General features: G+C 40.1%; 5 protein-coding genes across 8 annotated transcripts; 3 read left to right on the top strand and 2 right to left on the bottom strand.

Annotated features, from left to right (window-relative positions):
* Positions 1-11,443: 11,443 nt before the first annotated feature.
* Positions 11,444-12,217, top strand: LOC117827108 (transcription factor Sox-14). The gene has a single exon (XM_034703583.1). The coding sequence runs from the start codon at positions 11,444-11,446 to the stop codon at positions 12,176-12,178; it is 735 nt and encodes a 244-aa protein (XP_034559474.1). The 3' UTR covers positions 12,179-12,217.
* A 7,411-nt stretch (positions 12,218-19,628) lies between these two features.
* Positions 19,629-28,589, bottom strand: selenof (selenoprotein F). Its single transcript, XM_034702577.1, has 5 exons — positions 28,458-28,589; positions 25,956-26,123; positions 22,821-22,884; positions 20,851-20,900; positions 19,629-20,632 (listed from the first exon to the last, which is right to left on the bottom strand). The coding sequence occupies exons 1-5, from the start codon at positions 28,503-28,505 to the stop codon at positions 20,501-20,503; spliced, it is 462 nt and encodes a 153-aa protein (XP_034558468.1). The 5' UTR covers positions 28,506-28,589; the 3' UTR covers positions 19,629-20,500.
* A 200-nt stretch (positions 28,590-28,789) lies between these two features.
* Positions 28,790-68,364, top strand: hs2st1a (heparan sulfate 2-O-sulfotransferase 1a). 2 transcript variants are annotated; one of them, XM_034702576.1, is made up of 8 exons: positions 28,790-29,141; positions 29,284-29,458; positions 58,278-58,531; positions 58,631-58,716; positions 60,442-60,580; positions 60,840-60,937; positions 64,646-64,803; positions 67,539-68,364. In XM_034702576.1, the coding sequence occupies exons 2-8, from the start codon at positions 29,335-29,337 to the stop codon at positions 67,760-67,762; spliced, it is 1,083 nt and encodes a 360-aa protein (XP_034558467.1). In that variant the 5' UTR covers positions 28,790-29,141; positions 29,284-29,334; the 3' UTR covers positions 67,763-68,364. The 2 variants fall into 2 exon arrangements, with proteins under 2 accessions (XP_034558467.1, XP_034558466.1); XM_034702575.1 differs by having other exon boundaries at positions 28,790-29,458.
* Positions 68,365-74,886: 6,522 nt separating this feature from the next.
* Positions 74,887-109,823, top strand: pkn2 (protein kinase N2). Of its 3 annotated transcripts, none has more exons than XM_034703362.1 (23): positions 74,887-75,446; positions 87,612-87,776; positions 88,079-88,214; positions 95,716-95,870; positions 99,991-100,120; positions 100,239-100,384; positions 100,562-100,775; positions 101,954-102,139; positions 102,274-102,383; positions 102,534-102,677; positions 102,849-102,924; positions 103,015-103,171; positions 103,260-103,386; positions 103,817-103,953; positions 104,378-104,453; positions 105,727-105,818; positions 105,930-106,106; positions 106,216-106,278; positions 106,363-106,439; positions 106,650-106,792; positions 107,318-107,425; positions 107,597-107,677; positions 107,942-109,823. In XM_034703362.1, the coding sequence occupies exons 1-23, from the start codon at positions 75,426-75,428 to the stop codon at positions 108,143-108,145; spliced, it is 2,925 nt and encodes a 974-aa protein (XP_034559253.1). In that variant the 5' UTR covers positions 74,887-75,425; the 3' UTR covers positions 108,146-109,823. The 3 variants fall into 3 exon arrangements, with proteins under 3 accessions (XP_034559253.1, XP_034559254.1, XP_034559255.1); XM_034703363.1 differs by having other exon boundaries at positions 75,157-75,446; positions 103,260-103,380; positions 107,942-109,790; XM_034703364.1 differs by lacking the exon at positions 74,887-75,446 and adding an exon at positions 75,473-75,684 and having other exon boundaries at positions 107,942-109,790.
* A 1,347-nt stretch (positions 109,824-111,170) lies between these two features.
* gtf2b (general transcription factor IIB) lies at positions 111,171-122,164 on the bottom strand. Its single transcript, XM_034703455.1, has 7 exons — positions 122,057-122,164; positions 118,983-119,095; positions 116,414-116,547; positions 115,073-115,219; positions 114,380-114,509; positions 113,353-113,634; positions 111,171-111,715 (listed from the first exon to the last, which is right to left on the bottom strand). Exons 1-7 carry the CDS (start codon positions 122,071-122,073, stop codon positions 111,582-111,584), a joined length of 957 nt encoding a protein of 318 aa, XP_034559346.1. The 5' UTR covers positions 122,074-122,164; the 3' UTR covers positions 111,171-111,581.
* Between the last annotated feature and the right edge of the window lie 1,085 nt (positions 122,165-123,249).

Genomic DNA, 123,249 nt, shown 5'->3' with positions numbered 1-123,249 from the left:
TAAGATCCAAATCACACCAGTCAATCAATCCAGCTTCAGATTTATGTAAGTTCCACCCGCTCCATTTAAGACTTTACACTTTCCTGTACAACCAGACACAGAAATACATGAATATGGAAATGTAGAAATAGTAAAATACATATAGAAAAAGCCCCTTTCGTTACCAAAATGTATTTATTTTGGTATTAATTTACTTTTCTGCATTTATTTATGTAAAAATTGAATGTACTTTTTTGTCCCTTTTAACCCATCCCCCATCTGATAATAGCAGTGTAAAGTGTTTGTACACCACTTTATTCGTCTCATGTTATTTCTGTCTCCTGGAAACATAAGTGTGGATGGACAACATATTCTTCTTTTATCCAGTTATTGTAGAAATTGACATTACCATCAACGACCCAGCTGAAGGTCTGAACAATAAGGGCAGCTGGCAGGGGGGGTCAACCAAGTCAGTTGTCCCGGGCCCTGAGTCAGGGGAGGCCAAGAACTGGGCGGGGCTCAGGAGTCGCCTTGTTCTGGCAAACCTGTCAGTCGGCCTGAGTAGTCATACTATAATTGATTTTGTGTGTGTGTTGGCTGGTGGTAATGATTAAAAAGGGTAAGAATACAGTGACAGCTTGATGTCACATCTTGAATCATATTGTAAAAACAGATTAGTATACTGCCTGAACAAATTTAAAGTGCCCTGGAGATAGTAAGGATTCAAAGCAGCTTAACAAACTGTTCATCTAATATTTACAGAATACTGTGGAAAAACAGAGGAAATTAGTAAAAATCCTAAACCTGCTAAAGACTCATTTCATCCTATATAACCATGATATGACATAATTAAAACAATGAGATAAAAAAGAAAATAGGATGATTATTATATATTTGTTTTTGTAGGACAAATATAAAGCTTTTATTTATCCACCCTATACCAGTAATTATAGTGTAATACAGTATGCTATATGAAAAGTGTTATTATACTGTCCAAATGAATTGTAAACAAAAATCACCTTTAGAGGATTTGGGTTTAAGGATAATGTTTTTGTCACTACTTGATGCACAAGTGTAGGCCATTATTATTTGATTAAATACACTGTATCTGTAATACTGGGTTGCTCTAGCTTTGTCCTGACTCTCCCCTCTGTGATGCAGCAGGCCATGAGGTTTGGTTTGGTTGTAGCGAAAAGAGTTATTTTAAGAGAGTGGAAATCAGCCTCTTCTCCCTGTTATAAAAAGTGGCTAAATGATATGATTTCCTGTTTGTATCTTGAGAAAATCCGATACACAATGTCAAACACCCATTATAAGTTTCTTAAGATCTGGGGACCCTTTGTGGAGTTTATTGAGAAGGAGAGAAGTCAGTCTGGGAAATAACTATGACAGTATACTGCATATGCACAGCATTACAACTTGGTTGCACCCCAAATGATGTTGTGTTGTGATATTCTCTGATCCCTGCTCTTTTTGCCTCGCCTTGGACCCCTCGTAGCGTTACAAGGACTTTCTGTGGACCCTGCTTCTAGCCATTTATATATTTGTGGACAATACATCAATGTATGGACTGACACAGTTGTACATCTTATCTCTTTTTCTGGCAGTGTTTTTTGTTTTTGTTTTGTTTTGTTGTGTTTGTTTTTTTTGTTTTGTTATTTTTAGTTTTTTGTGCGTGTATGTCTTTATATGTATGTTGTTATAAATGTATAAAAAATGTTTAGGAATAAAATCTTAAAACATTTTTCTTTAAAAATGCACTGTATAAAAAAGAGATGAGAGGACAGAGAGGATACAAATCAAACCAACTGTTAAAAGTTGTGTTAAATCACATATCTTCACAAAAATCTTCCAACCAGTTACTGCAAAGTTGCTCCTACCCCTTTAAAAGTCACCTTTACCCTTCAAAATCAACATCTGAGTCAGATCATGTCAGTGTGTTAACCAGGCATAAAAGGATTAGTTGGTCAAGACATTACGAGTTAAGAGTTTGTAATATAAGATAAGATAAACTTTATTGTTCCTGGGGGGAAATTTGTTGTGGACATAAGTGCAGTGCTGCTCACAAACAATACATTCATCATTCATTCATTCATCATACCAATATGCAATAACATGCCCACTGTCAAGATAAGAAACCATGTCACTGCAGCAAACCAATGACACAACAAATACCAATAATACAATAAATACCAATAAGATACCAGTGTGGCAGTAAAAAAGCAATATCATATGAACATTAGTGCAGAGTAAGTGAACCCTCATACTAGAGCATTATGTTATTGCAGATTGTTTGTTGAGTAAAGTGATGGAAGTATGGAGGAAGGAGAGCTTGAAGCGATTACTTTTATATCTGCTTGCTCTGAACTGTCTGCCAGAGGCCAATAATTCATATCCTGAATAAAGATTTTTTGTGCCTGATTGACAACAGTATTTCCAAAGATAGTTAATATGATCATGTGTTCAGATTGTGTACATTTTTTAAATCAGAGTCAAACATTCAGAGACCAAATGTATAGCTTCAAATCTGTTTAAAGCTCAGTATAAAAAAAAGCAAAAACTTGTGGCCCCCGGTTACTTCCCCTACTCCCCCATCTTCACCCCATCATCACCTCCTTAACCAGGCTGTCATTTAAAGTAAGCAGCTGCCTGCTTAGCCGGCACCTTTCACATCAGAAGCAGCACTTCATTTACTGCAGGACATTTTAAATCTCTGCCTCTGTGGCACTGAGTTGCTGACAAATGCCTGGTTGCAAATGTATCTCATTGACTGCTGACTTGGTTGTATTACAAGCCTGCTGATAGGAGGCTGCTGCAGTAATGTGGCCCTCAGGTTTATCCTCAGATGTTGGAGGAAGTGCATTAATTTATTTTAGATGGGGCCGTATGAAAGCGTTACTGGCAGGGTGAGACTCACAACCTCTGGGGATTGAAGCTATCTGCCACACAGCCAAAGCATATTCCAGCATCAATGTGTCAGGGGGAAAGCTATTAAAACCGCTTTACTTTTCCTAAGTATCATGAGAATAAGCACAAGATTTAGTGAAATCCCCCCACAGAGCGCTGAAAATCTCAGGGATTTTCTTGCTGAAATGTTCCCTAATGGACCGCTGAGAAGTGTCAGAAACTCTTGTTGGACGTGAATGCAGTTTTTAGGATTCCAGTGTATTTATATTAAGCTGAAATGACAAAATTTCAAGTATGGGTGCATCTGAACTTTTCACAGAAAAAGATGGAGACCCATTCACCAGTTCTCTCGCAGCATAGACAAGGACGTTTGGTGTGTTGGAATAAAAGTTTGAGTTCATGCTCATGTGCAGCTGAGTACAACGAAACAAACTAACCTGAGCAAAGGGCCACAAGAGAACCTGGACCTTCATCTTTAGAAGTCTGAAACCTTATCAATCCCTTTGTGAATCAATAATTAATTAACTTGTTTTTTACGACCCTTCTGCCTTCAGTCAGATTTCACTTTAAGAGGAATAAAAGGCTCTAGTATACAAATGAAATTATAGGAAACCTAACAGATATTACAATAATAAGTTTGATTTTAGACAAAGTTAAATTTACATTTGGCATTAACATCTGTCCTGGGTAATGGGATCACAAGTAGACAGCCTCATTGAGTAGACTGCTTTTAATTTAGTAACATGGGAAGATCCTGTAATGACATGGGAAGGATAGGTGGAGAAAGCCCAAGTGAAAGAGGCAATAATCGAGCAGTTTATCAAGTGTTATACATATTAACTGCAACTATAAGAAGCTGATCACTTTGTGTAATCGTGCATTGAAAAGACACATTTTCACAGAGTCCAAGCTGAAAGAATGCCAATCTGTTTGTCATGAATGGTACAAGCTGGAGTCATGACCTACGAGCGATTTATCAGAGTATATAATAAACTAGTGCAGTGAGACTTCAGGTGTTACATGTTGACGGGGGTTAGTTGAGCTGATTGAATGCTAATCTGTCTGTCTGGGTTTCGTGCTCTCTGACTCTTACTGCACAAACAGTACGATCTGACTGCACACCCTGATTGATGCATGATCTCCTCATGCTTTAAAGCCACAACTGACCTGCCGGCAGCATACCAGAGATTATAATAATGCAGGGCGGTGAGGATACTGAGTAAGGGATAATGTATGGTTAGCAGGTTGTTATGGGAAAAAGAATCCCATCCCCTGAAGGGGTTCTTTTTCCCATAACAACCTGCCAACCGTACATTATCCCGCTTATTACCTGGCCACTGACTTAAAACACAAACACTTGTCAAAAACATTGATTAAAATATTATTTCATTGATTTAAAATGATTTATGTTTACAGTTTAAAAGAATAATCCCAGTGATTCCACGTCAGTTAGCATTTCATGGTGATGGATTCTTATCTGCTTGTTAAATGTGACAGAACTCTTTTCAGTGGATTGTTTTCACATGAATGCATGAGTTTAGTTTGACTCTGGTGTTGCTCATGTTAGTGAATGTTAATAACTGCTGTAAAGGGGTTGTCAAGGGGTTTTGACCAATCCAAATCAAGCTTCTTACACAACCGGAAGATCAGTAATAAAGCCAGGTAAAACTGTTTCTTAACGTCAGTCTCTGTTAATCTTAAAAAATGTTTTATCTTGTTATTCTTATATTTCACTGATAATCCCCAGAGCTGTAGATGAACATCGGACTTCATGATCAAAGTTTTATATGATGCCATTGCATCAGGCTGAAATCCCCTGCTCCTCTCTGCTGGGGTCTATATCATGGTTTGTTATCATGATAAAGCGTTTTTAAAAGTCTAATGAAGCTTATTGAGGCTACATGTGGAGAAAGAAAGTGAGATTTAATTACAAGTAATCACATGGAGACGCATGTAGTCTAATGTGTGAACACTCATCCCTAGAGTTTTTCACTTCCGACCACCCAGAACTGGTGTATATGTCAAATAAAAACATGTTGTTTTAACGTTGAATGTGGCATGATGACCTGCCAATCTTTCCCTATCTAGTGGGGCTAAGTGGGAAGGAATGTTTCTCAGGATTGAAAGCCAGTGGTAAGACATCCTAACAGCATTTGGCTTTCCTAGTTTGAGCTCATTGCCTGTGGAAAATGACTGGTTTGGGAGTATAGTGAGTTAAAAGATAATCAGAGAAGGTCCAATTTCTGTTGATGGACTTGATAATCTCAACTGGCCAAAAACATATTTCCTGATATGAAGTAGAACCTTTTTTTAGCTCTTTTTTTCTAACAATGGAAGATGATATATGCATATGAACTCTATCCAGAATGTTATCTTCTCTGGGTGAGGTTTAGTCTTAGATGCTGTGGAAGAATACTAATAAAGCTAATGTAAACTTAGTCAGTGCACCAGCATCAATGAACAATAGCTCCTAAACATTCAAAGAAAGAAAAGGCCCTTAACAAGACACTGGAAACATAATCAGCTCTGCCAACGATTATCCACATAATCAATACATGAATTAGTCAGAGACATCAGCATTTTCCTCCAGCATTGACTTGATAGATTCATTTCTTGTTGGACGTTGGCACGCTCCCCCTGCCCTGGCGCCCAGCCTACCTCTCTGTGTCTTCTTTCATTTCCTTTTCACCCCCAGGTCTTTCTGTACCTGTCAATTTCTTTCTACAGTGTGACTCCTTAATCCACCTGAGTGCATGGAGGACAGTTTTGACATAAGAAGAAAAGATAGACTCCTAAGGAGAGGACCAGTATCTTTAGAGCCCTGGGGATAACCGGATTACGACAGCCATTTTGTGCTGCTGGCAGTTTTTCTTATTACTTGCCCCCCTCTCTCTCCACACTTGCCCACCCTCCCCATCTCTCCAGAGTTAAAATGCTGCCCTTTCTTAGAAGTCACAGCAAACACTTACAAGTACACAAACAAATCCTCTGTTTCCCCCAACTAAAAGGGTTCAAAGGTGTGAGCAGAATAAAAAACAAATGGTAGTTATAGTTTGTGAGAAACAGAAGTCTCTTCAATGTTCCTCAGGTACTTTAATGCTGTTCTAACACAGTTTTTCTCTACAGTTTTCCTCTCAAGGTGGATAGTTACATGCACATAATGCAGGTGCCGGGCAAGAGATTTCCTTCCTGTGTGTTATTTTAAAAAAGAACAGGATAAATATCTACTTGAAAATGTGAAAAAAAGAAAAAATTATTTTGAAATCTCAAGGGTTTGGATTAACCCTTACTTTTTTCCAAGATTAGCTTAAACAGCGATTCACAAGATGAACTTTTGAGCTTATACGATAGCTGACAACTGCCTACTCCTAACTGCCCACACTGATAAGTTATTCAATATTTTTTTTCACATTTTTGTATTTTAAAATGTGTAGTTTATGCACACCTGGGGGTAGAAAAGGTTATGATTTAATGAGCAAAGATATGAAGAGCTCATTTGCAAAAACAGATAACTCTGTTTTCATAAATTTTCAAAAAACGTATTTCTTTTTAATATAGATCCTAATAAAGTTGCATTTTCAAGATATCTCTGATTAGTAAAGTAATTTTGACTTAGTCAAAGCCACCTAACCTCTTTTGATTGATCATACCAACAGCTAGCATTAAATTTTTCAAAAGTGAGTTAACTGTTTTTGCAAATGAACTCTTCATATATACACACAAACATATATTTCAATATCCTCTGTTCTCACTGTACTCGCCAAATTTAACTGAAATCACATTTTTCACACAAAAAATCAAAGAACACTTGTGACTCTTCAGTTGCCATCATCTTTTTTTCTTTAATGTAAACCTGAGCGCTCCTGTGCATCCAATAAGTCTTTTTCATGTAATAGTATTCATCTAGACACTGGGTCATCAAACTAAGCATACTCACTGGACTAGCAGATTTTGGTGTTTTATAGAATTTCTATACCACATTTAATTTGTTTTAACCATGACATTATATATTTTTTCTCTATATTTCATTTATATTGTATTAAAGTGAAAGTTGGATCGAGGCAGATGGCTGTCTAACACGAGTCTGGTTCTGCTCAAGGTTTCTGCCTGTTAAAAGGACATTTTTCCTTGCTGCTGTAACTAGATAAATCCTGCGAGGTGCAATGCTCATGGTGGATTAAGATGAGATCCTGATGAGTCCTGTCAGTAAGAGGGGACTGGATCATATCCTGTCTTGATGTTGGGTCTTTGTTAATAATTTACCATAGAGTACGGTCCAGACCTGCTATGTCTGTAAAAGCATCTTGAGATAATGTTTGTTGTGATTTGGTGCTAAACAAATAAAGATGCATTTATTTATTTAATCCTAGGTGGTGTGAATTACTTACTACTCTACTCAGTCTTTGATGTGCATGACTAAAATATATGTGTGTTACTTACTTGACTAGGATCCAGGTGGTTTTAAAACATTTTGATAATTAAAATCTGTCCTGACTTGGAGTAAGAGTACAGGCTTTCCTCTGTTGAACTAATCACTGTCTCTGTGTGGTGGTGGTTCCTCCTGTGTGCGAGGCCTGAACCCACACAGCAGCAGATAACAATACAGCCATGAGGAGACAGATCAACTGTCTGACCCCCGCTGCCAATCACTTTATCCCTCCGGCCGTCTGCTCTGAGGAAACCCTGAGGAAAATAACACTCTCTGAAAACGTCTTATCACCTCCAGCACTGATGTGGCGTGCTCAACTGGATCTTTTTTGTCCATTTATTTTTCCTTCGAAGAGGCCTGTGGAGAGCTTGATTGCAGGAGGCAAATGGAATAAAGGCCTCCTCCTCGCTGGTGTACTGATATCTAAGTTTATCTCTGCAACCAAAACCTAAACCCGGAGCTCCGACTAACCACCACAGGTCTGTGGATGGAAGAACACATCATGCCTCTGTCATGGTAATAATCCTTTTTGTTGAAGACATTTCGGTGCCTTTGAGAGGCCTTAAAGCTTCACTTACACACCCATGATAGGATTGAAGGAAAATATTCCATCCAGTGTTGTTACCCATAAGGACGCACATCTTCAGAACAGTGAACAAAAAAACTGAATGTATTTTCTCAGTTTTTCAGATATTAGTCATTGCAATAATAGACAGATGGCTAAATTCAACTTTTAATCAGATAAAGGACCTTTATTTTGAAAATATGTAAGCCCAGTAAGGGACATTAAACAATAGCTGTGATTAACATTAATTCAGTTAAACCAGTAAGTTCAGTAATGAGGGATTGATTCAGTTTTGAGGATGTGCTTAAAAAGTGTGATTTTGCGACAAAGATGGAGTCAAGTATTGAATCCCCTCAGCAGAACTAATACTTATATCTACTGCTTTGTCTTAATGAAGGGCGATCTCATTTCAATTGGAGATTGGATTGGAAGTTTGATTTCATTATTTGTTGAACAATTCTCCACAATGCACCAGTATTCTTCTTTCAGAAAGTTCTCCATGGCAGATCATCAAATTTTAAACAAGGCTGCACCATAGACTGTATGGAAACATGGACATCACTACAGCTACCCCAAATAAAGCCTGAAAATTCAAAGCGCCCCCTGCTGAATGGCTGCGGTATGACTCATAAACCCCACCCTCTCCATTATGACAGACGGAACATGGGTCAAAATGGAAATTTAAAACACATGTCAAATTAAACATTCTTTCTGTCATTGTTGTTCTCATCATTCGGATTCATGTCCCAGTGTTTCTTTTTTTAAAGCTTCATTTTCAAAGGAATTTATCTTTCTCTACATTATTTTAATATTTATATATTTCTTTTGTAGAAGCATTTTTATGAACCTTATTGGGAGGTTGAAAGTCAGCTTGTTTGACTCCTTCTAAAGCTGATTTCTTACAAGGAAAAACAAAACAAAACATTTCTCACTCCTGTGACAAATCTTCATTTTGTGATAACTTTGGCGCCCCCCTATAAACTAAGTGTCACCTCTTATCTCTTTACTGAAAGTGACCATATACTGTATATTAAAAGGAATTTCATAAATGTTAACTGACTGTGAAGCCAAAAGATTCAGAGCTCCCTCTGAGCTGACTGACTGCAGTGTCCTAAACCTTGATGTTAACCAATGGAACATGGGTCAAACGTGAAAGCTTTACATACATTTTTCTCGAACATGCTTTCTGTCATTACAGTTAGTACTCATCATGCTGGTTTATGCTCACGGGTTGATTTTGCTGAGAAGTTAAGTTTAGTTAATTCTTTGATGTTAAAAAGATGATTGATGGACAGCTCTGTTGATACTTGTGAGCGCCTGCAGCCTTCTTTACCGGATTATCAGAGTAAAGAAGGAATGGTGATAGAAAATGTAACAAACACTAACACAAGAGCCATTGAATTTTAAAAACTATCAATCAACTGCCAGTTCAAATCAACGCAAGAATATGTTCTGATGTAGACTGTACCAACCTGTCAGATCTCTGACTTTTTATCTGTAAGTTAAATGTATCTTTTGGTTTATTGAAGCAGCATTACCTCGAACCCATATACTGTATAATAATGGACGTAGTATCCGTAACGTCACCCATCTGTTCCTGAGGTCTGTTTTAAAGCCAATCAAAGGTGGCAGCCATATTGGAAATGCGGAACTCAACCATAGTTGAGGCATAGTGTGACGTTAAGAGGTGGAGTTTGAGCCTCCTAGCCAACAGCTATGTGTTCCCGTCCGGGAGTCAAGTCTGTCATGTCCTTATTTGGGCAAAAACTCGTAATCTTAATATCTTCTGAACCGTCACGTTAGAAAAAAATTCACCCCTTTACAGTGTGTGCCGATAGAGAGATTAGCTACGTAGAGCCAAGCCGTTTTTTGAACCAGGCTGTTTATAACACTTCCGCATGGGCTTCATGGTTTGAGGACAGAGGTTGCGGCTTGGTCAAACCCATAGACTGTAAAAAATATGGACGTAGTATCCGTGACGTCACCCATCTGTTTCTGAAGAGCTGTTTTGAGACCAATCGGCTGCGGCAGCCATATTGCTTCTGTCGAGCCAGTGTGACGTAAAGAGGCGGGCTTTGAGCCTCCTAGCCAACAGCTGCAGTGTTCCCACAGGCAGCTGTGCCTCTCATTGGAAGACTGGTAATCTCAATATCTTTGAAATTGCCGAATTAGAAAAAAATTCACCCCCCTCACAGTGAGAGGACGTCGAGAAATTAGCTATTCAGACTACACTCATCTTTTGTACCAGGCTGTAAACATGTTTATTAATGCTGCAAAGATCGTCTTTTCCCCATTGATGTGTATGTGACTTCCGGTACTTCCGGAGCCAGCCTCAAGCGGATCCTCGATGAACTGCAGCTTTTAACACTTCCGCATTGACTCATATTTTTATTTTAGGTTGCCGCTTGGTCAAACCCCACAGCTCCACTGGCCAGATTGCCTAAGCGCATGCCAGGAATATAGCAGCATCCATCAAGACAGTGTTTTGGCTTTACTTGTCGCAGTGCGAGGACATGGAGGCTTGTCATGCATATCAATAATCAGTCAGTGAGCTGCACCTAACCATCTTTTCTTTTCTTTTCAAATTGATTATCAAAATTTGCTCATGCTTGAATCATTTAAATTATATCCTTATTTTCTTCAGCTCTGCAGTTTGAATTTTGTGTTGGGAAACAAATCACCTTCAACAGATTACTTGGAAACGTTATCAACAGCTGTTCTAATGTTGAACTGCATTAGAGCATTACAGTAATGAAATAAAACTAATAAAACTTGATCTGGAGGTAACATCACCTTGTGACTCCACATTTCAGATGTTCCTCTCATGACCAGAGTGGCTTCTAATAGTCGGACTACACTACTGGTTTTCGGGGAAGGCTGGTGTACAGTACCTTAGCCATCTCCTCGAATGGACCTGCCCAAATTATTATGAAAAAAATGATCCAGTGAAGTGCCACAGTGCAGAATTATCCCATACTTTACTTCCGTGACCCTTACAAAACCCTCTGCTTTCTATTCTTCTGCTTGCTTGTGTACTTCCTCTCCTGCTCTCATGCCTGTTCTTGTGTCCTGCAGAGGGACTAAACTGTCAGCGGAGGGGGTGAAGGAGGAGATCCCTCAGAAATGTTGTACAGTCACTTTTTGTGAAGAGATTAGTGCTTTCTCTCATTCCCATTGGCTTTACCCGCCGTGACAGCGGTGTGGAGATGAGTGGCTGACATGCCCAGCATCATCCATAACAAGCTTCAAATCTGCTCCTGTGTGACTCCCATTCAAGCGTCCTGGCCGTGCGATTTATGTACTTTTCACTTTGTTCAAATGCTTTAGTCTATTTGGAATCACCCTGTCTTCTTTTTGTTTTTCTCACCAAAGGGACTGAATTATATTTCTCATCCTCAATCTTACTTTGAGACAACTTCACCACTTTTCCTTTACGCACGAGTGGACCATGAGCTTCTTGGAGAGGTGACTTCCTCTTCCTCTTCTTCTTCTTCTTCTTCTTCTTCTTCTTCTTCTTCTTCTTCTTCTTCTTCTTCTTCTTCTTTCATGTGTCAGTTTTTGATATGGCAAAGCCTTTAGATCACATCAAAAGACCTATGAACGCCTTCATGGTTTGGTCCAGAGGCCAGAGGAGGAAGATGGCTCAGGAGAACCCAAAGATGCACAACTCTGAGATCAGTAAGAGACTCGGTGCTGAGTGGAAGCTGCTCTCCGACTCCGAGAAGCGTCCGTACATCGACGAGGCCAAGAGGCTGCGTGCTCAGCACATGAAGGAGCATCCGGACTATAAGTACCGACCCCGGAGAAAACCCAAGAGCCTCCTGAAGAGGGACCGATTCCTTTTCCCGCTGCCGTCGCTGCTCGGGGAAGCAGCAGAGCACTTCAAGGGATTTCCCATGGACTCCTTTCTAGTCCCTGGGGATAAAGCCAGAGCTCTCCTCGCTCCCGCTTCCTCCTCCTCCTCTTCCTCCTCATTCTCGCTGTTGGAGCCGGTGGCGCAGTTCAGCACCGGAGCTGTCCCGCACACTTTAGCTGCCGGCGCTCTGCCCTTCAGCGCGCACACGTTTGGATTCCAGACTGGAGGGATTGGGGGTCTGACTTGTCCTGGACAGCACCCTCACCCTCACCCTAACACCCACACACACCCGTCCCCCTCCAACCCGGGCTACGTGATGCCGTGTAACTGTAGCGCCTGGTCTGCTGCCAGTTTACAGCCTCAGGTTGCTTATATCCTCTTCCCTGGAGGGATGTCAAAGAGCGGCATGGACTCGTACTCCTCTGCCGGCTCCAGCGTGTGACAGGAGCACGTGGAGACTCAGACTGGGACAATCTGAGCATTGGCCCTAAATTCGTGTTAAAGTAATGCATCACTCATGATACATTTCTGTATGAATGAATTATTAATTCCTGTTGTTCACGATGAACTAATGATCCTGTCACTATGACTTCATGTAATGGCACCGTGTTTAATACATCATTAGTTAAGTTATGGTAATTAACAGTTGCTTCATACATCAGTTCATATATGACCAAATTTGCTGGACATATTAGTTTTTATTTTAGGATAATTGCATATGAACAGCCTCTTAGACTGGATTTTAAAACGTCATATTTCTGATTACAAACTGAATGGTGTGTGGCTTCATTCTGGTCAATCTGAGCCTGTCATAAAGTTCATCACTGTTGATCCTGTTAGAAATTATGAAATCACAGTGCAGAAATCACTACTGAGAATCTTTTATGAATCGATCAACTTGTCATAGTTTATCATGAATCTTATTTTCCTCCTATGTAACATCTGTTGTCATCTTTTATTTATTTCTGTCTTTTTCTTTTTTTACATGTGTAATTAATACTCTATTTCTCCTTTTTTATTGTCACACACCATTCAGTTTGTTCTCAGAAATATGACGTTTAAAAATTCAGCCTTAGATGCTGTTCATATGAAATTATCCTAAAAAAAAAACTTGTATGTCCAGCAACTTTGGTCAAATATGAACTGATGTATGAAGTAACTGTTAGTTATCATTACATGAAGTCATTGAGAGAGGATCATTAGTTCATGGTAAACAACAGGAATTAATTATTAATTCATACAGAAATGAATCCTGAGTGATGCATTACCTCAACATGAATTAAGCATTATTTCGCTAAGAAAACTGTTACCAAAAAAATGTACCAAATATGCGTTTAATTCTTCAGATGTCAGAGATAAACCAAAGGCGTGTGACAGCGCAAGGATTTACTATAACATCTGATTTGACAATGCCATTAATGGTTACTCTGCCATCACTGAGCATTTAAAACAAATTAAAGAAAGTTAAGGAAATATGTGGGGCATTGTTAGGAGATGTTATTTATGTTACTGTTGACTGAAACGTTGAATCAAAATAGTAACAAAATAAAATGCAGGAGGCTCATTCAACTTTCTCAAGAAATGAAATAGTATTTTTTTCTGTCCAATTTCTGTCCCAGTATGAAGGTCTGTTTTTATTCTAACATGTATCAGATGTTGTTTATTAATCAGTTGTTTAGTTACATAATTGAAGTTCAGCTATTTGATTAATTTTATTGTTTATCACCACAAACTTTATACATTTGATATGAAGGTCTACTGAACAGCTGTGTTATTTCTAAAATTCCTTTGAAGAGTTTTGAACGGTTTATGGAATTGAAATCTATATTGGTGCCTCTGTTTTAGCTACAAAAGCAAGCTTGAACTTTTGCATAAAAAATAATATTAATACAATAATTCTGTATGGTACTTTATGATATTTGACCTACACAAGTTCAGGACAAAATGTAACAGTGCCTTGATCTTAAAGAGGCCAAAGGGATGATTGGGGTGATTCTGCAATGTCACCAGTTGGTTCCTGTGGGGATATGTCACCAGTATTACTTTTGGTTTGTTTTTATGACACCGTAAATTGTAAATTAATGCAATATAGTGATGTAAATAAGTTATTAAGTACGTTTCTCTCATCCATCTTTCCATGTGTATTGAAAGTCTGGTAGATTGGTACTGACCTAATGACATAAATTAATTTAACCTTCCTTGGTTACTAGCCTGGTCAGAGTATCAATAACAGATAAAACATGATCGCATTTACCTGCTATCAATTACTTAGACTGGCTGCTGTGGAACAAGCTAGGCACAAGCTTTGGCTAGATTACTTTTATGTCACCATGGAGGTACAAAAAAAACTCTACTTTTGATACACATGAAAGACAATAAGAGACACTCATGCATTCCTAATTTACATCACTGTGTTGCATTTATCAATAAAGACAAAACTGTGCAGAGGCATACTGATGGCATGCCGTTGAAGGGACCAGCACGCCTGTGTAGTAACTTGTGACATGCTGCAGAACCACAGGCATCTGCAACTTAACTACCAGCATAAGGCATGGCTACCTTGTGGTATGCCATTGGCCTTTTTTTTTTAAATTACCAAATAAGCAAAGAAATAAGAGGTACCATTTAGACCAAAGGGGATGCCCCAAATCAACACAAACTGAGAGTTCCTCACAGGAGCTTTAAATGTTTTTTTCTGTCAGAAATCAGCTTTAATTTAAGTTTTATTCATACAAAGTGACCTGCCAATGAGGTTTTAAAAAATGCTACCACGGAAGATAAATTAATATTGATATAATACAAAAAACACTACTGGCTACTGTTTTAATTCAGTTGTGTGTTCTTGTGTGTTAAGTTGTGGTATAAGTTGAATCATTGGAATGGTATAGGATGCTTTTGTTTCTTAGTTGGTAAGAAAGAAGGAGCTCTGTCATTGAAACAGTTTCCACACCTCTCTGTGCAAGACAAACCAACACATGCATCTATCAGCCAGTTTGGAGAAACCCAACAGCCCTCAACAAAAAGCATCATCATAACAAGGTGCCACTTTACCTTTTTTTGTTGTCTGATTGATTTTACAAATCCAGATATTGCTCAGGTGTAAGGCTGTTTTTTAATCTGGACTCATTCGGCAGATGATCAGTCACTTGTTGGTTTTTCCTTTTAAAAGCAGTTTGAATAAACTATCAAAAAAATACAAAACTGGGTAAAATGCTTGCAAAAATCAGAAGGAATTCTTTGTTTAAAGTCTTCAATAACTCAAATCAAATAAAAATGTTCTGCTATAAGGTAGCGTCTCTGTTGAGGAAAAAATACAGACTCTAAAGAGCCATGAAAAGGATGAAAGGGTATTTTAAAAATCTGTGGGGACTATTCCTGGCTCAGGCTGCTATTGTTAAGCCCACTCATGATATTGTTTACATGTACAGTAGTGCATTGTAGTCCCCATCATGAAGAGTCATGCTGTGGCCTCAAGTCAAAATGATAGCCAGAAAACAGAAGGAGCAGTAAGCAAAGTACAGACTCCTCTAAGGTCACAAAATCAGATTAAAACATATTAACATTTACTTCTTTCTTCAGTTCTTTAAATTCTAATTTATGAAGCAGATTATTACTTTAAGTGAAGATTACTGCAAGCTTTATACACAAACTTATCTGACATAATACAACATGTGTGATCATGTTTCTGGGTCTCTCTTGTCTGCCAGGCGCCCCGCAGGCAGAACAATCCCTGATGTTAGAGGGTTTGATGATGACCAGCCTGGATGGCTTCATCCTGGTCAATGTGAGCCTTACTGCTGTCTTAAAGTTCATCACTGTTGAGCCTGTTAGAAATAAATAAGTATGAAAGCACAGTGCAGAAATCACTGTTGTGAATCTTTTATGAATCTATTGACTTGTCATAGTTGATCATGAATCCTATTTTCTTCCTATGTTACATCAGTTATCATCTTTTATTTATTTCTGTCTTCTTTTTTTTTTACATGTGTAATTAATCATAGTCAACACTATTTCGGCTTTTTTATTGTCAGCGTGTTGTTATTTTATTGTTTTGAAGGGCTTTTAAATGAACCACACAAATACAGATACTACTGTTCTCCTGGTCTCGCTGAAATTTGTTGTGTCAATGTTTGTACATTTATCCCTGCACTTTGTAACCTGTAAAGTGTATGAAGTGTCCTGGTTGTTGATGTCACCCTGAAGCAGCTGGCTGTGGGGGAAATGTGTAAGAAGAAAATCATGGTGAGTCTCCTGACTCTGAATTTCATGTGTGTTTTACTTCTTTCAGCTTCCTCAATGTATTATTATGTTCCGTTGAGCCCCAATGCTATACAATCATCTGTATTCTGTGTATGGCATCTTTGCCTTTCAGTCACCCAGGGGAAGACTACATGGCTTTTGGAAGACCCGAAGACAGTTTGGGAGAAGTCCAGAGGGACCAGAACTACAGTTTTATAGTTTCTTGTCTCACCTGTCTGTTGTAATACACTGGCCTGGGAGGCTGTACAGTGGGTTTATCCCAGCATAACATTACATTATATGTCCAACACCAGCATTAGAACTGATAATTTGTTTCTGCAGCATGCGTTTTTTTCGGTTGCCTAAAACAAGCCCCATCTTTCATAGCTGATAAAGGAAATCATGAATGTTTCATATCCTACACTACAAGTCAAAAGTTTGGACACACCTTCTCATTCAATGGTTTTCATTTATCTTAATTATTTTCAACATTTTAGTTTAATACTGAAGACATCAAAACTATGAAATAATATGCTTTTACCATAATATGGATTACAACAGTAGTCAAATTGAGCTATCCATTGTGTACTAACCCTACCTCTGAAAGACACAACTGATGGTCTCAAATACATTAAGAAGGCGAGTAATTTTACATATGAACTCTTGACAAGGTTCATGTTAATTAGAAACCATTCCAGGAGACCACTTCATGAAGCAGACTGAGAGAATACCAAGAGTGTGCAAAGCTGTCATAAAAGAAAAAGGGGGCTACTTTACAGAATCTAAAATATAAAACATATTCTGGATTGTTTAACACTCTTTTTGTTCATTAAATAATTCCATACATGTTCTTTCATAGTTGTAAGGTCTTCAGTATTAATCTACAGTGTTTCAAATCATTAAAATAAATACAAACCCTTGAATGAGAAGGTGTTTCAAAACTTTTGACTGGTAGTGTACCTGCAGCTCATTAGATGGAATAAGAGAGGTTTGCAAAACATTAAAGGCACAGGAGGTTACTCTATTTCTAGAGATACACAGATCTTTTATGGAAGTAATATTTTCATGTTCACGTCGTCAAATTCTTTATTTTATTTTTAACAAAACATTATATGGATTATCTCTGCATGGTTCTTCAAAATACTGAGAATATGAATGATATTATAATGATATTATGTTATGATATTATACATGAGTAAAATAAGTTGAAGTATTCAAGGTTAAAGTATTTGTAGTGTGGCTAATTTATTTATAGTTTAATTCTATCTAAAGTTATGTTTTTGGGCTTTTTTGCCTTTATGATAGGAAAGCTGAAGAGACAGGAAACGAGAGCGGGGGAAGACATGCAGCAAATGGTCAAGGACTATAGACTGGGGCGTTTAGACTGCTAGGCCACAAGCACCCCATTTGTAGTTATTTTACTAATATTCTTTTTACATTCAAATATAGAGACTGAGGTCTAAAAGTTATCAGCATATAATTTAAGGCTATTTTTGGCAACATCCTAATGAATAGGTTTTAACTCCATTTTGTACCTTTTATTATTCTTTAGTCGCATCCCCATAAGCTTCCACAACGTGTTCACTACTCTTCATGGGGTCCACACATAACAATAAAAAACAGTAATTCACAATCACAATTCAATACATCTTAAAATATATAATAAAATATTGCTGAACATGAAATAAGCCATAGTAACCCTGAGAAAAAACATCTTAGAGTGAAATAGAAAATAATACAAAGAATACAGAAACAGTCAGAAGATCACAACAGATAATAATTGAGTCTATCTCAAGATTTAAACAAATCTTTTGATGACTTTTTTAAAAGTGATTTTGTTCTTGAGTTTTCTATTTGCGATGGGAAGCATATTCCAGGCAGTAAATCCTCTATATAAAACAGTTTACATCAAGGAATTTGTCCTTGGACTTGGTAAGGCCAGGAGCTCTGAACTCACTTGACACGTAGTATGCTTGTGGCACGAACCTATGTACACCAGCTTTTCTTGAAAGAAGATTGCAATGCAAAAACTCAAAGTCTTACCAAGTGAAATTGTCTCATTTTGAGTCAAAATGTCTTATCCCACTTGATTTGAGATAAATTTACTTAAAGGCCCTATGAGGAGTTTTGAACTGGCTGAGAAACAGACTGAAAATGATACTGATGCCTCTTTATGACCTTTAATAACAAACGAGACCATCAGCAGCAACACTGACACCTTCTCTGTTGTCATTTTTAATGCCTGAAACCGCCCTGAGGGGGTCGGTGTCAGACCACATGATGGACATCTCACTTCAGAAACAGCCTTTATTTGACTGTTTTCATGGAAAAGAATCACATTGCCTGATAAAGTTAACTAGTAGAAAACAGCAGGATGAGTTTTTTGTTGAAAACACTACTTTTGCATGTTTAGGACAAGAGATAAGAGGCATCACTTTGTCCACAAGGGGGCGCCAGAATCGATAGAAAACAAAAGTTCCTCACAGCAGCTTTAACAAGTAACATTTGAGTGAGACAGAGGGACTTGTTTTAAGGCAATGCATCTTAAATATCTTGTTAAGTCAAATAATCTTGAAATGATCTTGTTTTGAGTTGTAATTTAGAAGAAACAAGGTTTATTTTACATTTCATACATTTTTCAAGCTGAGATCTTATTTGTAAAAGACAGATAATCTTGATTTCAGACAAACCCTATACTGGATTTAAGTAAATGCATTTTATTGGAGAATCTATCAGAAAACAGCTCCATTGATAAAAGAAAGAAAGAAAGAAAGAAAGAAAGAAAGAAAGATAGAAAATTTGTTGTTTTTAAAGGTGGGTTACAGTTTTCAGACACTGTTTCTTCTAAATCAGATAAAAATATACATCCTCAAACTACATGCACACAATGAAACACCTACTTTTGAGCATAGCTGGCTTATCCTAAAAAAACAACATGACTGAATATTAGTATATCCAGTTAACTATGAGAAGACGTTATATCTCAAAATGCTCAAATTAAACTTTGTTATCTTTGTTCAAGTACAAGATGGTCTTAAACCTAGAGAAGTCCCGCTATAATACAACTCAAATTAAGGTGAATATATCTCAAATGAAGAAGTTGACATGAAATGTATTAATGCAAAAATCTTTTTTTGAGAAAAAAATACTAATTGTTAGCATTCCTGTCTTATTCTGAGACACTAAGCTTTAAAATACTGGTGAAATATTGCCTAAAATAAGTTTTCCCTGCTTATTTTAAGATCACAGTTTTCTAAATATTATGTCTTATGTTAAGAAATCTTACCAAGCTAATTTTCACTTGTTCTATTGGCAGATTTTTTTGCTTATTTCAAGGGAAAAGTACCTTTAAATAAATTTCTTTTCTTGTTTTTAAGAGGGGCATTTTTTCCAGTGTGGGGTGTTTTTCCAGACTGCCTTATGCATGAAGTTCAAGATATTTGTTTTTATTTTTTCCTCCACAGTCAGCCAATGTAACTGAATGAAGCACCCACCTGTTGAAGCACCTGCCTGCAATACTGTTTGACACCACTCGGTGTCAGCACATTCATTGGGTCTCAGACTAAGCAGATCAATTGTTGACTGTACAAGAATAACAAGGAGGAAGTGTTTTCACAGACATATAGTAAAATAAGAGTCACTTTTATCAGAGGTACCATCAGACTTTGTTTATTGTTGCATATTTAATCAGTCACCTCACTCATTCAAAAAGCAAACATCCAAAATAAATCCAGTTTCTCTCTGACGCAGGAGGTGCCGATAAACACACCTGTACATCAGACGTCACATCCCAGTGCTGGTTTACTGTGAGGTCTTCACTAATGTGTGTTTCAGCAAACACTCCTGCATGTGGAGAGACACTAGGACTCTTTTTTTTTTTTTTACCACAAATCCCATCAGTCACCATTTTCAGCATTATAAAAAAAAACAGGTATACAAGAAAACCAGAAGGCTAGATGAGAAACTATTTGATTTTCAAAGTCATGGACCCACCATGAGTATTCTGGGGTGTTGAGTCAGTAATCTGTTCAGGCCATGCTATCGTGTCTTATCACACTCTGATATTTGGTCAAATTTAGACATAAGTTCATGATTTCAGATACAAAACAGTCATATAGAGCAGTAATTTAACAACCATCTATCAAGGCAGAGTTGGGTACAATTAGGAAAATAACTAAATTGCTGTATTACCTTAATTACAACAAGAACATCGCCTCTAGTGGTCTGTAGCCACACATAAACTTCTGATTTAACACACACATTTTAGAAGAGTGTCTTTAGATTTCTACCCTTTAAAATCTCAACAGGGGTGGTTTTATCACTTTATTCAAACATTTTAAGAATTAGATTTTTTATCAACATGTTTCCAAAAGAGTGTCTGTGTGAAAAATATCAATTAAGCAGAAGTTGGACACATATCTCAGAGACAAATCTTTGGGAGGACCAGCATGGCTACAGTCCACTAACTCAGGGGAATCAATCCTTTAACTTAGAACAAAAACAAAAAAAAGTTGGACTCCTGTGTCTATATTCGGTCTAATTTCTCACTCAGGAACTCCTCCACGCTGTCTGTGTTCCACTTGAGGATGCTGAGCTCTTCAGCGATGTTCCCGTTATCGTCCAAAAGCTTTAGCACAGGATCTGAGCCTCTCACGTACTGCAGTGTGGGAAGGGGGATGAGAGAAAATGAGAGAAAAAGAGGAGAGATGTGTGAGGACAGAAGGTTTGCCCTCTGTGCGACTGAAAAACACTCCGAGAAATGTTGGCATGGCTTCTTATCAACATGATCTGATTGATCCGTTTCCACATAAAGCTTCATTTGTCCAATTATAAGTTTAATCAATCATAACACTTTCATAATTTATCATCCCTTACCTTGATCTGAAGACCCTTGAAATTCTTCGGCTTCTCGCTCCTGACAAAAGCTGAGGAGATAAAAACACAGCGGTGAGACAAACGTCGGCTAATCAATCACCCAATTAGTCTTTCTGTTTCAGCACTGAGCTTTGTAATTAGCGACAACTGCAAACCCTTCTGAGAATGCAGCGTTAACAGCAGCGGAGACAGTTGAGAACACAGACGGTTACAGCTGAAGCAAACAAACGACAGCCATATGGCAAAGACAGACGTTTCCTCCCATCAATGTAACCTGACACTGAGTTAACCAAATGTCACGCCGAGCGGTGACGGGAGGTCGGTTCTGGAGACGAGGGCAATAAAATCACTTCAAAGGCCTGTTTGAAAATTTGCCCTCGGCTTTTGGACCACCTTCGACAGGTGAAGCAGGAGGAGACATCGACTCTTTTAGAGTTCAGAGCAGAAAGTCAACAAAAATCATAAATTAATAAAATAAATAAAACAGATAAGGACATTTATCAAACTTTTCTGTCATAAGATGAATATGACTACTACAGATCTGTTGAATCTGAAAAGCATTAGCTTTAGAAAATACAGTGACTGTATAAACATGGGGAAGTCTCTGTGACAACATTCCAGGGTTTCTGAAGAAGTGTTATGAGGCCTAAACATGGTGGTTGCCATATTGGAAATGCTAACTCAAGCTAACTCTTGGTTTTATCCAAGCGGCAACCTCTGGTCTAACAATATGAGTCCAATGCAGAAGTGCCAAAAATTACAGTTCATCGAGGATCCTCTTGAGGCTGGCTCTGGAAGTACTGGAAACCACATACACACCAATTCAAAAAAGCCGATCTTTACAGCAGAAATAAACATGTTTACAGCCTGGTACAAAAGACAAGTGTAGTCTGGATAGCTCATTTGTCGATCAGCACACACTGTAGGGGGATGAATTTTTTTCTAACGCAGCAATTTCGAAGATAGAGATTACGAGTCTTCCAATGAGAGGCACAGCTGACTTGATTGACAGGCTGGAACACTGTAGCTGTTGGCTAGGAGGCTCAAAGCCCGCCTCTTTACGTCACAATCGCTCGACAGAAGCAATATGGCTGCCGCCGATTGGCCTCAAAACAGCTCTTCAGAAACAGATGGGTGACGTCACGGATACTACGTCCACATTTTATACAGTCTATGGTTTTATCATGCGGCTTTCTCAAACCTGTCCCTCCTCACAGCTGAATGAAGCACCCTTCATCAAGATAGAGGGACCAAATACAGCTGCAAGCTTTAAGACACACTCCGCTCACTCACTGCAGAAACAGGAACTTTATGTAGCCATGGTTACATGTCACACAAATAAAACGGAGAATAAGATGGAGTCCCGAGGAAATGCTATATTCAAATTTATCCTAGTTTCCCGTGACCACTAACCCTAGCTTTAAGTTAATATAGTAAACGGCTTATTGAGAAGTTGTTGAGTGTCCAAAAGCCAAGGAAACTAGAATTGGAGTGTCTACTTTTACAGCAGAATTTTGATATGATGGCCTTGTGCAAAAACTGTTTTTGGTCGCTGTATCTTTTTTCTAAATCTGCAAAATGAGACATAATTAGGGGGCCTGGCTTATTTGAGCTACATGTGGATGTAGAAATAAATTATTTCTGATTCTGATGTGTAGCTTTTTGCCAGGTGGCTAGGTTATTGTCCTAACTCCACCTCTCTGCCTGTTTCTGAATTAGCTGAAAGGTAGAAGAAGTCAGCAGTTGCATCATGACAGCCCTCATTTGTGATCTTTGTAACACCTCTTTAGGAATAAATGGGATGACATCACTGAGATAACATCAATGTTTTACACAGTCTGTAGTTAAAGTAAAATAATCTGGTCACAATAAAAGGGAGAAACATGAACACACATTGAGACAGAATGCCTCATTTCAGAAAAATAAAAACGTTACTTTGTCACAGACTAATGTCCCAGAGGAGAGCTCACCTTGGACTTGGGGGAACCTCCCCAATTTTCATCCACACACCTCCAGGATGGCCCCCGGGTAGAGCTGTGTGCACAGAAACATAAAGTAAGGAAGCCCATGAGGGCACACATGGATGCACACAGACACAGAGGTAGGACTCCTGCCCTGGAGGAGTAATTTGATTCAGACAGGCTGATTCATAAACATGTCCGCGCGACTCCACGGGGGTCATTAAACCTTGAGTCTGTGCATATGGGGCAGAGCTGATGGATGGCGGTTTATGTGAGGCTCACTTGTAATCAAACCTCCAGCAGCAATATACAATGAGTTAGAGGAAATTGGAGTGTCACAGCAGTATTTCAAGACGGTGCTCTGCTGGAGGTTTCAGGGAGGAGGGCAGTAAACAGCTTGATGTGACTGCTTCACGCAGCAAATTAAATCCGGCATGCAAAGCTGAGATGTTCTCCTCGACACTTCCTCTTCTCACGGCGTCTCTCAGTAAACAATCCGGCACGGCTGAAATTTAATTTCCGTGCTTTTCATTTTCACAAACAGAACCAGGGACATGACTCTCCTGCGTACAGGAAATAAATGACAGGAACACTCGTCTGAGGATCATAACATCTTAAAATGCTCCTAATGAGCTAATCCCCTGTTTGTTAGGGCTTCCAAAAGCTAAATTAAAACTAGTTTTACTTCCTGATTAACTCCATGAATGAGGACGAGGAAGCGGTGTCATTGTTTGTGGCTGTCTTCAGATTCTTTGTGTCGACTGATTCGTCTAAATGAAGGACACAGCGACAACTTACATTTGTGTTTCAGACAACACTGGAGCTCTTTGGTATCAGGTTTTGGCTGTACAGGAATAAAATGTTCTTGTTTAAATCTGCATCCTGCCATGTCCAAGGCTGTATACCTTTTGGCGTGAGATATTCAACTGGTTTTCTGGAATGCATGGCTGTGTGTTGAAACCGGACCCTGAGATAGCATTATTTGGGTATTCTCCATCTTTATATAATCAAAGTCTCTCTGTGTAGAGCACAATCATGTATGGTATGGTAATTGCTAAGAAAGTGATATGAAATCTCTGGAAGTCTGACACTGTGCCCCAGTTCAAGACCTGGCTATCTGACCTCACCTGTGTACTGCACATGGATGAAATCTGGTATGGCATGATGGGCAATCATACCAAATGTTTCAACATCTGGCAGCCTTTTTCTGATTATCTTGCCTGATTGGACAGAGTTCTCAGACAGTGACTGATTTTACTGCTCACCGCTTACCTCTCTTTAAACATTTGTCTTAACCCTCCTGTGATGTTGCGGGTCAAATTGACCCGTTTTAAAGTCTATTTTAGGCAACATATGCCTTCCAAACCAGCTAAATGCAGCATAAAAATCTGGGCAGCGTGTGACAGAAGAGGAATCGTGTTAATTTATCAACATCACTTCATAAAATAAAAATAAAAATCTAAATCTAAAATAAAATAAACAAAAATCTATGTAATGTAAAACTATTTTATTTATATTTAGGGCTTTCCAATGTACATTCAATATAGTTTTAACTTGAATTTGAATGAAAAACAAGTGAGTTATCCTCATTGAACCATGATCTGTGAGAATCAAAGAACACCATTACACTAAATATTGATTTAAATGGTTAGTAATGGAGTTAAACATTAGATTTAAAAAAAAAGTGTATTGGGATTTTTTTGGGTTCTGACACTTTTGGATAATTGAATATGCCCCGGGTCAAATTGACCCAGGAACATTATTGCTGTTCCAGAGAAAAGAACATAACAGGAGGGTTAAGAAATATTGTGTTAGTGATGCCATGTAGCATAATGTCCTGTAAGCCCTGTTTTGTTTTGTTGATTTTTTTTTTTTTAGTTAGTTAGTTTGTGTTTCTGTCTGACTTTATTCTTTATACTCTGTAAAACTTTCTGAAAATCTTAATAAAAACATGTTTAAAAAAAAAATCTGCACCCTGCCTCCAAGGCTTTGAGGAAGGTTTTCCTCCTCTGTAGAAACTGGCTACTGAGGTGCTGCTGATGTGAAGCACACATTTTAAAAATGTGGCCCAAATGCCCTCTATGCTCAGTGAATCTTCCTAATCGACTAGGCTGCAAAATAAGCCATTTCTCAGAGGGTTTAATGATTCGGCACTGATGCCAATTGCAAGAGTGAAAGAATTCTTAAGGCAGATAATTGTTGCCGTCTGAGGAGAAATTGTGCTAAGTGACACTGTCGTTTCTGCTGCTCCCCTCAGAGTGCAGCTGGAGACAGCCAATTGCTCGTCTAACTGACATTTTCAGTCAAATCCTGAGGAGGAAGCGAAGTAATCGCTTCTGTAAGTGTCTATGTGAAACAGAGTTATCATCAGGAGGTGTAATGAGGTGTGCGCCAGCCTTTTTCCAAGGTGCTGTTGCTAGGTTACCACACACGCCCTGGGGGGCTTTGCTTAATCAAAGAAAAATGACATTGTTTTTCCGCCATCAGTTGACTCAGTGTTTACCCGTCAGGGCCCAGCAGGGACTCCTTTTTGAACTCGGTGTAATCACTGGAGCAATGAGCGCATGCTAACACTTCCTAACTGGTTACAGCTGTGGGTTGTTACTGCGAAACTCGGACCCCACGGGGAGAGTCGAGCTGCGGTTAAGGAGCATTGCCTCAAAAAGATGAGAGAGAAAGATTGAACCAGACAGTGACAGAGTTTGTGTGTGGCAGCTCGGGTCTGATGCACAGCTGCAACGTGTCTTGAAGCAGGTTGTTTTTAGCAGCAGTTCAAAGACTGGTGGGTGTGATCCTGTCAATAAACATGACGCAGTCTGACAGGGAGGTCCTCTGGGTGCTACTACAATCTACAGAGGAGCTTTTCTTCTGATCAAACTCAGTAAGAATGACAGCACAACACCCTACGATAAATAAAATAACTGTTGTGCGTCATCAAATTTGTAACGTCTCAGTCATGCAGCCCAAAATAACCCTACATGACTTTCTATTGATCATATCACTGCATGCACTTTAGTTAACCTCGTCTCTGATTACCTCTGTTCTCACTAATCTAAAGGTTTGTCAAGAACGCTCCTCGCTGTGACTCAAGCTACACATGTATGTTTGTCACTTCTCTCGGCTCTGTTCTCTCTTCCTCTTTACCTTGCGCCCCTCCATCTGGGCCTCCTGCTGGCAGCAGTGCCGGCAGTCGGGCTGGAGCTTGGTGAGGCTGAACTCCCCCAGCAGGTCACAGGAGCTGCACAGCAGGTTGCTGGAGAAGCCCAGATCCCTGCATGCTTCAGACGTGAGGTCGGAGCCGAACGCCGACAGCTGAATGGTAGAATAAAAATAGAAGGAGACAAAGAGTGGAGAAATAAAATGATTAACATTTTTCATTAAGTTGTTACTTCCTACATAAAGACATTGTGATTAGTTAAAAGCATTGTTTATAAAGCCTGAATTTAAAATAAAGGCTGTAGATTGCAACCTAACTGAGAACTTCTGTCTCTTATTTTGATGCTCTGAGATAATTGTACTCACCATCATCTTGTGGATCCCTCTACAACTCTTCCATTACACCCTCAGTACATATTTGTGTAACATTTTCTGAGCTTTTATTCTTTATTTCTTAATTTCCATTTATTCCTACATCCCCTAAAAATAGAAGCAGTGCCATTTACTAGCTTTCTACTTCTCTATTTCATACTTTCTAGGGCCACCAGATAAAATTTAAAATATGAAGGTCGATTTTTTCTTATTATTATCATTAAAAAGTCAGAATTCTGAGGAAAAATAAATCAGAATTCTGAGGGAAAAAAATCAGATTAATAAAATATGTTACCTTATTTTAATTTTTTTCCAGTGGCCCTAATCCTATTCGGTAGTTTATCTTTTGGCATGCCAAATAAGTAAGCATTTAAAAGCTGTGTCCAACTGACAGAAGAACAATTGCTATGGTTAAGACGAAAAACTCATAATGCTACTTTCAGCTCTATAAGGTGGTTATCAATTTTCCTTTCGCAAGCCTTGTCCTATAATGAAGCTACAGCTACATGAAGAGGGTACGGTCCAGAGGGAATGTAGTATAACAGGTGTGCAAACTAATTAACAGGATGCGTCAGTCTAAGGTTTACTGATGTTATTTGCTGCTGTAAAAGTCTTGCTGGCATGGTTAATTACACAGAACTGACTGCAGTAACAAAGAAACGTCACTTTATGTTGTCAGCTTTTTCTCAAAACTAGTAGTGGATAGTTTCAGGAACTGCTTTCACTTTCAACATTCAGGAAACTCTCGTGTACTCTTAAAGTTCATAACCTCATGTAAATGTCCTTAATGCTTCTGGGCGTGCAGACTTATTACACATCGAGCTATGAGCTGTTTCACTGTTAATGAGTGGTGGACAGAAACAAAGTGAATTTACTTCAGTACAGTACTTCAGTACATGTTTTGAGTATCTGTACTTTACTTGAATATTATTTTTTGGGGGAACTTGTGACTTTTACTCCACTACATTCAGAAGACAATTATTGTACTTTTACTCCACTACATTTCTATCAGTGCTCTAGTTACTCACTACTTTTGCTTTGAAGTCAGCTCATGGATTTACTTCTCTTTTCTGAAATCTGATCCCTAAGACAGTAACATGTGTTTGTGTAGTTCTGTCTGTCTCAGTGGTTTAGTCAGACCTGTATATCATGCAAACACATGCAAATTATACTCAGATCATGCATTTTATCTAGAGGTGGTAATGATGGCTATAAGTCTCCACCTAAGCACCCATGTCCATATCTTCAGCCCATGTTAGAGGTTTTTGAAATGAAGAATGATACGTATCATTTGAAATGTTCTCCCTGTTTCCAACTCTGCACAAACATACAAAAATTCACTGTCCAACCTGAGAAAGCGTGTTGAGCTACGTGACATTTGTTTCATTCCAGATGAATATTTCAAACTAAGCTGTCTGTGCTTGGAGTAACTTAGTTTCTGTTTTTATTCCATGGTATAGTTTTTAGAGATTTCAAGTAATGGTTTCTAAATAAACATAATGTAACAGAATATACTCCTATGTATTCTTGACTGCACTCATGTATTGTGAAAATACAACATATTTAGATGTTTTAAGAAGTACTTTGAATACTTATGTATTTTTAAAAGCAAGTACTTCAGTACTTTAACTCAAGTAATAATCTGACAGAGCAACTTTCACTTGTATTGGAGTAATATTGGACATGGAGTATCCATACTTTGACTTAAGTAATGAAGCTGTATACTTTGTCCACCACTGACTGAATAAGAAGCTACATGCATTTAAGGTTAACCTATACAGAGTAGGGCACAGATTTTTAAAAGGGGTTACGTTATTTTTTATAACACCGGGAGTCTTGAGAGAGCATTGTCTCTCTCCATCTCCCTCAAAACAAGCGTTGACATACCGATTGGTACAAACATCGTATAAAGGCATTGAGCAGATCATTTATAACTGAAGAGGCTTCACTTTCTGCCACAGTGTTTGACGGTAAGCCACGTCATGTTGAAGCAGGATGCGGCTCATAAAGCTGAACTCACCATTAGACAGCTCATAATTTCACCAGCCGGTTATACTAACGAGACAAACCTTATCAATGTAACGACAAATGCTCCTTTACAGTGTCGAATAAACTTACCGTTTGTATTAAAGAGAAGAGCCACAGGAGATAAACCTCTCCCGACATTTTAGGGCCTGCTTTGTTAGCGAAAACTATGTAAGGACCCCTATATTTAACAAAGGGCTGCCACGCCGCGCCTGACTGGAAATCACAACAATTTGTTATTTATACCCGCTGAAATACTCAACTATTTCTATCATTGCTTCATTTTATGTTTGTTTTTTTAAATCTGAATCAATATATGGAGGTTAAAAGAGGATTCGTGATATATTTTGCTCCCCGAGGACAGGCATTTGAAACTGTCACCTAAACCCCTTCTTCCTCGCCTCTACCGTTATGATGGTTCAAAATAGGAACTGCGACATCTGCCGTCCAAGTTCAGGTCAGTGAGGGAAAATCGTCCAATCCGGGTTGAACAGACAGTCACAGTCGACGAATAGTAATCCTCGGCTGTGTGGTGGACTGTGGATACATCCAATGGACAGGGTGGTGATAGTAGTAGTGTGTCCGTGGTGCGGTGGTGGTGAACACACTGGATGGGACAGGACAGCGCTACATGGGGGACGCAGGCAAACAGCAGCGGGTACCAGCGATCGCACAAACCCGGAGGGACAAATCCTCTCTCTGGACAAATCTCTACTGCCTACTGGGAATTTGAATAAATGAAATCAATGAACCGGGCATGAACAAATCGTATATGAGGTAACCTAAAGGATCTGAACACTGGGAGATATCCACTCACACACGGAGGGGAGAGAGAGAGATAGAGAGAGAGGGCCATGCACAGACACTCTGCAGCTTTGCAATCACCGTCGTCGCTCTCTGTGTATGTGTGTGTTTTCAGTGTCTTCTCCTCTGAGCATGGACTGACCAAAATCCCTCTCTGGATGATTTGATGGGGCTGCTCAGAGTCATGATGCCGCCCAAGTTGCAGCTTCTGGCGCTGCTGGCGTTCGCAGTAGCCATGTTCTTCCTGGAGAACCAGATCCAGAAGCTGGAGGAGTCCAAGGGAAAGCTCGGTAAGTTTGATCCAAACCCTGCACTGTCCTCCACAAGAAGATAACCGAGGGCTGGGTGTGTGTGAGCCCGAGGTCCCCCCCCTCCTACCCTGTTTCACTCATCACCTTTGTTGTGAATAATGGTCAACCCTTCATCCACTACACATGCTTCATTGTTTGGTTCAGACTCAGTCATGACATGTTAAAGGCATCTATCCTAATCTGTCCTACTGAACTTTGCACCAACAAAATCTTTTCCACTATTCCAAGTAAGAGAATTACAACCTGTCATCCTAATCTGTGCAGTGCAGTGTGAGATTTAGGAACTGCTGCTGTGCTCAGCCTGTTCCTCTTTGTCTCTGACACAGAATTAATGGGTTATTACACCTTCCTGATAATCATTTAAGTCATAAGTGATTTTAAGCGTGGTCTTTGCTATGCTGAAAAGCTTTTAATTTGGCCCATCATAGTTTTTAAATGCACCAAATGGGTGTCTGTGTCTCTGTTTCATCTATCTATTTGTGCTTTTGAAATGTAGTTTGCAATGGTAACAGAAAAAAGAGTGTTTCAGGAAACAGAACTGCTGAATGTTTTGCAGTCAGCTGTAAAAAAAAATCAGTACTGTGGAAATTCATCTGAAAAAAAAAGCTGCCAAAAAGTTGACAGCTTTTTGAACAACTGATAAATAGAAACATTTTCCAACTCTGCTTCTTGCACTTGAGACTGCTAACCTGATGTGATATTGCTTTTGGGGATTTGTAGCTCTTGAGGAGTGTGACTCAAAGATGAGGTGGTCAGTCATGAATTTAAAGCATATTCGGTGCCCTAAGAACGGGCAGGCAGCATGTTTTTTGCTCAGAGCATTTTTTTTTGCTAATACTCTGCATGCTTGGGAGCGGTCCCCTGCCGCAAATCCTCTCCTGCCCCTTCACCAAACTCTTCCCTGTGATTGAAATGTGGCCGGCGCTTCGTTGAAATCTCATTCCGGGCTCCCATCGGGGGCATGGTCCCAGTAAAGATCTGGGACATTGCAGGATTATCTCTCTGGTGCCTCCACTGTGCGGATTTTGTAGGAACGGCAGAGCAATAGGGCCAATGTACCTCAGGGGTTCAAACAGCACCTCTTGTGCCGTCTGGTGGGAGTGGACAAGAGACAGTGTGGCATAGTGAAGCAGGAAATGTACTAATGTGAACACTTAAACAATAGCTGCAAGTGAACATGTAGATTGGACAGTCCCAGTGTCCTGTGTCGATGCATGCTTGCTCTATTAAACGGCTCATTGTCAGACTTAATGTAACTAAGCGTTCGGTGCCTTTCGTTCTATGAAAACTTCTGCTGAATGATGTTTCAGAAATGTAACTCTCCTGCATTTTCACCACCACACATGTGTCACTCTATCACTCTAGGATGAAGTTGTGTTTGTGAAGGGAAATATGAGGGGGCCAGTCTTTGTGTATTTATAAGAAACAAGAGTTAGGCAGCTTAGAGAGACAGTCTAAGGGACTGCAAAAAGTTCATGCCTTTTTGATGATTTGGTCCTCTCAAATGTGGGAATCAGCTGTCTGTACTTATACAATATGGATATGGTGATAGAATGGATATGAACATTTCATGGCACAACTATTTTGGTCAAAATGTAATTTCATGATATTATCCAAGCGGCAACCTCCGGTCTAAAAATATGAGTCCAATGTGGAAGTGCTAAAAACTGCAGTTCATCAAGGATCCGTTTGAAACTGGCTCCGGAAGTACTGGAAACCACATACACACCAATTCAAAAAGGCCGATCTTTACAGCAGAAATAAACATGTTTACAGCCTGGTACAAAAGACGAGTGTAGTCTGGATAGCTAATTTCTTGATCCGCACACACTGTACGGGGAGTGAATTTTTTTTTCAACGCGGCAATTTCAAAGATATTGAGACTACGAGTCTTCCAATGAGAGGCACAGCTGACTTGATTGACAGGCGGGGACACTGTAGCTGTTGGCTAGGAGGCTCAAAGCCCGCCTCTTGACGTCACAATCACTTGACAGCAGCAATATGGCGGCTGTCGACGATTGGCCTCAAAACAGCGTTTCAGAAACAGATGGGTGACGTCACAGATACGTCCATATTTTATACAGTCTATGATATTTTCCTACTATTAATCATCAGTAGGATATTGCCTTTATTTGACAGGACAGCTAAAGAGTCAAACCAGTGACCACTGTGACAAAGACTACAGCCTCTGTTCATTGGGCACATGCTTAAACCAAGTAAATGTTGTCACCCTTACTTGTGCCACCATAATTACTAGTAGGTTAAACTAGTTATTTATATCTTTATTATTGTGGGCCCAGATGATGGTCATATGTTGTGTCTAAGGCCTGGTAAGCTGTAGCAAAGCCACCTGCTGGCTGTAGTTTGGGTTAATGGCGTCTGCCATAATGCTACAAGAGAAGAAGACGCTAGCCACACTCTGCAAACAAATTTCCCATCATTCATCCACAGATGCTCTGATTGCATATTTAGCTGTGTTAAGTAAACTGTACTCAATTTTGACTGTTTCCTGAAAGTTTTTTTCACCTTTAGACAAGTCGGTAAGTCACAGTTAAATAGGCTGGAAATTGGTCGCTTTCTGAACACTCCTATAATTGGAATTGGCTAAGTTGTGACTTAAACATCTTTGCACAGTTGTCTTTAAAATACTGTGTTAGCACCTGTACTTGTGTAAAGACAATAATCATATCCCCAAAAACCCTAATGTACGACAGTCAATTTTTATTGAGTGGTATTAATTAGCTTTACAATAAATGATCTTTTTAACCAACCCCTAATATCTTCATTGAAGAAAATGCTATGACAACTTTCCTTAATTATCTGATATCTCCTATATCATCTATTAATGTGCAGTTATCAGTCTGTTATTTAAATTAGACAATTACTCGTTGCAGTCTTAAATAAAATACACATCACAGATCAATCAATTAAACAACCAATCAACCATTTTTTATTATTATAGCACCATACCACAACAAATGTTGTCTCAAGATGCTTTACAAACAGAGAAGGTCTAGACCATGTTATATTATTAACAAAGACCCAACATCAAGGCAAGGTGAGACTCAGTCTGATCTCATCTTAATCCGCCATGAGCAGAGCACTTTGCAGCATTTAGCAAGTTACAGTGGCAAAGACAAACTTCCTTTAACAGGCAGAAACCTCGAGCAGAACCAGACTCATGTTAGACAGACATCAGCCAAGACCTTGTTGGGGTTGGAAAGGCCGATAGACAACAACAAGTATTGATTATCCAAAGTATTTTAGATCCATTTTTTGGCAATCGTATCAATATGTTGATGACTGTTTTTAGCCCATAACATTTTTGAGTATTCGTTATTGATCATCTGTCTCTTATATGTTTTTTTTTGGTGAATTTCAACTAATCAGTAAATAAATTCACATCATTTCTGCTCTGAATAGAGCCTATACAGTTGACATTTTACCATCCTTACTCTGACTAGAGCTGAACAATATCCTGTTCAGTTGGCAGAAAATGACTCAATTCAACAATATTGAAAAAATAGTATCAATAGAATAGAATAGAATAGAATTGAATGTACTTTAGTAAGTATTATTTTATTATTTCAGTACGAGGCAATGTTCAAGTAAAATAAACAATCACTTTTGTTTGAGCTTGTCAGGTGTGGAAATTGTCTACTTATCAGTGATACTTCTTTGGATTAACAGTAATTTAGAAAATTATTAGTAAATAATTTTTTCTATTTCTGAACATGTTAAAGCTAGGGTTGGTAGCCATGGATAACTAGCATGAATTTGAATGTAGCATTTCCTCAGGAGTTTGTCTAACCCCTCCTCCCCTTGGAGCTCCTCCAAAATGACGCCCCCGCTCACATGCACAAACACCGCTGATTCGCGACCATATGATCGTGACTGATTCAAAACCGGTCCTCAGCACATCGTTTGTTTTCTGCACTACGTCAACTCATGTCTCACTCAGCGGTAAGAAAACAACAAAACATTATCATAGTGAAAGTTAAAAAATCAAACAAACATGAAATGTACGCACAGGAGGCGGGCAGAACGGCAGGACTGGATTTGACTGGTTTCATATTTTGGCTCCCAAAGGCAGGGATTGGTTGGTGTTTTCCCAGGTTTACTCCGGCTGTAGATAGCATCTTTTTTTTCACTCTTTTTTAAGAACACATCATGTATTGATTGACATCCAGACATAAAGATCATTTTAACCAGTATAACAAAAAGTGTGTCTAAATCTGTCTACCGACCCCAGCTTTAACTAAGATTAAGTGAATGAGCTCTGAAAGTCAAAATTAAGTATTAAAACCTGTAATCCCTGGGCTTACATGAAGATGAAGGTGAGTACAGACAGCCCTTTTCAGATCAGATTTTTTGGAAGTCTTTAAACCAGATTGTGAATGTAATACTTCAGTTTTGTTTAATTGACTGAAGTATCACAGCTGAGTTCTCACATGTCAAAACAATAAGGAGTGCTGGGCGTACAGATGGCTATATTGGCCTGTGACATGGTTTACTGCTGCTGTAAAGGGCTATTCTTTCCACCCAGAGAGACACACAAATATATACACACACCCTCTCCCGATGCTGAAACACAACCTGAGAGGCCTTTCCCCCACTGCCCACCACCACCAGAATCTGTTGACTTGGCACAAAGCGCTCTGATGGATGACCGGGCCCAGCAGACGTCTGTATACTGGAGCTCTGAATTATGTGCTGCATGGCCAAATAGTTGTGAGTGAGGCTTTCACAGCTGCTGCACTGACAGACTGCCTCGGGGGGGCGGACACATTACCAGGTACGCCTGCTGCAGGTCCATCTGTGCAATAACATGAGCCACTAACAAAGCCACAACAAAGACAGGTGGTGCCCAAACCCAAGTAATAGTCTTCTACCTTCCTATAAACACGGGTAAAAAAATGAAACCTCTGTATGTCACCTTCATGTATCATGTGTTCACAGTTAACTTCATGCAGGCTTCAGTGTTCGGTGTCCTCCTCACAGCGAGGGATCCTGTCACCTGACACACATATCCCCCTGTTAGACGCCTCCCATGGGGCAGACAAGCTGTGATTTGCTTCCTAGCTAATCGTCGTCTCCAGGTTTCTCTGAGAAGTCTCCCGCATTACAATCACGCTGCCGTGCAGCTGTGTGTCCTGCTGTGGGCCTAATCCATTATTCTGACAGGATTTCTCTCCGGCTGCTCAGCGGCCCCGCTGCCGGCTGGGTCAACAGTAAGGCTGGCTGACTGTGCAGAGATGGATGGGAGGAAGAATGGAAATAAAGTTTCTTTAATAAGGAGCCACAAACAGGGATTTAAGGCCACTTGTCATTAACTTCCACTCAGTTCAGAATATTTCAGTTTCTCACCTTGAAGAATTTCGCCCTATGGCTGGCTTTCTTGCGTTTCAGTGACGTCAGGCAGGAAAAAACGCCTGAATTTGATTAAACTGTGATTAGATCTTCTCAACCATTTCAGGAAATCTAATAATTTGGTTAAAAGGGACCCGGGGGAATTCCACAATCTGCATATTTTAATTTAAACAGCATCTAAAAGGCTGCTTGTTGAAAAAAGGCGAAACACAGTTGTTTTGTCAAAGAGAAAGTATGTCAATCGACTTAAAAATACCTTCATGCAGGGGAACATGTTTGCATCTGCATGATTTCTTTGTGAAATGTATTAAAGTCATTTCCTTTCTGCGTGTTTCTGTGCACCGATTGATTTGGCACGACTGTGTTTCAAAGAACAAATCTGGTCCATGTGATGAAGTCTGGGCAGCAGGATGAGACATCTCATCCGTTCAGAATGAGATCAGAAAAGATAGTATTTCAAAGTAGTGATGGGGCGCATGGTGAGAAAATGTGTGATAATTTGATGAAAATCACCTTCAGTGGTGGCTCTGAAGCCACATTTCTTTTGAAAACATCCATCTTTTCTGGCTGAAAGCATGTTCATTACACAGCTCAGTGCATCATTATTTGTGTAACATCTGTCTTATTATTTGCTTTTATGGATTCAAACCGTGCCAAAGTTATTTCCTCAGGGAGAATACTCATAAACACCAAGAAAAGCTTGTTTTTTGTTCTTGCTTTCCAAGCTTTTTAGCAGCCTTTCATCTTTTTGATTCTTTAAAGTTCAGTCAGTTTGAATGCTTGTGATTGGATGTTGGAAGTTAATTCAAGAGAACCTCATATAGTATATTGAGAACTGCGTAAATAGACACATTGCTTATAGAACTGTCACTGTATGGCCTTTGTAACTGGACCACACAACCTTTTCACCCTTGTGCCCCGCAGGCCATGTGATGGCTGGGTGTCATCAAGCAGAGACTTTTTCACCCTCTGAATCATTGCCTTTTTATCTCGCCGGCCGTTACTCAGCCTGATTAAAGGAATTCAATTTCTATCTGTTGCTGGGTGATATTTAGCTCCAGACACAAGTGGCTCTGTGATGAGCTCGGAGAGAGCAGAGATGCTATTGAATGCAGAAAAAGAGGATGTAGATGCATGCGCTCATTGTCAAAGTGTTTGCTGAGCTGACGCAAGACTTTTAAGCATTCATTTGTAGCTATTTGAATTTGCTCCCAGGCTGGGGTTTGAATTTGACTTTGATTCTCATGCCAACCCAGTCAGCCTGGAGCCCACTCTCAATCTCTGCCGCCAAGGGGACCCGGGGATCTGGTTGGGAATTTGATCTTGAGAGGTCACTGGTCAGGCACTGTGGTCAAGTCGTACATATCAGCTTTGATTGGACGAGTCTATGCCGTGCTGCCTCTTTTACACGTGTACTGCACATTTCAGGGGTGGGCTGCATGATTGAACACAAGCCACTGAAACTGTTATGTGACCTTACGCAGGATTTTTCTTGCCAGACCCCTGATTAAATGTCGGATGTGTGAACTAAGCAGCTAATATTCTGGAACATTCAGCACGAGTAAGTAGGCAGGGCGATGACGTTGATCACTTTGTGCTTAGTTAAAACCTTTTACATCTGGTCTCAGTACACTGCAAAAAAGGGTAGCTAAAATTTAGGGTAAAAAAACTTAACTCTAGGTGAAGATTTCTTAAAACAAGTGAAATTATCTGTCCATGCTGCAAGTTAATTTTACTTGATAAGAAATCTTAAAATGAGATTGTTAAATCTAGAAATAAAAAGGATCTGAAAAGTATTAAAAAGGGCTGAAATAAGTGAATATGCTGATTTTTAGCTCAAACTACTTGAAAACAGACTTCCTACAGCACAGTTATAAGTGAAATATACTGAATATAAGCAATTACAATCTAATTTATTTATTTTGTATACTTAATTTTAGCAAATTAAGGCCTGGGGAGAGAAGAACACCAATTTAAGTAAAAAATGACTCACTATTAGAAAACTATGATTACGCTGTTTGTTGATACAAGCTGGCTCATCTTAAAATAAACCCTAATCCATCTTAAAACTAAAACTAAAACTAAAATCTTTAAAGCAGTTCTTATTCTTAGAAAATACCTCTGAAATGTTTCTACAGAAACCACAACAGCAAGCTGGATTACTGGCAACATTTAATAAATGTCAGGATTAACAACATATAACATCAAGAACACTATTACTAGTGGCTCAGGGTTGATGCATACTTCAAGACATTTCAAACAATCTTTAGAGACAAAACAAAACACAACAAATATATCACCATACAGCAGAACTATGAGCAATCAATAAGATACAAGCTGAATTGTGTCTTGAATAGATGCCTTATGTGTTATTCTTAAATCAAGCAACTTGAAGTTGTCACTCAATCTTGAAACAAGTTTCATTTTGATGAGACTTTAGGTGAGACAACCAATGTAGCTTCTTTTAACAGTCATTCACTCAATTTAAGACTCCCAGACTGATTGAGACAAAAAAGACATGTTCATAATCAATTTAAGATTCAACCATACATACAAAGATTAAAAACAAGTAAATAACTCTAAAAACAAGGTAATTCATCTAACATGTCTCAATCTAAGAATTAAAATCTTTTTAGTTTTTAGAGAGCCTCTGACACAGATGATCGACCTCCTGTGTGTGCATGTGTAAACAGAAAGTTCCTGAATATGTCAGGGGTTCATGTGTGAAAGGGGCTTTTGATAAGACCTTGAGCTGCTTGTGTTTGAAATCTAACTTCATTGATGATCCAAGCAGCTACCTGTCTTTTTTGTAACTCCTACACATTTTTCAAGTGTGTGTCAACTGGTTTGCGACTCACTCAGGAGGCTGCAAAACCAAAAGTTGGCTTCCTTTCAAAGCTAATTGGTGACACTTTGGGAGCACTGAGCGAGACTGAAGCAAAACACCAACCCCCTAAATGTGTGTACCCACTTTTTCTTCCTTTTGTTGATCGCTCCTCCTGTCCAAGAACACGGCACTCACTTTCCCTCTGAACTCTTCCTCACACCTCACATCTCTGTTTTTAGATTCTCAGAGGGGTATAATGGGCGCATGAGTCATCTGCCTCACTGCACGTTGGCATCTGCTACCGTAAGAATCTGGTCGCGTCCAACGCCTGGACCTGGCTGCTTAGTCACTCTCTGCAACATGCCAAGTGAGCAGCTAATGGACACAAACCCACAGCTGAGATAGCGTAGGTGTCACGGATGGATTTAGTCTTGGAGAGAGTTAGGATGAGCACTCGCAGTGATACCTGGCTTTGGCTGTATTGTTTAAAGTAGGCTTTGATTAGAGCAAAGGATTTATGACTCTTGGCGCACACTCTTGCCTGATGGAGAATGTGGTCCTGCAAAAGGGGTGCGCAGCAGCAACCGGAGACGGCGGCTGCTGTGTTCCCTGCTGTAGCAGGATGACAGACAGGCTAATCGGGGTGCTATGGACGGTTTCACACTCTGGATGTAATTGGAGGCCGTTCTAGAAGAACACCTCGCTCCACAACCACCCATCACTCGCCTCAGCTGGCCTCTACCCAATATTACTTCCCTTCCTTTTCACACAGACACACGTTCTCCTCCCTGCAGACTCCTCTCCGTCTTCATTTATTCCTGTGACACTGTTTCTTCAGAGGTGTCAGATCACTCAACTCCAAGATTCAGGCTTCAAATATTATGTGGCACAGAAACCTTGCAGGGCCAGATCCTGCTGAGTGAAGACGTGAGGACAAATGGAGTTGTGACTTATGGCTGGAGAGAAATCTTTTAGTTAAAGTAATAAATCAGACATGGGTCATCAGGCCGTCCTGCTGAGACTCTTAGAGTGAACATTGATCCTGTGTGCTGCGCTCATCTGACGTTTACTTATATCTGGTCTCAGAAATGATGGTTTTCAGCCTCCACACTGTATTTTAATGGCGATAGAAGTAGATCAAGGCTCACACCTTGCCTTACCTGGTTAAAGCCTGATGTTTCTGACGGATGTTGCAGTTCTTGGAAAGCTAATCATTTAGTATGAGTTTTGTGAATATGGATTATAGTTAACACCGCAGAAAAAATATCAATATTAGGGATGGCCAATTCAAGACAAAATACTGTTACGGTAGTCAGTCGCATCTATTCTACCATATGGCTAGCTCACTGCATTGCAATATATATTCTTCTTATTCTTCTAAATTTATAGCGATATAAATTAATACAGAAGTTAGCACCAGGTTAATGCAGTGTGCTTTAATCAACTTAAAGTTCAAAAGTTCCATCAGACAATCACAATATTATGGATTTGGGGTTTCAGATCTGTTTTTTGGGGGTCCAGACCAAGCGGCAACCTCCGGTCTAAAAATATGAGTCCAATGTGGAAGTGTTAAAAACTGCAGTTCATCGAGGATCCCCTTGAGGCTGGCTCCGGAAGTACCGGAAACCACACACACACTAATTCAAAAAAGACGATCTTTACAGCAGAAATAAACATGTTTACAGCCTGGTACAAAAGACGAGTGTAGTCTGGATAGCTCATTTCTCAATCGGCACACACTGTATGGGGGATGAATTTTTTTCTAACGTGGCAATTTTGAAGATATTGAGATTATGAGTTTTCCAATGAGAGGCACAGCTGACTTGATTGACAGGCAGGAACACTGTAGCTGTTGACCAGGAGGCTCAAAGCCCGCCTCTTTACGTCACAATCGCTCCACAGCAGCAATATGGCTGACACCGCCGATTGGCCTCAAAACAGCGCTTCAGAAACAGATGGGTGACGTCACGGATACTACGTTCATATTTTATACAGTCTATGGTCCAGACGTCTGACAGTGGGTTTTGGAGAAGTAGAGACAATAATAACACACAACACATCACTGTGCTGTAGGTGTAGACAATAAAAGTTAACACTCCACGGACACCCGCCCTGTTTGCTTGACAGTAACGCAAACCAGCACCAGGGCAATGTGCTGCAGGTAGCGGGCACTGGCAACGTTGGTCTTGATGTTAATGCTGGGGAGTTGTTGTGACGCAACAGCGTTGTGTATATGTTTACATTTTACGGCCAGCTTAGTCTCTGCAATGTTCAAGTTTCCGAATTTCACAGCACTATACCCATATTTTCAGCAACAATTGCATTTTCTTCTTTTGATTTTATAGTGGTTAGTATCATTCTTCTCAAGTGGCAACCTCCAGCATTAATAAACCTTGCAGCATTAATAAACATGTTTACAGCCTGGTTAAAAAAAAAGCTTGGCTCTACGTAGCTAATCTCTCTATCGGCACACACTGTACGTGGGGTGAATTTTTTTCTAATGCGATGGGTCAGAAGATATTAAGATTACAGGTTTTTGCCCAAATAATGACTGACTTGACTCCCGGACGGGAACACATAGCTTTTGGCTAGAAGGCTCAAAGCCGCCTCTTTACATCACACTCTGCCTGGTTGAATTCTGCATTTCCAATATGGCTCCCGCCAACAATTGGCTTCAAAACAGCGCTCAGGAACAGATGGGTGACGTCACGGATATTACGTCCCTTATTTATACAGTCTATGGTTCTTCTTTTATTTAATGCGGTTTGCAAAAAACGTTCAGAGGCACTACAGCCACTGGCGGCGGGAGCACAAAAATAAAACCAAGCACCGATAAAAAAGGGTCGAAAATTGTATTTTTTAGATGAGATAATTCAATCCTATTCTATTCCCATTAACTCAACGATTTTTAAAACATTCGTGAAGATTCAAGTATTTTTAATTTATGACCGATACATAGTTAATATATGTATCTATATTACGACACCAGTTTTAGTTATGCTGGTTTCCTCTCTGCAGAGTTAGCAGTGTTTCTTTTCCCTCAACATAATTAAGCTCCTGATCTTACAGAGGAAACTTGGAGCAGCAAACCTCTGATTAAAACTCGGTGACAGTCCTCTCATCCAGCTTCCCCTGGATCAATACTCGTACACAACTTCTCTATTTGTGTGCAGAGCCTTCTCTGTGATATTCAGATCCCTTTTGTGTTTCTCTAACCCCGTTGGATTGGCGCCTGAGAGAAGAATATCCACTGCTGGCTTTAGAAACAAGGTGCTATCAAAAGAGGAGGAGGAGGAGGAGGAGGAAGCGTGGAGGGAGGAGGATTGAAGGGATGAAATGAAAAAGATGATTTAATTTTCATTGCGACACAGTAATATTTAAAGCCCCGGCTTGTGAAAATCATAAGCCTCTGTGAAAAAAAAAGAGAGAACGAAGAAAGCGGGCCTGCAGCTGTTTTACAACCAGTTTCATCAGAGAACAGAAGGATAGAGGAGGAAGGAAGGTGGATGAGCAGCACCGTCCTTCATCTTCATCCTCTGATTCAACTTTGCTCTTACTTGCTTTTAGGGTTGGCTTTAAGCTGCTATTATTGTCTTTACCTGTTTCATGTTTCATACCTGGTGCCCTCAGGGACCAAATCCTAAAGTGGCATTTTCACTCTTCTTCCATTTGTACTTTAGTTTGTCTTTCTTTTTGTTGTGTTGTTCTCTTTGAATGAGACTTCCTCTCTCTTTCTTGTGCCAAATGGTTTGAGCAGCTTTGCCATATTGCCTGAAATTCAAGTTTAAGCCCATTAGACAGAACACTAATAAATACATAGTAAACAGCTGTGTCGTGCATGTGTGTCACACCTTATTTTGAAATATCTGGGTTGCTGAATATTCAGCTCCCACACTCAGACTGCTCCCTGCTGAGTTTGGATCAGTGAATTCATGTGTCTGCATTTTTTTTCTCTGTGGTGTTCAACGTTTCTCTCAAACACTCTGAATCAGTAATGACAAATGCATACTTGATTGAATAAGAATCCTTTTATTAGACTAGAGTCTGCATCTATCCTGTCCTGTCTCTGAGAAATATTTACAACAAACCACTCCCAATAAACTGGATCGTTGCTGCTGCTCATTCTGACCTTATTAAACAGATTGGATAGTGGCCAGACAGAATCGATCACCAATAAAGACTGTCTCATTGTCGCTGTGATTGTGAACACACAGCTTCTAGAAAAACATTACTAAAGTAATCTCAAGCATGTTTTCACTTATTAGGATTGCAACTTGGGCTGCACGGTGGTGCAGTGGGTTGCGCCGTTGCCTCACAGCTAGAAGGTTCCTAGTTCAAATCCCCAGCCGGGCAGGTGCCTTTCTGTGTGGAGTTTGCATGTTCTCCCCGTGCATGCGTGGGTTCTCTCCGGGTACTCCGGCTTCCTCCCACAGTCCAATAACATGCTCACCAGGTTGATCGATCACTCTAAATTGCCCGTAGGTGTGAGTGTGTGCATGAATGGTTGTCTGTCTCTCTGTGTTAGCCCTGTGATAGGTTGGCGACCTGTCCAGGGTGTACCCTGCCTTCCGCCCGATGCCGGCTGGGATAGGCTCCAGCCCCCTGTGACCCCTAACGGGATAAGCGGTCAAGATAATCGATGGATGGATGGATTGCAACTTTACATTGATGAGTCTACCAGATACATTTCAGAATAATCCATCAGCCAATGGTTTCTTCTTCAGAACACTTGTTTATTCAATATGGAGTGACTCAGTGTTGCATGTATACTTACATTAATACATGGCTCACAAATAACGCATGTTGAAAGTGATGTGGATTATGAGCTTAACAGAAGCTAGCTTAAGTACATAAAAAGCATGGAGACTGATAAAGTCAGTGTTTCCTGCAGAATGACGCTGTAGCTGTGGCAGGGGAGGTGAAAACAGCGAGGGGGGGTTGTCCACTAAAAATGCTGGGAATACATCACCCTATTAAATTAAGTGACATCATTTATCTATAATCAGATTAGTTTGTATATCAACTGTGTGGTGGAATTCATCAATAAACTGGACACTGGACACAGAAGACTCAGGAGACTCTGACGGCTTACGTTGAAATGGTTTATGTAGAACTTAGCCAAGGAGAAAAGGACAAATAAATAACTAAATAGATAACGTAGAACAAAAAACAAATGAAGTCAGAAGTAATTTGCACATTCAACAATGAGATAATAACCATGAGAAGAAAGAGAAAAATAAATGAAAATACATTAAGACAAACAAACAAATAGACAAACAAAAACCCTGATGACCAGTCCCTCCCACCCCAAGACAAGGTCCATAATGCAAAGAAAGGGTTAATTTAGAAAAAAAAAAGGAGTAAGATACAATCCAAACAAGTCCAGCAGTGTGTCAACATGTGATAGTGTAAATAACAACTTGTGTTTGGAATGTTTTACTCTGTATCTAGTTATCAAAACAGGTGAACCGCATGAGAACAAGAGTTGTTCGTGAGTTTTTCCCCCAAAAAACAAATACAAATTGCTTCCGCAGCAATCGGCTGCACACACCTTTAAAACAGCGTTGTGAGAAGGTACATATTTAACAATAGATGCTGCACTTTAATCATGTCGTATTAACAGGAGGGACGCACTGATGGACCTCTGATCAGTTGCAGAGCATGCATCAGGCTCTGCAGATTATCACATGGAGGGGCAGATGGCTAAAAGAGATCGTCTAAATCATTGATCACGGTTGGCAGTCTTATATGAATAAAAAACAAACGGCATTATTTAAAAAAAATAATTGCAATCACAGCTAGAGCTGCTTCCAGACAGGCTCTAATGTCAAAACCGGGTGCATGCATATTCAACCATTCAAACCAGCCACTGTCAGTTCAGTCGGAGTTCAAAGTGTTTCAGGCTATAAGCAGTTAATTTTGCCTCAAGCTGTCTGAAGAGGTCTGGTTTACTTTTGTCTATATTCTAACTGTAGTCTTCAGCTCCTCATCTGATGATGATGTTGTTGATTTTTTACCTCACTTGAGACAGTTCATTTTGATTTCACGCAGCTGCCTCTGGATCCTCAAAAGACCCTGCACAAATATTCTCAAATATGTGTGAGTTCTCTCCAAAGAGAGCCTCTGTCATCTGGGTTACATTGGATGGACTGCAGAATCAAGTGGATGCATATTTACAAAACATGTGACCTAACATGTGGACAAATTATGCTGCAAATATGTGCCACATGGCATATTTTAAAGATTTGAAAAGGAGAAAGCATTTGTAAAGACTCAGAGGTCAATAGAAACCAGAATTGTTCATTTTCTGTTTTAGTGTCAGCATCTGAAGAATTTAAAGTGAGGCCTGTTAGTCATTTAACAAACGGTTGGTTTGCAGCAAATGTCTTATCTCAGTCCAGTTCTTTGCTTTTTGTAAAAGAGACTGATTCTAGTCCAAACTTTTCGACTGTAAGACTGTGCATCTTTGACTTGGAGTTGTATTATTGAGACTTTAACCTTTAAAACTGTTTGACAATCATTTCTGTCATCAAATCAAAGTATTGGTGGGGAATGGTTTACAAAGCCAGAAGAGAAGAAACTCACTTGATGTTGCACCAGCATTGCCAGAAAAGTGAAGATGCAAACAGACATTTGCTGTGGATATTTAGGCTGTGGATGTTTAGTCTGTGGATATTAAGTCTGTGGATGTTTAGTCTGTGGATATTTAGTATGTGGATATTAAGTCTGTGGATATTTAGTATGTGGATCATAGAAGGTTAGCAAGTTGAACCAGCTGCAAACTGACACTTGCGCCAGGACGAGGTTTGGATTGATGCTCTGTTTCCTCTGGTGCTGAACACAGTACAACATCCTCATAGATAGATGGCCGGCAGATGCTGGATATATATTGATGAAAGGAAAGCAGCTGAGAACTACAAAGATGAAAGATGCAGAGATAAGCCTGCAGAGATGAAGTGATAACAAGTTGAAGTGGATGCATTTGTGCAGAGATCTTCTGCTAAGCGCAGCTCTTGCTCTGTAGCTTGTTTCAGTGTGAGACTGATTCTCTGCGGTGTTCACCTGGTCCTCCCACTCATCATTAAACCTATGAATAGCTGTCGTCGGCTCTGTCTAACAGAGTGTGGAGTTTTCCCTGGACTCCTATATATGCATTATTAATTATCTGCTACAGGGCCGAGACACGTAGAGGGAGAGGGAACATCAGATATATCTGGGCTGTTCTTGCAATCAGATCTGTGCTGTTATGCTAACAATGTTTGTTGTTAAAATATGATATGAGAACTCAGCATGAGTGAGAGCTGTATTTCAGGCTTGTTTTATACATTATTAGCTGCTGAATTCCTGCATCTCAACTTTTTTCCATTTTATGTCACACACATTTGACTGCAGCGGTTGCGGAGCTGTGACTGAAGCATTTGGCAGCAACATTGATACTTCTGCTGTGGTTTCTTTTCCTCCCAACAAATGCATTTAAATCTCCTCTTCTTACAAGACTTATTTTTGTCTTCCTTTGAAACAACAAATGCCTTCTAAAATCTTGGCTAATTCCCCACGCTTAGTCATCGACAATCTGTGCCAAGAGAAGATCTGTTCCAATCAATCGCCCCCCTCCTCCTTCCTCCACAACCTGTCAGACCCGCCTTTACCTAACAAGATGGGAATGATGGGATCTGCCATCTGTGTAAATTGCTCCATAATCTCATCTGACTGGCTGCTTCCAATGAGGCAGACAGCTTGTGGCCCCGCTTTACTCTTTCTGTTTTCCCAGACATTATCGGCTCACCTGCCAGACAGGACTGAGGGCGCTTCGATCGCACGTAAGACATATTAGGGGGGAAAGTGGCAGGTTGAACCATGATGATAATTATCTCCATCTATCCCAGGTTGTTGTCATTATTGAAGGGCATACATTTTCATTTAGACAAGAGATTGTAAACAGGCCACATGTGGCTGCAGCTTGTTTATTGTAAACTCAAGTTTAGAAGAACAGCTTGTTTTCCAGCTTTAGTTTATGAAGTTCAAAGAGTGAGAAATCACTTCCTCTGAGCTGAGCTCTGCACTTTATGTCTCTTTTCCCAAAAAAAGTGCCAATTGTGGAGTTTTTAGTGGCAACATTTTCCTCTTAAATTGTGTTATTGTGGTCTCAAGATTCATACACGAAACCTCTTACCCACTTTAAAGTGGCTGCACAGTGTCGTCTGTCAACGCTTACAAGGGCGAGTTTTGTCTCTGCTGCATGTCTGAGGAATGCTTTGTCGGCATTTTCTGACAGAAACACGCTTGTTTCCATACACTTCTTCTTCAGGGGGGAAAAAAGTCATTTTCTAGAGCAGCATGACCTTTACATGGATTGTTTGTGCTGAATTTAAAGTCCAGATGCAGCAGAAACAGGTGCCGTAATGTGCACCTGGCAGTGCATGGGGAAATCCAGTTTTTATCCTTAACTGCCCTCCAGCCCTTCGCCCCCCCCCCCCCCCACCACTGCCTGTGTTTTTCTCACCTTTCTTTCTCCCCTCTTTGTCTTCCAGTAAAAGCAGAGCTAGCGTGAAAGACATAATAATGAAACCCTCTTCAGCTCGTGTTTATGCAGCCTCACAACACTGCAGTGCCTGGTTCAGGACAGGAAATATCACGTCACTCTGAAACTTATTATTTACGAGAACCTGCAATGTAGCCAGACATTTTATTTTCCCCTCTTCACCTCTCTTTGTGCATCTGTGAATTTGAATTCTAATAGTGGAGCCTTTCTGCTGCTGATCCACTGGGATACATTGTTTGGGTCCATTTGTCACATTTTCAGTCAGACTTGCTCCTGTCATGATAAATCGAGACGAAAAAGACAAAAAGAATTCCAAGGTTTTCCCAATAGAGACATTCTGTAAGATTTGTGACACTTTAAAGCCTGTGGTTTGGTGTATTTGCAGTCACTGTCCTGTCTTTTGGAGAAGTGACATTTGGACAGCAGCGGAAAAGAGTGTAATCATGTCTCTACCCTGGTTGTTAAACCACATTAATAGTAATCACCTAAAACCCTTAAGCTATCATGTGACAACTGTGTGGCAACTGGGAGCGAAGACAGGGCTTCTGGTTTTGCAACAGTTGACAATTGAAAGATTTTGAGCCATGACTCCCTTTTCCATGAGTTGCCTTTGTTTACAGTCTGGGTAGCAACTTGAAAAGTGAGTTGGTGTTGAGATAGAAGATGTAAGAATGGACTTTCAGCTACACATTCATGCTGTTTAAAGACACCAATTGAAGATGAATTAATGTGAGTTCTGTAATTTCATGATGACGAACACATCATGAATACGAAAGAGTGGAAACTGTCCAAAGTAAAACTTTTCAATCACAGGTTGCCTGGCCTTGAGGCATGCCTTGCTGTTTTACCTAAAAAGCCTTGAACTGGGTTGCTAAGACTCATCAGGAAATGTTCCAACCAAGGATGTTTTGAAGCGTCTAATTACCAAGTCATTGGAATGGAAATAAAAATTTGGACTAATCTAAAAGTAGGAAAACACTCAGTTGACAGACACAATGAAGCATGTACAACACAGCTAAACATGGGAATACATAACGTGATTGGTGTAGATCTAGCTGTTTTTAGCTGTTAGCAGAAGCCCCAGAAAGTGGGGATTTCCACATGGCAAGTTTATTCTACATAGGCAAAGGAACATAGACATAACCTGCATCAACTCAGTACTACTGATGTGAATCCTCACTCGGTTGAAACGTACAAAATGAAGTCTCTTAGGGTAACAGCTTATCTCTAGCAAGAACAAAACAAAGAGGAAGTGCCACTCTGTGGCACTATTTGGTATTGCAGTAATGTTACAAGCTCTGGACTTTGTTACAGATGTTGAACTGGTTTGCAGAGTGTGGAAAATTTTAGGCATGCTACGAAGTGCATCTGTCATCTGTGCTTGTTTATATCTAGGTAGTAGAGCTTTATAGAACAGTAGCAGTAGTAGTAGTAGTAGTAGTTGCTCTGGCCAGTAGCGGGCGGCTGCATTACAGCCCTACACAACATTTGACTGACATTTCAGGCTCACAAAAAAAGTTTGTTTAACTGATGAGGAATTCTGGTGTCAGCTAGCAAGGGCGACAAAGTTATGTTGACTGAAAGCACACATCTCTAATTTCAAAGAGTGATGAATCAGCTGGGAATGCCATGTCTCATGCAAGCGGCAACCTCCAGTCTCAAACTATGAAGCCCATGCGGAAGTGTTATAAACTGCAATTCATCGAGAATCCACTTGAGGCTGGCTGCAGAAACACCGGAAATCACATAGACACCAATTCAAAAAAGACAATCTTTGCAGCATTAATAAACATGTTTACAGCCTGGGTCAAAAAACAGCTTGGCTCTACATAGCTAATTTCCCTATCGGCACACACTGCACTGGGGGTGAATTTTTTTCTAACGCGATGGTCCAGAAGATATTAAGGTTACAAGTTTTGCCCAAATAAAGAATTGGCTGACTTGTTGGCTAGGAGGCTCAAACTCCGCCTCTTTACGTCACACTCTGCCTGGTTGAGTTCCGCATTTCCAATATGACAGCCGCCGTCGATTGGTTTCAAAACAGCGCTCAGGAACAGATGGGTGACGTCAAGGATATTACGTCCATTATTTATACAATCTATGGTCTCATGTCAAGCAGACTTCTTTTATCTGTGCAGTCTCCCCCTGCTGGTCATTGGAAAGATTACATCTTAAACACACTGACGTGTTCTTAAAAGAAGAGGCTGTGTATGCCTCTTAAATTAAATTCCAGTTACCAGCTAATCACAGGTGGAACTCCTAATGCGTCTGGTTTACTGCATATTAAATTTCCTCCAGTCATTTTATTTGGTTGAATTTGTATCTCTTGAGTACAATATTCCCTGAGACAGGTCTTGCATTTTTCCGCTCATCTTGTTGTTCTAAATCCCTGTAAGATGATAGCTGATGGGATTCCTGATCGGCTTAATGTGTCTGACTCTTAAGTGCCTGGCAGGTAGTGTAAAGTGGGTTTATTAGAGGTTTTTCTTTTAATAAACAGCTTCCTGCTGTGAGGGGAAGTAGCTCGGTTAAGCATTTAGACTACACTGAAATAGAAGCGTTTTGACAAGTGTTGATTCTCAAAAAAAATAAAAACCCTTGACTTAATGAGATACTGTGAACTCGTGGTGAACCGGTCTTATATAGTTGCAACTTGCATTGGGTGATCTCTGGGTCAGAGGGCGTCTTAAATTACTTGAATCTCAAAGGCAGGAGGATACACAAAACAAAGCGTGGAGGCCAGAGGTTGAGGCCAACTCTCACCATGCCCCCTCCTTACAGATTGATAATGTTTGATATCAGCCAGAGTAGAGCAAGATTAGATTGTTTGAGCACATTTTTGGAATTTCTGTAACCCTGCGCCTCGTCCCCGTTGTCGTCTTCCTCCCTCAACCTCTCCTCCTCCTCAGACTGCTGAATGAGAGCCTTCATGAAGCATCAATGTTGCACTTGTGTGTCAAACTATCAGGAAAAATGTCTCAGCTGGAGCAGAAAGTCCACCCAAACAATTGCACTTCACTCTATTAAGTTACCTTTTTCTAAAGAAGAGCTTATGTGAAGATTTGTTTTTGGATGTATAGTATTGATGTGTAGTGTAAAGCCTGCAGGATGCTTCTGTGTTTGTGTACCTCTCTGTTCCTGCCGTCACACTGAGCCTGTTTGAAAGCTCTGAAAGCATTTTAAATGGACCACACACCTTCACAATCACTTAATGAAAGCGCATCCGTTTTATCTGTCTCTTTTTTTTTCACTCTCTGCAGCTGCCAGCAGAGGTAAAAAGCTGCACAACAGACTCCTCTCTCACCGTGTTTCATATTCCTGTCTTAAATCACTATGCTAATGCAGGTTCTCTTCTGATAAGTCGGCCCTGAATCTCCCTGTCAGCCTGACTTTGTTCCTGTTTCCTCTGATAATCCACTCTCGACTAAAAGGATCTGAAGACTGAATTAGGATAATTAGAAAAGCAGAAGTGCACCATTTATTCAAATGTTCTTGAGTGCTGCAGTGGTGACATAACTGCAACCCCCCAGCCCTCCAAACCTGGCACTGCAAAACAGCAGCGTGCATCCAAGTCTTTATAGAGAGAGAAGAGGCAGAAGCACCAGCAGCTGCAAACTCAGTTTTTATACAGCAGCAACCTAGATCTCCTCCTTGTCATCCTTCATTGATTTTGCAATTGAGCAGCATCCAAGCAGAACCATACAAGCCGTACACCTCAGTCTGCCGCTGATAGCCAATCTCTATTACCCACCTAGCCCAAGGCTTCGGTTCGAGGGGCAAACCCTCTCAGGGGAAGCAGAAAGAGGGAGAGAGCTCCGACTGGCGGATCGGAGCGATGATGGATTTATGAGCTGCTTAGAGAAAAAGGATCATCTTCTCTCCCCACACACTTTTTATTATCCCATCAGATCTGACGCGATGGCAATAATACATGACGGCCTGTCACATTCTGAAGATCTGCCGGCGAATATGAATGATGATTTCAAATGCTTGCGTCTAATCAGCCGCGAAATTGCTTCGGTAAATATGTTGGACTACAGGCGCTCTGTCTTCCCTCTGTCCCTCACTCTGAATGAAACTCACAGTAATAGGCTTGTAGTTGTCACAATGTTTAAGACCCGTGTTGGCTTCACGGCTCATAATTAGCTTTTAATGCACAGAGACGGCTTGAGGGGGGGGGGGAACTGACGGAAATGTGGAATGAAAAGAAGCCTGCTGTGTGGCCATAGTGATTCAGGCTTTTGTTCTCTAATTAAATGACCTCTGAAGGGAGCGCTAAGCTTAAGTTTGTGTGTGTGTGGCGCCCTCTGATATGGAGGTTTGTGCCAAGTGCATTCACTCTCCCAATGAATAGGGCGTCGACTACAAAGCCTAAGGAGCCCTCTCCGTGCCCGCTTCGCCTCCTTGTTGCTTGTTGGAGATTTGCCACAAAACACCATGTCTTTAACAAGTGGTTTCTGGGCCTCTTTGGATAGTTCAGGACGTGAAGTTGGGAACACAGTAGCCCTCGGTCTCTCTCTCTCTCTCTCTCTCTCCTCTCTCTCTCTCTCTCTCTCTCTCTCTCTCTCTCTCCTCTCTCTCTCTCTCCTCTCTCTCTCTCTCTCTCTCTCTCTCTCTCTCTCTCTCTCTCTCTCTCTCTCTCTCTTACCTCCTCTGCGGAAAAATAAGCTGAGAGACTGGCAGCCTTACTGGCAACCTTGAGCTGCACAGAAGCTTAATCTTCTTTGTTTAAGCCAAAGTAAAGGTAAAAAGAAGCTCACATTATGAGGCATGTTGTCTTGGTTGGTTCTAAGGTTGCAGTAATTCAAAATATGAACAAGAATAATGTATACAAATATAGGAGTGTGAATGTGCAGCAACAAAGACTTACATAGAAGCCATTCAATTCAACTTTATACTTCTAAGGGATCTCATTTATGCAACAGCTTCCTGAGTTTTCTGTCAGCACAAAGATGTGTTTGGAATCGAATCGCAGCTTTAAAACAACATATTTAAGTATTATATATCTTTCAGAAACAATGTGTGGATAATCCTCAGACCCCGCTGTCGACAGTTTTCCCTCCAAGTACTCTTCAGAGGAAAGCAGTTTCAGTGAAAACAGTTGACAGTGAAGTCTGTGGATTATCCAGGAACACTGTCTTCTAAAACCACATTCTTTTCTTGCTATTCTGTTTTTAAGAACTGCTCTCAGAAGAAACACAATCCCTGTTACATCTTAGGTAACAAATGTGAGGTATGAATCCATGGGACACATATCTCAGAAACCTTGGCAAACCACTAGAGATCACTGAGAAAGTACTGCATGTTTTATTTTATTTAGTTCAACAATCTCTTGAACACTTGGACTTGAAAAAGTAGTGCCATTAAATATTTATGACTGGTTTAGAAACAATCAAAGTCAAACCTTTTCATCGTTTTTATTTACGGCTGGTGCTTCACTGTATGCAGTTTTAGTTGGCTGGTTCCACTAAAGCTGATGGTACTAAATTTCCTTTTTCCATAATTGGTCTATGAGGAGAGTTAGCTTGTTTTGAATGAGTGGTTCTTGAAATTTTCTAGATTTAAGTCCAAACTTTACTCATTTTTAGCTCCATTTTGGTCTCTAACCAACTCTTGAGATAAGTGACTCTTCAGCTGCCAAATTCTTTGTGATACTCCATATAGGTTCTTGTCTCACCTGTCTGTTGTAACACACTGACCTGGGGGGCTGTACAGTGGGTTTATCCCAGCTTAACAAGCCTGAAGTCAGGTCTGTGCTTCTGCAGATGCAAACAACACTGATGAGCTGAAAGTAAGCTCGTACAGTGTGAGAAAAAGATGTGATACGTTTAGGGCTCGATAGCTCAATAACGATAATTATTGTGATATAATTTTCTCAATAGAAATATAACAAATTTTCGATAACGACTCAATATAAATAAACCTGTAATAACATCCCTCAACCGCTGGAAAGGGAAGTGTTAAAAGCTGCAGTTCATCAAGGATCCACTTGAGGCTGGCCCTGGAAGTACCAGAAGTCACATACACATGAGTGGGAAAAAGCTGATCTTTACAGCAGAAATAAACATGTTTACAGCCTGGTACAAAAGACAAGTGTAGTTTGGATAGCTCATTTCTCCATCGGCACACACTGTAGGGGGCATGAATTTTTTTCTAACGCGGCAATTTTGAAGATATTGAGATTACGAGTTTTCCAATGAGAGGCACAGCTGCCTGCGGGAACACTGTAGCTGTTGGCTAGGAGGCTCAAAGCCCGCCTCTTTACGTCACACTGGCTCGACAGAAGCAATATGGCGGCCGCCCACGAATTGCCTTTAAAAAAGCTTTCAGAAACAGATGGGTGACGTCACGGATACTACCATATTTTATACAGTCTATGGTACAAGCTAACAATTTGGTTTCTTCAACTTCTACTCAGGACCAAAAATCTGCCTTTAATTTTAAAGGAAATAATTATTTGATATTTATAGTGATAATTATCGATGTGAACTGATATGAAACATTTTATTGTGATAATATATTTTTTGATATCGCCCAGCTCTAGATACGTTATCATATTGTTCTGACTGTGTCAAATTCTTCATTCTGATTGGTCAACACCCAATAACAATTGTAATGTAAGTGTTACATTCTCAAAGCAAAAGTGACACCTGGGACAACCTGATCACACAAGTCATTTCAGATGAATTCACACCAGGGTTTTAATGTTGCCGAAATAGGTTCAGGTAGGCTTACGCACCTTCTGATCCGGCTATTATTCTGTTTATTAGTGGTTCATGTAAACATAGTGTGTTTCTGCTCTTCCTCATGTTTAGTTATTACCTGTGTTACCTGCATGTCCCTCCTTCAAAATAAGCCCAAAAAGCAGGCGGGGTTCCTCTACATTGACACAAATTGATCTTAGGGGAGCTTTATAGCAAATTTAAGCTTAATTTAACTGCATCAAAATAATTTGAAAGCATGGTCACTAAAGCCAAGTTTCTATTCAATATTTAAAATGTGCACAAGCTTAGTGGGAGAATATTGCTTACATAGTTAACATAACTTTTTTAATATTGACACATGTTATTTATTGCAGACATTTTTTTGTTTTTAAGTCCGGAAAGTCAACAAGAAGATATAAGACGCTGGTGGCTGAACAGTAACACTGAGCTGAAAGGTATTGAATAGCCCTGTAGAGTTAAGGGGACATGCAGCGGAGGATGATAGTTTTCTTTGAGTTCATCAGTATGGGCATCTTTAACCGACACAAAGTCATGCAATTGAAAAAACTAAGCAGCTTCACATATAGGAGTAAACATCATTCTTTATACGTTTTAACATTCCCAAACTTGGCTAATCTAATTTATTCGTCAGGATTATGTAAGTGGGTTAATGAGATTGGATCAACAAGCAACCTCACTACTGTCATTAGATTCAGATCCAAATATTGTCTTATCCTAAGATGTGACCTGTTTTTACAGATAAAAACAAAAATCCATCTATCTTGTATTCAGCTGTTTTAACTTTGACAGAAAATGTTTCAGTATGCTTTTAGAAATTCTTCTGTAATCTTATTTCTCTTAACCCTCCTGTTATGTTCGTTTCTCAGGAGCAGCAATAATGTTCCAGGGTCAATTTGACCCGGGGTATATTCAATTATCTAAAAGTGTCAGAACCAGGGGTGCAGCTCGCTGGGCTGGAAGTGAAGCTTCCACCAAAACTCTTCCCCCTGGTGGCTGGCTGCAGTACAGGTCAAAAACTCTGTCTCTGCCATTCATTTGAATGGGGGAGCAGTCAAACTTTGAAAAATAAATACACGTTGTACGAATGTTTCTCACATCTGTATGTTGTGGTGATATGTAGTTATTATTTGACTGTTTTGTGTCCAAGGCCTCTTTTTTCTGAAAAGCTTCTTTTTCGTTAGTTATTAGAGGTTAAAAAACGGGGTTTTACTTCCGGGTTTGCTTTGACTGACAGCTGCTGTAGAGGGAAACTTCATAGGATCTCGTGACGCTACTCTGTAGGGCAGAGCTCGTTACCTTGGCAACACAGAAACTACTGTGGCAACCACAGAAATTCTCTATTATTAGATTCTGTCTGCACAATGGCTGCGCATTGTAACAGGGTTTTTTGGCTTCAAAACTGTACACCGGGAAAAGGCAGAGCAACACTGTCAATTTTGTATAGTCTGTGGTCAGAACCCCAAAAAATCCCAATAAACATTCTTTTAATATCATTATTAACTCCATTAATAACCATTTAAATAAATATCTAGTGCAATGGTTTTCTTTAATTCTCACAGATCATGGTTCATTGAGGATAACTCACTTTTAATGAAAATTCATGTTAAACCTTTTTTTAATTTTTCAACGGAAAAACCTAAATATAAATACAATAGTTTTACATGTCATAGATTTTTGTTTATTTTATTTAACATTTCGATTATTATTATTTTTTTATGTAGTGAAGTTGATAATTTAACACGAGACACCTCTTCTGTCACATGCTGCCCAGATTTTTATGCTGTATTTAGCTTGTTTGGAAGGCATATATTACCTAAGATGGAAGGAACCTCTGAATACCATTAGCCTTTCATCCACTGTGACATTACAAATGTGAAATAATTAACAATAACAACTTTTTTTTTTATATTTTTGAACATTAAAATGGGTCAATTTGACCCGCAACATACCAGGAGGGTTAAAGAAGCTGTTTGAGGAAAGTATGCTGTCAGGGCCATCAAACTGTGACACATACTTTACATTTCTCCAGACACCTGGTACCACTCAGCTGCAGCTCTTATTTATGACTTGTATTGTCACGAGTTGATCTCTATTTTCTCAGAGTCATGCTCCCTCTCTGTTTCTCTCTCCTTTCACTGTGCACTGTCTTAAAAATAATCCTACAAGGACATTTGAGCCAACGCGATAAAGTTCCAACATAGCAACTGTTATTGCTGTTGTTGTTGGCTTGTGCGTGCTTGGGACAGACGCGTGAATGAATGTGTCCATTACAGTTGTCCTGCATGCTGACAGCCCTCAGCCATTTCAGCCACCTGGCACGTCTCAGGACCGGCAGCAATAGAGAGCTTGTGGTAGCGGAGCGGCTCCAACCGTAACCAGATCCGGCCTTGATGAGTGGAACATTAACAGCTGCTCAGAAGGGTGTAAGAGAGGGGGAAGTGAGAGTATTTCTGTGTGTGTGAGTGTGTTGTTGTTGTGAGTAAGCCCACGTGTGTCCGCGGAGATAAGGGAGAGAGAGAGGCCGGCGGAATCACAGATGACATCTTAATTGGCCTCCGGTGCCAGATGCCAGCCTTGTAAAGCCGGGCCAGGCCAGACTAGTGTAACAGTGTCTCAGCAGCCAGGCAGAGCTTTAGGCAAAGGCTTAAGAAGGCCCACTGGATCCACTGAGTGCTCCCACGGGTATTAGGTCTTCACATGCACACACACACATACACATACACACATACACATACATATAAACACCCTTTTTCTTCTTCTCGCCCCATCCTGCTGAGCTCTCTTGAGGCATTGTCAACACCAGTCAATCTGAGACCAATTCAGACGAGGAAAAGCTCGAGGGCAACAAAGACTCCGGCTTCTTTGTGTTCAACCTTTTCACTGTGAGGCACGGAGGTCGGGCTTTTCTGAAGCTTCATGCGGCTGTTGGCATTAAAATCCCTCCCTCCAAACTCTGCCCTCCTCACTTATAGTGTATTGATGTCCCATAAATGTCCAGTTAACCATCAAGCAACTGTAGCCTTCCCGTCTTACTCCCAACCTCTAACCCTTAGTCCCTCACCTCCTCACCCTCTCGCTCTTCACCTCCTCACCCTCGTTATACGACACTGACCTCAGAAGAAAAGAATCCATGTCTAAAAGAAAAAGAAATCGCTCTCATGGATTCTGTGTCTGAAGCAGACAGAGATGTACGTGGTGGTGTGACAGTCTTACATTTTTATTTGATGGAAAGCTGGAGCAGGCAGAGACTTCTCTTGACTCCGCAGTTTAATCAGGGAGATAAAAGAAAAGGTAGGATATTAAAGTTGAATCTGATTAGTGAACAAGAGAGGTGGTACAGCAGCGTGAAATAGGCTGCTCACAAAATGATTTACTAATATTCCTGTTTGACATTATTCTTGATCCTCGCTGTGAAGCAGGAAAGAGGTTTTTCGGTGTCTGCTCTCTAAAAGAGATCACGCTCAGATGAAATAGAAATCTTTTTTAATCAAGTTACTGATTAATTCCTCACACCGGGCTGATACTTGTGACGAGGATGGCATACTAGTTTTAAGTATTTAGTATCAGAAAGGTAGGACTCAACAGGTCTGTTCTGCTTTAACCTGTTATGAGACATGTTAATGATTGACCAGTATGTAAACTAATATCTGGAGATGTAGGAGCAGTAGAAAGCAGCGGTTTAATCTCTTTTCTGACGCCTGTTAACATCGTTGTCACGGGTCAGAAAACCAAAAGGAGGACCTAAGTGCAGACTTAGAAGATAAACAGTTTTAATGAACAAAAGACATAAACAAAAACGTACTTAACTCAAAACCCATGCAATAATAAAAGCACTGGGGACCCAGGATTCACTGGAACACTGGAGACGACTGGACATGACACATCACAAACACAAAGAACCGACCCAGAAGGGAGAAAACTGTATACACACACTGTGTAACGAGTAAGGGGACACAGGTGAGACCAACCTTGAGACCAAGGAGGGAAAACGCAGGAAGCAAAACTTAACACACAGGGAGATTCTGCAACAGCACAAGACAAAAACACAGACAAGGAATACACGAATACACAAAAAAGGAGAGCATATAACAAAAGGGAAATCAACACATGAAACAAAAGACCCTAGAAACTAAATACACCTTAACAGGGACCAGAATAACCCAAGATAACTAAAAGGAAAGAACAGACCAAAACATGACACACACTAAGGCTAAACGCCTTATTTTACAAATGTGGAAGTCAGAAGCAAGTCCTTCATTTCAGCATGGCTCAAAGATTTGGGGAATGTTTTTGCATTCGGAAAGACTGCGATACAAACTGGCTAACAGATAAAACACTTTCATGAAAATATGGAAGCCCCTTTTGGATAAATGGATGACCTCTTCAAACATACCTCCCTCTAAAGCCACCTCGCATTGCGCTAAAACCCTCCTAATGGCTACTCAGATGACACACGTTTTTAGAGCTGCCACCAACCGACATTGTAACACGCTGATGTTAACGTTTTTGTTTTGTTTTTGTTTGTTCTTGTCTTTTTTTTTCGTATTGTACGACTGTATGACTCTTATATTTGTGCTGTAAATTTCACCATCTCAACTTCTGTCAGTATTACAGCATCTTTCTTTTATTCTTATTTGCTCATTTATTTCCATTATTTCCTTAATGTTTGTCTTGTTTTTTTGTTTTATCAATGCCTACAAATCAATAAAAAGACAGTGGAAAAAAAAAAAGTAACCTGCTGTCATTTTTAACCATCTTTAAAAACACAAAATTACACATTATATGCAGGCAGCTGGTCCTTAAAATCAAACATGAACAAGATTTCATTTTCTGTTATTATTGTGGCTACAATAAGTGCTTGTCAAGTTATTTCAAGACACTGAAAGATAACAAAAGCTCCTTGGCTGAAAGAATAAGACCGTGTGGTGGTGAAGCAGCATCTTGTTTATGTGTGCTCAGAAGATTCAGAGACTGTCAGGAGGAAGGAGGGTCTTCATTGAAAGGAATCTGTCTTTAAGTCTTAAAAGCTATCAGTTGTCTTTTTGACAATAGGATCCTCAGTTATAATTTAAAGATGTTTGAATGGTGAATATATACGCTTTGTTTGTTGTTTATGTATTCTCACTGGACAAATGTACTGGAGTCTGCCTCCATGATACATGGCATGATTGATGTTTCCCATGAGTCCCTGTATCCTAGATACAAATCTATATATATATATATATGCAATCCCCCAAGCAAAGCCTTCAAAAATATAACTTGTGAAAAAAAAATTAATGAATAGCAAAGCACAAAATCCTTACCCATGTGTCTTGTTTCTGTCCTCCCCTCCAGAACGAGCCATCGCCAGACATGAGGTGCGAGAGATTGAGCAGCGGCACACGCAAGATGGCCTGCGGGAGCGGGATCCGTCGGCGTGGCTGCAGTCCGACAGCGAAGAAGACATCGTGATCATCTACAACCGAGTGCCCAAGACGGCCAGCACCTCCTTCACCAACATCGCCTATGACTTGTGTGGGAAGAACCACTACCATGTCCTGCACATCAACACCACCAAGAACAACCCGGTCATGTCCATACAAGACCAGGTCTGACACCTCTCAGATTTAACATGAATGTTTCCAGTAAATGATGTATACCAAAAAAGAATGTTTGACCATCGTGATGATTGTGGTTATTTTGTTCAGGTGCGGTTCATAAAGAATGTAACCGAGTGGAGGGAAATGAAGCCGGCTTTCTATCATGGACACGTCTCCTTCCTCGACTTCACCAAGTACGTATTGTGTCCTGTTTGATGATGGCAGCCTTTTAGACAGGCATGATTAACTATTTGTTTATATGGTTTGAAAAACAAGGTGCCAAACCTATCATTTAGCAACAGCCTACTTGTCAGACATCTTAACATTATTTTCTCCTCAATCCCTTTGATTAAAACAGTTTATTAAAATGTGCGTGCTGAGTAGCGTAGCTCTGTGAGGAATAGCTGCGTGCGTGGGACGTATAGGGAAAGGGGAAATGATGTGAAACCGCTAAGATCTGATTTCGTTTAAAGCTATCTGTACTTTGTGACAGCCCGTTTGCTTCTGTTACTCTTAATTTTGTTTTAATTTTGAGAATCACAAGAGGAAGCTCCCCTGTTCTTTTGTTTATATGTTGTTGCAATAGAATGACTTAAAGGTGCTATGAGGAGTTTTTTACCAGCTTAGAAACAGACTGAAACCCACACTGATGCCGCTTTATGACCTTCAAAAGCAAACAAAACCATAAACAACAACACTGACACCTTCTCTGTTGTCATTTTTAATGCCTGAAACCACTCAGAGGGGGTAGGTGTCAGACCACATGATTGACATTTAGCTTTTGAAACACCCTTTTTCAGCTGTTTTCATGGCAAATAATCCCATTGAGTGATAAATCTGGCTGTTAAAAGACAGCAGGGTGAGGTTTTTGTTGAAAACACTACTTTTGCATGTACAGAACAAGAGATAAGAAGTATCACTTTGTCCACAAAAGGGCGCCAAAATTGTTATAAATCAAAAGTTCCTCACAGCAGCTTTAAGAACAAAAAAGCTTGGAAAGGCAACATGGACAAAAAACAGTCGGCCTATATATGATCACCTTTCCCAATTCTCAGGGAAGGGGGTGATTATACGATGGAAAATATTAGAAGCGGACTAAAGAAAGACTGTGATACTGAGGTGTTAAATGCCAAGGAAATTGTATTGTATACTGTGCCATACCAAATAAAAAGTTAATAGCGAATATCATAGTGTATTAATGAGATTCATGAGTGCAGTTTTTAGGTCATCAATAAAGCCACGACACCTTGAGACCAAGCCGGACTCATGTGTACTGTTTGCCACCTGCTGCATTAAAGTGTACAAGGTTAGCCCTGGAGTTAGACTAACTTCGGCCCTGGAGCAAACCCAAGGTCTCTCCTGTGCTCCCCGACTACGGTCTGGAAGCTGAAGCAGTGAAAGGTTTACAACAGTCTTTTACGAGCAACCTCCAGTCAAAATGAGGTGACAATATAAGATATAACAAGTTTTCCATATCTCCACCATACTACATATGTCCTTAGTAATATGATGGAGTAATGTCGGCCGTCCGTTCAAACTAGAATTTGCGTGCATCTCTGTGTGTCACAACAAACATTACTTAGAAGTGGACAAAGTTGCTGACTGTAAAAATTACAGGGCACCTGGCATCCTGTGTTTATGGCTGCATCATCAGCATGAGATGAAATACTTTAGGAAACATCCTTCAGCAGTAAATAGATATTTATATTGAATGGGTCTGTAATAATGTTGATTTACTTGCTTTGGTTTTGAGCAGCTAACTCCCCCCTGTGGTCATTCAAAGCTTTACATTGACAGTATGGTGTCATGATGTGAGTGAAGCAAAATTATAACGTGTGAATGTTTCTTCTCTTCTCCTACCTGTGTCTGTTTTTCAATCCCGTTGACTCCTCTGACCTAACTGCTGTCTTTTCTTTCAGGTTTGGAGTCAAGAGAAAGCCCATCTACATAAACGTGATCCGGGACCCCATTGAGAGGCTGGTGTCCTATTATTACTTTCTGCGCTTTGGAGATGACTACCGGCCCGGGTTGAGGCGCAGGAAACAAGGAGACAAGAAGGTTCAAAATGAATGAATGCTTTTCTTCTTTTGTTTGGAGTGACGTTCAGGGCATCCATGAACATATCCTTCTTAAAGCCTTTTATAAATGGCAGTGATGGATAGATTTGGGATTTTTTCTGAGCACAACTGTATGTAAATGTTTATGTTAGGTAATATGAGTATCTGTCATAGTTACAGCAATGCCTGAATAACACAGACTAGAATCTTCTTTAACTGATTAGATAAGTCAATTTTTGCATCCTGTGTCTCTGTTTTAGACATTCGATGAATGTGTATCAGCCGGCGGCTCAGACTGTGCCCCTGAGAAGCTCTGGCTCCAGATTCCCTTTTTCTGTGGTCACTACTCTGAATGCTGGTGAGTATCCAAACACCAGACACCAGACACAGCATCCTCCTCAGGCAATGCTTAGTCATACTGATCATATTTTAAGTTTGGGGAATTCACTGATGTAGCTTTATTTATTCAGAAAGATGGTGAGAATTAAGATTTGTCAATAAATCTCATTAAAGACCTCATCAGCGTCAACATGATCAGACTACTGAGCAATGTCTGTGGAGCTGATGCCTGATTTGTCTTATTCATCTGTGCCAGGAAGGTTGCAGAAATTAAAAACACATCAGTGAGTCAAACCTTGCTCTCAGTTGCATGGTCCTTCATAACAATGATTGTGGACGTTGTAGTGTATGAGTCAATTCTTCATACACCATTCTGCTGCTTTAAATACCTGTCAGGGTACTATTGCAACATTAAAAATTTACTTCAGTTCTAATTTTTTTTTTTTGCTAATAACTAAAGTGCCCAGGATTTTTAAGGAACTCATTTGGCGCTCTAAATGAAAACTCCCTACCTCTGACATTTCTGATCATCAGTGTTTGAAATCTGAATAATTTGATTCTGTGTTCAGTGCTACAGATACAGTACAAACTCAACCATACAGTGGCACTGGTTAAATCAATTTATTCACATCACTTATGGAGCAGCTTGAAAGAGATGGTCTGTTTTTGACTGTCAGTTGTTCTGGTTCTTTTGTGTCAGATAAATGAAGGAAATAATGAAAAGTGTTCTCTAATTCATCAGTCTTAGAAAATGTGGCTGACAACTTTTTAAACAGATGTGTGTGTTATAATCATAGACTGTATAAATAATGGACATAGTGTCCCAGACGTCACCCATCTGTTTCTGAAGCACTGTTTTGAGGCCAATCGTCGGCGGCAGCCATATTGCTGCTGTTGATTGACTGTGATGAAAAGAGACGGGCCTTTAGCCTCCTAGCCAGCAGCTACAGTGTTCCTGCCTGTCAATCAAGTCAGCTGTGCCTCTCATTGGAAAACTAGTAATCTCAATATCTTCGAAAATGCCGCGTTAGAAAAAAATTCACCCCCCTACAGTGTGTGCCGATCGAGAAATGAGCTATCCAGACTACACTTGTCTTTTGTACCAGGCTGTAAACATGTTTATTTCTGCTGTAAAGATCGGCTTTTCTGAATTGGTGTGTATGTGGTTTCCGGTACTTCCGGAGCCAGCCTCAAGCGGATCCTCAATGAACTACAGTTTTTAGTACTTCCGCATTGGACTCATATTATTAGACCGTAGGTTGCCGCTTGGTTATAATATAAACATCTTATTTCAGATATAAGATCACACTTTACCGGAGTTATACCAACAAACAGCCTTTGGCTCTGCTCTCTCTGTCCTAACTCCTCCTCCTCTTTGACGGTTTTCAGGAACAGTCTGTTTAATGTTAACATATTCAAGTAGAATTAAAAAGTGAACAACTCTATTTAAATGTTGTTTCCTTTTGTTACCCAGTCACACCTCATCAATTTAGTCATTGTCCTCTGTGCCTTCAATCATCCCAGGTGGTGTAAAGAGTTCAGGGGTGCTGTATCTGTTGAGTTTCATAATTCACAACATTAGAGTCCTTTTCTTTCACTTCTGCTACGCTCATCCTCTCAAGGCCTCTGATAGCTCTCTCAGCCTTGATCCGCTTCCTCTACATGATGATCTGTATCAATCTCTTGCTCTCCTTGGCCTCACTCATCCCTCTTAATCTCTCCTTGAGTCTGGCCTCCATTTTTTTCATCATTTAACCTCCTGCCACAGGAAAGCAACTGCAGTTAAACAGATTCTTAAGATAAATAAGGTGAGGTTGCTGCCAGTTCTTTAAGGCTGTGTTGAGTAAGGCTTTGCCAAAAATTTGCTTCGGAGGTTTAAACAATTTACTTCCTCCTTGCTTTTCTTACTTCTTGACCATGGAAACATCTGACAAGGACTTCATTTTTATTCCCTCCCTCCTTGCTGTTCTCTTGTCTCACTCTCTTTCTCCCCAACATTTTACCTTATATATCACTTAATCCATTCTGTCCAGTTATTATGTGCAACTCCTTTTTATTGCTTTAGAAAATTACCCTGCAGTATTTTGTTTGAGTCAAATTAGATTGCAACAAAATAAGGTTTATTATTGTGCAGTTTTCAGGGCAGCTGCTCAATCAGCTGTTCTATCTATCTATCTGTCTATCTGTCTGTCTGTCTGTCTGTCTGTCTGTCTGTCTGTCTGTCTGTCTGTCTGTCTGTCTGTCTGTCTGTCCAAACAGATTAATGACATAACATCTCCCCAAAAATGAAGCCAAAAGATGTAAAGCTCCCCCTGGCCGCAGTACAAGTCATCAACTCTGTCTCCTTCTTGTTAATGGATGGGACATGGGTCAAACTTTAATATTGGAATACACATCATAAAAACTTTTCACAAACATGGTGTCTGTCATTACAGTTAGTTTTAACATGTCATTTTTCTGAAAGTTTAGTTTTCAGTATTTTATGCCATAAATTAGGAGATTGTTCCATTATTCAGAGGTGTAGAGGATTTGACTAAACAAACACTAACACAAGAGTCACTGAACAATCTCTTAACTGTAAGTGTCTCCTTTAAACCAACTCAAGAATCTGTTAGGCTGAGGTCTGCACTGACCAGAAACACAACATCTCATACCACTGTTACGCCGACGACACACAACTTTATCTCCCTATCAATATATAATATAAAAACTGCGACGGCTCAAAACTTCTTACAACTTAACAACAGTAAAACTGAAGCCGTGCTCTTTGGCCCTCAGGATGCCACCAAACTAGTTTGCAATAACCTAGGCAATCTGTAAAACTTCATCAAACCATCGGTTAAAAACCTTGGATTTATTTTGGATTCAGCCCTCACCTTTGACTCACAGGTAAAATCAGTGGTAAAAAATGTTTCTATCAGCTCCGAAACATCTCAAAGTTAAACCAGTTCTTTCTCGAATCGACCTTGAAATAGTAATCCATGCTTTCATTTTGTTCCACCTTGACTATTGTAATTCCTCATATTCTGGAATAAGTCATTCGGCCTTGCTGCAGCCAGGCTTCTGACTGATTCCAGGAAGATGGATCACATCAGCCCCGTCTTGGCTTCCCTCCACTGGCTTCCAATTCGCTTCAGAGTTGATTTTAAGATTTTGCTTTTTGTTTTTAAAGCTCTTAATGGTCTGGCCCCTACCCCCTACCTATACTGACCTCCTGAGCCCTTATAAAACTTCCAGGCCTCTAAGGTCTTCTGACAGGTCTCCTGGCAGTTCCCTGATCAAAATATAAGCTGAAGGGCGACTGGGACTTGACTTGACTTGACTTGACCTGAGGGATCTATTATGTCGGTAATTTAACTGTGTCTTTACCTGAGGGGGAGGGGCCTCAATACCATGGCTCCACCAGCCAATCCACACTGCCCAGACTCTGGCTGAAAAATTATGGAAATAATTAAAGGTGTCAGCACCGAACTCTTGTCTTTTTTTTCTTTTGTACACTGGGAGGAGGTGGAATTGGGTCATCCATCTTTATATACAGTCAATGTTATATTCTATCATTTTTGTGTATTTAAAAAAAATACACATATTACTTGTTTACTCTGAATCTTTACCTTATTTATGTTCTTTGCTATCACCGAGTTTATTCAACATCCAGCAAAAGTTTAATTATTTTGCCAAAATACTTGAGAAATTAACCCAGGATTAAATGTAATCCCTCTGTGTGCAGGAACGTGGGCAGCCAGTGGGCTCTGGAGCAGGCCAAATACAACCTGGTGAACGAGTACATGCTGGTTGGAGTAACAGAGGAGCTGGAGGACTTTGTCATGATGCTGGAAGCTGCACTGCCACGATTTTTCAAAGGAGCCACTGATCTCTACAAAACAGGTGCCGTGTCTACGAAACATCTAAAGCCTGTTTGCTGTTGCCTTGCATATTTTTGTCTCTCCCAACAGTATTACCATAAACTGAGAGGAAACTTAATGGCTCTCTCACATTGCAATGCCAAAGCCTGTGTGCTGCGGTTGCATATTAGCAGTCTGAATTGGTCCTCTGGGAGTTGAATCGTGATCAATATGCACTCATGCCTCTTGCTGATGTAGTTACAGATTAGTTACAATGAGAGGAGCCAGAATGAATAATGGAGAGCACAGAAGAATTAAATCTGACACGGATACAAATGTACTGTGACTCCACTGTGATATTAATCATTCCTAGCAGCAGATAAAGCAGAGTACTCAAGTTAATCAGGTTTGTATTTAATGAAATCAAAGACTGAGTCTATTTCAGAAGTCTTGCCGTCTCAGTTCTTATGTTTTTGCTGACTGGCAATCTCTCTACGAGCTTTAAGAGATGACTTTGCCTTTAAATTTTGTATAATATAAGATAGGCCCATAGAGAAATGTGGATTTCATCAGACAGTATTAAAAGCTAATTATGCTAATTATGAATCATTCCTTACATTTTTGGAAAATATGCTTTTTTTACCTTTATGATCAGAGAATATTCATACCACTCCTTCATATTTTTGCTAGCTTAACTTTAAGAGTAGAAAAGGGAGGGAATGGCTGGATTGATTCTGTCTAAAGGACACAAAACTTTCCTCCCAGCTTTTATAAAATTAACTTTCTGTTTAAGCGTCTTGGTTTCTATCTTGTTTTAGACAATACTACATTAGGGGCAAATATATTTTCCAACAAGTTTCAGCAATTTGCTGGTGTTTCATATGGGTGATGACCCAAGGGTGACAGCAAGGCCCCTGTTAAACCACAACTAGATTTTTATCATGTATTTTTACAGACAAATTAAGGTTTTAAAAATGTTTTTCAGTATTTATGCTAAGCTAACCTTATTAACTAGAGCTGTGTGGGAAAAAATAATAAGAAATAAAAAAATCTAATGTAGGGTAAGGTAGGCGTTTTTCGATCTTTGAACTGGTCTGTGGCAAGGTTAAAACTATAAATACTTTTAAAATCCAGCAACGCCACCTAATTTAAAAAAGGACTCCTTAAAATGTTCATACAGGTTCTTTAAAATCAGGTTCAAGCAGAATTACAAAACAGTCATTCTCTTAAAAGTTCACAATAAAAATGTATTAAAAAGACAAAAATAAAACCCCTGAGCCCCAAAGTCTTTATGATGGTCTCACTCCTTAACTGTCCTCCTGTTGCTGGTCGCCGTCGTCTTCACCAGTCCCTTAGGGAAGGTAGAACAGCAGTCAGACACTTCCAACTCAAAATTATTCCTCCGACCCAAATCAGTCCAGTGTTAATTCAACCAACCAGATGTAGTCATGTCTGAAGCATTAAAGGGTATGTATGTATAACAGACAGGTTAGCAATAAGGATCAGATTCACTGTAATACTTTTATTGAGCTGCTGTAATGTGGGATGTCTGACAAAGTATTCAACTCCATTGTGCCAATTCAGAACAAGTTCTGAACAGATATGTTCAGAAAAATTAACACCAAGTTATCAACTAAATTTTCCCAACTAAATATTGTAGGGGGAAAAAGACAGGCCCATAATTTATTGGAACCCTAAGAGTGGATTTTTTTTTTTTTTTTTTTTTTTTAAGTTATATTTTTGGGTCTTTTTTATCTTTTATTGACAGGACAGCAGAAGAGATACAGGAAATGTGGGGAGTAGAGAGTGGGGAAAGACATGCAGCAATTGGTCGCCCGTCCGGGAGTCGAACGGGCAACCTCTGCAACGAGGACTATAGCCTCGATACGTGGGGGCACTTAGACCGCTAGGCCACAAGCGCCCCAAATTTCACAATTTATTAATGTTATCATTAGCTCCCAACAAAAGTGTACTACAGAACATGATTGGGAGCGGAGGAAAAACTGCTTACAGTCACCAGTAACGCAACACATAGACACGCAACAATGACAACAGCACCAACCCCAGGCAGTGAAAAAGAACAGTTACATACATGCAAGCAAGCTCCACAGTGACTTGACTTGTTGGTGTGTAGACCATCGGCTGGTAGAGAAAAAAATGTCTGAGAAAAAATGTTTTTATATGGTTCTGAAATAGATCATTCTGGACGATGAGTAGGCTACCTTTAGTTATGGCACTGTAAGAATATTTCAGCTCTTCATTTTAACCCTACGTTTCTAGTGCAGGGCTTTTGCTTGTCACACTGTATTACAAACTCCTCAGTGGCTCATTAATCTGCAGCTGAATTTAACTTGCAACAGTTTTGATCAAGCACTCCCATCTCTCTCCTTCCTCACTTATCTTACAGTCCTTTAAAAGCTCCATGGCTTGCTTACTATACTAGCCATGTTAGATTAAGAGCCACACCCTGGATGTAGAATAATAAACACAGATAATATGACTGACCCTGTTGATCCGTCAGTTAATATCACAAGAATTATTCACTGTTCTAGGCTGACATTGTGAAGTGTCCATGATTGGTTATAAGAGGAGTTTATGTTGCCTCTGAGATAAAAATAAATAAAAGAACAAACAATAGAATAACTACTACTACATGCAACTTCAAAATAAAAACTACTATCATTAACTGAAATCGTAATGCTGCACGTGTATAAAAATGATGAATCACTAAGTTCCTATTCTCAAACCCATTTATATTTTCCTATCCTTTACTCACAGGAAAGAAATCCCACCTGAGGAAGACCAGCGAGAAGAAGCCGCCCACTAAGGAGTCGATTGCCAAGCTGCAGCAGTCAGCCATCTGGAAGATGGAGAACGAGTTCTATGAGTTTGCACTGGAGCAGTTCCAGTTTGTCAGGGCACACGCTGTCAGAGAAAAGGACGGGGAGCTGTATCTGCTGGCACAAAACTTCTTCTATGAGAAAATCTACCCAAAAAACTGAAGAGATTGAACAGAAGAGTTTGGAGAAGACACTTGAAAAAAAGACAGAGAGTGATAGACTCCTGGTGACTATGTGGCTGGTTTATAAGTATGAGTGAGAACATGATGTGGAGCTGCAGAACAATCTGGCCAGTTCACACAGCAATCACGCCGTTATTTTGGTGCAACCAGAACTGGATGAGAAGATCAAGTTTCATCGGCTTGAGTTCCCAGCAGCACCCCGGGGCCTCCGCTCCCTTTCACTTTCATTGAAAAGGTCGTCCATGCAGAGGGCCTCTGCCGGTACATGTTGGTTGACAGATTTTCTAACAGCTGGTTAGACCTGGACTCCTGATTGACTCTGATCCTGCCAAAAGATATTGTCATCAGCTCTGTACCATTTGGTTGTGTTTGGTTGTGTTTTAACTCTTTACTATGGTTGTTTTTTGTATGTAAAGATGGTGACATTTTCCATGGTGAAACAACATCCCCATGCTCACCACTACTACTAACTTAAAGAGATTTTAAGTGTAAAAACTGACTACTGTGCTGTGTCATTGGACTTGAATGAGAACTTTTGAGGTTTTTATGAAATAAAATCCATTGTGACCATATTTTCCATCACAGGTGTGTATATTTTATACTGCTCTTGACATTTAATTAGTTGGATTACTCTAAATTGTACCCGAGTTTGTTGTGTTTCGCTACAATGAGGAAGCATTACACGATAATGAAGTAAAGATGCTGCTGCTGTAAATACTTAACATGTTTCACATTCAGTTTTTTGGGGGTGGTAAAATCAACCCTTTTAAACTATTAACAATATGTTAAAGTTACAGTAAGACTTTTATCGGTCCACTCTCAAATCATTATTTTGATTATTAGCTTGTGATGTATCTATTTTATATTTTGAAAAAGTGAAATATTTGCATCTATTAATGTTATACTGCTACTTTTGTTTTAATGAATAATAATAACCATTACGTAATAACCATCTCCTGTTTGGAAAATATCCACCAGTGGTGCTGGTTTAGCTTGGTAAAGCAGGCGTCCCATGAACGCAACAGAAGATAAGTACACGTCTCTCTCAAGAAGGGTTGCCAACTGTCCCATATTAGCCGGGACATCCCGTATATTGGGCTAAATTGGTTTGTTTCATACAGGACTTCAATTGTCCCGTATATGGACTGTTAACTCTTGTAAATACAGAAGACTGCACTTTACAGATCCTAGATCAGATAAAATGGCTGTGGCAGATCATGTGCCAATCACACTGCCTGTCATCCAATCACAGGCCACCTCACGCCCATCAGTTGTATACAGCGCAAATGCGCCAAGTCCTGCAAAAAAGTGTGGAGAGGATTTTCTCTCTGATGGCCTTTAAACGGTCAGACTCGAGAAACAGATGCAGCACAGAGCTGATCAAAAATGAACTTCAAACATCTGTAAACTGTGACTTATCATGTAAGGACTTCTCTCTGGCAGTTCAAAAGGACAAAAGACTGCTTAAGTCAGTCAAGAGCAGCAAAAAGTATCCATGGAAAAAGTAAATTTGGTGAGTCATACTCCTCTTTTGCATTTAATTTTTCTTTGGCCTGTTTTTTGATGTAAAGAGCCAAATTGTGGTTTCTTTGAGGTTTATTCATATGAGGTTACATAATGATACAGTAAGGATTAAAGGAAATATACACACTTTCTGCATTACCAGTTGAATCAGAATATGAATATATGCTGAATTCACACATCATGCTCACACCACCATGGCAACGTGCACCTGTCCCGTATTTAGTAGTGAGAAAGTTGGCAACCCTACTCTCAAGCTGTCATGTCTAGTAAAGGCATGTAAAAAATATTTATAAAATACTCATAAACACATCATAAGCTCACATTTTGTTACCTTTAGACAGAGCCAGGCTTGCTGTTTGCCCACTGCTAATGTTTAGTGGTGATGTGCTTCAGATAAAACTGTAAGCAAGAAAGAATACGCCACAAAGTCAAACTCCTTGTTACTCCTCTTTTTTTTGCATTTGTCCACTTAAAAGTTGGAGACAAGACTTGCTTATTTTGCTTTGAGGCTTTTATCTCTTGTGTTCCTGAGAGTTTAGTTTATCATACTTTTAACAGCCTTTTGTTGCCTGATTAAAGTCCTTGTTTCCATTAAATTGCTGACTCACATTTTGAAACGCTCAACCCATCCCTCCAAGAAGGTAACATATACTCAAGTGAAAAGCTGGACAAGCTTCACAGAATTGTTCTACACTGACATACAGTCTCAACAAAATTAAATATACAGATTACGTCAATCATGTGAAGACTGTTTATGTTTACCCTACCTTTCAACAGCTCCTCTTGTGTTGCAGCTCAAATGGTACATTAAAACATGGCTGCCATGTTCTCATGTCTTTATTGCAAAAAAACAAAAAAAACAGCTACATTCACAGAACATTCATAGTAAAGTATTTTCCTGACTAAATTACGAATGTTTATGCATCATCATCACCATCATCATTATTATCATCAGATTCAACAGGGCAGGATCTGGTCACAGCCCATGTCAAATATGGCTCAATCATTACCATCATAGTTACCTGCAGAGGGAGATAAAGAGCTGCCATGTCTGCTGCTGCTTACAGCTGAGCATGTGTGTTCTCTCTCTCTCTCTCTCTCTCTCTCTCTCTCTCTCTGTGTGTGTGTGTGTGTGTGTGTGTGTGTGTGTGTGTGTGTGTGTGTGTGTGTGTGTGTGTGTGTGTCAAGGTAGTTATAGTTTTGTATTTTTCATTAGTTTCTATTTCTTATTTTGTTTTGGCTTTTTGTTTTCAATTTCAGTTTTAATTAGTTTTTAAAGCGGGTTTGCTAGTTTAGTTTAGTTTTTAGTTTTTAGTTTTTAAAAATGCTTAGTTTTAGTTTAGTTTGTATTAGTTTCAGGCTTAGTTTTAGTCTTTTTTGTAATATGGCTTAGTTGTCAGGGGCGAGATTCAAAAAGGACACAAAAAGCATTGTGTTGTAATAAAAACTCAAAACATCATACCATTTTCAAAAATGTATTCACTGTGGACAGATGAACAACAATCCACATAAAACAATAAAATGTGTCACTTTGTGTTGTATTGTATTTAACAAAAAAAGTGATCACAACAACAGTACATAGAACATATAATACTAAGTTTTAAATGAGACTGACAAAGACGAAAACTAACGACATTTTCCATATAATTTTAATTTATTTTAGTTAGTTTTGTAAACTCACAATACAGTTACAGCTAGTTATCATTTTTATTTTTATTTCAGTTCACGAAAATGTTTTTTTATCTCTGGTTTTCGTTATTCGTCTGTGTGTGTGTGTGTGTGTGTCATCTCAAAGTATTTGTTTAGCATTTCAGTAAGTGATTTCAGTGAGGCTAACACATTTGTGCATTACGACTCATATATTATATGTGATGTATTTTAAACAGCCTATAAGACAAACACAAAGGGTTGTCATATTGTGGCATGGTAGGCTATTCATCATGATCATTTCCTTTTCTCTGCCGAGGAAAACAATAAATAGGCAAACTGAAATAGGACCTTGGTTATGAGTAGTTGCAGGAGTCACAGAGAAAGTTTGTATGTTGGTGTGTTGTCACTCTATGTTACTCATCCTGCTCTCAGATAATCCCGGACAGTCATCAGCTATGGGCTCATCCTCATTAATCTCAGCTCGTACTCCACTTCCAGCTTCCTGCTTTTGGCCTCCTGACCCAGATAAACATTGAGGGTGTCTCTCCCCCACACCTCTCTAGTTTAGAGCCCTGGTTACAGACCGCTTATTAAAAGTTTGACCAGTAGCATTTAGGCCTTAGTGCAAACCCCTCTGAGGCCCTTTACGTGATTGTGAGAGGAAAATCAGATTTGGCTACTGCAGAAAACGGTCTTAAAACCACAAACTGCTTATGTTTAAATACCTTCATGAGTTATTTCTTTACTGGATTAATAACCCTATGAGTGGCTTGTTATTTGTGATCAAGCTTCGTAATTACAATAATAATAATAATAAGGAATTTATTTCTATGACACTTTTTAAAACATTTGAAAAGTGGGTTCCATCATCCAAGAAGAATGATAAAGAAACAAACAAGAAAACAACAAACAAATACCACAATCAGAAGTGTTGGCCTAAACATTGTTAAAGACTGAAGCATAGATACTTTATATTGAGGTATTTCATGCTTTTGATTGAGCTTGTTAGCTCTGGTTTCTGAGGGCCAGATCTCTATTCTGCAAAGCATTTTGAGTATCCTGGGGAGACTTTCAAGCAAGGTCTTAGTATCTTTGTGTTTTATAAAAACTGTACAAGACCCAACCTCTGGACTCTTTCAGTTTGCCCTGGATTATCAAGATTCGGGTCCAAGTCAAATGTTCCAATTCAACACAACCACCACTCAGTAGCTTTTTATATTACCTATGTTACCCCACTGCGTAGGAAGATACTTGAGCCAAGTTTGACACTAGAGGGTTGTTTCCATATTCATCTGAGGAGCGGGGAAAATTTAACTCATGCATTTACAGTAAGAGCAGGATTATGTGTCATCATTAAAAGTTTAGAGTCAGATCCTGTCCAAACTCAAACCAGCGAGTTTTGGAAATATAAAACCTCCAAAGCACATTTTGATCTTTTGTACATTTCATTGCAGTCTTTTAGTCTTGGTAAGATAGTTCACATTAATTGACAAGTCTACAAGAAAGAGGAGGATTTGCAAGAAAGTTCCCCACCAGAAGGAATTCTAAAATACAGTGGCTTAAGAAATTCCCTTAGATGTAAGAAAAGAAAATGTAAAGCCTAACACATCTTTTGCTCAGAGTTGGTGAAACAACTTTGAATGAGTATTTGTTTTTGAAAAAAAAAAAAAACAGTCTGTCATGATACAATCAGATTTTAGTCCCAGGGAGGGACCCAAATTTAGAAATGGAGATACAAGTTGGTAATTGCAGCGTCAAACGTTGGCATTTTTCCATGTACTTTATCATAGCTTAGATTCTAGTGCAATAAGATCAAGCTATAACAATTTATGTCACCATCTAAAGACACTTTTGTTACTAACCTGTAACGCTAACCAGAATGCTTTACGTGATGAAACATTTACAGCAATCTAAACACTCTTAAGTGTCCTTGGGCGATAAACTCAACCCCAAACTACCCAAGTGCCTGTGCCAGCGGTGTGTGAATGAGATTAGTTAAAACCAATTGAAGCTTTACATAGCAACCTCTGCCATCAGTGTTTGAATGGGTGAATGTGAAGTAATGTAAAAGTGCTTGGAGTGGTCAGAAGAAGAGAAAATGCGCTATATAAAATACATTCCTGTCTGTTTACTTGAGTAAACATCTGAAGCACCTTGCCATAGGCACAGAGTGTGTCCTAGAGCGTCTGGCACATAAGGCTGGTGATGACAGTGTCCTGGTGGCTTATGTAATGCAGCGGTAAGTCTTCTCACTGAGGTGTGACATGTCAGACACCAGGCCTTGTGATGAAGACTTCAGTGTTTGTCTTGTGGTTTCTTCAGAGCAGCTCCTCCTGATTCAACACTAAAGTAAACTCTGTTTGTTATGAAGCTTTTGTTTGCTCTGGTAAGGTTTGGTAACATCTGTTTGTCCTCCTGTTCTAAAAATAGTTTGATGATTAATATTAAACTGTTGTCTTCATGAAGTGCAATGGCGCTTTTTCAAGTGATATTTTTGGGCATTTCTGCCTTTATTTTGATAGGACAGCTGAAGAGAGATAGGAAACGTGGAGATAGAATGGGGGAATTTATGCAGCAAACGGTTGAGGCCGAGAGACGAACCTGCTGCCTCTCCAACAGGGACTTTAGCCTCTGTACATGGACACACTTAGACTGCTAGGCCACCGGCAACCCGCAAAAGCACTTTGGAGGTGTTTGTACTTTGTACTGAGTTGTTGTACAACATTTCAATTATAATGTCATTTTATACTATTTTTGCTACATTACAGGGGGAAATGTTTTTAATTGTATCCCTTTACAAGACCTGTGGGTCACATATGTTCTGAAATGTGTGATATTTACCTTTATCAGCTTTCCTGAATTTGTGTAATTACATAAAAATAAAACATTCTGATATTTATACATTTCTGCTGAAAGAAACTATTCTGAGTATTGACAGATAAAGATATCTCATTCAAACAGGATCTGTGGACAAAACATTCTTAACATTGTGAATTACTATACAGATTTACAACTCTGTTACTATTACTGAATGACTTTCATACATAAAAACATCTTGTCAGCCTTTAAAATATTACAGGCTGTTTTAGAATAGATTCTACAACCGTAATAGGGAAAATATGAAATTAACCATTGACAGTGCTGCCTTTATGTTCATATATAATGAACAGTAAATACACAAAAAACAACTCAAATCTATGTAACTTCTGCACTTGCTTTGATCACTTTTTGAAGGTATCTGACATTATTTCCTTCATGTATTTATTTTCAGCAATTTTCATTTATTTTATTTTTATTTTATTCTATTTTTATTTGATTCTATCATTGCTATTATTATTGTTATTATATTTTTAACTATGTAAGTACATTGTTGTATTCCCCTGTTCTGTGTTGTAAGCTGCTGTAACAAAAGAATTTCCCCCAATGGGCGATCAAATAAAGTATATCTTATCTTATCTTTGTGACAGCTTACCTGCTTGTTGAATGAGAGAACTTTGACTTGAAATAGAAAGAAAATTATGTTTTTTTCTGGTACTTTCTTACTTTATTTTCTTGTAATAGAAACCTTTCGATGCAGATTGTTGTTTTTTTCACATAAAGGACTGATTCCAGCAGTGATTAAATACAAACGTCAGTTATAAAAAGTATTTTTTATGTATATGGCTATTCTAACTTTTTTTTGGAATTAGTATTTTATTGATTTTTACATAAGACTTGTCACATTTGGGTGAAAAACAAATATCTCAATTTTTTTTTACATGAAACACAATGTATAAATGAAATAATAATAATATAAATGAACAGATAGATACAAAATAAACACATTTAACTAATAATAATTGAAACCAAAACCCACAGTTAAAAAACAAAACAGAAAAACAGCAAGAAAAACAAAAAACAGAAAATAAAAAACAAAAACAAACATGCACCACGATCTACTCCAATATAATAACAGCAGTACAATTCTAACTCAATTCAGTGCAATATACCAACTTTTTTTTAAAACTGGGAGCACCCTTATCTCAGACTTTTCCCCAGTTTGTTGTTTTGAAGACATGTTTGTTATTAACTCGAGGTAACCCCAGTCTGTGTAAAGTTTTTTGGTCACGTGTGTGGTAAGAGTCCCGGGCTGTGAGCAGCAGCCCAGCAGTGGAGCTCCTCGGGGCGGACTCTCCCACTGTAACCACCGCCTCTTTCTCCAACTGCTCTGGGACAGATTTATGCTTCAGTGTTCTTATTTATGAGCACCAGTCCAACCTCCAGGACCCCTCTAGGTCGGTGTGACCGCACAACTGAGGTGTGAAGACGGCATGGGAGTCCCCGTTTACCCGAGATGACCGATGGTTTGGTCAAAATAATCACTTCTTTTAATCGCCAGAGAGGGAAACTTAAAACAGGACTTGTTTTTGGAGTTCCACCTCCTCCCCTCCTCTCTCCCCGTAGGATTTGATTCAAAGGCGAAAACCAAGATGGCCGCCGATTCCGTGCAGGTAGGAAAAGTTGACAACTGTTGCGAAAAGTGCGCAAACTTTACACAGGGGTTCATTTATAAGTTATCAAAGAGTTTAATTTCATGAACTTTGAGTCGGCAGAGCTTCAGTACTAACATGTTAAAAGTGAAAGGCCTCTGCTAGCTCCCAAAAGGCTGTCTGGGAATAGTCCATGGATTGAGGCCTGGGAAACAATTATCCAAAGTTACTTCTTCTGGAATATCCGAGTTTTAAACCGGTTAGTTTGAGTCCTAATTAAAGTGTTAAATTATGTAATCTCGGCTGCCTTTGTTATAAAATGTTTTAAAGACTGTAATTGTAGTAAAATAATGTGTGGAGAACGTTAACGCACAGGTCTGTAGCCTAATGTTAAGTTACCCTGCTTGGAAAATACAGTGTATTCACACACCGGCTGAGAGCTGCAGTCAGGGTTTCAAGGCTGAGACTGTTTCCATCTTTAACTAGACAGCAAGTGTTCACTGTTTGCTTTACGTACAAACACGTTACATGTCAGAGTTTAGTCATTAAATATGGATTCTCCTCTGCAGCTGCACGGTTCAATATTAAATGATAAGGAGTGCTCTAATGTAAGCTTTACAGTCATGTTCAGAGGTGTCAAAATTATTCACATTCATTCCTCAAGTAGAAGTATAGATGCTAGGGTTTAAAAAGACTTCTGTAGAAGTTAAAGTATCAACTCAAGCTTTTTACTCAAGTGAAAGTGTAAAAGGTCTGGTTTCAAAACTACTTAAAGTATAAAAGTAAAAGTAATGTAAGGGGAAACAATGCCATTAAGGACAGAAGCTTAGGCTGCACCACAGGGGCCTATAGTGCACTACCCCACCTCTCAAATAAACATGTTTCTAAAGGCCATAATGACTATAATGTTAATATGTTAATGTTGAAATATTTGGGTTGCACTTGATTCAGCCGCGTTCATGCCCATTGAAAATGATCGCATTTTAGTACAATGCAAATACATTAAAGAAAATATTTGTGTACTACTGAGCATTAACGTGTTTCATGGAGCGGAGGATATGATGACTAGTTGCCTTTAAGTATTGTAATGGTGCAAAAAGTCAAACCTCACAGGCATGTTATCAATAGCCTTTATTGGAATGTGAATGAACATAAATGTGTTTTTTTTAAGAGGACAAGCCAAAATGAAAACAAGCTGAAGTGAAACAGGAGTAACAAGACTATTTTTAAAATGTAAGGAGTAGAAAGTACAGATAATTGTGTGAAAATGTAAGCAGTAGAAGTAAAAAGTTGTCTGAAAAATAATTACTCCAGTAAAGTATAGATACCCACAATTTCTACTTAAATAAGGTAACAAAGTATTTGTACTTTGTTACTTGACACCTCTGGTCATGTGTCATTATACTCCATGGATGGTTATGACTCACTGATCAATGTGGTGCACTTGAGTGACGTCATACCACAAATTGATCCTTCTTATTTATTTAAGGTAGTGTCCATCACCTCTAAATTATCCATCATTTGAATTAATAATGCTTTACACTAAATCATGCTTTACTTTATCGATATACTCCTAATCACAGTATCAGAGTTAAGCCTGATTACTCATACAGTATTAGTCATATTCACTTGGAGTATGTGGGGTGGGAAAATGTTACAGCAGATATTAAAAACAGTTGTTATAAGATTTATGTGCCTTATTAATTTTGTTTCCTGGGACAGTCACAGACTGAAACTGATCGCTGAGGCAACAGGTGGTTTGGTGAACCAGCTGAGTCTTAAAATGGATCATTATACATAGTACCATGAAAGATGGCGCATATGCTTTACTATTACGACCTGGGAAACATGCAGTACAATTTGCGTGCTTGACCAAATTATAATTAGTGTAACAACAGCAGGCTGGGTAGAACAGGTGTATTTAAGAACACCTGTGTCCTTTCCAAGCGGCAACCTCCGGTCTAAAAATATGAGTCCAATGCAGAATTGCTAAAAACTGCAGTTCATCGAGGATCCGCTTGAAGCTGGCTCCGGAAGTACTGGAAACCACATACACACCAATTAAAAAAAAAGATCTTTACAGCAGAAATAAACATGTTTACAGCCTGGTACAAAAGACGAGTGTAGTCTGGATAGCTCATTTCTGTACGGGGGTGCAATTTCTTTCACACAGCAATTTCGACGATATTGAGATTACAAGTTTTCCAATAAGAGGCACAGCTGACTTGATTGACAGGCGGGAACACTGTAGCTGTTGGCTAGGAGGCTCAAAGACCACCTCTTTACGTCACAATCGCCCGACAGCAGCAACATGGCTGCCCCCGCGATTGGCCTCAAAATAGCGCTTCAGAAACAGATGGGTGACGTCACGGAGAGTACATCCATATTTTATACAGTCTGTGGTCTTCAGACCAAAACCGTTTTTTGAACCAGGCTGTAAACATGTTGATTAATGCTGTAAAGATCGTCTTTTTGAATTGGTGTGTATGTGGTTTCCGGTGTTTCTGCAGCCAGCCTCAAGCGGACGCTCCATGAACTGCAGTTTATAACACTTCCACATAGGCTTCATATTTAAAGACCGGGGGTCGCAGATCGCAGCTCGGTCACAACCTAAGAATAATCTACCAATACTAATATCTGCTATCACAACAATACATTATCAGTAATCTATGTAATTTAAACTACTATCCTTCATTACAACCTACCTTGCCTTGATCAGTGTGCTACAGTGAAGTACCCAGACTCTCCATCACAATATATCATTGTAGGTTCATAGAGGATAAAATAAAGACTGTGACGTTAAGCACATAAGGATAAACCAATCCTTCAGTGTGCTTTGTTGAAGTTAGAATCTGATGTGAGTGTCCCGTCCCCAACACCTCTTTACTGTGTGTGGACTGAAGTGGAAAGTCAAGCTGACCTGTCTGTTTCAGCTGGCAACCTTAATGCTTCTGAAGTCATCCATCTCAGTGTTTGGCCTGTTATTAGAGATTATGTTTGTTGTCAATGACAGATGTTTAACAGTAGTGACACAAACCAAGACATGCACTGTATTGCTCTGAAGTTATGGTACATTATGCAGATTATTCCAGAGTTTAACAACTGAGCTTCCACAATGGAAAGATCTGTGTTAGGCTGTGGTTTATAATAGCCGTTTTTCGACCGGAGGAACTTTACCCTGGAACTAGGGACTTTATCTCGGAACTACGTGCGTTTCAACCGACGGACCCAGGGCAAAAAAGTAGTTCAGGGGTAGAAAGCCCCTAAAAAGCCCCTGCTAAGGGGGTAGTACTTTTCAAAGGTCCCAGGGCTTTCGGGGGGCAGGGCCTGTAATGCTGAACGTGTCTGACTGGTAGATTAACCGCAGTGTTTTTATGAGGAAGTCGGCAGTTAACAGAGTCGCAGTTTAAACCAAAACACCAGCGATCTCTGCCACGGCTTCTTGAGTTAAAAACTATTTCAAAGCCATGTTGATTCAGTGAATACATCTGTGATGAAATAAAGCACGATCTAAAACAGCGCAAGCTGAATCTCTTCCATGCTAACAGGCTAACTGTTGTGTTGCTCATAATGATACCTGCCTGTCCGTCTGCTTCTATGGTGTCACCTGTGAAGAATGGCATTTGTCTTTGTCTTACTGCCCTCTACTGGTCTGGTGGTGTATTGCATTTACTTTTTATTTTCTCCGTACGTCACTGGCCTGATGTGCACAATCTACCCGGCACTTCGGCCCCACGGTCGAAACGCAGACAGCAATGGGGGGCACAGAACCTTTTCGTTCAGGGTAAAGTAGTTCTGGGGCCTGAAATACCCTGGTACCCTTGGTCCAAATGGACTTTAAGTAGCATTTTTCAACATGTTAATTTATGTGGAGTGGAATCGGATCAACTCAGCAGAGCAACAGGTGCTTCAGCCCACTTTATCTCTCAGTCTCCCTTGGTCAAGCCTTAAATATCTGGACATACAAACATGCTGTACGTTGAGTGTTAACATAGCCCTGGAGTGTAACACATGACCTGCTGTTTGACACAGAATGGGATATGTCTTCGAGGGGTGTGAAGGTTTGTAGGATCTGCGTTTGTTAGCCTGTGTTGCTATTTCTGGTTGCAACAGAGCCAAGTGGCTGCGGCCAACACTCTTCAGCCAGCTGCAGGGGTGAGACGACCGGGTGTCAGGTTGAAGGCTGAGATAGGCCGCGTGCAGAAATGGAAAGGGCTCAGTATTTAAAGCCTGGGCCTGGATAGTGCCCTCAGCTTTTCCATTGTCCCATTGTGTGAACGGAGCTCTTGCTGCAGGAGCTTTTCAGGCTTAAAGAGTGAGTTAACCTGCTTACACTTGAGGCCCAGACCCAATGTTTGCTTTAACCTCACAGTCTCCTTTCATGTCTCAGGAAGAGAAGAGCCCTTTAACAAGCTCAACATGTGTAGGTAACAGTTGCTTTACCTTTAGGAGAATCATTTGTTATAAAAGCAGGCCCTGGATGGCAGTCTGAATATCACCTTCAGATATTACTTGTGCTTTTTGTTCATTGAAATAGACAAGGAGCTTTCATGCTCTCTGAAATATGGAACAAAACATGCATCTCAAAGGTTTTAGCTAGTCCTTTTATTGAGTGTAAGCATTTAACATTTCACAAAGTAGCTAGCAGCAGAGCCACACTGACAAGAACAAGCTCCCTCCATCCATCAAAATCTGTATGCATTGCGATGAGTGGAAACATTTGCTTACAATCCCTCCTTCTCTCGTCTTTGAACCTTGTATGTCCTGAGTCCTGGTGCAGCGTCACGCCTATGACACGGTTAAATATTCAAGCAGCAAGACATGATAAGGGCCATGCAGGTAGAAGAACCCACGGAAGTATTACACTCGCAGAGAAACCAAAGGTGAAACTAATCCTGCTAAAGAGCGCCTACTTTCTTCTCTTTGGATTTACTCTCTTTGTTTGATCTCAAAGCGCAGACATTGTGGTTCTACTGGCTGATTTATTTCCATCTTATCTGATTGGCCTTTCATGGATTTCCTTGCATTGTTGTGCAGTAAAATAGGCCCGTTTGGGTGTCCTCATGCTGTCCTTAAGCCACGCTGGGCAGTCAGCTACAGTTCAAACAAGTTTTGCAAGGCAGTGAGCTAAAGAAGAGAACTTCTTCCCCCCTCCCCTTTACAATTCTTCCACTTCCAGGAGTTGTGACCTCCATTTTACCTATGAGTCATCAAGGAGTCTCTGCACCAGGATATGCTCAAACTATAGTTTCCTCTGAAGTGAGCACCTATAGAGAAGAGAGGGAGGTTTCGAGAGGGCTGGGTGAGGTTATGACTGAGCACACAGAAACCCCTTAACTTACCCAACGTGATGTATTTTTCCAACATAAATCTATCTGCCCGAAGCAGAGGAGATGATTTCAGATTTTCCTCCAGGTAGCTATTAAGCTGAGACACCCAGATAGTAAAGCAGCTTGTCTCCTGATCAGTTCAGTTAGTGGATGACAGCCCGTATAATCGCCCCGGCGTGTGATAGCTACTGCTGAGTGAATAATGGTCTCTGCACTTGGAGAAAGGCAGACGTGGGTTTCTTTGAGGCAAGGATGCCAACTACTGCCAGGAAGTATGGCTAAATTTATGTTCCCTGTATTTTTTCCTTATTGATCAAAATTGATGTTTAGCATGATTTATAATTTCATTATGCTCTCAGTTTAAGAAGAGCCTAAAAACTGAAGGAGGCTTGTTTATTCCTTTAACTTAAACATACAGTTTGTAAGGGTGTTAAAGTTGTTCTGAGGCTGTGATACTTTTTAAGTAAGGATCATTGAAACCATAGACTGTATAAAATATGGAGGTAGTATCCGTGACGTCACCCATCTGTTTCTGAGGCGCTGTTTTGAGGCCAATCGTCTGCGGCAGCCATATTGCTGCTGTCAAGCGATTGTGACGCAAAGAGACGGGCTGTGAGCCTCCTAGCCAACAGCTACAGTGTTCCCGCCTGTCAATCAAGTCAGCTGTGCCTCTCAATGGAAGACTCGTAATCTCAATATCTTCCAAATTGCAGCGTTAGAAAAAAATTCGCCCCCCTACAGTGTGTGCCGATCGAGAAATGAGCTATCCAGACTACACTCGTCTTTCGTACCAGGCTGTAAACATGTTTATTTCTGCTGTAAACTTACATATCATCTTTTTTGAATTGGTGTGTATGTGGTTTCCGGTACTTCCGGAGCCAGCCTCAAGCGGATCCTCGAAGAACTGCAGTTTTTTGCACTTCTGCATTGGACTCATGTTTTTAGACCGGAGTTTGCCGCTTGTTCGAAACGAGCCAACAAAATCTCAAACTTCTGCAGCCTGTTGCACCAGCTGTGCGTAAGTTCAGACGTAGTCTAGTTTGAACATCAATTCTCATTTAGGACGGAGTTTACACTCTGCTAATGTTTTGGGCGTTGCACCAGCTGACATGGTTCCAACTAGGGATGTTCACAATTAATCGACTATCGATTAATTGATTGTTAAGAACTTACTCGAAAACATTTTTTAGTTTCGGTTTTATATCACCTGGAACAAACACCATGTGGCCTGATATCTGGTTCAGCTATCAGGGAGGTGTTTTTTAAATTTTTTTAAAACACTTTATTTTCATTTTTTTGTTATATAACAAGACAAGAAAACAGACAGACAAACCATAATAGAAAGGAAGGAAAGTAATAGGCACGCACGGGAGGTTTTTTAAGTTTAAAGCATGTTTCGATGTGAATCAGCTGACTAAAGGTGTTGTGCACAGCAGAGACGCTCAGCTGGGGGCTCAGCTGAGTGACAGGTCTCCACAAGCGCTTTTTTTCTCCGCCACCGGACTGATTAAGACCCGGTTGCGCTCCCAGCTGACACCTGACAGCCTTCACATGCTTATTTTTCTCACTAAGAACGAGTAGGCAGAAGACTGTGAGTCTAAAATATGATTCTGTTAAGTTCTCCTTGCTGCAGTAAATCCACATGTTAAAGTCCGAGCCTTCACTTTAATGACTGTTTGTCCGCAGAGATTATGAGCCTGCTCTATAGGTTGATATTCAGTGTATTTAACATTTTGAACACCTCAATGCAATCCGTAGCTATCCAATACCGTCAGTTAGTGAATGTTGGGTGAGGGGGCTGCTAGCCAAGTTGTCATCTGCGTCATGACATTACTACTTTTTGTTAACAGTTTCTGATCTTTGGAGGATAAGGGGAGTTCACTTACAGCATCACTATAGTGCCTCTGTTTCCATCCTGTCTTTTTATTTCATTATTTTGTTTGTTTGTTTGTTTGTTTGTTTGTTTTCAGGAACAAATCTAATTCCTCCAGCAGTGAGAAATGGGCATGTACTCTGGCATGTGCCACCATTCTGCTGTGTGATAGGCTAATTTGATCAGTCCAGAGTCAATCATTGTTTAGGTGTTTGATTCTGACCCCCCCCCTGCCTAGACAGTTTCACTGGCCAGCCTCAGGGATAACTACCAGCATGGATGATAACACCACAGTCTGTATGGAGCTCTACTGCTTTGTGTCCCAGAGTGCAAACTTTGAAGGGTCAGTAACTGATCTGCTCATGTGCCCAATTGTGTATCAAACACACCCTCAAACTTCATTGTCATCTTCACTCAGACTTAAATGGACATGGGGGCACAATGGACAGCCAGTGTTTTGTTTTTAACTCGGGTTAATTTTAGACGCAGTCCTCTCCCTTGAGAAAAGATTAGGTCCCATTCTGGGCCGCTCTGACCTCACAGCGTTAAAGCTAAGAGGGATTTGGCTGTCGCTGCTCGGACAGTTTATCCTCTCTGTTGATGTCAATGGTCTGTGTTAGCAAGATGAGAGAAAACTAGGGGAGTGAACGAGCGTGGCTTTGGACGGAGCCTCGGCCAGCTGTGGTGTTGACGAACCTTTGTGGATATCGTTGCTTTTACTCGACAGCAGAACTTCAGTGGAGTTCATGTGATGATAGTTGAGCTGGGCAACAGAACATGCGTGTATTGGTTTGTTCAACTGATCTAGTGATGGAGCTGGATGGAAGCGATGAAGTGACGGTAAGGCAGAAAGACTCTAGATTAAACCTGAAGATTGTTGTGATCTTTTTTTACACCGTCATCTCCACCTGCAGTTCTTATTTTGATCAGTTCAATAATTAAAACCCATGAATTGAATCCAGCCTCACTGTTACTGAATGTTTGGTGTAACTGCTTTCTTTTACAGTAAAGTAAATGATGGCGTGAACGCAACATGATGCAGATCTCGTGGTAGTCGCAGAGATGTGATGGGCTGTTTTTTCACACCTCATTATGCCTTCCTGTTATTAATGGAATAAGCTAATTCCCTCATACTAAACTCTGGCACTGTTTCAAAGGACGGTCAATACTGCGTCAGCTCTTTCATTTCACTCACTTTGTTACTTCTGTTATCTGAAGTTGTGTACAGAGTTTGGTTTGCACTTTGCACTGATGTCTGAGGTCTCAGATCTTCAATATCCACCATGCATGCATGACAAACCAGCCAATTTGAAGCCTGTTTCAACTGTGATTACTCATAGGTTCAAGTTGTATGATGTGGTGTATTCCTTATAACCGTGTAATACATTTAAAAGGTCATGCTTTCCGTCTTCTAATGTAAAATCAGATGTTTTCAGAGCAAAGACCTTGAAAGCAGTAAACAGATTATTCACAGTCATGCTCGGAGAATCAAAGATGTTTTCTTTGATCAACAAGTGTCACCAACACACCATTGAATTCATGCTCAACTTTAAAGCTGAGGCCATTCAGGAAGTCTCCTCTAATCCCTCTTTAGTAACGGTGACGGCTTTGCGGATGCAGGTAAACGTTGAGTGACAGCAGCAGTTAAACACCACGCACATAGGCTGGCACAAGTTCAAAACACTCCACAACACTGGCTTGACCCCTGCGACAGTCGGGGCGCGCTGCAGGAGCCTCTGATCTCTGAATGTTGAGATATTTTGAGTGCGTTTAAGTCAGTTTGAATTTAGGATGCAATGCAAAGTACTTTTTCATTACAGCAGAACAACAAGGAGAGAAGTAGCTCGTCATTTATCCTGACAAATGAACATTACACAGGCGGTCGTCTGTTCTGTTTTGTTTTTCCACAAGTAATGAACTCAAATCCTGGCACACTGTCAACAAGAAAGTTAATGATGCAAACGAACAACCAAAATGTGACTAATTCTCCATCATAGACTTTGACCTGATGATAATTCCTGAGCAAATGCTGCTCATTTGTACAGGACGGGCAAGGCAAGTTTATTTATAAAGCACCATTCATACAAAGAGCAATTCAAAGTGCTTTACAGAGTTAAAAGCAAAAACCAGAACAGTAACAATCAACAAAAACACACAGCTAACACTTCAAACATTTACAATTTATATGTGGTCCATTATGTATGATCTACTCTCTCTCTCTCTGTGCACTTATAGCAATAGCAGCTTTATTTATAAAGCACATTTCATTACACGTAAGTTCAATGTACTTTACATGGAGAATTAAAAAAAACAACAAAAAAACATTTTTTCAAATAGAATAAATAAAACAGATAAACAATAGATATGCCCAACATACATCAGACACAGCAATCAAACAAACAGCAATTGTTGCTGCACGTGTATCCAGTCACAACAGTCATTATATCAGTCATACACTTCAGAAAATAAATATGTTTTCATTTTTTTTAAAAAGTGGAGACAGTTGTTTTGGACCTGAGGTCGGCAGGCAGTTTGTTCCTAAAAGATGTACCACAGTAGTGGTCCGTTAAGTGCAACTTAACGTACATAGTAAATAGTGTTGGGTCTTGTTATTTATTTAAATTAGGAGGGATTATTATAAATAATCAGCCCCCCTTCACTGCTCTGGAGTCCATAACTTGCAGAGTCTTACTGTCCCGCCAGACACAGAATCACAACTGATCTTGTCTTAACCGAAATGAACCCTTTAATCACTCGATTCATCTCAGAACTTCTTCCCAAGGATTAAGACTCACACATTGAGTCTTTTCTGTGTCGAGTCGCAGCCTGAAGCTGGCTCAGACCTCTTGACACCCACGCAAAGTGCCCGTAAATGCAAGGAGTTTGTCCAAGCTCAAATATGATACAGTTTAATCCTGTGTGCTCTTTAACGTGGTGAAAGTATGGTTGCATATTCACGGAGCACACCCTGCAGCATTAGTTCATTCTTCTGCCGTAACAGGAGAAGTGAGGAGGAGAACTCATTTTCTCGTTCTGCTAATCGACACATTCTGGTGATGCTGTCGTAAATGACATGTTTGAAATGTTTGCAGACATACTAGACTCTAGTTGGACATTGTTGACGTGCAGTTTTGAGAAAGCTGTGTTTGAAAGCAGCAGTATCAATGATTAGGTCTGTCACTTGGTTTCCTGGGTCACAGTTTGGTGTGTTTTTGGTAAAGCAGAACATATTTGTAAACACTTTTTTCGTAATTTTTGTAAGAATACACCTTTCCAAACATGTGCATCTGTTGTTTCCACTAACATCTTCCGTTGAACAGCAAACACTTTGACACTAATCTCTATCCATTGAGCTCGACTAACCCCTCTAAGCTAACCGGCAGGTTACAGCACAGCATAGATAAACAACTTGTGGACTGCCAAAGTTCCAGGATGTACTCGCTCCAGACTGTCTTGTCGAAGCTCACAGTATGTCAAAAGTCACAGACGTGAATTGGGTCACACAGTTTGTATCATACAAAGCAGTCGCACACAGAGCTGCACGTTGCATAGCAAGAGTTGGGACAACACAAGTAACGTAGCACCCTCAGTAAACACAGGTGCATCTCGAAGATCTCAACTTTTGTATGTTGTCATAATCATGACGTAAAATATCTCAATGCTCTTTTTGTAATTTGGATTTTGTTGGCTTGTAGCTCAGAAAATTAGAAATCCAGTATCTCAAACTGTTCGAATGTTTTTCCAAGATCAATCAAACAAAGGATTTAAAGTAAAGCAATGTCTTGCTTCTGAAAAGTATGCTCATTTACACACTCAGTACTTGGTTGGGACACCTTTACCATGAATTACTGCATTAATGTGATGTGGCGTGGAGACGATCAGCCTGTGGCACTGCTGAGGTGATACTGACATCTTTGATTGGTTGCTTTTTTTAGTGGCCTTCAGCTCATGTGTTTTTTGGTTTGATGTATCTCATCTTCCTCTTGACAATGATTCTCTAAGGGGTTCAATCAATCTTGTCCAGACCATACTCTATGTTATATTATTAACAAAGACCCAACATCAAGACAGGGTAAGACTCAGTCTGATCTCATCTTAGTCCACCATGAGCAGAGCACCTCGCAGTATTTAGCTAGTTACAGCGGCAAAGATAAACTTCCTTTTAACAGGCAGAAACCTCAACCAGTACCAGACTCATGTTAGACAGCCATCATGCCTCGACTGAGTTTGAGTTGGAAAGAGGGATAGAGGAGAATAAGGGAGAGAGGTTCTGTTCAATTGAGCCAATCAAGCACAGCAAAACCATTAGTTCGTACAATCCCTTAAGAGATGTGACGCTGCATGAAAAAATGATAAGACTGATGGTTTACAAATCTTTGAAAGCCTATAATTAATTGAAAAGACAACAATGCTGCAGCTCCACTCTTCCTACAAACTCAAGAAGCTTGATGTCCAAATACAATGTAAAATGTATTTGCATCTGAAAAAGGACTTTGGACCACTGAGCGACAGTCAGCTCTTTTTCTCCTTAGCTCAGATAAGTCGTCTCTGACACTGCCTCTACTTCAGACGTGTCGTAGTATTAATAATACGACAATTGTAGTCCCTTTTCTGGAGACGCCTGTGTGTTGTGGCTCCTGATGCACCAGCCTCAGGCCACTCAGTCATCCCTGTTGCTTGTGCATCTTTTCCTTACCACACTTTCCCCATCCAGTCAACTTTTCATTACTACTATAATTCAATACAGCCCTCTGTAACCAGCCAGTCTTTTGAGCAATAACCTTCTGGGGCTTACCCTCCTTGTTGAGGGTGTCTGACTGTTTTATGGACAATTATCTCGTTGTTTGTTAAAGGCTCCTCTAAAAACGTCAGATTGTCGACTGAATTGCTGACCTCCATGTGTTCTCCTCCTCCTCCCTTGCTGACTTCCTCTAAATGACATTCTGTCTCTCATCTTCATCCTTGTCTGCTGTCTCCCTCCAGGGGGATAACAGGGGCCAGATGGTGGCGGAGCGACTGGGTCTGGGACACAACCTGGACCTGTCTGACACCATGGTCCAACAGAAGCTGGACGAGATCAAGGAGCAGATCCGTCGGGAGATCCGCAAGGAGCTGAAGATCAAAGAAGGAGCTGAGAACCTACGAAAGGTTGAACAAATTAATTTGCTCTTTTTTTGCCATTCTTGGTTAGCATTTCTTTTCCATCAAGTTCGGTCACGACAAGAGAGAAGAAGTCAAAATGAAAGAGGCTGATATTGTAAATTCGAAATCTGTAGTGCGGGCCAGTCCTATGTTCCTCATCATTCAATCAATGTAATTTATTTTAATTAGCAGTACTCCTTATGACTGCTTTACCAGCACTCAGATCAAAGTGATAGTGTGTTGTTTCCCCTTTTGAATCATCACATCAGTGTTCAAGTTTTCTTAACTCTCATCCTTTCTCCTCTCAGGTCACCACAGACAAGAAGAGCCTGGCGTATGTCGACAACATGCTGAAAAAGTCAAACAAGAAGGTTGAGGAGCTTCACCAGGAGCTGCAAGAGCTCAACGCCCACATCGTGGTCAAAGACCCCGAAGAACTGCTAGGTAACAGACACAACACCACGAAGCAGACGCAGTCAAGTTACATGTTCTTAATTCATCACTCAACTGCGCCTGAAACAGCTGGGCTGGGGTCATCATGTTTTTGTGTTGCCCATCAGTTTGTTACTTCATTTTGTTGTTTATAAACAGAGAGCTTATGCAGGCTGGGACATTACAGTATGAAATAAAAGTAAACTGATAAATAAAACACAGTGTACAAAATGCTCACAGAGGCACTCAGACAAACAAAGATGGGTAGTTACGAGTCTTTACAACTGCAGCACTCCCACATTTCCCAGAATTCCTCACCATTCCCCTTTTGAAGCCGTGGATTAAAGGTCATTTTCTTCATACTGGGAGTAGAGTTCATATTCTTTGGAAGGAGTTTAACGGTGGGAGGTCGGGTTACTCTGAAGCCAGCGTGTCTGTCGCCCATCTGTTCATCCGTCTGTCCACCCTCCACCTTTCCAATTTTTCTGACACGGTCATTTAATTTCCTCTAATTTGGCACAAAGGTCAAATTAGAGCTCAGATTGGGCTGAGAAAATTCTATGTCAACGATCCAACTCACTGTGGCATCAGACTTGTGCTATTCCTGTGTGTTCAATATCTCAGAGACACCAGAAGATTGCTTTTAATCGTCTGATTTATTGATCTCTTGTTATACGACCAGAAGAAAAACATTGGCGTTCATTAGTGGACAGTTTGCTTCTCTTTATAGGGTCCTCTGACAATCACATGATTATGTCTGATGTTTCCTGGTCTTGTATCCCTCACATAATTGTCTGAGGTGTGACCTCTACTGTTTACATTTAGTTACATTCTGACCACGTAGTGAAAACAATGAAAAGTTCACTCTTAGAGTCTGTCAGCACACGTTTCACTGAGATCTCTTCGGATCCTCTGCACTTTATCGCGACTGTACTTGCTGCGTTATAAAGATAATTTCTTTGATGTTTGAATAAACATTGCATAAACAGCGCGCGCAAGAAATGATCCAGGCCGCAATGGATGCGGAGAACCCGCTTGGAGACGGAGAACAGAGCGCAGAAAAAAGGACTTGTCTCTCTGAACCAGATGAGGGGCATGCACCCTCGTTGTCTGATGTGTTCAATGAGATCCTTGAATTTAGTGAGGTTAGTACACAGTCATAGCCATAGATGCAATGGTAGGGGAGACCGGGGACAGTTGTAACATTTTTGACATTATAACTTTGAGCTCTTCTAACCCAGTGTGTTCAAACTGCTACACAAACTAGCTTCAAGTGTCTGCTAATAAATAGCCTAGAAAATTCCTTTGCAACAAAACAGAAAATGTATGGCTTAATCTAAATTCCAAGGAGTGAAATGTTACAACTGTTGCCGGTTTTCCTACTAATAATTGGGATAATAATTTATTTCAGTTTTTCAGTTTTCGGCCTTGGTGTCCTCATTTTCGGGTTTCGGTTTCGGCCAAGAATTTTCATTTCGGTGCATCCCTAGTTTTAATATTTTCAACACTCAAACATATTAACCCCCTGTCCAAATCCATGCTGTAGGAAATGCATGGATAAATGTGAACTGCAAGGATACGAATGTGAGGAGGTAATTCTAGCTTTAATTTGCATATTTTTTTAATTGATAATTTGTGGCAGGAAACATTGTTTGTACAGAAACAGGGTTGTATGTTTATAAAAAGTGTGCAAATATAGATGTAGTTGTAGATCTTAATAAATGTTTGGATTGATAAATGAAGATATATCTCTAAACCTTTTTTCTGTTGCCTCACAGGTTGATCATTGTGTGTAATCAGGTGTCCTCTTGCTCTTTATTTATCCTGCAGTTGTCCTTGGTTAGATTGTTTTTTTCTGCAGCCATTTCCGTGTGAAGGCTTTCTTGCCCGCTCCCAAAAGGTTTTAAGAGATTTTCCATCAGAGCTGCGAGCTCAACTCTGATTCTGGAACAACCTTTTCCTAACTTCCATCTCCATCATCGTTTTATTGCTCACTCCAACAAACGTACTGCTTGGTAAATACTTTCGGCGACATTGTGTCACAGCAGCAGCAGCACCTATGAGCACACCAACACACTGCGCTCATTGAGTGTTGGAGGTGACTCACCCTCCAGAGGCTGACATTGTTGCATTCCACATTCCACCGACGGCTACAATGAGCTGTCGATTGTTCCCCTCCGAGGCTGTTGAAAGCCTGCTCCTGTGCGTTTGTCTGCAACAATAGAACTCAGAGAGAGTTAACCACAACAGCAGCGTGCGTTCAGCTTTTGTTACTGTATTTGTCTCATAAACATGGTATTTGGTGGTGGCCAGGAAGAGAAGGAATGGCATTTGTCTGTGTTAGCATCACACCCCCCCCCCCCCCCCCCCCCTCAGTTGGGTTGACATTAGGAAGTAAGGGAGGATGGATATGTATGTGTGTCTGCTAGAGAAGGAAAGGGAGGCTGTCTTCGTAAATGCTTATCCTAAGTGGGAACAAATTTAGCCTGACTCTGACTCTTTATCTGATGAACGACGGCTTTCTTTTTTAAGTGATGCGACGCCAGTGGAATGTCGCTGCCTATCACAAAACGATGGCAGGGGGAGTGCAGGTCAGCCTTACGGTCATGAGACACACACTTGTAAATATACAGGAGACAACAACTGACTCCTGAATTTGTAAGAGAGAGATGCCCTAGCCCAGGGGTTCCCAAACTTTTCAGCCCGCGACCCCAAAATACAAGTGCCAATGACTTGTGACCCCTACTGCCCCTTGAAGTGGTTGAATGTTGCCTCATATTTAATTTACTTCAACTTCAAAATTAGTTTACCTACATAATTAACTGTAAGCTAACTCTAACCCTTACTTAAGGAGTCATCTGGCAACAAAGAAAGGCAGGAAATTAATGAAATAAGATAACATACTCCTTTATTCGTCTCACAATGGGGAAATTCATGGAGTTACAGCAGCAAACAAAAAGGTGTACAATACAAGAATTTCAACAAGAATATAAATATGTATAGGAAAAAAATGTCCATCAGAGACTACAGCTTGGCCATAATTCTCCTGTCAGCCACCACCTCCACAGGGTCCAGGACTGAGCTGGCCTTCTTCCCCAGTTAGTTCAGTCCTGCTCTCCTGTATCCAGTCCGCCCACAGCAGGTGAAATCCTTCCAATGTGGCATTCGTGACCCGTGTTAGCTCTGTTAGCATGATGCTACTCTGGTGCTGGGTTAGCTAGTCCACCTTATCGTAGAAAGATCTTACATTCCCCATAACGGTGGGTGGAAGGACAGGTTGATGTCGTCTTTTTTAGCTTGCACCTCAGTACCAGCACGTCATCCTTGCCTCCTTCTCTTCAGCTCACAGGGAACATCGGGCCTAGCATCATTTAGCATCAACATGCTATGGGCTGCTAACAGCTGATCTCGTTTGTAAACAATGTTACCATGGATACACGCAGGATCTCCGGACACAGACAGGAACAATAATAGCAAAAAACACCACTGCAAACGTAGCCAGTTTGGTGTCCGTGGCCAATAAATGAGTCATTAAAAGTCATGACAGGCTCCAAATACAAAGATAACTAAACAGATATGAAAAAAAGTCGAAAAAAGAACAACAAAGAGAGAGCTGCTGCAACAAGGGATGGGTTCGATTACTCGAGTACTCGCTGTTCACCCCATTATTCGAATAGCATTTTGTTACTCGCGCACCTGGCAAGATAGCGTGAAATCATACAGTGTGTGACCATATGCTTTTTGTTTTCGCCTAACTGAATATACTTGGTAGGAAAATAATTAATGGGATATAAACGTCTGATTTATCCGGCCATGGTTTCAGTTTTAGAACACATCGAGCCAGATTTCAGCAAAAACAACTGTTTTACGGCAGCTACGGCAACTCTCTAGGGACACGTCTTTCAACCGAAAGCGAAAGCACAACAAACACAGAACCGTCTGCGACACCTGCGGCATGTCAGTTAAAAAAAAGTGATGTCTGGAAGTACTTCGAAAAAACGATGAAGTTAATGTGCAGTGTAAGATATGTGGTGTTAAGCTTACATAGCATAGAAATACTAGTTTGATGCTTAACCACATGAGCTTAAAGCACAAGGAGAAAACAGCGGAGACGGATAACAGGCAATCTCGCATCAAGTCTTTTGCTCGCCCTGTTAGCACACGTCGTTGTGATGAAACCAGAGCGGAGAAGATTAGCCCGATAATAACTAAAATGGTAACTGGAGATATGCTCCCGTTAAGTTTTGTGGAAGGAGAAGGCTTCAAAGAGCTGATTGCGTTAGTCGAGTCGGAGTACAAGCTGCCATCACAGAGAACAACAACTACGAGAGAGGAAAAGATGTCTGAAGAAAAGGCAGCAGAACTTACTACAATTGTGGTCTGGTAGGTCCGTGTCCGACGGACTTTTATTTATTTACTTTTGTTTATGGTTAAAAAATAATAATAATTGCGAGTACTCGAGTAATCGTTCATTAGGAAATTCGAGTAATCGATTACAAGGATTACGGTAAATCCCCATCCCTAGCTGTAACAAGCACTCACTCGAGCGGCGCTAAGCAACGGAAAGGAAATGTACTTATTTGCAGGGTTTTATTTAAAAAGTAACTACATTATTATTATTTTTTTTTACAATAATGGGTAAAATAAGCAAATTTAGATTACTTGAAAAAATTTTAAAAATCTGGAAGACATCTCGTGACCCTCCATTAGTATCTTGCGACCCTTCAGGGGGTCCCGACCCACACTTAGGGAACCCCTGCTGTAGCCTGTGTTATGTGTTTCTTTTCCAGGGGACAGTGGAGTGGTGGTCTGTGTTTTCTGTACCACTCAGCTGAGGCCAGAAATGGACAGAGTCTCTCTAAGGCAGCATCTGGGAGCCTGAGCTCTTATGCTAGGTCAGCAGTCAGGTCCCTTGGTCACATATGATCTCATTAACACAAAAACTTTCCCCAAGACTACAAGTCTAGTGTGTTGTCTTGCCAGCAGCCATCATATCATATCCGAACCCTCCTCGCCTCTCTTGGGTCCAGCTCTCCTAGTCATGATGTCAGTATTTGGAGAGGATTGTTAGCACATTCCTTTTTTGACTTCTCATCAGATAAACACACAGGGTTAATCTGAGGGAGGGTTCCCCTTGTCGACCGTCCAGCTGTGACATCAGCCCTGCAGCTATTCAGTAGCTCTGTATCTGGTCCTCTGGCCGAGTGTGGGCTGAACCACGTTGAGAAAGGGAGGGGCCGGGTGCTTGGGTGCTTGGATTCTTGGCTCGATGCAACCTTGACCAAATATACCCCTCCTACTCCGAGAGGAAACCCAGCGTGGACTGGATGACATAAGCAGCAGTTTTTGCATGTGTGTGTCTTTCTCATGGCGCTGACCTACAGTGATCTTTGTGTAACCGCTGTGACGAAACAAACTCGTATTACGCAATACGGGTGCTGGAGTCAGTTTTGCCCCAAGCTCATTAAATTCACACCTTGTTCCACCGCTAAACAGGCCCACTCTGATTTTTAGTGAAGCTCTGCTTTTTTCATGTGTGTGCATATAACAAGGGTTGCTCTACAGGAAAGTGAACATCCTCCCCTCCTCATCAGGAAACCTCAGCAGTGATGTTTCAGCTTATTAAGGGTCATTAAATGAATCATTTTAAGACTTTCAGTTCAAAGTATCACTTGCTTCCTTTTCGCCCAAGTCCCGCAGGTGTTCCAAAGAATCTTCTAGACACTGTTTTGATGAATCACAGATCCGCCTGCTGTTGTGCGTGTTTGGCAGCAGCTTCCAAAATAACTGATTTTCCTCGTCACTGTTATCTTTGCTAATGCCAGTCAGGCCGACTGAGTCAGACTCAACACACCATCAGGGAAGGCTTATTTTAGGAGTCTCTTTCTGTTTAGTTGTTACACCATATGGCTTACTTTGTAATGCTGTGGGAGCTTGAATATTTAAAGAATTGACACAAGCTAAAAAGGCTTTAAGTTATTTACACAGCAGGTTACTTTTTTTTACAGGCTCCCTTTTCTTGTTTTTTGGGTGTGTAACGTCTCTTTATGGGACTTTTCAAGAGGAGTCCCCTTTATGACACACAGAAACTCAACTTGCAAGTCAAGTCAGGAGAAGTTAGGCAGGTTTGTTTGCCCACCGCGTGCGTGCGTGTGCGTGCGCGCGTGTGTGTGTGTGTGTGTGTGTGTGTGTCATGCTCTGCTGCAGTGAGCAGAGTGGGGAGGGGTTTTCTCTTCACCTTTCTTGTCCAGACATGACCAAAATAAGAACACCCGTAGAAGAAAACAATGAGCTCATCGCACAGATTTGTGGTCAGGGGGTAGATGACACATGTTTTCACATTTTGTTTGTGACTGATGTATTAGGAACTAACAATATGCAGAGTGTTGCTATGTTTTCCTATCTGCTGCAAGCACATTTTTAAAGAAACTGGGATAAACGTTGATCTGATTTTATCATTATCTACATTTTTTTACACCAGATCTACAACAGTTATGTCACTGTAGTAGTTGTCTGTAAGTTCACACTTAATTGTTGTTCCTTTGTTTTATTCAGTAGCTGAAAATAGAGATGGCTGCAGGTTTTCCCTCAGCCAGCTTAAAATGTTGAAAAGATTTGAGGAGAGAGTTATCATTATTATTATTATTTAGATTTTTAATTTTATTTTTATTGTCATTTTAATCCTAACTATTTTAATCGTTGCTTTAACATTTATTTATCTTATTTAATTATTTATTTATCTATTTATTTCTTGTATTTATCTGATCTTGTTAGCACGACCTTATTTTTAACTTTTCTTTCCACTATTACTTATTTTATTAATTTTACTGTATTGATTTTATTTTAAGTATTTTATTTATAATCATGCCTTTTATAATTTGACCATTGCTGTTGTTTTATGTCTCTGTTATTCTGTGAAGCACTTTGGGCTGCATGTTTTTATGTATGAAAGGTGCTGTATAAATAAAGTTGAGTTGAATGAAGAGAAACAGAAAATTAATTTGAACCAGCAGTGAAATCAAAGCATTACAGCAAATCTAATCCAAAACATTCAAATGATTTGTGTCCGCTGGTTTCACCTTTGATATTCTATGATCACATGTTGTTATTTTTCTGTGCCTGAAATGATGCGTCCGCTCTGATTAGAAGTCCCACTCTGATGCCGTTTATTGCTCTAAGCCTCTGCCTCCTGAAGATCTGAATGTTGTTGACGGGAAGTCTTGTATTAACAAAACTGAACAGCAGCTCTCTCTGGATTCATTAGGCGACTTCTGAAGCTGCTACCTGACAAGTTGTTGTAAACAGTGATAGGTCATTTCAGAGGGCTGCACGACTGTTTACCTCACTTCAAAATGGCTGGCAGCCAAAAATAGCACTTGCATGCTGAGTGACTGTTTACAGTCGGTGTATATTTGTGACAAACTCTGGTAACACATGCAGACTCATATATCTGTGTCTGCTTCCAAATGGTTTGTAAGAGCAACCCTAAGTTATGTTTCTTCTCTTCTCCCAGATTGCCCTTTGACCCCAGATACCCCCAACAGTGAGACGAGAATGTGCACGAGCAGCAGCCGCCTGGCCGCCCTGAAAAGACAGAACGACATCGAGCTCAAAGTCAAACAGGGAGCAGAGAACATGATTCTGATGTACTCCAATGGACCCTCCAAGGTAGGAGTCGTTGAGGGAGAGAAGAAGGGGAGGGGTCACATGACTTTCAGGTTCACTTGGGTTCATGTTAGACTGTGAGGTGTGCTTAAAGGAGAGTTGTAAGGCAAGAAACAGTAGCAAACCTATACTTTCTGGTAGTGTTGTAGGCGAGACCACATTGAGACCAAGACAAGACCAAGACATTTAGGGATCCAGACCGAGTCAAGAGGGGGCTTCCTCTCTTATCACAGTAAGGACAGGGACACAGAGTGCATCAGTGGTGGTCTCGACCGGTCTTGATATAAAATACGGAGTCCGCCCAGAGACGAGAACGAGACATTAAATAAGCGGTTTCGAGACCAAGACATGTCTCGAGTACTACAACATTAGTTTTTGGGTTTAGAAAACAAAGATTAACAGTAGAATACTGCTGTCATAAAATATTAAATCTGTTAACAAACAGAGATTATGAAATAACTTCCTCGTTCAGCTCTGGATTACTCCTCTTGTACACAAGCATCCTGAGCATGCAGGGAATACTGGCAGCTCTTTTATCATAGATATGTGCTCACTTTCCATTTTATCTCTAACTGAAGTGATGTGGATCAGTTTCCAAACCTTTACGGCTTAGTACAGCTTAAAGGTATCGTATGAAACTTTTCTGTATTGAAGTGTTTAAAGCTGTAGTACGCAGTTGAGCTGTATACTTGCTTTAACCCAGAAGTGTTTTAAAAAAATGTCAAACCTAAAGAAAGATGTCTTCTTATTTAAGGTAATGAAAAATCAGTTGCAAGTCAACGCCAGGTTGTAAATCAAGGAGCTTCAACCAGGGGATACATTCCTTTTTTTTATTTTTTATTTTATGAAACAAAAACCGTAGCAGCAGACAGAACATACAGCGTGTTCCCATGTTGTCTTGTCAAATAACAATTCATGCCCAAGTGGAGCCAGTAAAGTAAGCAGTGTTGTTAACAGGCTGAGTCTCAGGCAGAGTCTTTGCTGAATAGGCATTTAAAATGATTTATGAGGAACTCAAGGCTGATTCACTTTATTTACCGTTGTCAGAGTTTGCATTTTGACTCGGTTTAACTCGACCTAAAGTCAAGTCAAACTTAGGTTCCAAATGTATTAACCAAACTAAAAGGTGACGGCTCTCTTTTCTTTGTAAACATGTTTTATTGATTTACACATTTTACAGGGTATTCACAGAATATACCAAAACATACAGAAAACACATATCCCCCCCCCCCCCCCCCCCCCCAATATTGGTAGAATATTACAATACAAAATATTAAAAATTAAAACAAACAAGGTAAATCTCTTTAAATTAGGGATGTAAACACAGCAGTCCTTGTGTGACATATTTGTGGCATCTTCAACTACTTCATGCCCCAGAAGTCTTGTTGCACATCGATTTTCCCTCTTAAAGTTGAACTTGAAGTGAGAACTTTTCAGGAGGAGCAGGAGAGCACACGTGGATACTTATGATTAGCGCTTATAGAACTTATGCACTGGTCTTTTCTTCCTGTGTAGGATGAAAGTTCGGGTGCACCCCATTCGCCTTATAGGACAGAATGGTCGCACTAGGCAACAGTCAATATCTTATTTTCATGACGGTGTGAAGCCATAATCGTACTTGAAACGGATTAATTACTCCTCTATAACACAGCATAACCTTGTTTTTAAAGGATTGCCAGGCTCATAAATATTTTTGCAAAAGTATTTTTGCAAAAGCTAACTTAGTTTTAATCACATCTGATTTGCAGATAGAAAGCTCATTCCTGGTTTGAAACCAGTTCTCAGTCCTCAGCTGGTGGAGTGATGCATGCTGGGTTTGCTTTTACAGTTTCACCGTAGGGGAGGAGGAAACATGAGAAGGCGCTGACACATACCGTGTGTCATGTGTACTGCTGTTTGTTCACTGAGCTCTGGAGGGCCATGTGGCTCCTCTAATGCTCACAGAGAGAAACACTGTAATTTACTCTGTGTGAGTGTGTGTGTTTGTGTGTGTGTGCTAGTGTGTGTGTGTAAGTCACCAAGACTAATAACAGCTGGAGCACTGAGCTGGTCATGCTCGTCTAGGTGTGTTGTGTCAGTGGTAATTGAAGCCACTATGTAGTAGAAGGTTCAGCGTGGTGTAGGGTTTCAGGCAGTGTCATATCTACTCTGCTGGTAATAAACTTCATCACAGTGTGTCTGTGTGTCTGTGTGTCTGTGTCTGTGTCTGAGTGTGTTCGGTTTGTGCGTGTGTTGGCGGGAATAAGTTGAGCTAGTTGCCTTTAAGAACCTATTAAAGGAAGAGCTTGATGTTATTGGCGATACACTCTTTGCTTTGTATCCAAGGGGTTCTTAACTCTTTCATGTCTGTGTGATAAATGTGAATCCACATCTCACAGCTGGTCAGAGGCTTGTGGCTACAGACAGAAATAAAGACTCTTCATGGCTCTGTGCAAAGGTCGTAAAATCAGTCTTTGATGCTCTCTGATTGATTGACAGATAATTGAGTAAGTAACCAGAAGTAGGAATGCACAATATTATCGGCACATCATTGAATATCGTCCAACATGCCGATATAATTAACCGATAAAATAATTGGCTGCTGCACACATGTTGGGCTCATGTTTGAAGTTAAATTTGAATTTAAGCAGCAGTCTGTAAGGTACATGTAGCTGACTAATTTAGGCACATTTACTGTCAAAGAGTAAACCATTTTATTTAATTTGGGTTTAATTGCTGTACAGTTGCACTTCTCTCATGTTCCCTGTGAACAGAGGTTAGGTTTACTTACTATGTCAAATGTGAAATTGGCCAAATTCTCCCTGGTTGTGGGTTTTGTTATGATTGTCTCAGGGAGAGCATCATCCAAGTTTTAAGTAGGATGTATCTGTTTGTGTGAATTTTGTTTGAAAGCAGTTGTCATAAATAAATATGCAGTTTTAAGTATTAAGTATTTTTCTTATTTTGCACAATAAATTAATATTACATAACAAATGTGATAAGAGTATCACTATTATACTGTACACTAATTCAAATACAGAAGAGAATTGATGATCTCTGCAATTAGGTGTGCGGAAAAATATCTGTATCAGTAATCGGCTGAATGAGTTGTAAAATATTGGCAGATCGGATATCGGCTAAAAATCCAATATCGTGCATCCCTAACCAGAAGTTTATAAACAACAAGGTGTGATCAGCAATTTTTAAAAGCAGGAATTCTCTTGGCTAGGTCCCAGAAATATTCCAGAAAATCTATGCCCCCTGGACTGGAAATCAAGACTCCTTTTGCTATACTCAAATGAAAATAATTTACTTTGAAAGTATAAAAACATTTCCCCCGTATTCCTCTTCTTAAAAATTCTGTTACATCAGGATCAAGGCCACGCATGCTCCTTATAATCCTTTAATGAAAACTATTTCTAAAATATGCCAATGCTTAAAAGTTGTATTTTAATATCTACTGTAATGTTACCTCTGATGTTAAAGTAGATCAAACATCCCCAGTTTATGAAGTACAGTGAATGGACTGACCAGTGGGGGGGGATTGTAAGCGACCTCTGCCTGTCAGACAAACAGACGGACAGACGGACAGACACACAGACACACAGACACACAGACACACAGACACACAGACACAGACACACAGACACACAGACACACAGAGGCACCTTCCAGTTGGAAATAGTCCTGTTCTGATGTCAGAGAGGAAATGCCTGTTGGACAGAGGCCTTTTCCTGAACACTGCTACAACCAGGATTTAAACTTCTGAGGAATTCTGGGTGGAGTTTGCTTACTTCAGTGTGTGTATGACTGCGTGTGTGTGTGTGTGTCTGCGTGTAAGTGTGATAGGGTCAACAATTACAACACAATGAGATTCTATCGGCTTTTTTCATGAATAAGATTTTCCGTGTGGTCTCTCGTACTTCAGCTCCTATTAAGGGCATGAGGCCGCATCCTGGCTGTTTGTGATACGACAACAAAACACAAGAAGTGACAGCGTATGGTGTTCAAGTAGTTTTAACGTCCTGTATGTTTTTTTTTTACTCTGAAGTAACATTATAGTCTTAAATGAAGGTTTTAAAATGTTTAAATTTAATATTTTCCCACTCTGACTGTGATCGTTTGGTTCTGTTTTTGTTCACAGGATCGTAAGTTGTTAGCCACCGCTCAGCAGATGCTCCAGGACAGCAAGACGAAGATCGAGTTCATCAGGATGCAGATCCTGAAGGCCAGCCAGGCCAGTGAGCTGAGCTTTGAGAGCAATGATGTGATGGGTGAGCCTTCCCTTGGATTAAGGATACAATGTACAATAAATCCAGATTACTTTACAGAGAAATGCACACACATTTAAAAAAAGTCTCTAAAGAATCATGATCTCTCTTCACACCCCAGACAAGCCCATTATCAGCCCGCTGGACCTTCGTGTGGAGGAGCTGTGTCACCACGCAAAGATAGAGTCCGCTGTAGCCGAGGGAGCCAAGAACGTCATGAAACTCCTGGGCACGGGCAAAGTCACAGAAAAAAGGGCACATTCAGAGGTAGATGCTTCTGTGCTGTACTAGAGACTTGTTTATGTTCACATAAAACCCCTCTACTCCCCATGAATTTCACATAAAACTGAAGCCTGCACTGCTACTGTGCTCCAGTAACTTGACATGTCTCTCTTCTCAGTCTTCTCCCGTTGTCTCTAATATTTGCTTCACTTCTCTCTCCAGGCACAGGCTCGCTTCAATGAGTCCAGTCAGAAGCTGGACCTCCTGCGATATTCCTTGGAGCAGCGCCTCAACGAGCTGCCGAAAAACCACCCTCGCAGCATCAGCATCATCGAAGAGCTGTCCCTGTTGTCCTCGCCGACTCTAAGTCCCAGATCCAGCATCATCTCCACACAGAACCAGTACAGCACCGTGACCAAACCCGCCGCACTCACAGGTATTCATTTGTGTTTCAATCGATCACTGGAGCTAACTAGGGTCTACATGTCTTACTCTGCTCTCTACATGTCCTTTCCTGTCCCTAGCTCTATACTGAACATGATCACATCCTTGAGATTTCTATGAGGCATTCCATTCTCTATGATTTTGTGGAGAAGGCCTCCCTCTTCTTACCTCTTACTTTAGCATCACATGTGATACCTATATATGATAGAGAGAGTGAAATAGCCCCTGACTCTATGCCCTGTAATGGCTTATGTCTGAGGAAGCTCCTGTTCAAAGTGATTCTCCTGCTATCAAAACTGCATCCTGCTGTTATCATAATCCAAAAGGTCCACAAAAATCCTGCTTTAAATCCACCAAAAATCTGAATGTTTCGACATGACGAGGCCAAATGAGTGAGATCCATGTGATCACAGTTTCTCCAACTCTCCTGTGGAGTATGAAGTTTTTGATTGTTTGCGTGATGGATGAAAAAAACAGAATTCTTCCATTAATTCCCTCCACGTCCTGCATCTTATTTGGTGTTTTGTTATGTGGATGGTGTACTTTGACCTTGAGCAGAATTAAGGTTCTTTGCAATCCAAAACATGAGACTGATCGTGACCCTAGGCAAAAAACTGGTGAGAATAAAACCTAAGTTTGCTTTTAAAAATATTTATGCTCTGTGCAGCCCTCAGATCTTCAGGTAGGGTGTTCCACAGGCATGGGCAGTGATAATAAAAAGCTGCCTCACCTTGGGTCTTAGTTCTTACTTTTGGTACAATTAAAAGTCCACTACCTGAATCCAAGACCTGAGGGCTCTCACTTGCTCATATGATAAAAGCAAATCTGATAAATAAGAAGGGCCAAGACCATTAAGAGATTTAAAAACCAATAAAATAATCTTCAAATCTATTCTAAAAGATACTGGAAGCCAACACAGAGACTTTAAAATTGGTGTGATGTGGGCTCTCTTTCTGGTCTTTGTCAGCATTCTAGCAGCTGAGTTTTGGAGCAGCTGAAGCTGAGACATGTTCTGACTACTCTCAGTAAACAATCTTAATGAACCAGATTGGACAACCTTCACCTGTAAGGTTGTGGAAGTATATAATGTGTAAGATAGGATGCCTGAACTGCTTTGAAAGAGACGCATCATGTGATTAATTGCTTTGTATCACCTCCTCTCTCCTCCAGGCACGTTAGACGTCAGGCTCATGGGCTGTCAGGACCTTCTGGAAAATGTCCCTGGTCGTTCCAAAGCTGCATCAGTCCCACTCCCGGGCTGGAGCCCCAGTGAGACGCGCTCATCCTTCATCAGTCGAGCAAACCGAAACCGCGGCGTGAGTTCACGGAACCTGACGAAGAGCGAAGAGCTTTCCAGTAAGTCCGCCTGACCTTGTATGCTGTCGGGAAATATGTAACTACAACTTCTGTGTTTGGTTAGACTGCACCACAGTTACTTTGTCAGTAAGTCACAATCAGGGCTTTTTTAACTCCTGTGTTTTTTTTCACAGATGAGATCAGCGCCGTGTTGAAGCTTGATAACACAGTAGTAGGACAGACAAGCTGGAAGCCAGTCAGTAACCAGGCCTGGGACCAGAAGTTTACATTGGAGCTTGACCGGGTAACACACACGCACACCTACAGACAAATTTGCCATTGACCTCCATCTCTTTTGTTGACTCAGTGTTGTGTTTAAGCAACACAGTTGATGTGTTTCACGTTTTTTTATTTATCTTATGTGTGTGTGTGTGTGTATTGCTCCCACCTGCAGTCTCGTGAGCTGGAGATCTCGGTGTACTGGCGGGACTGGCGTTCCCTCTGCGCTGTCAAGTTCCTGCGGCTGGAGGACTTCCTGGACAACCAGCGTCATGGGATGTGTCTGTATCTCGAGCCACAGGGGATGCTGTTTGCCGAGGTACACAAACACACAAACACTGGTTTGCATCTAAAATGTAGCGGTGAGACAGTTAGGAATATAGTAATATTCTCTCCTAGTGTTTGAAAAGCTTTTAGAAAACATTCTGCGTGTGTGCAAACTCTGTGATTGTGTCCTTGGTTCTCTAAATGATCTATTTTTCCTGATCAGGTTACATTTTTCAATCCTGTCATCGAGAGACGACCAAAACTGCAAAGACAAAAGAAAATTTTCTCAAAGCAGCAAGGTGATCAGTCGTTTAAAACCATCTCAATCATGTTTCCTAAATGTTGCCTGAACAGCCTCTAAGCAGCTCTTCACGTGTCTTCATTATCAGGGAAAACCTTCCTGCGAGCCCCTCAGATGAACATCAACATCGCCACGTGGGGCCGCCTGGTGAGGAGAGCCATACCGACCGTCAGCACCAACTCGTTCAGCCCACAGGCGGCTGACACAGGGCCTAGCAGCCTTCCTGGTTCGCCCACACCCAGCAGGTACTCATCAACTGACACACACAGGTTCAAGTTATGAAAAAAGGACATGACATCAATAAAACCACTGTGTCCATCTGTCCATGTGTAGTGACCCACTGGTGACCAAGCTGGACTTTGACAAAGAGCCCACTCCAGGACCCAAACACTACCCAGCACCTGACGACATCCGAGAACCTCTAGTGCAGGACAAAATGCCCAACAAAGAGGAGGTGCAGGTACAGTTTTTTATGGGTTTATGCAGTGGTAGTAGTGTTTACATGAAGCTCAGATTGCGGTTACACAAAGTAGCACTGATCATCAACGATTCAGTGATGAAGTCAGGGCAGGTTTAAGGGAAAACAAATCAAAGGTTTCATGAAAACAGTCTTCTAATAGAATTACTCTCAGTTAAACATGTTTCAAAGAGACGACTCCCTCGCTCTTATGAATATTTCTCACTCTTCATGTTGCTGTGCGTCTTTTTTAATTTGATTTCATTAAACACATGAATGAATATGAAACAAATTCCTTGTTTGTATTCTGTCCCAGCAGATCATCAGTCATGTGTGTCATATTTTATAATAATTATCAAAGATTTATTCTAAATTTTATTAAGCCACTCTAATTTTAACTCACTCTGCTCCCCGCTGTGTTTCCTCTCCGCAGGATGCTCTCGCCTCCTTCGACTTTTTAAACAAGAGAAACAGCATAGCAGTGAAGCCCGACCTCGACAGAGTGGCGGAGCACGAAATCCAGCATCCAGACCTGGAGCTCATCGCCTTCCAGAAAGACTCCGAGATAAGGTAGGAGACCCCAAGAGTGTGATCGGGTTGAGTTACCTCAACAGCCTCAACTCAGAACAAATTAAATCAAGAGTTGGATCCATGAAGTGAAAGGCCTTTGCTCCAAGAGAAGAGAATACAATGAATTCTGCTCAGTTTAAAATCTTATCACTGAGAATAATGAAGCTTAGGAATACTAATCCAGCTGAAACACATACCACCACTGTTGTTGTTGTTGTTGTTTTATTACAGCTCTTGATCATTTCAGTTAATGTTTGGACATGGAGGCTCTGTTAGGAGCTGAAATGGTAACACTGCTGTTAACACTGCCCCCTGGCAGTGAGTCATGTTTAAAGGTTACCTGTCAGCTGCTGCTCTACTCTGTGCTAAGTGTGTGTACATTTTAAAGAAGTGGAGTCTTCTGTAACCTGTGATTGTTTTCCAGAGATGAAGAGCAGTTCCACTTCAGTCTCCAGGACTTTAAATGTGTGGCCGTCCTCGGACGTGGACACTTTGGAAAGGTACGTTTCTTTCAGTCTTTTTTTTTTTAACTTGATCTTTAGTTTCAATAAATAAGGCAACACTTGCACACTGTTCTAATCATATTTTTTAGATTTTCTTGGGTTTTGTCAGGTGAATGTTTGTATTTCTGTGTTTTGAACACCAATGGCTGATGAACTCTGTGATCAATCATTTATGTTTTTACACCTTTGAACCTTTAAAATGAATTAAGGATATAATTGAAATGAAAAATGTAATGATTGTATTACTTAAATGTTTTATAGTGATTTTTTTTTACTTTTTTAAAATTATTTTATTTATTTTAATCATTAGATTTTTTATTATTTATCTACTCATTTTTATTGATATTTTATCTTTAACTCTTAGTCCTACCCTTCTTTATTTATTCATTTAACTATTTATAATCTTAATGTTCATATAATGCTTATTTTAATTACACATATTTTGTTGTTGTTGGTGTGCATGAGTCTTTATTTTAAAATTAATTTGTTTTTTTTCTCAATGCTTTATTTATAGTTTTTCATTTTACAAACGAGAACATTTACTCCCTTCATCCACCCGCCCTAATCTTAAAGACAAGAGGGACAAGAATGAGAAAGAAAACAAAAAACAATAAACAAATAAAACAAAAACATAATAATAATATTAATAATAATACAAGTAAAGGCAGTAACGATAATAGCTAATAAAAATAAAGTAAATCTGTAGATATAAAAGCAAATACTTACAAAGTAAATATTCTAAACAAAAATAAATACATAAATAAATACAAACATACAAACAAATTATCCTTTACATTCATAGACATGAAAATAAAACATGAATTTTTACATAATAAAAAAAGATATATATAAATAAAGCTTGATTGATTTGAAAATAAATACAAAAGAGGGACGGTGTTAGAAGAAAATGTTTTACTAACAGTTAACCATCAAATATCCTTTTGGTTCATAAAGTGTCTGTGTGAGGGTAAAGGAAGATAAATTGTACTTATGTAAAGACATTTACAATTTTTTATTAAAAGTTAAATGAAAGAATGAATGTTAAGATGGAAATGTGGGATTAATTGTTAATTTTTATGGCAGGTAAGAAGTGTGAGTGCTGATTGTTTCACTGCAGCTTTGTTTGTGGGGCCAGATACTTTCCTTCAGTTGATGTATACAACAGGTTTTTTTTGGAACATCTTAAGATGATTCATTCTCATAAATGATGGTTTGTCTGATTTTAGACCTCAGATAGAAATCTGAACAAGATCTCTCCTCTCCTCCTCAGGTGTTGTTAGCAGAATACAAGAGCACTGGAGAGATGTTCGCTATCAAAGCTCTGAAGAAAGGAGACATTGTTGCTCGAGATGAGGTGGACAGGTAAACATTAAGGCTTCTGATTGAACTTCTTCTTTGTGGAGTATCACAGTCGTATATGTGAAGAAAACAGAAGGATAACTGTCTTTTATCTTTGTCTTTGTCTATCTTCAGTCTGATGTGCGAGAAGAGGATTTTTGAAACAGTCAACAGCGTCCGCCACCCGTTCCTGGTCAACCTGTTTGCATGTTTCCAGACGCAGGAGCATGTTTGTTTTGTCATGGAGTACGCTGCAGGTGGAGACCTGATGATGCATATCCACGCAGATGTTTTCTCTGAGCCCAGGGCTGTGTGAGTGAACAAACTACTGTTCTGTCTTTATATGAGTGTGTGGCTCCTTTTTATCCCCAATGTTCTGCTGCTCATCTCTCTCTATCCTCTGTCTTTTGGGTCTTTGCAGGTTTTATGCTGCCTGTGTCGTATTGGGATTACAGTTCCTGCATGAACATAAGATTGTGTACAGGTAAGGAGTGTGAAAGTGCCTTACATTACAGTCCATCAATTTTTAGACGATGATCTTATTTTTAAAAACTGTGTTTCATTGCAGAGATTTGAAGCTGGATAACCTGCTCCTGGACACAGAGGGCTACGTGAAGATCGCTGACTTTGGGCTTTGCAAAGAAGGTAGAGTGGAAAACCACATTACTCTGAAGGTTTCACAAAACAAAAGAATCACATCCTTCGAACGAAACTTCAAAATGAAGAGAAACTACCCATCTGAACCGCCTCAGTGTGCTAGTTACAGATTTCCCCACAGAAAGATAAAAGAGAGAGAGTGATGAGTTTGTGAGGAGTGCTGATCCATTAAAGAACCTCTGACTGTGTCGTTTTCAGGAATGGGTTTTAGAGATCGAACCAGCACGTTTTGTGGCACACCGGAGTTTCTGGCGCCTGAGGTTCTGACTGAAACGTCGTACACCCGAGCTGTGGACTGGTGGGGGCTGGGTGTCCTCATCTTCGAGATGCTGGTTGGAGAGGTGAGTGAACATCCAACAGATGTTAACAACATGGATTAAATTTCTCCGTCACCACGACAGATTTCCGTCATTTGGAAAATGCGAGGGGAAAAAACTCCACATGTGCTTTGTTGTGGTCCCATTTAGGCTATCCTATTAAACTGACACTGCTTTCAACAAACACAGCTAACCAGAGCCATTGTGTCAACCAATCAGAGGCAGAGCAGGGCAGGTCATGTGCCAATGCACGATACGGGAACCACTGTATTAGAGGACAGTATACTGTGTACATGTCCTTGGGCTAAAGGCATGTACACAGTATACTCCTTTTAAGGTGAAAACCTTTGGGAATTGACCAATAGGCAGGAAAAAAAGGCTCTTACATGTTTGGCATGGTGGGTTGATGGTCAGGTAGTATGATTTGGTGTCAAAAGAATTTTCAGTCAAACTAATTTATTTTGCTTTAATTCCTGTAACAATCACATGCTGCTCCAGTGATGGATTATCAGCAGCTGATCTTTTATATTCTGGCACATCTCTTTTCAGTCGCCCTTCCCCGGTGACGATGAGGAGGAGGTGTTTGACAGTATCGTCAACGATGAAGTCCGCTACCCACGGTTCCTCTCGACGGAGGCCATCTCCATCATGAGGAGGGTGTGTAATCCTGGATGATAAACAGCTCAATAAAAAGACGAGTACAATCTCCCCCTTCGCTCTGAAGTGGATTATACGCTTCTAGCTTGGAGCAGTTTCTTCTGGGGAAATGTGGCTTTGTGATATTAATGTGATATTAATGTAATAATGTGTGCTCCTCCTTGTGCTCAGCTTTTGAGGAGGAGTCCTGAGAGACGACTTGGAGCAGGAGAGAAGGATGCAGAGGAGGTCAAGAAACATCTATTCTTCAGGGTGAGGAACGAAAAGAGGATTTGCACCAATACATTTGTGTCAGCTTTTCTTCTCAATTGTTTTAAATATGGGGATATTTTTACATTTTGAATAGCGATATCTGGTTTTCCTTTGTTTCCCTTCATGCTAAGCTCGTCTGAGCTGACTCTAGATGCAGCCTTATGTTGAGCAGACAGACATTACAGTTGTATTAGTTTTGGTATTAAACTCTCACAAAGCCTGTTTCCTGACATTTCAAACCTCCTCTTTTCTGATTCATCGTAGAACATGGATTGGAACGGACTGTTGTCCAAGAAGGTGAAGCCGCCTTTCGTGCCGACCATTCAGGGCACCAACGACGTCAGCAACTTCGACGATGAATTTACCTCAGAGGCTCCGATCTTAACCCCGCCCAGGGAACCCCGAGTGCTGTGCTCCAAGGAGCAGAACCTGTTCTCTGACTTTGATTACATCGCTGACTGGTGTTAGCTTCACCTGACCCCCCCCACCCCCCCATCCATCGACTACACAGACACACAGATACACACACACAGAGACAGACACACACACTGTGAACCAACAAACACATCGATGACTGCTTTCATCATTTTCAAACGTTCCTCTTTCTTTGCCCAAAACATTGAGGAGGAGGAACAGACGTGGCTCCCTGAGCCTTCAAAACTCTGTGCCATTGAGAAGAAAAGTCTCCTGAGGACCCCACTTATTTTTTTAATCCACATGAAGAACTTTTTTTTTTTTTTTTTTAAGAAAAAAAAAACAAAATTAACTCTGTTGTTGGAGAGTGAAGGAGGAGGAAGATGTTTTGTCCTCCTGCACACGTCGCCGTGTCCATTGTCTGACCACTGAGAATGTTTTTCATATGAACTCTGAGAAGACGACAACTTTACAATCATCTTATTCAGTGTCACCGTTGTCAGCTTTTTTTTGATCTGTACAGATTATATTCAGTCATGTGTTTTATTGTATATTTTTTTTTCGTGATGTGCAAAGCCCTCGCCACAGCTTTAGGACATTTTATCTCACTGTAAAGTTTGACATTTCTGCCATGATCATGTCTCAAACTGGTGTTCAGTGAATCAGAAGAGCTCAAAGCGTCAGCACTGAACGGCAACTAACATCTTGACTACTACTGCTGCTTCATGACTTGAAATCTAAAGAGTCTTTACACTACATGTCTTTATGTTTAGAGGCCACAGCCAACAGAAACCCACTCAATAATGATAGCTTCAATTAATATTCCATCCAGTGTTACTCAATCTATAAAACTAATCACTATCATTTAGTTTTATTTTGAAGAAGTCCAGAATTAGAAAAACCCATGTGTCAGAAGAAATCATGAAAACATGTTCATGTTGTGCCCTCTAGTGGCCGTGCAGCTCTGTGATTGGAGCTGCTATAACATTAAATTAATGCCTTTGTCAGAGTGAAGATCAAAACTAGTTTGTATATCATTCCTCAGTGAACACGCTTCATAAATCTGAGAACATCTTCTTGTTTACCTCAAAGTTTTCACACTAAAGTGGCTCACGTCAAAGCTACAGAAACCAAATTGATCCTGTCCCTGTGGAAGCAGCAGACCAACAACTCCTCATGGTTCAAATAGAAACCTGATTGATGGACTGAAAATGATGACAGATAAGGTGAAGAAATATTCAGTAGATGAGGGCTGAGCAGCTTTTTTTTTCTTTTTGGGAACATCAACTCAGTGATTCTGTCTAAAACGCCATTTTCAAGTTCCCCACACTGTTCTGTGATCAGTTGAATTTTCAGTGAAACAGCTGATGACTTTTTTGTCATTCTTCATGTTTTCCATGAACTGACTCAAATGTTGGAGACCTGTTGAAATGAATCACTACAGGGGAGGGCAGGGTATATTATATATACATACTGTATGTACACAATTAAGCTGAAAGCACTAATTTTATCAATAGTTTTTAATTATCTATGTTTCTTAATGATGAAAATAGATTGTATAAAGTTTTTTTTATTCTTCGCTTGTGCATGTTGTTGCCAGAACAAACGAAAATGTAATGGATGGTACACCAACACTCAATCACAACTGTTGCTGTTCACCCCGGTGTAAAAAAAAAGACTTCAGTCGTCTGTTGCCCATCATGAATGCACAAATTAAACATTTGTAATAGTGGCTTTGCTCTGATCTTTACTCCTGACATTGAACACAGCCTGCAGGTGTATGAAGGGTTCTTTGAGGTTGTTCACTTTAGAAACCGTTCAATGAAACTACGGCCTCAAGCTTTGGTGACAACTAAACTTCTCAAACTTATCAGTAAAAAGACGGAGCTCATGGTTGTGGCCCCCAACTCACTGCTCAGGAAGGTTGGAGATCTCCTCCTCCTCCATGTGGATGGCTGTTTCATCTCCCCATCTCCGGAAGTCCGCAACCTGGGTATCATTCTTGACTCCACCCTCTCCTTACGGTCACACATGAAATCAGTCACAAAGTCTGCTTTCTACCACCTAAAGAACATCTCCCGGCTGCGTCCATCTCTCTCGGATTCAGTTGCCCAGACCCTCATTCATGCTTTCATTACCTCCCGGCTGGATTACTGCAATGGAGTCCTGTTCGGGGTACCAAGCAGTGCCCTGGACATGGTAAATGGTAAATAGGCTTGTACTTATATAGCACTTTTCTAGTCTTTCTGACCACTCAAAGCACTTTGACACTACTCGTCACATTCACCCATTCATACTCATTCACTCACTGACGGTAGAGGCTGCTACAGTGAGGGACCATCAGTGTTAGCTAATCTCATTCGTTCACATTCACAGACCTCAGGAGCAATTTGGGGTCAGTGTCTTGCTCAAGGACACTTCGGCATATGATTGCCAGTACTGGGATCAAACCGCCATCCTTCCAATTGATAGACGACCGACTCTACCCACTGAACCACAGCCCTTGGACAGGCTCCAATACGTGCAGAACTCAGCTGCCAGGGTTCTCACACACACCAAGCCCTGGCAGCACATCACCCCCACTCTCATTCACCTCCACTGGCTCCCTGTAAAGTACCGCATCACCTATAAACTCCTCCTCCTCACCTACAAATCCCTGCATGCCCTCGCCCCCTAATACCTGGCTGACCTCCTCCACCAACACACTCCATCCCAGAACCTACGGTGTTCGAACCCGGGTCTCTTCTCCAATCCCCCGGACTAAGCTGCAGACCTTCGGGAACAGAGCCTTCAGTGTGGCAGTCCCCACTCTGTGGAACTCTCTCCCTCCCGACATCTGCAGCGCCCCAACCCTGGACTCTTTTAAGAAAGCAGTCAAAACACACCTTTTCCTCAAGGCTTTTCCCTGTTAGATGGTGTGATCCCCACCTACCCCCCAGACCCTCTACTTGACCCTTTGTAGCGGCATTGGGTTTCTTGAAAGGCGCTATATAAATATCAGTTATTATTTGGTGTGATGGAGCAGAAATACCAGAAAGGCATCTCCTTAAACACATTTTTTAATAATGAAAACATGAGCTTGTTGCAATGCTTTAATGAAAATCTTTTATTTTTTTAAATTACTTGAAACAATTCAAACAAACTAACAAAATAGAACCTGGTCCTTTTCTACAAAAACAAAAGGTTTTATGTGTACAGTATGAAACCAGCCTAAAATTGCAAGCATCAGTTACATTTCCAACTGTGACATATATACATGGTACAGTATACACACACATAAATCAAATACTGTAGTCTGCGCAGTCTGCCAGCTGTTTAAGCACTGGAATGTGTCCGTCTGTTTTCTGCCTTTACAAAGGCTCCCAGTCTTATGAGAGACAGGAGAAATCTTCCAAATCCAACACAAATATGATTTTTTTTAAAAAGAAAGAAGAGTACAATCCCGTAAGTACAGCAGAAAAATATCGTCACTGAGTAAAGAGCGTCTTCCTCACAGTTGGGGCAGCTTATCGACAGGTGTGTCAAATTTGAAATCTGGAGGGAAGAGTTCTGCGGCGCGCGGGTAGATGAGTCGATACGACTGTCTGATCGTAACGTCTGCGACACCGGCGATGTCCCCGATTTCTGTGGAAGAGTCAGAAACAAAGATCAACTACGAGTCCTGCAGAATATCAAACTGCTTTCCAGCTGCTGCAAAATGTCAATGAACAGGTCAAACATCCCCGTGTCTTTAACCCTCCTGTTATGTTTGTTTCTTAGGGACAGCAATAATGTTCCTGGGTCAAGTTGACCCGGGGCATATTTAACTATCCAAAAGTGTCAGAAACCTAAAAAAAAATTTTAATCTCATTATTAACTCATTACTAACCATTTAAATCAATATTTAGTGCAATGGTGTTCTTTAATCCTCACAGATCATGGTTCAATGAGGATAACTCACTCGTTTTTCATTAAAATTCATGTTAAAACTTTTTTTAATGTACATCAAAAAGCCCTAAATATAAATACAATAGTTTTAAATGAGATAGGTTTGTTTATTTTATTTGACATTTTTATGAAGTGATGTTGATAAATGAACACGACACCTCTTCTGTCACATGCTGCCCAGATTTTTATGCTGCATTTAGCTGGTTTGGAAGGCAAATATTGCCTTAAATAGACTTTAAAAAGGGTCAATTTGACCCACAACATAACAGGAGGGTTAAAGAGGTTTCTAATGGTCTTGTAATCAGAGTCAGGTCTCAGATATAATCACTGATCAGAGTTTGGTAGAGTCACATGTCTGTGTGCTGTCATGTCTTAATCTCAATGGATTCAAGGTTTAAATCTGCGGTGTGTAAAATATGTGTTCAGAGGCAGACAGTGACCCAAACCACTACAAGTGAGTTGTTGAGAAGAAATGGAACAAGTGTTTTGTCTCTCTCTGATTGGGCAACAATGATTTTCTCATGTTAGGAGTGTTTAGTTTGGATCTTTTAAACCACGCCTCTGTTTTTGGCACACTAGTCTGAAGGTCTCCCAAGGTCTCTGTCATCCTGTGTCCTGAAGAAGCACAAATACCTGCCTCAGCTCAAACTCTCTTCCTGTCATTAGACTCATCACGAGTTAGGATGAGTCAGCGTGGCATAGCAGGAATCAATGGGTGACGTCACTGAGACTACACCCATGTTTAAAGAAGTCTATGATAATAACAAGGGGAAGTGAAGTGCCTTGTACAGTGGCACCTCCAGCTCACCACGTTGAGCACCCGATTTGTTATCAAGGTTTTGTTTCTACATATCATTTAGACATTATAAACATGACTTGACAACAATACGTGTTTTAAAACCTTCCCACTGCACATGTATAAAGAATCAGTCCGTTTTTCCACCTCCAGTCTCTCGACTCAACACAGCTCGAGGATGTCAGTCTGATAGTGGCGTTATTTTAAGCTTAAAGTATATTAAAGCAGCAGAACAGTGTTTGTGTTTGGTGTCTAGGCTCCGACCTCATTACCTCCTCACTCTGTATGCAGATATTGAGGAGTACTGAGGTAGGACTAACCTTCATCTGAGCCTACAGGTGGATGCTGGAGAGGAGGTGGGGTTGAATGTTTGTATGCAGCACTGGAGCAGGGCCCAGCACAGACCAAGACAGGAAGTCTTGCAGCTTAAATAGACCGCCAAATAAGAGGTCAGCTGATAGAGAGCATGACGTGTCGGTATGAATCAGTGCAGCTGGAGTCGCCTGCTTGAATTAGCTGCTCCGTTTCTATCACTCACCTTTCTGGGTCTTCTTCTCGGCAGAGGCCTGAGAGGCCATGTAGATCGCAGCTGCGGCCACAGAGATCGGGCTCCTGCCCGGCACCAGGTCCAGCTCCACGGCCTTCCTGGCGATGAAGGTGGCCGCCATCTGCACCTGTTTGGGCAGACCGAGGTTGGAGCAGAAGCGGGACATGAAGTCTCCAGTGGTGATGAGGTCCACGCTGGTCTCCAAGGCCTTCAGGATTAGCTTGAAACACCTGCCGATCTCCTTCTTAGAGATCCGGGAGACAGCGCAGATCTCTGAGGAGGGGAAGAAAGAACAGGAAGTGAAGTCTCTGTGAGGACATTTAGTCTCCCCTATGTTTAGTTCATACTCTGACTTCCACAGACAGAAAATGAAAGACAACATGCACAAGATAAATATGACTTCCTTTTCTTCTATAAATAGGATGTTTTCATCCCTTGAGCCGTAGAGACAATGATTGCCTTTAGTTCATAACAGCATATAACACAGGACAGATTGAACTGAAGTGACACTGAAAAGCTGTTGTCTGCACACTTTCCAGGAAAGACGAGAGAATCATCAAACATATGTTGTCTTTTTTCTTTTTGGGAAAAGGGTGATGATGAAAATGTTGTTAAAAATATTAATGCATCACATCTCCAATCCTCTAGGGATTGAAAAGGCTTGTGAACACATATTTTAAAATATTTAAGTAGTGAAAAATATCTGTAACAGTAAAGAAGGATCAATTCATTTTGACATCAACTTGTCCTGGAGAGCAGTCCTACCTTTTAGCAACAGTAGATAATCAGGGTGTAATGATTCTTTTTAACAACGATTCAATTCATGATCCGTGGTTGCCGATACGACTAAAGGACGATATTGATTCATTTAGAACGATACAATCCGACACGATTCAGTGACTTGAAAACGATTCAGTAACTTTTAAGCCAAAAATTTGCCGAGCACAGAACGATGTAGTCGGATCATAGGAATATGAATCGATACATCGATGTAGTGGATGACCACGTTCGTTCTGACCTTTGAATGTTCTTGGTACGCCTTCTTGTCTGCAAGCGATGTAGAGGCAGGCTGAAGCAATGGCATCATTAGCTCGTCCCTTTAGACTCTTCTGTTCATAAACCTGCTTGAATAAGTTGTTTGTTCTGTCCTGAAGAGAGAAAAACACATTTACAGCTCACACAGGAAGGTTCTCTCAAATCAATTACATGTCACAACATTTGAAAGTTAACTATTCCAATCTAAGAAAAAGAAAAAGACCAGTGAACAGCTGTCAGATCAGGATGTTTAGATTTTTAGTGGCTTTTTGTTTGATAGTATTGTTCCTCCTTTTACATTTCTCCTCTCTAAGAGGTTTTTATTTTGGCTTATTCCACTATTCAAAATATTCAGTGACATCTGTATGAACCTTTTGCCCAAAGAGAAGCTAAGTCTTGAGCCAATCTAAGAAAATGACTGACATGGTCTCCTCCTTTTATTCTAGAGACTGACATTGATGTGTCTGTCTCTAACCACTAACCAGTTTCAGGTGAATCTGTTTGTCAACTTCAATAGAAGCTTTGCGGTATCATTTCCACACATTTCAATGAGATGACACATAATCATGACATAGCATTTAGTTTCAGTTTCCTTTCTCTTGGGCAGGTTTCAATTCTCCCCACAGATCAAAGTTTCATTCCTGTCAGCCCTAAAGGAGGTAGGATTTAGACTCACTATGATGTTCCTGGGCAGGTTGATGCGGTCGGCCATGGTGCTGATTTCTTTGAAAGCATTGAGCATGGCCCGGTCAGAGCTGCTCATGGTTCGCCTGTTCTGGTACTTGGAGTTACCGAATTCATCAAAGCTAGCTGCACCGGTTCCCTGTGGTGGAAACAACATGCTCATCAGTCAAACAGGTTCTAAGAGACATTGTTTTCAATCTGAGGATTTCAGACCACACCACAATCAATCAATCTGCATCAGTATTCATTTTGGCAGCTATTTTAGTCTTAGTCTTAGTCTTCAGACAATAATGCCCGTTAGTTTTAGTCACATTTTAGTCTTTTCCACCCTTTATAGTTTTAGTCTAGTTTTAGTCGACGGCAACTCAACTCTTTGATTTTTGCCGAAACATCTTAATTCTTTAAATAATTCATGTGGTCGATCAGATATCGGTAACAGGGTTATACCAAGTGTTAAAATCATCAACATTTCACTCTTTTAACACTTTTGCTTGTGTAATATCTGAAGTTAAATAACTCAGCCTGTCTCTGCTATAAAGTCAAAAGGAAACATTCTTGATGAAAGGGCTGTATTGCACTTTTACGACGGTCCTTGAATGCACCTGCAGTGACAGGCGCACTGGACAGACAGTCAGTTTATGGCACTCTGAAGTGCATCTGCATCTTTCAACAAGGAGTTTATCAAAACTTACTAAATGTGTCTGATGCATCACCAAACTGGAATAAATCAAGCTCTAGACTTGGAGCTTTTTACAGTAATAGTGGCAGAAACGTCAAACATCAAATATTAAACAGACATCCCCCCCCCGGTTGTGTCTTGGTCACTAACGCACACCAGGGGTAAAAATCATCCATGAAGAGTAGACAGATGCATGGAGGTGAGGAGAGAGCTGGTTCATAAAGAACTCCTGCTGCAGGTAGAGACCAAGCCAACACTGCACCCCTCAGATAATAACTCAGCCTGTCACAGGAATTAATCACTTTTATTTCTAAAGATTAGACGCACAGCAGGGGGAAACATGGATTATTAATGTTCGACGGTCCACCACTAAAGTTTTCGTCTCGTCATCATCTTGTCGACAAAAACTAAACATATGTTCGTCAGAGTTTTTATTATCAGTGATGCACTTTAGATCGTCACAGTCTCGTTTTCGTCTTGAAAAAAATCAGTCGTTGATTAACATTTATCGTCGGTCTGCATCAGCTAGCATCTATAAATGAAAACAGCTTCACCGCTGGAGGTTAAGCTGCTTAATTATATTTCCCTGTCCTTCCAGTTGACTTACTGGATACTGAACCAGTATGTGACACAGAGGGGAGAGCTGACTCTCACCTTGCTGATCATGGTGGTGAGGTCTCCTCCATTGAGCAGCGGGTTTTGGGCGTCTCCCACTCTGGATGGATCTTTGAGAGCTTTCTCATTTGAAAACGTTCTCCACTCTGAGCCGACATCGATGACACGATCACCTGAGGAGAAGCAGATTTAGACGAGTGTGTGTGTTTTAATGTAAGCTCTTCAGTCTTTTGGATTGAGAGTTACAGCTGTTGTGTCCTCATTTCAAGATTTAAAGACAAAAAGTAAAATTGTAACAACAAACACTGAAGAGTCAGTATTCAGTAGATAAAGGCCGTTGATACATAGGAAAGATTTTGGTCAATGTTTGTGAGTCAACTGTTCAAACACACAGCAAGTCTTTCAGTCAGTGTGTCTGTGTTTCATCCCTCTGGAATAATTAAGCAAAGCTGATGACATATTCAGCTCAGCTCCCTCCTGCACACACACCTCCAAAGTGTCCAGGTCTATGATACTGTAACTGTTGTCTCAGTCCTCCTGTGCTGACTGTCTCTGTCTCACTGTAATGTCTGTGTGTGGTTCTGAATCTCATTGAATTAATTCACACATCAACCCTCTTCCCTCTTTATTCTCATCAATTCATCCTGTGAAGCAGAATCATAAAACATGCACAGAACAAATCTTACATCCATCAGCTAAATCAAATCGGAGATGTAGGGAGGATCAGAGATTTGACGGCGGTCTGTCAGAACAGTTTGTTCTTGTTACAGGGGAGCATTGTCCAGGATTAGATTTCTGATATTGTAATCCTGTTAGGTGTTCTCTCTTCTTTTTTTTTTTAATCCACACATCAGTCTTTCTAATATCTGGAGGCCTTGGGACACTCATCTCCTCAGAGGCCAGCCAGGCTAAGGGAGCCGGAACAGAGGGCACTTTGGCGTTCATCAGAGAGCGGTTGGCGCCTGTCTTCTCCCGTTAGACCCGCTCTGTGCTCAGGGGGCTCATTAAAGAAGGACTCTGTGTTCCTAACAGCTCTGTCTGTATCGCATGTTAGCAGGATTCAGGATCACACTACTCATCTGTGTGCTGTCCCTTCATGTCCTCATGTAAATAAACTTCTATTATGTACACTTCCTATATTCACTAACTGAACATCCCTCTTTGCTCATAAAATATGTTGTTATGGTCGTTGTTCGTATTTGTATGTATGGAGGTCTGATTTTGTATTAAAAAAAATATGTAAGAAATTAAGAAAATGTTCTATATGGAGAGTATAGCAGCAAGATTATACATAGATTGTTGTCCTGTTTTGTCTGCTTGTGTCTTCCTTAACATTTCCTTATTGCTGCTTCCTGATTATCTTGCTCCATATATTTTATGTCCATGGACACTTTCTCAAAGACGGTCATATCATGTCCTTATGTAGCTTTTAGTCATTTTAATCGTATGGTGCTATTTGTACTTTTCTTTTCTTTCTCCTTTTCTTTCCTTTTTTTTTAGTTTGTGTTTTGGTTTCTCCTCTCCCATTTTGATTTTTTTTACTTTATTTTTAGGAAGCCTTTTTAACATCGGGCAAGGGACTACGGATGTAAATTAGCCTTTTGGCCAATTCTGACATATTTACAGAAGTGTTAATTAATATGCATGGTCCCTTTAAATGAAAAAATAAATAAATAAATAAAATAAATTACCGGTAAAAACGGATCTTTTCCAGATAAGGTGGACGCCTGTTGCTTCATTTCTTTTTGGTTAACTTTCTGATGGGCTGATTTGTGATATATATTATAATTATTATTATTATTTTATTTACTTATTTTTCTTTAAAGTATACTGTATTTTAATTGTAATTATCCTGATTACTATTTATACAATTATATGTATTTATTTATTCAACTTAAATTAGTATTATTAACTTTAATAATATTGTTATTTTGTATGGATATATTTACTTATTTTTAATTTTGTATTATCTATTTCTTATTTGTTTATTTTTACTTTGGGACTATGGAATATGTGTTTTTTGCCTCTGAGTCTGATGTCTGCACTGTTGTTTTGTGATATGTTGGCTGAGTCTAATAACAACAACAAAAAATAAAAAAAAATGTATGTTTTCTCTGGCTGGAAAAGCTAACTTTCAGCCATGAAAAATAAATCACACAACCAGTTTGAGTGCCGATAACTTCCTAATCATCAATAATCCTGACCTTTTTCTATCATAAGACAGAACTACTGTACTGCATGATTTACATTCATGTGTATTATATTGGGTTGGAGATAAAGGCATGTCAAGCAAGGATGTCAAAAACGACCCACATGGCAAGAAAATAAGTAATTCTTAAATTTGTCTGAATGAAACTTAGATTAACATCCAACGGCAGACAGAATAGCAGAAAACAAGTTTATAACTTTTCTACCTCAGACTGCAGCCAAATCCTTTGGAAACAGAGGCCTTGTTTTGATCTGAAACTAAGCTGATTGTCATTGTTCAGAGAGTTCAACATTTGTTATTCAAAACCGACTGACCAACCCTAGAAGAAAAAAGGGGAAGGAAGTGTTCTGACTCACAGACTCAAAAGTAAAAGTGTTTCTTTATAAAGAGAATACTGACCGACTACAAGGCCACATTCAGGGCAGATCATGTCCCCTGCTCTGTAGTCCTCCACCAGTATGGCATCTGGGTGGTTGGGACATGTCACTCTGGGAAGGGTCAGGCCATCTCCACTGCAGAACAACAACATTAACAGTCGTAAAGTGATGGTTTGAACAGCATGAAGAAGAGGAAGGGAATATAGACAGATAAACATGGGGTGGGGCAGAGAGGTGCTGTGAGGTCAGGACACAAAAACATTTAAGAAACAGAAAGTCTCATTACACCACTGGAAGACAGAAAATAACAACTGATGAGTTATTCTTCAGATCACACACCCTCAGTGGGACAATCAGAAGTACTTGATGTATCCCTGGGGGAACATGTGGACACAGCAGTTGCTTTTATACAGCATACAAGCACATCATTATTGAGGGAAATATGAAGTGAAGTGACATATATGTTAAATATATTTTTTTTTATACTGGTATACAGCAAAATCTAAATATGTTGCGATAATTAGCACCAGCTTAGCAATAATTGTAATGCAGGGATACAACATTGTATTTAGGGATGCACAATATTGCCAGCACATTATTGGTATCGGCTGATATTGGCTTTAAAATAATGGGCTGCTGCACACATGTTGGGCTCATGTTTTAAATTTAATTTGAATTTAAGCAGCAGTCTGTAAGGTACATGTAGTTGACTAATTTAGGCACATTTACTGTCAAAGAGTAAACCATTTTATTTAATTTGGGTTTAATTGATGTACAGTTGCACTTTTCACATGTTCCCTGTGAACAGAGGTTAGGTTTACTTACTATGTCAAATGTGAAATTGGCCAAATTTGCCCTGGTTGTGGGTTTTGTTATGATTGTCTCAGGGAGAGCATCATCCAAGTTTTAAGTAGGATGTATCTGTTTGTATGAATTTAGTTTGAAAGCAATTGTCATAAATAAATATGCAGTTTTAAGTATTAAGTATTTTTCTTATTTTGCACAAGAAATTAATATTAAATAACAAATGTGATAAGAGCATCACCATAATACTGAATGCTAATTCCAATACAGAAGAGAATTGAGGCTCTCTGCGATTAGGTGTGCTGAAAAACATATCGGTATCAGCTAAATGAGTTGTAAAATAATCGGCATATCAAATATCGGCAAAAAATCCAATATCCTACATGCCTAATTGTATTGCATGTCTATATTTTGTTCCATCCCTAATGTGAATATAATGTAATTTGTGACCTCAGTGTGTTAAAAAAGGAATAAAGATAAAAGTTAAAATGCTGAAAAACTGGATCCATTATGTGATTATATTAAATTATAAGGTTACAAAATCCAGTTATTTCTCTTCAAATGTAAATACCTGAAAATATGACATAAAAAAATATGGCATAAAATGATACAGATCGAAATTCTTACGTTAAACAAACCTGAATAGAAATATTATGAAGTATGAGACAAGTTGATGAGTACGGACAAATGTACAGTGAGCAGGTGTTAACTCAAAACAGAATCCAGGCCTGAATGGGTGCATGGGTTTGTACGTGTTGCAGGTATATGTTTTTAATTGTTTTCATGTAGGCAAGCGTTTATACATGTATATATATAAAAACAACATAATTACTGCACAATGTTCCCTATATGATGCAAGTTATGTTAAAGGGTAGGCAGGATAAGCCTTGGCTTCAGCCTACACCTTTTTTGGTCAGCACGGAATTGGCCAAAATATAAGTGGATGTGTATGCATGTTTATATGTTTATATGTATGCATGATGTATGTATGCATGTACAGATAGATATGTGTGTGTGTGTATATGCTGGACTCTATTTTTTTTTTTTTTTACAGAACCTCTCAGTGATTGTTTTGTTTTTTGCTTTTATTTGTAATTTTTACATGGCTCCTATGTTGTGGAGGGATGTGTTAGTTGCTGACGCAGACCAAAATGAACCCAATCAATCAATCATGGTTTCTGTAAAGTTTCCACATGAACTGCAAATAAAATAAATAAATATAGATGTAAATTACAACGATCCTATTTGTTTGTCAATCCCTGCATACTACTTTTATTCACAATGGCATTGCCAGGCTTTAAATTTTCTTTTACAAAATATTTATTTCTCTCACCCCAATTATCACCTCGTTCTATAAGAATGTATAGACAAATGTCTTATACCTGTTTTATGTATCTATTTACTTTCTGGAAAATGCTTTGTCACTTTGACTAGCTGCAAAACATGTTTTATTTTGTTCTGAATAAAGACTTAAATTTAAATAAATAAAAAAACAGAATCCAGACAGGCTGAGACTAAACCCCGAGGCAAAGCGTCTCACCGTCATCATACCTCCATGTACCGTCACAGAAACCGACTAATCAGATAATAATCTCCGTTATCATAAAGTGATTATTACAGCAGGTAAACTCGGAATCTTTGGGTAAATCCAACAATATGAAAAACAACATAAGGATGTGGAAGAAAGAGAAAACAACAATATATAATCCAGTGTTTGAGAGTCAAATCAGGGCTGTGCAAACATCGTTACACTTCCGCTCCCTAGTGTAGCTTAACAAGGGTTTCTGATATTTATAAATATCAATATCATTATATATGTTGCATCTAAACCCCTCCAGCTGCGTCGTGTAGGGACTAAATGTGTTTACAAACTACATGATGCTCTTTCAGTGCTGCTGCCGTGTCAATGATACTGCAATTAACGTTAGCTCAAGTTCCAGCTTCACCCCATACTATCTGAACAAACGCTGTTAAAACACCACACAGCTGAAAACAAGCTGTCCGAGCAGTGTTCGAGTTATAATGAAAACAGACTCTGGATGTCTGACACAACAGAAGGAAACTGAAAAGAAATACAGAGACTTCTGGCAACATCCAACCAGCTAGCTAGCCCACTAGCCCCTCTCCTAGCACAATACACCGAACACGTAAGAGTCCCGATCCGGGGACTCTGATGGATCCAGAGTCAGCGTACTGAATCGAGACTAGCAGGGAAACGTTTACATATTTATAACCTGAAAGCCACACAGAGAGAAACACGACGTAGTGTAATTGGTCGAAGTTACTACCCACCGGCTTGTCGACGCCATGTCTCTCCTCACTCCGCTTGTGTGTCAAAGAAACAGGCGTCTGTGGCACCTGTATTTATAACTTTTTATGATCACGTGGCCATCAGACTACCGGGAGCCCCGAGGCCCAAAATAGCGCATACGCATTTTTTATTTTTTTTTATCGAAACTGCAACAGTCACATCATCATTTCGGTTTCTATACATCACTCTTGTTTTATCATTGGGCCATACATGTAACCATAGATTTAAAGTAAAGTCCAGTTATATATCTTGTGGTTATACATAATTTTCTTGAAAGCAATATCCTAACAAATCCAGTAGATTAGGCCTCACCCAAACTTCAAGATTTAAGATTCAAGAAAGCTTTATCGCCAAGTGAGCTCGCACACACAAGGAATTTGACGTGGTGAATGGAACACTAGTACTTAACAACAACACAGTAAGGACACAACAAGACAGTAAGGACAATAAATATATAAACCTAAACACAAATCCAGACAGTAAGGGCACAACAAGACAGTAAGGACAATAAATAAATAAACCTAAACACAAATCCAGACAGTAAGGACACAACAAGACAGTAAGGACAATAAATATATAAACCTAAACACAAATCCAAAAGTTCTAAATATAAATAAAAATACTATCTGTACAAAGAAAGATATAGAAGTACTTTTAAATACATGAAATAAGTTAAATTAGAATATGTTAAACCTGTAAGGCCAGATTTCACTTGACTGAATGTAGTGAAGGAGTGAAGATATGGTTAATTTCTATTTTATTTTTGGCTTGCTCTTTATTAGATTTTTGCAATCTCTTCTATCTATACCCTTAAAATGTAATCTTCCAATGTTCTGTTGTATAATAAGAAATAATGATAATACATTTTATTTAAAGCGCCTTTCCAAGCACTCAAGGACACTTTACAGAGAGGATAAAACACAATAAAAACAACACGATAAAGTGTATGTCTATTTATGTCTTAAGTTCCCTAAAAGATAAAAAATTGAAGAGCTAAACTGCTGTAGAACTATTGAGTATGTTTTGCCTACTATACATGTTACATGTAGAATAACTACTGATTGTAAAGTGATTGCTCTTCCTCAATAAAGAAAGAATTGAAGAAAAGAAAAAAATATGAAGAGGAAAAAAAGAAACAAGTTAAATTAGCCTAAGCCATAGTGCACATGTAGTA

The sequence above is a fragment of the Notolabrus celidotus genome, chromosome 15 (assembly GCF_009762535.1).
Source record: "Notolabrus celidotus isolate fNotCel1 chromosome 15, fNotCel1.pri, whole genome shotgun sequence".
NCBI lineage: Eukaryota > Metazoa > Chordata > Actinopteri > Labriformes > Labridae > Notolabrus > Notolabrus celidotus.
Note: the sequence above shows the minus strand (reverse complement) of the source record. Positions and strands in the feature narration are given on the sequence as shown.

Bases quoted from the DNA above. Each gene is read 5' to 3' on its own strand.
- LOC117827108 (XM_034703583.1), top strand. From the start codon at position 11,444: ATGGCAAAGCCTTTAGATCACATCAAAAGACCTATGAACGCCTTCATG.
- hs2st1a (XM_034702576.1), top strand. From the start codon at position 29,335: ATGGGGCTGCTCAGAGTCATGATGCCGCCCAAGTTGCAGCTTCTGGCG. The intron at 58,532-58,630 runs GTCTGACACCTC...TATTTTGTTCAG, and splicing joins TCATGTCCATACAAGACCAG to GTGCGGTTCATAAAGAATGT. The intron at 60,938-64,645 runs GTGAGTATCCAA...CTCTGTGTGCAG, and splicing joins GGTCACTACTCTGAATGCTG to GAACGTGGGCAGCCAGTGGG.
- pkn2 (XM_034703362.1), top strand. From the start codon at position 75,426: ATGGCCGCCGATTCCGTGCAG. The intron at 100,385-100,561 runs GTAGATGCTTCT...TTCTCTCTCCAG, and splicing joins AAAAAAGGGCACATTCAGAG to GCACAGGCTCGCTTCAATGA. The intron at 106,793-107,317 runs GTGAGTGAACAT...ATCTCTTTTCAG, and splicing joins TCGAGATGCTGGTTGGAGAG to TCGCCCTTCCCCGGTGACGA.
- gtf2b (XM_034703455.1), bottom strand. The intron at 113,635-114,379 runs GTCAGAACGAAC...TCCCCTCCTCAG, and splicing joins CGTACCAAGAACATTCAAAG to AGATCTGCGCTGTCTCCCGG. The intron at 111,716-113,352 runs GTGAGTGATAGA...ACTCTTCCACAG, and splicing joins CGAGAAGAAGACCCAGAAAG to AAATCGGGGACATCGCCGGT.